Source organism: Populus nigra, chromosome 15, assembly GCF_951802175.1.
Source record: "Populus nigra chromosome 15, ddPopNigr1.1, whole genome shotgun sequence".
NCBI lineage: Eukaryota > Viridiplantae > Streptophyta > Magnoliopsida > Malpighiales > Salicaceae > Populus > Populus nigra.
Window position 1 is genome coordinate 1,296,721 of NC_084866.1, and position 121,214 is coordinate 1,417,934.

The 121,214-nt window shown below is 33.0% G+C and overlaps 10 protein-coding genes and 2 long non-coding RNA genes across 26 annotated transcripts; 5 read left to right on the forward strand and 7 right to left on the reverse strand.

Annotated features, from left to right (window-relative positions):
* Positions 1-10,303: 10,303 nt before the first annotated feature.
* Positions 10,304-11,972, reverse strand: LOC133674214 (CBL-interacting serine/threonine-protein kinase 5-like). The gene has a single exon (XM_062095234.1). The coding sequence runs from the start codon at positions 11,747-11,749 to the stop codon at positions 10,394-10,396; it is 1,356 nt and encodes a 451-aa protein (XP_061951218.1). The 5' UTR covers positions 11,750-11,972; the 3' UTR covers positions 10,304-10,393.
* A 13,507-nt stretch (positions 11,973-25,479) lies between these two features.
* LOC133674651 (putative receptor-like protein kinase At3g47110) lies at positions 25,480-28,754 on the reverse strand. Its single transcript, XM_062095866.1, has 3 exons — positions 27,530-28,754; positions 26,013-27,380; positions 25,480-25,799 (listed from the first exon to the last, which is right to left on the reverse strand). The coding sequence occupies exons 1-3, from the start codon at positions 28,752-28,754 to the stop codon at positions 25,480-25,482; spliced, it is 2,913 nt and encodes a 970-aa protein (XP_061951850.1).
* Positions 28,755-33,148: 4,394 nt separating this feature from the next.
* Positions 33,149-39,410, forward strand: LOC133674216 (transcription initiation factor TFIID subunit 5-like). 2 transcript variants are annotated; one of them, XM_062095235.1, is made up of 19 exons: positions 33,149-33,511; positions 34,276-34,357; positions 34,464-34,542; positions 34,659-34,756; positions 34,859-34,915; positions 35,006-35,093; positions 35,173-35,282; positions 35,385-35,492; positions 35,685-35,836; positions 36,723-36,833; positions 36,917-36,986; positions 37,061-37,133; positions 37,443-37,607; positions 37,725-37,801; positions 37,968-38,084; positions 38,352-38,617; positions 38,735-38,830; positions 38,915-38,990; positions 39,095-39,410. In XM_062095235.1, exons 1-19 carry the CDS (start codon positions 33,330-33,332, stop codon positions 39,146-39,148), a joined length of 2,061 nt encoding a protein of 686 aa, XP_061951219.1. In that variant the 5' UTR covers positions 33,149-33,329; the 3' UTR covers positions 39,149-39,410. The 2 variants fall into 2 exon arrangements, with proteins under 2 accessions (XP_061951219.1, XP_061951220.1); XM_062095236.1 differs by having other exon boundaries at positions 33,150-33,511; positions 37,061-37,100.
* Positions 39,411-39,815: 405 nt separating this feature from the next.
* Positions 39,816-48,690, reverse strand: LOC133674218 (uncharacterized). 12 transcript variants are annotated; one of them, XR_009835163.1, is made up of 5 exons: positions 47,093-48,690; positions 46,357-46,888; positions 42,528-44,624; positions 40,363-40,525; positions 39,816-40,230 (listed from the first exon to the last, which is right to left on the reverse strand). It is a non-coding gene; the product is annotated as an uncharacterized LOC133674218 (long non-coding RNA). The 12 variants fall into 12 exon arrangements; XR_009835160.1 differs by lacking the exon at positions 47,093-48,690 and having other exon boundaries at positions 42,528-42,577; positions 44,351-44,624; positions 46,357-47,086; XR_009835167.1 differs by lacking the exons at positions 40,363-40,525; positions 47,093-48,690 and having other exon boundaries at positions 39,816-40,227; positions 42,528-42,577; positions 44,351-44,624; positions 46,357-47,086.
* LOC133674217 (uncharacterized) lies at positions 40,144-49,716 on the forward strand. The gene is made up of 3 exons (XM_062095237.1): positions 40,144-40,245; positions 49,038-49,131; positions 49,388-49,716. Exons 1-3 carry the CDS (start codon positions 40,189-40,191, stop codon positions 49,588-49,590), a joined length of 354 nt encoding a protein of 117 aa, XP_061951221.1. The 5' UTR covers positions 40,144-40,188; the 3' UTR covers positions 49,591-49,716.
* An 11,234-nt stretch (positions 49,717-60,950) lies between these two features.
* Positions 60,951-69,989, reverse strand: LOC133674202 (sister chromatid cohesion protein PDS5 homolog C). Its single transcript, XM_062095224.1, has 14 exons — positions 69,594-69,989; positions 67,221-67,424; positions 66,922-67,103; positions 66,133-66,259; positions 65,845-66,042; positions 65,128-65,175; positions 63,915-65,054; positions 63,707-63,811; positions 63,137-63,210; positions 62,658-62,709; positions 62,335-62,421; positions 62,217-62,260; positions 61,932-62,006; positions 60,951-61,861 (listed from the first exon to the last, which is right to left on the reverse strand). Exons 1-14 carry the CDS (start codon positions 69,699-69,701, stop codon positions 61,342-61,344), a joined length of 2,964 nt encoding a protein of 987 aa, XP_061951208.1. The 5' UTR covers positions 69,702-69,989; the 3' UTR covers positions 60,951-61,341.
* A 10,352-nt stretch (positions 69,990-80,341) lies between these two features.
* Positions 80,342-84,878, reverse strand: LOC133673869 (NADP-dependent glyceraldehyde-3-phosphate dehydrogenase-like). Its single transcript, XM_062094791.1, has 9 exons — positions 84,550-84,878; positions 84,158-84,351; positions 83,790-83,918; positions 82,723-82,842; positions 82,419-82,555; positions 82,037-82,192; positions 81,368-81,746; positions 81,093-81,209; positions 80,342-80,771 (listed from the first exon to the last, which is right to left on the reverse strand). Exons 1-9 carry the CDS (start codon positions 84,698-84,700, stop codon positions 80,658-80,660), a joined length of 1,497 nt encoding a protein of 498 aa, XP_061950775.1. The 5' UTR covers positions 84,701-84,878; the 3' UTR covers positions 80,342-80,657.
* A 3,575-nt stretch (positions 84,879-88,453) lies between these two features.
* LOC133673753 (stromal cell-derived factor 2-like protein) lies at positions 88,454-91,517 on the forward strand. Its single transcript, XM_062094641.1, has 6 exons — positions 88,454-88,824; positions 89,221-89,361; positions 89,948-90,088; positions 90,631-90,680; positions 90,764-90,893; positions 91,205-91,517. Exons 1-6 carry the CDS (start codon positions 88,708-88,710, stop codon positions 91,286-91,288), a joined length of 663 nt encoding a protein of 220 aa, XP_061950625.1. The 5' UTR covers positions 88,454-88,707; the 3' UTR covers positions 91,289-91,517.
* Positions 91,518-93,284: 1,767 nt separating this feature from the next.
* On the reverse strand, positions 93,285-96,551 carry LOC133673809 (uncharacterized). Of its 3 annotated transcripts, none has more exons than XM_062094704.1 (3): positions 96,316-96,551; positions 95,997-96,164; positions 93,285-94,732 (listed from the first exon to the last, which is right to left on the reverse strand). In XM_062094704.1, the coding sequence occupies exons 2-3, from the start codon at positions 96,048-96,050 to the stop codon at positions 93,494-93,496; spliced, it is 1,293 nt and encodes a 430-aa protein (XP_061950688.1). In that variant the 5' UTR covers positions 96,051-96,164; positions 96,316-96,551; the 3' UTR covers positions 93,285-93,493. The 3 variants fall into 3 exon arrangements, with proteins under 3 accessions (XP_061950688.1, XP_061950689.1, XP_061950687.1); XM_062094705.1 differs by having other exon boundaries at positions 96,304-96,551; XM_062094703.1 differs by having other exon boundaries at positions 95,997-96,551.
* Positions 96,552-103,054: 6,503 nt separating this feature from the next.
* LOC133674856 (probable CCR4-associated factor 1 homolog 6) lies at positions 103,055-104,545 on the forward strand. Its single transcript, XM_062096134.1, has 2 exons — positions 103,055-103,237; positions 103,340-104,545. Exon 2 carries the CDS (start codon positions 103,495-103,497, stop codon positions 104,326-104,328), a length of 834 nt encoding a protein of 277 aa, XP_061952118.1. The 5' UTR covers positions 103,055-103,237; positions 103,340-103,494; the 3' UTR covers positions 104,329-104,545.
* A 1,201-nt stretch (positions 104,546-105,746) lies between these two features.
* Positions 105,747-106,608, reverse strand: LOC133673862 (uncharacterized). The gene is made up of 2 exons (XR_009835085.1): positions 106,428-106,608; positions 105,747-106,095 (listed from the first exon to the last, which is right to left on the reverse strand). It is a non-coding gene; the product is annotated as an uncharacterized LOC133673862 (long non-coding RNA).
* Positions 106,609-110,431: 3,823 nt separating this feature from the next.
* LOC133674554 (cytochrome b561, DM13 and DOMON domain-containing protein At5g54830-like) lies at positions 110,432-113,577 on the forward strand. The gene has a single exon (XM_062095733.1). The coding sequence runs from the start codon at positions 110,618-110,620 to the stop codon at positions 113,318-113,320; it is 2,703 nt and encodes a 900-aa protein (XP_061951717.1). The 5' UTR covers positions 110,432-110,617; the 3' UTR covers positions 113,321-113,577.
* Positions 113,578-121,214: the final 7,637 nt, after the last annotated feature.

Genomic DNA, 121,214 nt, shown 5'->3' on the forward strand with positions numbered 1-121,214 from the left:
AAAAAATGCAAAGCTTAGCAGACAGAATATCTTGACCTAATCTTTCTCCACAGTATGTAAAGTTATTAATAAAATATTGTACAGAAAAGAGAAAAGTAAAGGATTTAGATTCTTTTATGTATTTAATTAGAACCATGAGTAATTGTGTTGAAATTGACTGAAAGTTCATGGGTGACCCACAAAATGTGTTGTGAGGCTATACACATGAAACACAAGAAGAGAATTTGTCATGTTTTTCGTTAAATAACCTTGAAAAAACCATGAAAGATGTCAAGGAGTGCACCATGTTAAATGACAAAAATGTCTTTTAAAGATGTTAAAATAAAGTTTTTAGTTTAATTATAAAATTTAGAAATCACCATTTAATATTTTAATCATTAAAAAACCTAATGATTCATGGGAGTCTAGATATCAGTTGTGCAAAAAAAAAAAAAATGCATTATTTTTAATACACCTTTTTTAAAGTAACTTCATTGCTAGAATTTTTTTATTAAAGTCTTTATTTATTAATAATTAACTACGTATTTATTAATAATTAACTACGTGGTTCCCATACACTCCTCTGGTACACGTAGGGTGACTTTCTTATGGTCAATTGAAACAAAGATAATTTGCTCTTCAGTGTCATTGTTGGTACTTGAACATCTAACGTACGTAGGATTCTTGGTACATGTTTATCCAGTACATACAAAGCCCTTGGATCTTTGGTTTGTGCAGCATGAGTCAGGGTTTCAATTCCCTTGTCGGTACTCAAATCTTTTTAATAAAATATTATGTACTAGCCATGAGATTTGCTTCTATATATATATATATATATATAGGCACACTCTTTTTAATGGAATTCTAACTATAATTACTCCCTAAATATTTCTCCTGCCTGTGGAATTCTAACTCAACTTTTCAATCAAAGAGTGCGCGTATCTAACTATTTTACACCCTATAAATTTCTCCTGCTTGTGGAATTCTAACTCAACTTTCCAATCGAAGAGTTCGTGCTTACTTTCTTCCACATATCATAAATTAATTACTCCTTGTTGCGTAGAATTTGCAGGTCAAGATCTCCGCAATGACGTCTTGCAAGTGATCCTCTGTATTATTTTCCTGATGATGTCTGCATATTGCATCACTCACTTCTCCTCATCCCCTCGTCATGCATGGGAGTAATCCAGACCTCTCAGCTTTTCCTGGAATGTGAAATGCTCCATGTTTACTTTTCGAATATGATACTGCTAGCTCATGTTTCAAAACGTTTTTTAGCCAACAAACGATCGAATGGCTAAAACATGCAAGGACAATGGAAAAGGTTTTCCACAATATTGTTGTGAAAGGAATCATGGGGACAAGATGTCTTGTGACTCTTGTCCTTTCACGTTATTTCAAAGTCTAATGCCTTGATAAGGTGGAATCAGCACTTACATTTACGTGGAAGACTTGGATTTATTTTTAAGTCAGCAACGGCAAGCACTTCTCTTGTAGCTAGAAGTCATGTCCCTGCCACTTGGTTGCAAATTTGAGGTTGTTTTCGTGATGTTGTAATCCATTAGATCAGCACACATACGTGGTGATTTGTCTCTTTTGTGATTTGTGTTTGCTTTGTTTCGTTTATTTTGTTGATGTTTAGTCTTTTTTTATTTTAAAAAAATATGTTATTGTGTTTTTTTTTTTAAGTTTTGATCATCTGTTTTTAATTTAATTGTTTGTTTTGCTTTGGTTTCGAGTCAAATCATGAAATTCAGTTTGGTTCAGAGTTGAACCAATGTTTTCGAGTCAACGATTGATTTTGTTTTGGGTTAGGTGTTAAGTCTTTGTATTGTTGGTTGCATTTTTTGTTGAGGAATTTTTTTTGCTAAAGAGGTTGTTTGGTAAACACATCCTTAAACTTATTTTAACAATTTTGATTTTAGTAAAAAAACAATTTTGCCAAACAAACCCAAAAATTAAGAATAAAATTTTTTGTAACAATTGCTCTTGAAATAAACTTGATTTTTTGTAATTACTCTAAGAATAAAATAAAACTTCTCTCTTTTAATCAATATTATTAAACTCAGCATGGTTCGATGAATTATCTTGAATTGGATTCCAAGGTTAAACCAAGATGAGAGTTGATCAAGTCAAATTCAATTAACCAGCATAATCAACCTATGACTCAGACAAAACTGAGATGAGATTTAAAAAAAATAATAATCAAAAGGATTTTGTTTTAATATTTTTAAAAAATCTTAAAACAATGTTGTTTTGGATTGAACCAGATAAAATTTATGTGAGATTTTAAAAAAAATAATCAAAATAATTTTATTTTAATTTTTTTAAAAAAAAATCTTAAAACAATATTGTTTTGGATTGACTCATCTAACGTGTGATCCTAATCTCTAGTCAAATTTTATAACTATAATCTTAACTACTAAAACCCCGCATTAGCCTTAATAATAATAAAAAAAAATACCAACAACACTAATAATTTTCAATGGTTATAAACATCAACTTATTCTTAATTCTTTATCTGGAATAGAGGGCATGAGTACAAATTGTGATGTTATCCATATCTTTGTTTATGAGGGGTAAAAAATAGAAGAATTCTAGTATCACAATATATTTGGACTTGGACTACCATTCTAAGCTTCCATTATGGGCTTCAATATGTTTAGAAATATAATCCAGCAGAGTGATTTTGTAAAAATATTTTTTAATTAAATATATTAAAAATATATATTTTTAGATTATTTTTTATTTTTTATTTTTAACATAAAAAATCAAATTATTATATTTTTAGTGAAAATCACTTTAAAAATATACCGGAAATGGAGCCTTATAGCTTTCTAGGTTCTGCTGAGCCACATAGATTCTTAACTTTTTTTTCTTTTTTAATGAAAGATTCTTAATTTATTTTAACTGCGGTGGTCGAGTAAATATATGGTGTTAACCTACCTAGTTACCTCCCATCCAGCTCAAAATTTACCCGAGCCTTAAAAATGATGAAGGAGTATTATAGTAATTCATGGGAAAAAAAGGGTTATTTAATTTAGAAATAATCAGCCCTCTCGGTTCCGCCCATTCCCGCACAATAGGAGAGAAACATAATCTTGAATTCAAGAATCTTGGCTTGGGCTGGTGAGAGCAAAAGAACTGACTTGATGCATGCCCATAGGCTTTCTTCTAAAGTTATCCAGGCCCATTATGTCTTTTTTCAGTGGGCCTACTCTGTCTCTTCTTGAGAAATTGGGCCTATTTTATCTTAGTGGTACGCCCAAATTCAAGTAATCTTGCACAATTTGATTTTGTTTTATTTCTAGACATTGATGGTAATTCATGACCTTTTTTTTTTTTCTTGTGTTTGTGTATCAGAGGTTATTTTTTATTTCTATTAAAATAATTTTTTTAAAAAAATATATTTTTAACATTAGCATATCAAAACAATAAAAAAAACTAAAAAAATATTAATTTAAAGCTTTTCCAAAATATAAAGTTTAAAATTTTTGAAAAGCACGGAAAATAATTCTCACCAGATAATTATAAATACAAATAGGATTAGCAAGGATTAGTAATTCATCAAATACTATCGAGTTTTTAGATGGTGTTTAGTTATTGTTCTGAGATAAAAGATACGGGGGCAATAAAAATAGAGAGAATATGTTTTCATGCCTTTCATGTTTTAAAAATACATAAAATTATTCTAAAATTATCTGAAAAATATATTTATTTTAAGTTTTTATTTTTATCTTTTCAACTAAATATAATTTTGTTTTTATTATTTTTTTTTTGTATCCTCGAACAATAACCAAATAACCAAGTTCTATTTTATGAATCTTGCTTTTGAAAGAAAAAAAACTGTTATATACAAATTGCATTTCAACAATCGAAATAAAGAAGGATTTTACCTTGATATATAGATCATGTTTGGTGCATGCATATTTAAAATATTACACATACATTACAATATCGATTACAATGATATTGTGTTTATATATATATATATATATATATAAAAGATGGATTCATTACACACTAATCTAAATTAATTTTGAATTAAAAATAATTTTTATCATCTTAGGGTCATTATTATTTGTTGTCTGTTTGTGAGTGTAGTTGTGGTTGCTTTTCAAAATATTTTTCGTATTGAAATATATTAAAATAATAATAATATTATTTTTTAAAAATATATTTTTGAGATCAGCGCATTAAAACGATCTAAAATATTAATAAAAATTAACAAAAACAAAATTTAAATTTTTGAACGGTGCCAAAAATACAACACAATTTCAAAATATAGTTTTTTATTCTATGAGTCAATGTTTTTCTTTTCCTAATCTCTAAAAAGCATACCAAACGACACATCTAGTTAAATAAAAAATGTCATTTTCCACTTTTAGCTTACGGAGTTTGCTTGAAAAGTTACAAAGTATCTTTAATGAAAAGACTTGAGAGATTTATCACTCATCAATGGCAAGATCTACAACAGGATTGAGGGTGCTTGATGCTTTGTTACCCGACATGCCATGACAAAGAATTTATTATATATATATATATATATATATATATATATATATATATATATATATATATATGTTCAGCATCATGATCTTATCCATGCATAAAAAGTTTCCATACTTAACTAATCAATCTACGATGGAATATCACGTAATTTTATCTCTAAAATAACCCATCCAATAAAAAAATATATGAGTAGTCTGTTTTTTTTTATCAAATCATAAAAATAAAAAATAAAAGTTGTTAGCATGGAAAGTCGAAAAAAATCCTAACCCTAAAAATCAAGAAGAAGAAGAAGAAGTTTATAGTTAGACTATGGCTTTTCAAGAATCAATACTATTAATTTTAAGCAAAGAAGAAGCCATGAACAACTTAGTTAGCTAGAACAAAAGGTAGATGGGAGTGGTACCGAATGTTTAATAGGACTTCCATCCCCATGAATGGTCCAAACTTGTTTTTCTCTCCTATTGATTAGTCCATATTTTTATGTTTTGAAATAATCTAAATATATAGAGAAGGTGTTAGTCCAATTGAATATAAGTCTAATAAAATGTTAGATACTATATACTTGGATTCTACTATGAACTGAGCCCAAATCACAATGTGTATAGTAAGATGCTAGATATAATATATTTGGTTACAATCATGAATTAAACCCAAGTTATACCATGAGTTTGGCAAGATATCAAACTCAATATATTTAGATTCATCCATAAGTTATTCAAATTACCATGGATCTGGTAAGACATCAGACCCATTTTCTCTAGGTTTGACTATATGTCAAACCCAGTTGAACTTAAAAATTCATGTTAGGGCCATATAATTTTATCTACATGAATTGTTCATGTAGGAGGTAATCATATATATATATGTGTGTGAGTGTAAAACGTATCTCAATGGTGCTATTATATTTTTTTTTATCTCATTAATGATATATAAGGTATATTTGTCCTTCATTAATGATGTATAAAAAATATTTATCCTTCATTAATGTCATCAGAAGTTAAGAACTTCCTGATTTTTTTCTTTTTCTAAAGACAACAAGGTTCAGAAGTTATAAATGTTAGGATATTGCCATTTGTGGCAATACCCCACCACCAAGCAAGTGGAAGCATGAATTACGACATAATTCATGCCATGTATTATGGCTTGATTGTCCCCTCCATGTGCTGGAGGGGCTCACCATGTTTGCCTATAAAAGAGGCAATTATTTGAGAGCAAAATGAGAGAGTGAGGGATAACGTGAGAGAGTGAAGAGAAGAGAAGAAGAGAGAAAGAGGAGCTGCTGCCATGGGCAGCAGCCCTGTTGCCATATGCAGCATAGTGTGTGAGCTGGGAGTTGAGTGATCCTCCTCTACATGTATTTATTGTATCCTTTCTCTATCTCTAATAAAATGGACCTCTCCCGTGGATGTAGGCGGTTTTGCCGAACCACGTAAAATATTGTGTCAGTGTGCTTACCTTCCTTTGAGCAACTATTAGTACATCACCGGTCCGCGCATGGGGGAGCTGGAATCCCCAACAATTGGTATCAGAGCTCATGGTTTAAAGTGGTGTTTGATTTTTGCTCAAAAATAAAAGTTGTCAAAAATGTGTTTTGACCATACCACTGTGTAGAGGAGGAAGAGACGAAGCCACTGGTGAAAACGGCGTCAAAATCGAACGTCGGACATGGCCGCACGCGTCATCACGCTTCGGCAAGGCGTCTGCCCACGCGCCCCACGCGTGCCACGCGTCTTCTTCGCCCGGATGGGTTGACCCGACCTGAATACCAGTTGACCCAACCCATGTGGCTGACCTAGATAAGGATGACGCCAGCATGACGTAATTATGACGTCAGCAAAGTGGGACCCACCTACCACTTCATCAGCCGCGAGCCGAGCCGAGCCGAGCTGTTTTTGGAGCCGAGCCGAGCCGCGAGCTGAGGGATAAGATTCTGTGCAGCGGAGTCTACGTGCAACCGGATCTAATATTGAATCTGGGCCGTTCATCAGGCCAGAATTATTTTGATCAAATCTTAACCGTCTGAATTGCGATTTGGATGATTTCAAACTTGTTTCCAGCTAATTTGATCGTTCTGGATACAATGGTACGGTCTAATCATTGATATATATGACCAAAAGTGGTGGTGGTGAATTATTAAGAGAGATTGCCCGATCAGGAGGCATCTGAAGGTCATCGTGGTGGTCGATAGAGATGATGAAGAAGAAGGTGCACATGTTTACCCAATTACATATGCTGAACTGCTAAGTGGGTATAATTTTAATTGCCTTAAGGAAAGGCAAAATTGGGACACTCTGGACACCCGATCAAGTGGACAATTTGAGGTGAAGAGTGGAAATTGACGAAGACCAATCTTGACGAATTTAAGCACTGGTAGTCTCGCCAGATGTTGAGAAATCATGTATTAAACCAGTATATTACAGATCACTTGTATAGGAAAGCCGCAACAAAGCTAGCAAATGGTTGTATATACGGAAAGATAGTACGATGGATAGATATGACCTGAGAAATTCTGTCTAGGAGATTGAGTTTTAAGCGGGACTAGTATGACCCCTCCAATCTTTCCTGGGAACTTGCTTAGTGGAAGGATTATCCATACGGTACTATTTTTGTATATATAGCAGTTTGTAATGAAACGATTGAAGACTAGCAGGATGACGACATGAAGGAACAGTTTGGTTCCGTATGTTCAAGGATCTGATGGAGTGGTGATTTCTCCAAAGAAGTTAGATTCGGTGACTGTGATTTCTTGAGGGGAGAATTGATGAAGACCCTGATAATGGAAGAGGAATACAACAAGGGGATAAAGATTGACACCCTATTTTGACTTGGACAAGTGTTGTGACAGGATGAGCTGCTGTAAAACATAAGCAAGGAATAGGGAGAAATCTGGAGAACAGAAATTGCACGAGGGCACACGAAGATTGTGCAGGAGTACCCGTAGGATCCAACGAGGTACTGTAATGAGACAACAGGTGCAAGGAGAAGAAGTGTTCTCAGATGAAGCTCAGAGCAGAGACTGTTAAAGTTTGTACAACAGGAAGTCTCTTATGCTCTTGATGAAGACAACAGGTGAAGACCTTTCCAATGCATGTAAGGATGGAAAGAGAGCTGTTGTAAAAGCACCTAATTGAGGGGGTGCAAACTCCTGTGATAAAAGGCGACCGCCTATGATGAAAGGCGAAGACACCAAAGAGAGTTGGTGTAGGTGGAGTTGTCAAGCAGAAAGGCATAGAAGCTCCAAACATAGAAATCGAGGTGGAGGATTGCGAGGAGTATACCATAACTTTCTCTTTCTATGTAGTTAGTGGCAGTAATCTCTCTGATAGTGCACATGGCGGTAAAGAATTTTTGGAGCCATTTTGAAGCATCCTAGCTAAAGGAGGATGCGACCGCCCCCATAACAACGAGCGAAGACACCTTAGAGAAGGTGTGAGGGCCTTGATATGAGCCCAATATCAGCCCGCCCCATGACAACGGGCGAAGACGCCTTAGAGAAGGTGTGAGGGCCGCGATAGGAGCCCCATTTCAGACCGCCGCATGACGACGAGCGGAGACACCTAAGGAGAAGGTGTGTGGGCCACGATATGAACCCAGTTCAGAACGCCCCAGAGCGAATGTAATGGCTAGATATGAGTGGACAAGTGTATAGCCAATGAAGTGGCTATGATGAGTATGGAGACAAATGCAAGATTGACTTTCATGGATATTGCCCCCATGCTAAAGATCAATGAGCTAGAAGACATTTGCCTTGGACAATAAGTGGATGACTTGTGGAGCATTAAGACGCAGCTGCTATGAAGGAGCAGAGGGCATGCACAGGTTCCGGGAACGAGTTGACTCTTGTCAAGGTGGTGAGCTCGGTAATGGCATTGTAATACTCAGAGTATGAAAACAGATATGGATCAACCTTTAATGGGCTGCCCTCATGGTTAAAGGTGGAGAGCTACCTGGACTCTTACGACTAAGAGCGAGAGACTCACAGAGAAGTAAGGCGTGGTTCCTAGGGTGGAACAGAGGGCAGGCGCAACTCCTGGATGAGTAGACTCTTGAAAGAGTGGTGAGCTTGTGATCACATTGAAATACTCAATGACTGTCGCACTTAGGAATATTCATTTGAGGGGGTGTTGTAAGCCTTGGTGTAAGGCTTGAAAAATCATTCCGGACCGAGCATGATTGATACGCTCGAAGGAGGATGTTGCGTTGAAGACGCTCTCAAAATGGTAAGCTTGGAAGAGCTGTAGAATACAAGCTTGTGCAGAAGAAGCAAGAGGACAATTGCCCACACAAATGGCAAAGAGGGTGATTGTTAGAATATTGCCATTTGTGGCAATACCCCACCACCAAGCAAGTGGAAGCATGAATTACGGCATAATTCATGCCATGTATTATAGCTTGATTGTCACCTCCATGTGCTGGAGGGGCTCACCATGTTTGCCTATAAAAGAGGCAATTATTTGAGAGCAAAATGAGAGAGTGAGGGATAACATGAGAGAGTGAAGAGAAGAGAAGAAGAGAGAAAGAGGAGCTGCTGCCATGGGCAGCAGCCCTGCTGCCATATGCAGCATAGTGTGTGAGCTGGGAGTTGAGTGATCCTCCTCTACATGTATTTATTGTATCCTTTCTCTATCTCTAATAAAATGGATCTCTTTCGTGGATGTAAGCGATTTTGCCGAACCACGTAAAATATTGTGTCAGTGTGTTTACCCTCCTTTGAACAACTATCAGTACATCACTAGTCCGCACATGGGGGAGCCGAAATCCCCAACAATAAATACTCCTTGAACTATCCAAGTAAAGGGTTCGTAACTTTTCTTACTTTAAAAAACTTATGTATTTTAAAATATTAATCACACCAAAAACACAAGAGCATATATTCTTGTTCTTGGAATTTAAAACTCTCTTTTTATTTATATTTTTTTATTTAAAATTATTATTTTATCATCGAAGAATCTTTAAATCTCACCGATAAGAACTGCTTTTATAAATACTAAAATTTTACCATTAGTATTTTACTTCCTAAACTATATATATATATATATTGATGAATGACGGTTCAAAAATCAAACAACCTGTTACTTGAATATACAGCTGATTTTAGTACGTCATCACCATTCATATATTACATCGACCAAAATCCAAAACCTCTCTTATAGTTTCTAGTTTTAGAAATTAAAATATATATATATTTGGATAGTGGGAAACCAGCCAATGAAGGTGATGAGGTTTTTGTCTCTCCGACTAGAGAAAGGACCCCCACGCGTGTCTCAAATAAAGAACATTAACATAGATAGTTGGGAGGGAAACCAACACGACAATGAAAGCATAACCACTCTCAGTTCTTCCTACCATTTGTACAACTACCAGCCAGTGGAACTGTTTTCTAAACTAATTTAATATTCTATTTATTTTTTATTTTTAAAAATATTTAAATTTTTATATTTTAAATTAATATCTTTTTATTGTTTTCAGATTATTTTAAATTTGATGTCAAAAATAATTTTTTTAAAATAAAAAATATTACTATATTGTATTTGCAAGCAAAAAAATATTTTAAAAAACAACCACAACCACAACTATATTTTAAATCTTTTTGAACCGGTCTTTCGAATATTAAAATCATATATTAGACTGTATAATTTCTCTTATTTTTTATACAATCAAATTATATTGGTGGCATCCAAAATTCTTTTCCTCCATCAACCAGACAAGTTTCTTGCAATTAAAACTGATATTAAGATGATCCAATATTGAAACTAAATAAGATGATCATAAGAGAGTGTAAAACTTTCTGGTTATTTTGTGCTTAACAAAGAGACTCAACCTCTGCATTAATTTACTTACCAAAACTTATTTACAGATGACAGAAAATCGTATAACTCCCCCAGTTAAGATCAAAGCCTTTCTACAACAATTGAATTTCACAATCTTCTACTTGACTATTGTTGTTATCATTAGTACAAACATTGTCTCCTTGCCATGTCCAAACAATGTCTTTTAGTGCAGGCCTAACATCTTCCTTGCAGAACTTGGCATACTCTAAGGTATCTCCGGAAGACTTGGAGAACTCCACCACCGCAACCTCCGGTGCCACCTCGAACACCTCTGTTGTCACTGCCAGCTTCCCCTTTCTTCCCTCACATGGACTTTGTAACCTCACTTTGAAATCTTTAACTTGTGCTACCTTAAAATTCAGCCCTTTTGCAACCCCCTCAATCTTTTCCATGATAGCACTTGCTGACACTTTTGAAGTGAACATCGACCCTGGTTTCTTCTTAGTCTCAAAAAGACTGGACAGATCAAACCCAGATGACATTGAAGAGATGAACTCGAATGCATTGAAGAATCTTGGTGATGATACTTTAGGCTTGACAACAGAACAAGAATCAAGATCTTGATCTTGTTCTGTTTTATCCATGATTGATTCTTGAATTGAAAAGGCCATTGGTCTTAAAAACCCTTTCAGAAACCAATGATTTCTCATTATGGCAGGAATTGTGATTCTCCTTTCAGGATCAGCAACAAGAAGTCTTGAAATCAACCTCTTAGCATCTGTTGAAAACCAAGGCTGAAACTCATATTCAGCCTTGAAGATTTTCCTGTACATCTTCATAACATTTTCATCTTGAAATGGCAAGAATCCTGCAAGAAGCACGTAGAGAATCACCCCACATGACCATGTATCTGCTTTTGATCCATCATAGCCTTTCTTTCTCAAAACTTCTGGGGCAACATAAGCAGGAGTCCCGCACAGAGTATGCAAAAGTCCATCTTGCAGCAATTGTTCAGGTAAGGCTGACAAGCCAAAATCAGAGATTTTCAAGTTTTCGTCTTCATCAAGCAATATATTCTCTGGCTTCAAGTCTCGATGATAAACACCTCTGCTGTGACAATAATCAATCGCGCTGATTAGTTGCTGGAAATATTTTCGTGCAACTTCTTCTTTGAGCCTTCCTTTGGCTACTTTGGCAAACAACTCTCCACCTCGAACATACTCCATGATGAAGAAGATCTTAGTCTTTGTAGCCATGACTTCCTTGAGCTCAACAATGTTGGGATGACGAACAAGATGCATCACTGAGATCTCTGTCTGGATTTGTTCCATCATGCCTTCTTTCTTGACTTGATCCGTGTTTATAACTTTGATAGCCACACTGTCTCCGGTTACCAAGTGTTTCCCATAGTAAACTTTAGCAAAACTCCCCTTCCCCAGTAGCCTCCCCATCTCATACTTCCCAAAAAGAACATGCCTCTCCTCCATGACTGAATAAAGCTCATCAACTTGTCATCGAGATTTTCTTTCTTGGTTCAATTTGAGACTTTGGTGATTTGGCTATAAGAATATATTTTTTTCCAAAAAGAATATTTTTTTTTCCTCGGGGACTGCAAGAATTGAAATATAAACAAGTTTTTATTTTTACTTCTAGGAGAAGACACGTTTGTTGGGTTCGATGCTTCACAATTGAATATTGGAGTCTTTGATTAGTGATTTATGGTTACTGAGAGATATTCTTTTAACAATGTTCAACTCTTGTCGCCGTGTATTTTTAGACGTTGAGTGTCTATTTCTGTGCTATTACATGTTTTTTTTTTAATATTTTATAAATTTATTTTTAACTCAAAAAATATTAAATTAATTTTTTAAATATTTTCAGATAATTTTTACATATTGATATAAATAAAAATACTTAATTTTTATGGGGAGACATCTAAAATATTAAATTTTTATTTATTTAAGTCTACTTTCCAAAAAACTATTAAAACATTTTATATAGAAAAACCTTTAATAATATCGAATAGAAAAATAGAAATAAAAATCTTTTTTTAAAATAGAAAAACCTAATAGTACTAAGTAGAAAAAAATAAAATTCATAAATTGAATAAAAAGAAATAAAAATAACTAATAAATATATTTGTTTTCTTAGGAAAAAAAACTCTTGGGGCATAACCTTATTAGTACTCTTTTGATGTTGTAGTAGTTTTTATTTTTTAAATTAATTTTTTTTATATATATTTTTGATGTATTGATATTAAAAATAAAAAAAATATTATTTTATATTTTTAATTAAAAAACACTTAAAAAGTATGAAGTACCACATTATCTAACACACATATAAAACCTTCTTTCACCATAAACATGTTTAGCACAATGTTCTTATGACATCCAAGAATAGCAAGGTTTATTATATAAAAAATATATATTTGTAGTCATTCAAGTTTACTTGTAAAAAGATTATTATTATTTTTTATATAAAAATTAAAAAAATATTAATAATATTGAATAAAAAAATTCATTTTACATAGAAAAACTCAATAATAAGGAATAATGAAAACAAAAAAATAATTCCTTTAAATGAAGAAAATAAGAAAAACCTAACAAGACTAAAAGGGAAAAAAATAAAATTTCAAACTAAATAAAAAAAATATCCAAGAAAAATATTTATTTTCTCAAAAAATCTAGTATTAAATTTAATCTTGAAAACTCGATTAGTTAAATCCGTCCACTCATCAACAATCAATGATAGAGAAATTCCCTCTGACATCAAGAACATTATTGTCTAGTATTTAATCATTAGTGCAAAGGAGAAAAGGAAGAATCACTTCAGTTTGAAACTTAGAATTTTGAAAGGAAAGATAAGATTCAAAGTTTGAATAATTTTTTTTATTAGAGCGATAATTAAAGGGACAAGTCTTACGCTCCTTGATATGATTAAATAATAATACGTACTTTAATCGTAATTAAAGAGAGGATTAATATTATTTTTCCTATCCGTTTCATAATATGACCGGCGCCTGAAGATATTTCAGGGATACAATTATTTAAAATTATTAAACTCAATTCTGTACGTGGTTAGAGAAACCGATCCAGGTTAACTTTAATTAATTAAAATATTATTGTTTTCTAAAAAATATTAAAATAAATTTTGACAAGATTTCATGTTAATTCGTTGAATCTATCAATCAAATCGAGTAAACTTTGAGTTGAATTTATTTAAAAAATCATGTTGAAGATCATGTTGACTTACCAGAACAGACGGAATTTAATAATTGTGATTCCATAACATGATTTCAGCTAATTTATTTGTCATTTACTGACCGGCTCCTGAAGATATTTCAAGGCTGCTTGAATATATATATATATATATATATATATTCCAGGATTACAGATATTCAAATCAGATGCCGACATAGAACAAAATTCATGTAAAATTACGAGGACTTGAAGACAAAAGTTGTTGGATAATTTAAGAATACAGGGATTTGTTTCGAGAAGAAAGATATTTCTTTTCTCTCCTTCTATTTTGTTTTTTTTTTTTTTCAAATGCTTCGATCTGTAATAAAAGGTCTGTTTGAAATTATAGTAGTGATGACGGTTCAAAATATTTTTCACCTACAAATACATTAAAATAATTTTTTTATTTTTTAAAATTATTTTTAACTTCAGCACATTAAAACAATCTAAAAACATATAAAAATTATTTTATAAAAAAAAATCTTAAAAAAACACAGTACAATTCCTAAACATGCTAAAAAATAAAAACATATCTGCAAAATCCCAAGAACTTGAGCTATTTTTCTTTACCAATATGGTAACTTCAAATCGATGTTTTAACATTATTTTTTTCCACAATTGTTTCTCAATTAATAAATTACTATTTTCACTATTAATTTTTACTTGCAACCTTCTTATTATTTAAATCCTAAAATATTATTGTGAAAAAAAAACTAGAGATTTTAGAATGAAAATAAATTGAAGGCCTACCAATCGATTTTATTTTAATAACTAAAAATGCAAGATATAACATGACTAAAATTTAAGGACATGAGTGATACAATAATATATAAAGATTTACAGGACACAACCTTTAAAATACAAGACACCCTATTCAAAGTAAAGCGTATTTTTTACTCAAAATATATCATCTGTAAATCATGTGATTTCTCTATTAGTTTGTGTCGATACACGATGTCGGGCGACGGCTCCTATTTTTTATGTTTATTTTAACAAAAAGGTTTTTTTCTCTATTGAAGGAAACAAAGATTTTATTGGAGTCGCCATCTAGTAATTTGAGGGAACTAGAAATCCCAAATTAGACACTGGTCCCAGAGATTCGGGTACGGGGTTAGTTATGATTAAGGGAAGGTAGACACCACCCTTAAAACATCCTTTCAATAGAAAGGTTAACCTTACTTGTGTGTTTTTTATTTGATTCACAATGCGATTATATTTTGGGCTTATTTGTAAATTTTTTAATGATTAAAGTTGGTCCCTAAAAATAGGAGACACATTAAAAATGACATCAGTCCCTAAAAATTAAGAGACTCGTCTAAAATATTGACGTTTGTCCCTAAAAAGGAGAATTACGTCTGGGTTACCAAAAGAAATAATGGATATAATCCATTATATTTTGGGTTTATTGGTAACTTGTTTTTTTTTTTAAATGGTTAACGTCGGTCCCTAAAAATAGGAGACGCGTTAAAAATGACATCAGTCCCTAAAAATTAGGAGACTTGTTGACTTTGGTTTTTGTATTTTTTTACAACATGCAAGAAAATTTACAAGCATTTATAAATAAAAAAAATATCAAAAATACCAGTTGAAACCCAAAAAATTACTTGAGTGTCAATGTATAGGTAAAAGACTGAAATACCCTCGGATTTCTCAAAAAATTACTAAAATGCCACTGGCGGCGCGTGTGGCACACGCGCGGTTACTGTGGGCGGCGGCGAGATTTCCCGGCGAGATTTCTGTCCAACCGACGGTCGATCCTGGTAGATCTGAGGACGAGGATTCTGATGGAGGTGGTATCGTCGGCCGTTGATGGCTGACGAAGGAGAATCGACGACTTGAAGCTTCGGTGGCCGCCGACAATCGCGGCCCTTTTCCGGCCAAATGAGGCGGCGAAATCAATGAAAACCACCGGGGTTTTTCTTTACATCAGAGGAGAAACCTTTTTGTGGTGGTGCGGAGGCTGGAGACGGCCGGAGATGGGAGATCGGGGGAGAGAGAGAGAGCGTCGCCGGCGAGAGGAGAGAGGGAGTCTGAGAAGTGCTACGGTGTGAACGTGCGCACGGTTCACCGGTGCAGCTGAAGGCTGTGAATTGTTGGATCTCCTTTGAACTGATCCTGCGGATGCGATTGGCTGGATCTGGAAGTTGATCGGACGGTCCAGATGAGAGGAGTCTTGATCTGGTGTGGCGCGGTGCACCGAAAGCTCGGTACACCGTGTGACGTGGCGCCACCGGATCTAAGGGAGAATTGTTTTAAGGGCTGAGATTGATTTGGGTTTTAATTGGGTGTGGTAAGCCCTATTATACCCTATTAAATCAACGGTTCAGATCTAAACACTATAGATCTAACGGTTAGGATATATTTGGTATTTTTCAAATTGTTTTTTTGAAAATCAATATCCTACTTGCATGAAGAAATAGTAAAAAAAAACGTGAATAGTAAAGTTTTTTTTTCTTTCTTTCTTTTCTCTCTTTTTTTTCCTTCTCTTTTTCTCTTCCTCTGGCGTACTGTCACTGGCTATTTATAGCCACTGATAGGGGACAACACGGATCGGCTTTAAGAAAAATTGTGTACGCACAACTACTCCGCCTACAATTAGTGTAACTGCCCTGCCTAATATAACAAATTTGTATTATTAATTTTGTTTTATTATATATAATAATAAACAAATCAGTATTAGAAAAATCTCGTTTCAACCGCTAAAAATCAATTTTAATGACCGAAAATAATAGTTTTGACCCAAAATAACCTGAAACTCATTTTTTACCCCGGTCGACATGGTTGGACCCGTATGGACTCGGTGGACTCGGTTTTGACCGAATATGACGGTTTTGACCCAAAACGACCCGACATTTATTTTTTACCTTGGTCGACATGGTTTGACCTGTATTGACTCGGTGGACTCGGTTTTGGTCAAAAATGACGGTTTTGACCTGAAACGGCCCGAAACTCATTTTTTACCCTGGTCGACATGGTTTGACCCGGTGGACTCGATTTTGACCAAAAATGACGGTTTTGACCCGAAACGGCCCAAAACTTATTTTTTACCCTGGTCGACATGGTTTGACCCGTATTGACCCGATGGACTCGGTTTTGATGGAAAGATGCGGTTGACTCGAGAAAAGTATATTTTTGAATTTTTAAACTTTTTTCTTAATTTTTTTGGATTTTTATAAATAATAATAGAAATAAAATAACATTCCAGAAAATCTTGGTGGATCCAAAATTGGGTTACAACAGTTTGGATGAAAAATACAGACAAAAGGATATATTGAAGAAAAATAATTTAGTCAGGGACTAAGATAAATTGAAAACTCTTTCCATCAGACTTGGCCATTTTTTTTTTCTTGTTTTTGTATAATTTCTTATAAACATCGATCCCATTATTCATAAAGGGGCAGGGGGTGGCCGATGTCTTGCTAGCCATCAACTTTTTTTCCCACCACGTACGGCGATGGGGGGCCTAATACCAAGAGAAATGACCAATATCTTCCATGTTCATAAAAGCATACCCTTTTAAATTTTAATTATGTATATATTTTAGTTAAAAAATATATTTATTTTGCTTGATTTGTCTTCATCTTCTCGCACTAATCTTCCCCCATGAGTGAAATAATTGAGTTGTTGGATCCCATAAATAGGGTGGTGGCAAGCATAATTGCATGTCTTCGACAAAATACAAAACCAAAACACTTCTTTTTTCAATAATTAAACTTTAAGGGCTTGCATTAGCAAAGATATATGCAGAAGAGGTCCCCTGCGTACTGCTTGCTTTCGCAAGTAAGCCAGGCATCGCAGCACCAACCACTATTTTCTATTCTTTGAGATTTATATGGTTACCTGGATAATTAATATCCCTGCAGGTCTTATGATAAAGAAATATATCTTGCCTAGATATATATCATCACGCGCTATTTTGAAATAAAATTACAATTAGGGTTCGTTGAGATGAACTCTAACTCATCATGACAAAAGGCCAATTGGGTGTTGCATTTTTGTTGAAAAGTTGCTGATTCATGTAATTTTTTTTTAGTTCCTAAGCTAGCATCCTGCTACTTGATGCAAGTGTTTTCGATCCTGAACATTTTGGTTCATGCTGAAGAACAGCAACATAATTACATGGGCTACAGCCTCCAGCATAGTTTTTCTATTTTACTATCTGATGGAAATCTGAATCTATCCAGCAGCAATGAAAGAACTATTGTTCCAAATACTAGTAATAAGCTTAAAAATTAATTAACTAACCATGTTTGAATTTCTTTGAATCTAAAAATTAATTTTAAATAAAATCTTTATAAATTAATACTCTTAGATCATGAAGGTTTATTAATTAATTGAGATATTATTTAAATCTTAACTTTAAATAAAAATTAGATAAAAATATTCTTTATTAATTTATCGAGGAAATAACATACTTCGAAAGAGTTTCTCTGTGACTTGACTCCACCATAGCCTTATTGTGTTTCGACAGCTTAGATTTATTAAACATAATCCACCCACCAACAACCATCTTGAGTCTACAGCATGGAGTGATAAGGCAGTTGACCAAGATGTGGTTGTCTTTCCAGAAATAGAAGAATCATGAAGAGTAATTCAAGGAGTCTTGTTGAATCCAATCACTGCATAATAGGAAATCAGTCCAGCAATCTACTCCAGCAATTTACTCCTGTAAAATAGCTATGTAACAGCACTAAGATAGAAATTACAATCTGTACAAATTTACTATTTTATTTTGTAACTTTCCTTCTAAATATTTCTTCTACGTTGTAAAGTCTATATATACATTAGTAATCAAGAACTCTCTACTCACGCTTTGCATGAGAAGCTTTCTCACAAATATTCTCTGTTATATTTTTTCTTTATGGTATCAGAGCTTCTTGTGAGACAAGAGAGTTCCATTTTTTTTTTTCTTCTTCTTCAATGGCTTCCACAATCTCTCTCAATGTTGCCAATTTTGTTACCCTCAAACTCACACCAGAAAACTACCCTCTGTGGCGTGAACAAATGCTTGCTTTAGCTGAGAGTCAAGACATGGTCGGGCTTCTTACAGGCGAAAAAATGAAACCTACCATGTATATCAATGTCACAACAGAAAGGACATCAACAAGTGAAGCAACAGACCAACAAATCTCAGAAGACTTTCTCAAATGGAGAAAGGAAGATCATCTCCTACGTGGATGGATCATCGGGACACTTACAGAAGAAACCTTGGGTCTGGTTATTGGTCTTGATTCATCCCAATCAGTTTGGAATGCTTTGAAAGAAGCATATGCCCAAGACTCCCAAGAACGAGAATTTACTCTCCGACAACAACTCACATACCTCAAAAAGGAACCAAGTCAATCCTTAGCAGAACACTTGAAAAAATTCAAAAGTATATGTGACAGCCTAGCAGCCATAGGCAACCCCATACCTGACAAAACAAAAGTTTACTCTTTACTTGCAAATCTTGGCCCGAAATATGAATCTTTCACAACCACAATGCTTAAACCTCCAATGCCATCCTACTCAGAAATGGTTTCACTCTTACAGGGCTTTGAACAGCGAAATTCATGGATTGAAGCATCACATTCTCCATCTTATGCGTTCTATGGACAACGCAACCACAGACAGCAGCAACACAATCATAATAATCGCAGTCCTCACAACCATCAATTCACATCAAAAGGCAGAGGATTTCATGCTACAAACAACAGTTTTCAATATTCTACTTTTGCAGGTAATAACTCAAACTCACAATCATCATCCCAAAGGAATAACAATCGTGTCTCTCGACCACCACCACCGGGTAAACGACGCATGACACTTACAGAGAGAGAGGTATACAAGAATGAATATTGTCAGCTCTGTGGCAGGCAAGGCCATATAGCCAAAATATGTTGGAGTCTACCAGAACAATCAAGCAATGATGAACTTCCTCAAGCACTTGCGGCTCTTACAATGGACACCACAATCGCTGATACTGAATGGACTACTGACACTGGTGCTTCGAATCACATGACTGCAAACTCAGGTATACTTTCTAATCTCAAAAAATATGTTGGTTGTGATTTTGTATTTATTGGTGATGGTTCCCCCTTAACGATTGATGCAATTGGGGACACCTTAGTTTCTGATGGAAAGAATGAACTAATGCTACGTGATGTCTTATTAGTTCCACAATTAACAAGGAACTTACTCTCCATTAGTCAATTAACACGACAATACCCCTTGAATTGTGAATTTACTGATGAGCTATTTTATGTTAAGGAACGAGTAACAGGGCGCATCCTCCTAATGGGTCAGCGTAAAGGAGACCTTTATGTTTTATCCAAGATGAAGGAAGCAAATTTCTCCAACAGGCAAAATTCAGGAACCGAGGAGTTATGGCACCAATGTCTTGGACATCCCCAAAACTCTGCCATTAAGATTTTGCGCACAAAGAAGTTAATTGATGTTAATTCCAATAAAAGAGTTGATACTCTTTGTGAAAGTTGTCAACTGGGCAAACTTAGCAAGTTACCATTTAATTCATCTAGTTCTGTTAGTGCTGATATTATTGAAAGAATTCATTGTGACATTTGGGGACCGGCCCCTGTTTTATCTCTTGGCAAATTTCGATTCTATGCATGCTTTGTTGATGATTATTCTCATTATATGTGGATAATTCCTCTTCATGCTAAATCTGAATTTTTTGATGTTTATTTGGCATTTGAGAATTATGTGCAGCGACAGTTTAACAAAAAAATCAAAATTTTCCATACTGATGGCGGAGGAGAGTTTGTAAATAAAAGACTTGAATCTCATTTTCAGCAACAAGGAATCATTCATCATCTCTCATGTCCGTATACTCCCGAACAGACAGGGATTGTTGAACGTCGCCATCGCACTATTAGAGAACTTGGGATGACTATGATTTTTCATAGCGGTGTACCTAAGTTTCTATGGGTTGAGGCTTTTTCTACAGCAGTGTTTTTAATTAATCGTTTGCCCTCATCTTCACTAGCATTTGATACTCCTTACTCTCGCTTATATGGTTCTCACCCAAACTACTCTACTTTACGTGTGTTTGGCTCTCGATGTTATCCATATACATGGAATACAAAGAGAAATAAATTTGATGCTAAAACTGTTCCTTGTATTTTTGTAGGTTACAGTAACCAACATAAAGGGTATCGTTGTCTTGATCTGAAAACACATAGGATGTTTCTTTCGAGACATGTGGTGTTTGATGAAAATCATTTCCCTTGTAAGAAGAAAGAAAATCCACCTTCTTCACACACTAGCTCCACTAAATCTTTCAATATTTTTCCATTCTTACCTACGGTGATAAACACTGTTCCATCAGTCGATGCACCTTCATGCAATCCTTTGCATGAATCTTCACCTCCACCCGTTCCAGTGGTTGAAGATGTTCCTTCTGATTCCCCTTCTGATCATGACCACACTCCTGCACTTCAACAACTGCTTGTCACAGACTCTACACCATATGATGATACTTCAATGAATGCAACACCTCCATCTCCTGCAGCTAACATAATACCTGACATAGTAGATGTACCTTCATGCAATCCTTTGCATGCGTCTTCACCTCCACCCGTTCCAGTGGTTGAAACTGTTTCTGCCGATTCCCCTTCTGATCATGACCACACTCCTGCACCTCAACCGCCTATCACAGACTCTGCACCATATGATGATCCTTCAATGAATGCAACACCTCCATCTCCTGCAGCTAACATAATACCTGACACAGGTAGTTCCTCACCCATTTCTTCTTCTTTAAATTTTAACTCTCCTCTACATTTTGAACAGGTACAGCCGACACCTCATCCTATGGTCACTCGAGCTCAACATGGCATACACAAACCAAATCCACGTTATGCCTTAGTTCTTGAACGTGGTGATATTCCTGAAGAACCACGTAATGTCAAAATGGCTCTACAACATGATGGCTGGAAACGCGCCATGCTTGAGGAACTTGATGCACTACGTCAAAATCAAACATGGACCTTAGTACCCAGAGAACCTTATATGAATGTGGTGGGATCAAAGTGGGTGTTTAAAGCTAAATTGACTGCTAATGGTACCCTTGATAGGCTCAAAGCCAGGTTAGTCGCAAAAGGGTATCATCAAGTTGATGGCGTCGACTATACAGAAACATTTTCTTCAGTTATCAAACCAGGTACCATTCGTTTAGTTCTTAGTCTGGCCTTAGTTCGCCAATGGGACATAAGGCAACTCGATGTCAAAAATGCCTTTCTCCATGGTTTCATAAGTGAAGATATTTTTATGGAACAACCTCCTGGTATGCACGATTCACTCTTTCCCTCTCATGTCTGTAAACTTCAAAAAGCTCTTTACGGTCTTAAACAAGCACCACGAGCTTGGTTTGATCGTTTCAGCTCCTTTTTGCTTGCACATGGTTTCTCTTGTAGTTTGGCTGATCCATCACTTTTTATCCTGCATTCATCACTTGGTACACTAATTTTATTACTCTATGTTGATGACATGCTCTTGACAGGATCCAATTCACTGTTACTTGATGAGTTTATTCAACTCTTACATTCTGAATTTGCAATGAAAGACCTTGGCCCAATACACCATTTCCTTGGGATTGAAATTCAGCGGCGTAATAATTCCTTACATCTTTCTCAGGCTCACTATGCTTATTCAATTCTAGATAAAGCACAAATGCTTGATTGCAAACCAATGAACACGCCAATGGAGTCTAAAACTAAAGGTCTTCATGATAACACACCTTATTCAGATCCTTCCTTTTATCGTAGCATTGTCGGTGCCCTACAATATTTGACCCTTACAAGACCTGACCTTTCCTTTTGTGTCAATTATGTTTCTCAATTTCTACAAGCCCCATCTGTTGCTAGCATGAAAATGGTTCGTCGTATTTTAAGATATGTCAAAGGCTCCATCCACTTTGGTTTACATTTAACTGGTGATACTACACTTGATCTTTGTGGTTTCTCTGATGCAGATTGGGCAGGTTGTCCAACTACCCGACGATCCACAACTGGCTTTTGTACATTCTTAGGGCGGAATATTATATCATGGTGTGCCAAGAAACAACCAACCATTTCTCGATCAAGCACTGAGGCCGAGTATCGTGCTATGGCCAACACTGCTGCAGAATTAACTTGGCTCACTTTTCTCTTACGTGATGTTCGTGTTCCTCAATCACAACCGCCAATTCTATTTTGCGACAACTTAAGTGCATTACATATGACTATTAATCCAGTTTTTCATGCTCGAAGTAAGCATATTGAATTGGACTACCATTTTGTTCGTGAAAGGGTCTCCATGGGTCTTCTTGTTACTCGCCATGTTTCCTCGAGTCTACAGATTGCGGATATCTTTACTAAACCCCTTTGTAAAGCTGTCTTACACCACTTCCGCAACAAACTTTGCCTTCAGCCTCGGCATAGTTTGAGGGAGGATATTAAACATAATCCACCCACCAACAACCATCTTGAGTCTACAGCATGGAGTGATAAGGCAGTTGACCAAGATGTGGTTGTCTTTCCAGAAATAGAAGAATCATGAAGAGTAATTCAAGGAGTCTTGTTGAATCCAATCACTGCATAATAGGAAATCAGTCCAGCAATCTACTCCAGCAATTTACTCCTGTAAAATAGCTATGTAACAGCACTAAGATAGAAATTACAATCTGTACAAATTTATTATTTTATTTTGTAACTTTCCTTCTAAATATTTCTTCTACGTTGTAAAGTCTATATATACATTAGTAATCAAGAACTCTCTACTCACGCTTTGCATGAGAAGCTTTCTCACAAATATTCTCTGTTATATTTTTTCTTTAAGATTCAGCATGGAATGTGGTTCAAAGTGTCAGCTCTCGTGAGTGAGAGCAACGCCACATTCCATGAGAGGTTGGGCCCTCCCTGTCCAAGCAAGCTTGTGCATGCCACCAAACCAGGTAGGCAGGTAGTGATTTCCTCTTGGGTGGTCTTGATGAACCCTATTAAAGCAATTGGTTTATGATCAGCCACCAAATCTAGCCACTGCCACAGCGGTTCTGCCTGTTGGTTCTTTGATTCAGACTTTAATCTGACCCCCGCTGACGGGACTCGTGGTTCCTGACTGAGCTTCCTACGAGCGGTCACGAAAGCTTGGAACTTCCAAAATTTGCCAAAACGAGAAAGGACATTATTTTTCTTCAATCATTACAAGAGATGTATCGTGTACTATAGGGATAATCCTGGTGAAAAATATATAATAATTTCACCCGAAACAGATAGATATCTATTCTAATCAACCCTGAACAGTTTGGAGAATTTTTGTAAAATTTCAAGGTAAAAATAATAATGTTATGAGTAACTCATCAGATCAAAACCAGAATAAAAAATTCATATTCAATTGGGTTTAGGTTAGGTTTGAATTATTATTTTAGGTTGGAGTTCGATGTACAAAACCTTATCCGTAAATATTCATCGTCATCTCTAACGCTCTATCTCCTTAAATAGCAAAACACTTACCCATGAAACCCACACTTGTTGTCATCCTTAAATATCATCAATGCCTTAAAATGTTTACTACTGGCAATTGGATGTGTTTTAGCTATTATTACTAAACTCAACTTAGTTTAGCGGCTCCTAGCCTGAATTAGAAGAATTAATTTAATATAATCTAATAAAAAAATATAAGTTCACTCATGATCTAGTTAATTTAGATAAAATCCGGTTAAAATCTATTGAATTTGATTAAAATTTTTTAAAACAATTTTGTTGTTTTTTAAAAAAAATTAATTAATCTGTTTAATCAATAACTGAGAGGTGAACCTGAAAGTAAGGTGAACCTGAAAGTAAGATTGAATAATTATGGTCTTAGCTAGCAAGCGATACACATGAAGATATTTGGGAAATGCTTCTGCTGCAATTGTTGACGGATATTTTTAATTTATCGGCTATCCTCTTGTACCAATAATAATAATAATAATAATTAGCATATCCTCCAATTTTCGAACAAATCAATTTATAATATTTATTTATTTATTTTGCAATTCAATGCGCTTTTCTGCTCTTGCTTTTGACAATATTATTTGAAATAAAAAAAATAAAGTATGATTTTTCCCCTTATAATGTGCCTATGATTTTTATAAAATTAATAAATATATCAAAATCATATCTAAATATATCTAAATTCTCTAGAAAATAAATATTAATAATTGCTCCAGAAATACTCTAAATTCTCTCCCTTCTCATCGCATAATAAATGAAAAAAAGGAAAATACATGTTTAAAAAAGTAAGCAGTGTAGCCTCCCCCATGTACCCCTTAGAAATCCCCCCCTCTAAAAAGCTAAAAAGTCGATTTTGTATACAGTAGGAAGAAATTTATCAAAATATATAATGCAGATATAAATGGATTATTCGAAAAATTAAACTTGGTTTTAATTATACGAAAATTATTTAATTTTTTTTCCTTAGAAATTAAAATTCTTCCAGACAGCAAGAATATTATACAAATTCAATTTAACTCTTTAATTTTTCATTATATAAATTATAAAAAAATCTTATTGTCTTTCAATATAGGATTGAGGATTTTAAATTTGTAAAAATATATTAATTAATAGTTGTTTTAATTAGATCAATTTTTATTTACCCACAATTTGTTTTAAACATGTTAATACTCTATGTTAAAGCATTTTTATTCAAAAATAATTTTCAATAAAATTTTAACATGAAAATTAAATGAATCTTATCAGCCTAAAAATCATGTTCTTAAAACAAATTCGGTGGTAATTTTCATGGTGGTTTGAAAATAATATCACACTAAGTTAGCCACCCATAAATAATTGCTAATCACCGGGCTTGGCAAGATCCTCAATATCAAGCCCAGAAAATAAATTGAGGCAATCTTGTTGGGCTCAATCATTCACAATTCAATGCCATAATCTTCATCCTAAGCAGCAAGTCTGGACATATTCAGGCACTTTTGTTCGTTGTTTTCTCCAGAGAATCCTACCTTAGCTGTGAAAACCATGAGAACCTGGATACTTGTTGTTTTCGGGCCTACTTGCAGTTCCTTGAAAAGTATCCCTGACCATCAGCAACTCGCGGACAACCCTGCTCATGTCCATTCGATCTCTAGGTGAATCCATGGAACATGCCACTCCAATTTTCACCAAAGAAGTCAGGCACTCCTCCATGCTTGCTGCATTTTCCAAGTGTCTCTCACTTAGAAGCACTGGGTCTGTAATCTCCATAACATGGTCGGGCAGGGCCATCTTGGCAAACATGTGAAGATTAAGGCCTTTCTCAAATGTCTCATCGATAGGTCTCTTCCCTGTCATCATCTCCAACAATAGGATCCCATAACTTTAGACATCTCCATCCATTGACACCTCTCTTCCTTGGCCATACTCTGTCACTCGAGAAAGTTTAGATATATGTAAATATAGCTGAAAAAGATATTTTTTTCCCCTTATTACATGACAAATATACTAGGAGATGTTGGCTATGTTAAGGGGAATGGGCAATGGAAATGAACAATTGTTACCTGGTGCAGCATATCCAGTAGTTCCCTTTATTCCAGCCGAGCTGCTTTCAAGACTTGGTTCTGAGAATTCTTGAAAAATTCTGGCGAGCCCAAAATCCCCAAGATGGCCAATCATGTCTTTATCAAGAAGAATATTACTTGGTTTTACATCACAATGAATGATTGGGCTGTGGCAATGGTGATGAAGATAGTCAAGTGCAGCAGCCACATCAATGGCAATGTTGATTCTCTCAAGAAGGTTTGGACGCTGAACTTGATTTATCTGCTGATCATCATGTGTTTCTTGAGTAGGATGCAGCCATTTCTCCAGACTCCCTTTAGGCATGTACTCATAAACTAGAGCTTTAAAATTATTACCTTGAAAATCAATGCTTGAGGAAGAAGTTATGATCTTCACAAGATTTCGATGCCGAATGTTTCTCAAGGCTTCACATTCATCTTTGAAACTTTTAGACGCTCCACGGCGTTGCAGGTTAAGAACTTTGATTGCAACCAGTGTTCCATCTTCATCAATCTTTCCTTTGTACACAGAGCTAAAACCACCAACTCCAATCAAGTTGGTTGTAGAAAATCCATCGGTTGCTTTAAAGAGCCTTTCGTAAGAGATTTGAGGAAATGACTCTTTCAATAAAGTATCAGAAGAGTGCTCCTTTCTTTTCTTTTTGAACCAACAAAACAAGAAAGACGAGACAGTGATGGCTCCAACAAGAGCACAAGGTATTGTGATTGCCAATAAATATTGCAGATGAGACATTTTTGTCTTCTTTGGCTCCTTGTTGGGACATTCAGGCAAATGCAATTCCAAAATTCCACCACAAAGTTTGTCATTTCCAACAACTGATACTGCACTCTTGTTTGTGAAAACTCCCTTCCTCGGAACCTCCCCCTCAAAATTGTTAGAGGAAAGATTTAAACTTATGAAAGGGATTGTCACAAGAAAGTTTGGAAGTTGGCCTGACAGATTGTTACAAGAAAGGTCAAGAAATTGAATTCCCCTCAAAGAACTAAATGATGAAGGAATAGATCCTTGGAAGAAATTATCCTCCATGTGCAGGACCTCGAGGCTGGTGCATCCTCCAAGGCTAGTTGGAATTTCACCAGACAACATATTCCAAGAGACATCCAGTTCACTCAGACCTTTTAGACTACCAATGGTTGAAGGCAAAGAACCAGTAAATTGGTTATGAGATAGATTCAGTGAAAATAATACAGAGGAGGTACCGAAAAGTTTTTCTGGTATGCTGCCATTGAGGTTGTTTCTAGAAAGGCCCAACGACACCAAGTTTTTACAACCTCCAAGACTAGCAGGGATGGTGTCTTTTAATTTGTTATCATCTAAATAAAGGACACTCAACAATGACAGATTTCCTAAAGAAGATGGAATTTTCCTGAGAGTCTATTGGAAAAGAGTGAAAACTGCTCTAGCTTTCTTAGACTACCAAAAGAAGTTGGAATTTCACCAGTGAATTGATTTCGATCCATGTATAGGAAAGTTAAGTTAACTAGGTTCCCTATACCTGAAGGGATCCGTCCGACTATGTGGTTTCCTGAGAGCCCAAAATAAACCATATATGTTGAAAGATTTCCTACTGTAATCGGCAGCGATCCTTCTAATCTGTTGTTGTTGATGCTCACAACTTTCAACATGCTGCAGTTGGTCAGAGAAGCAAGAAACGCCATTTCATCATCTCCTCCGGCTCCCAGGTTATTACTTCCGAAATGCAGTCGAGAGAGATGATGTAGTTTACCAAAAATATCAGGTATTTTTCCTGTCAAACTGTTATATGTAAAAGAAACTATTTCAAGCTCAGAAGCATTGGATAATGACCCTGGAATCGGTCCGGAAAACTGGTTCTGCCATAATGCAAGCCATTGAAGATGGGGAAAGGATAGGCCTAAATTCGACGGAAGACTTCCGCGAAATCCATTGCCACCCAAATAGAAAGTAGTAATCAACGATAGATTATATAGAGATGGAGGGATGAAACCCGAAAGTTTATTTTCACCGAGCAGAAGACTAGTTAATCTCTTCAGTCGGCCTAAAGAATCAGGAATAGTTCCCTCCAAAACATTACTTCTCAAAGACAAACTTTCAAGGGAGGTAAGATTACCGATGGAGTGCGGTATCTTTCCCTGGAGATTATTCTGACCAAAAGAGAGTATTGTGAGCTTTGACAAGAAACCAAGCTCCATAGGAATTTCACCTCCAAGCTTGTTACGATCAATATAGAGCTCTGCAAGGCTGGAGCAGCCTGATAAGTTGGCTGGAATTTTGCCTTCTATGGAATTATCGGTCAGCATCAGAACTCGTAATCTCAACAGGCGCCCAACTTCAAGTGGAATTTCACCATGAATTGTGTTGTTTGCGAGTCTTATTTCTTGAAGGAAGCTAATATTTCCCACGTAAGGAGACAAGGAGCCTGCCAATTTTTGGTCCACTAGATTGATAATTCTGACCCTTCCATGTCGACGGCCACATGTGATCCCTGGCCAGTTGCAGAAACCGAGAGAATCATTCCACGAGCTCAAGGTATTACTGTGCGGGTCTTGTATCTTTGCTTTGAAGGCTAGCAAGGCTTCATAATCCGTCTCGTTTCCACCAAAGCTACGAGGAGCAGTGATTGTTGAAGCTGCAGTGAGGAGGAAAGAGGAGGTTGAAATCAGTAGCAGTGCTTTTCCTTGCATCAGTACAATGAGCACAGCGACAAGGTTCTGGACACAAAATGGAGACAATAGGTTCATCTTTGGAATTTAGAGGGATGACGATTGTACAGTGATAGACTGATAGCAAGCAGGTTGAGGACAACGTCTTTTTTCTTTACTACCATGAGACAACAAGACATACGAACGAAGATCTTTGGACAGGCTTCAGCGATTCTAAGGAATAAATTTAATTAATTAGCATGTACCATCGAGCTTTGTTACAAATTAATCTACAAGTATATATTTTTAGCCATTTAATGTCCTTTTCTTCTCTTGTTTTTGACAAAATTATCAGGGGACACCATGTGCAAATCATTTTTAATCTTAATGTGTTTTGCCCATTATAAATTACAAACAGGTAGGCTTAGTAGTTTAAATTATAAGTAAATCAGTTTTTACTCAGCTTGATGCTTTTGTGGGGTTTTTTTTTTTTTTTTTTGAGCACAGAGTTCTAAATTGGTAAAGAAATAATGGGTTCTTGAGTAGTCCTCGAGGGTTTTAGCTAGTTGTGCACTGATTTTACAGTAGCAGAAGAAAGAAATGGCTTTAATAGGCAATATGAAATGAGCAATTTTTGTGATTAGAGTGTGTTAAGAATTTCAGTAAGCATAAAGAGTGAAGAATTTGTCTTTAAAGATTTGAGGTTTTTAGAAATTTATTTAGGGTTTTAGCTCAAGTGAGGGAAGTAAACAGTTTAACATAACATTGAGAGTGGAAATTAGTCATGGAAGTAGTTTTATGTTCAATTACTGGAATTTTAATAATAATGTTATTAATAGTATAATTTATTATATTAATTGTAGTGATAGTATTGATAATGATGAGAATGTGAATAACAACAACGACAATAATTTAAAGATGATAAATTGTTTTGGAAACAAGATCTTAATTATTATAGATTAGCATTATGGACAACCAGTGTTGTCTTTATATATTATATTAATTATAAACTTAAAGAATCTTGTATTATTTCATACCATATGGATATAAACGGCAGAATGAAATTTTAGAAAGATATCGGAAATGATGTGTCAACACGATTTGAATGAATTCCAAAGTTTATGAATTCATTTAGAATTAAAATATGAGTTAAAATTTTCAAGAAAATATCTTCGTGTTTCTTTATATATTAGCATTAGATGATTCAAATAGAAAACTTCAAGAAAGATATCGATATTTATGTGAAATTTTAATAGATATTTTAAGAAAATGCTTAAAACAATGTCCTGCTCTCCATGGATATTGTAAAACTAGAAGACTCCGGATTTAGAAACATTACATGGTAAATTGAGATTAATCTAAGATATATGCCTCATTTCAAGGTAATACTAATATATTTTTGTATTATTAATGCTAAATATAAATTATTTGGATATTTTTGTTCAATAATTTACATATCTATGTTTTCTTGTATTTGATGTAGAATTGTGTAAGAGCAATTCATAGCACAAATGTGTGTGCTTGCTTGTATATCTCTAAAAAAATCAATTTCATTTATAATTAGAAAAAGTGTATTGACTCATAACGTAATGATTGTATGTAGTTTTAACATGTAATTCACTTTTATTTGGACAGGATAAAAAGGTAGCGCATATTGACAATTCTTGAATATAATTTCCAAAACCACCTGAAGAAAATTGATGTAATAACTTGCAAATTCATTAATTATTCTCGTAGTGAAATATTATTTGGTAAATGTTGAATATCTAAATAAGTATGAATTTTTATATCCATATAAAAGTGAAAAATATCACTTACTAGATTTTTGACGTGGAGGACACCAAGAAGTCAGGAAGAAGATTCAATCATGCACACTCGTTAATACGTAATGTGATTGAATGTGCTTTCAAAACATGCCCGATTAACTCTACAAAGCACAATTTTAAATTGTAGTATTATCAATGACGCTGCATAATTACTTTAAAAGAAAGTCTCAATGATCATGTATTTGTAAAATTTGATTGCCATATAGATTTTGTTCTTGATGAGATTTTAACTAATGTTATGCCACGATCACAAGGTGATGCAAACCATAAACCATCTCGAATGGATGATGTTCGTAATGAGATTATAAGTAGTTTAAAGAAATAATAAAACTAGTTTATATTTTAGAACATTTATAAATAATAACAAAGCTTACATTCTTACTTGGAAGAACAATGCTTACATTATCAGTAATATAATTTTTTTTTGTTAAACTAGGACTTTTATGTTGTTTTGCTATATTTATTATGTATTAATAATTACATATTTCTTGAATAATTTGAAGTTATGAAATTACTACATATTTTTTATAGTCATTTCATTATCGATAATATTTTTAATAACAATTTTAACCAAACATCTTTGAACTGTTTTTTATTCAATAAAAATAATTTTAATCAAATATATATTTTAATTCAATTAGCAGCAACTAAAAATGTTTTTCTTAAACCTATTTTTTAAAAAAAAAACACAACATAAAAAACTATAATAATGTTAAACACTCACTAACTATATTAGAGTTAAGGAGTCAATCATTTAAGTTGCGCTTGATTAGTACTTGAAGATAAAAATGATAGATAAATAAAAGATAAAAATATATTTGATTAAAAAAACATGAATATCAAATAAATTTATTTTCATTTTCTCTATTTTTATCTTTGTTGTTTCACGATGAAAAACAAACACTATCTTAAATACTACTTTCCTTTTTATTTTTATTTTAATTAACTCAACCACACCCATGGTTTCTTTCTTTCTTTTATTTTTCAATTTTATTTTTCAAGAGACATGTGATTCATTCTTTTTTTTTTCTATTTTTTTTGGTTTAGATAACATGCTATTGCTATCTTAAGACAATATGTTTTTCTTTCCTACCATGAGACAATAAGATATTTGAAGATATTAAGGGATTGTTTGGTACTATAATAACTTATATTTTTTTGTCCAATTATAGGAAAAAAAATTTTATTTGATTAGCCAAATAATAACACTCAAAACCTCAATGTTGTCGCTATGCACACCTCCTATTCTTATTATTGACCTACTTATGCTTTTTGTATTAAGCCCCACACAACTATTTCTTAAACTCTGGTTTTGTAGAAGGTAAAATAATATGTTTTTTTACTTATGAAGATTTGTTTTTCATTTATTTTACGTACAAAAATTTATTTCATAGCAGTTTTAAATAAATATAAATTTTTAAAGTCTACTTTTTTAAAACCATAAATAAAAATATTTTTTTATGTAATTTAGTATTATGGTAACTTTTGTGGTTGCGATCTAAAAAAATTAGATTTTTTTAAAATATATTTTTTAATCACATGATATGTTTTAAAATATGATCAAGAAATTTTAATTTTTCATGCAAAATCTAGAGAAGTATTTGATCATTAAAACTTAAGAGTTAAGATTACAGAAAACATCAATTACTAAGCAGTTCCTCATTAATATATCAAAAAATATGAAAAGCTAGTTCTAAGTCCCAACATATCTAATTTGGATAGGTTGATTATATTTTCGCAAAGATTATTTCATATTTTCAGTATATTTTGGTGTTGTTCTCCCTTCTTTCTCATTCATGTAAAAATATAGTTCTTCATCAGCTATACTGATAGTTACATACACTTTCAACTCAAGTTAAAGTTGGGTTTACAATTGAATAATTATTTTTAATTTGGTTTGGTTTTTATAAAAAAAAAAATAACTAAACTGAATTTTTTTAAAAAAAATAAAACTAGTTCAAACCGAATTGAAACCAGTTCAAATTAAACCGAACTGGTCAGTTTTTTAAAAATTTTAATCGGTTTTTTTCACAGTTTGATTTTTTCGGTTATTTTTTTTAATTTTCTCAATTTAATTGGTTTTTTGATTTTCTTGCTCACCCCAAATTGTCAAGTAAACCTATAAGTGTAGATATGTAGATTAATTTTAAAATAATATTGTTTGAATATTTAAAAAAAATCTTTGAATTAACTAATTAAATTTTATATAAGTTTGATAAGACAAATTGAAGTGATGAGATGATAATTAAGTCATTTTAATTTTATCACATCAACTTTGTATATAGATTAAAAATAAGTCTAACTTATATAAAGTTTGAATCATTAAATTATTGAGTTAATTTTATGAATTTAATTGAATTTCATAATTAAAATTATATTTTGCGAGAGAGTATTTTTAATATATATATTAAAAACCCATTATACAAACTTAATAGTTAGATTCAGGTTCAGACTTGTATTTAAAATTGTGATGTATGATGTTTTAGAAAATGATTTTTATTTAAAAATATATAAAAATAATATTTTTTTATTTACTATTTTTAACATAAAATTTCAGTAAATCAAGAAAATAAAAAAATATTAATTTAAAAAAATTAAAATCTAAAAAATACGTTCCAACAACAATCGCAAGACTCAATTTTCAAACAAACCCCAAACCCAAAATGATATTCTTGCTGGGCTCCAGATTTATACATCAAAGCCCTATCGCCATCCCAAATCAGCAAAGCTTCGACCAGGAAGCGAGCGAGAAAGAAGAGAGATGCGTGCTTCATTTTGAAGAAGATAAAGAAGGGGCACTTTGCCTTGGTCTTTTACTTGAAGAAGAAGAGGAGGAGGAAGAGCAGTTATGGACGAAGAAGCAGTAGTGAAATTTGTGGAGACATATTTAAAGAAGAAAGGGTTCAAGCAAGCAGAGCTCGCTTTCCATGAAGAAATCCAGCAGCAGCATCAACAACAAAACAACAGCAATAATGCTATCAGTATCCACTCGGATCCTGATCTCTCTTCCCTCCTTCACTCCCTCTCTCAGTAACTCACGAACCCTACTCTTTCTTTCTTTTTAGTTTTTACTCAGCTTGATGCTTTTGTAGTTTTTTTTCTTTTTTTTAGCACAGATTTCTAAATTGCTAAAGAAATAATGGGTTCTTGAATAAGTTAGTAGTCAAGGGTTTTAGCTGGTGGTGCACTGATTTTATTGTTGGAGAAGAAAGAAATGGCTTTCATGGGCAATGTGAAATGAGCAATTTTAGTGTATTTTTGTGATTCGAATATGTTACGAATTTAAGTAAGCATAGAGAGTGAAAAATTTATCTGCTTTTATACTGTTTAATTTGGACATTTTTTGTTTAAAGATTTGAATTTTTTAGAAATGTATTTAGGGTTTTAGCTGAAGTGAGGGAAGTAAACGGTTTAACATTAGTGAAAAATAGGCACTTTTTAATTCACATTGAGAGTGGAAATTAGTCATGGAAGTAGTTTTATGTTCAATTACTTACTGGAATTTCAATGACACTGTAACAATCCTTTGGAAAAAAAGAAATAAGAGGCACTTAAAACAACAATGTGTGCGAGAAACCCTCATTATGATTCTAAAATTGATTGGTCGAGAGTGAAGATTTTGAATAAGAATTTGAAAGTAGAAATGGCTCCTGGAAAATGATCAATTTGGAGAATTTTATTTACAAGGGAATGAGAATGTCCTTTTCTTTCAAATTTTTTAATAGTTTGGTTATTCATTCGGTCTGGAGACTGTGGTTATTCATTTCCAAAATAATTTTATTTTTGTCATTCAGACCAGAGGATAGTCCGGCACGTTATCAAGATGAGTATAGTAAACTAAGGTCATGGGCTTATAGTTCGCTTGATCTGTACAAGGTAAACTAGTGATTAATTTCTTTTGTGCATGGTTCGACATGTACATATTTGTTTTGGCATATGTTTTTTGTACTTTGCTGATGTGGGTTGCCTTTGAACTCCGCAGAACGAGTTGCTTCGTGTGCTTTATCCAGTATTTGTCCATTGTTATATGGATATTGTTGCTAAAGGACATATCCAAGAGGGTAAATATTGAATTTTTTCCTCTTCTTTAATCCTTATTGAAACCTGTAAATTCCTAAGTGGCTCGTTAGTGTGGCAGTTGTCTCATATTTTTGCTATTATCACTTTACATCCCCAGCAAGAAATTTTTTCAATAGCTTCCGTGAAGATCATGAGATGATGCACTCACGAGACCTTCAAAAGTTGGAAGGAGTTCTTTCTCCCTCTCATCTGGAGGTTGATACCTCTCTAAGATTTTGCATTACATTTTCCATTCTTAATTTGGTTAAATTACTTCTGTAGAAGATCTCATTTTTTTTATTTAATTTTTTTTGTCAGGAAATGGAATTTGCTCATACTCTTAGGCAGAGTAAAGTCAACATTAAGATATGTCAGGTGATTTAAGGGTTTTCTTCTGTAATTTGTAACATATAAGAATTCTGTTGGAGTATATTTCTCAAAAGTTGGTTTTAACCCTATTATCAGTACTCCAACGAGCTCCTGATGCAGTATCTTCGGAAGTCAAAATGGACTATAATTCTCGGGATTGTCAATGAGCATATTAACTTTCAAGGTACGTTTTACTTCCAAATTAGTTGCATCTGCATGTCCAGTTCATGAAGAATTTGGTACAAGTTCTTTTATGTTGGCAGTTTCTCCTGGACAGCCCATCTCAATTTCTGATGATCCTGATGCTGTAACATTAATTGGAAGCAGCCAGGATGCAGCTAATCAGATAAATAAAAAAGAAATACATTGGGGGGTGAGTGCATTCTTCATCTTGGTAGTAAATGAGGAAGTTATTAGTTATTTTTATTGCTTTTGTTGTTTAGGTGTTAACTTTGAGCTTCTCTGTTTGCTATAGTTGCTTGAAGATTCTTTAGAAGAACGATTGGAGAAGACAGGGGGTTTTCTCTCAGATACTGAAAAGATGGAAGGAGAAACCAAAGAGGGGGACATGGATGAGAATAAGGTATAATACTCCTCAAATCCTGCTTCTCCTCCATAATTTCCTTGATGCGGATTTCATATACTTAATAATTCTTGCTTATCTTTAATTTAATTTTGTAATATATGTTATTTCTACTTTGATTGTCCTATAGGTTTTCCTTTCTGTTAAAGCTTGAGTTATTCTTTACCTTGATGTCTTCAATGTCTTTTTCAGAAAAGATCAATAGATGGTGGAAAGCAAGGAGCTTCACTCAAAAAGTCAAAAAAGGATAAAGCTGCTAGTGCAACAACTAAAATTGCTCGTCCTGAAGCTAATACAGTATCTGCAGCACCACGAGTCAAACCCGAGCTTCCTTTGCCAGTAATGTATTTTCTCGAATCCAAGTCATTTTCTTCACTAGATCAATGGCGTTGTTGTGATATATATTATCTAAATGGGACATGGATGGTGGTAATATCTACAAGGCTAACAAAGAGGAGGGTGTTGCATAAAAGGCCAAGGCTAAAGAGAAGAAAATGTATATGAACATAGGAAGTTTGATCCTGTCACAATCTTTATGGCTCCCTTTTATAGACTATTGAGAAGCCTTGCATGTTATACATGTAGGAATTCTTATTCAACAAAGCTTGTTCAACACACTTGAACACATGATATTTTACATCTTGTAACACATCATATGTGCTTTCAGGTGTGTTAGAATAAAATGGACATGTCATTTAGGCATGTTATGAGGACATGCAAGGTGACAAATTCGCTTTAATTAGGTGCTGAAAAACATGAGCATGCACTAATGTTTAATAACACCTAACCAAGGTAAATTGTTACTTTACATGTCCTCAGCATGGTGTGAGTGTGACTATGAACAGAAGCTGGGTTCCATGGGGAACTGGTCTATGGATTCATAATAACTATACTCCTCGTCTCTATCAACTAGATTAATAAGGTTTTTACAGGCACGCTTGTTGACTGTTCAAAGTCTCATTTCCTTTATCCTGTCATCTTCCTCATTTGATTAATCTATTATATTACCATGCTTTATCATTGACCCCTGGAACCTAATTAGGCTCATAATGTATACAACGTGAGCTTGGTCATGCATCTTTTCCCACATGACTATATTTTATGATGTCTCTGCTATAGGGCTTTTGCGTGACTTAGGTCCATTAGGAATAAACATTTGATTCTCCTGCAAATATAAGTTAGTGCTGCATTCTTAATTTCTGATAATTAATAAACTAACGGTTCCTTCAGGCCAACTGAGGTGGAACAGTCTATTCTTGAGGACTTGAGAAACCGTGTACAGTTGAGTAGTGTGACACTGCCATCTGTCAGCTTTTATACCTTTATCAACACGCATAATGGGTAATTTCAGAACTTATGTGTTTTTATCAAGCTTCTCAGTTTTTTTACATGATCAATTGTTCATTTTTTTATTTTTCTTCCAGTTTAAACTGTTCATCAATTTCACATGATGGATCCTTGATTGCTGGTGGATTCTCAGACTCCTCACTGAAGGTTGCCTCCCATACTTGACCCAAATCCAACATGTGGGCCGCTGCTGTTGCTAATTCTGATTTGTGCCTTTACAGGTTTGGGACATGGCAAAGCTTGGACATCAAGCTGGCAATTGTAAGTCTCTCCAAATAAGGATTAGTTTGTTTGGTAATTTCTTATTTCTTCGATTCCAGCAGCAGTAAAGTACTATACAAATCATCTCTTATGACACTTCACTAATTCAAAATGTATTTTAGACACTGTAAATACCAAGTTTTGATGAATTGTTCTGTGTGTTTTTTGTACATTATCCATTTGGAAAATTCTCAATTATAGTCAAGCCAAAGAGCTACTACAGAGACATAATGAAAAAACACTGTAGATGTTAGTTCATCATAATCCAGAATTTTATATCTTTCTGATATGGTTGTCATTGTGGCAAAGAGGAGTTATAATGGTAAATGTTTCTGCTGTCAGCTATTTTGCAGGGTGAAAATGATACTGCTCCGAGTGAACAAGGCCAGAGTCCAAACAGTGGCAAAAGATCTTATACATTGTTTCAGGGTCATTCAGGTCCAGTTCATTCAGCCACTTTTAGCCCTCTTGGGGATTTTATTTTGTCTTCTTCAGCAGATACGACAGGTATATTCTCTTAGATTATCATTTCACTGCTTATTTCTCTCTCTGCAAACATGAAAGTTTTCTTTTGTTTTTTGTTTATTTTATTTCTTTTGCAAATGACACACTGCTCTGCTGCAGTTCGATTATGGAGCACAAAACTCAATGCAAATCTTGTTTGTTACAAGGGCCATAATTACCCTGTCTGGGATGTTCAGGTATAAATGGGAACTTCCCACTTCATTTTGATTTGATTTTATTGTTTTATCCATCCATCGTCTTTTGATGATCGTGATCAAAATTGAGGAGACTATGGCAGAGATTTCCATAATACTAATGGCCATACCTCACTTCTCATGTGTTCATACTAAACTATTGGTGCAGTTCAGTCCTGTGGGACAATATTTTGCCAGTGCTTCACATGATCGCACAGCAAGGATTTGGTCTATGGATAGGATACAGCCTTTGAGGATAATGGCAGGTCATTTGTCTGATGTTGATGTAAGTAGCTTTTACATCTATTTTATTGGTCTGGTAGTCTGGAATTGGTTGCAACAAAGTAGTTCATGAGATTTAAATAGAAGAAATGGGCGAAATGCATTCTTCAAGTTAACCTCCCTCATAAATTTTTGTATCCACCGAGGATGAATTTATCATGTTGAGCCTGCTCTATGTATAATATTAAGTCAGCAAATTTAGTAAAATACTTTCCTTTGTTTTCTAATTCTGCAATATCAGCTACATTGAATTGGATTCCATATATTTCAGTGCTTGCAATGGCATGCCAACTGCAACTACATTGCCACTGGCTCCAGTGACAAAACAGTTCGACTGTGGGATGTACAAAGCGGGGAGTGTGTCCGCATTTTTATTGGTCATAGGAGTATGATTTTATCATTGGCCATGTCACCTGATGGTCGATATATGGCATCTGCTGATGAAGATGGCACAATCATGATGTGGGACCTCTCAAGTGGACGCTGCATATCACCTTTGATAGGCCACAATTCATGTGTATGGTCACTTGCCTTCAGGTGCAAATCCTAGAGACACTAGAAGATATTTCAAAACAACTTTTTGGACTCCGTCAATATTTAGTCATTGATGGCTAGATTTCTAACAAAACCTATTTTTCTCATCTTGAATGCCAGTTGTGAAGGATCTCTTCTAGCATCTGGTTCAGCTGACTGTACTGTAAAATTATGGGATGTAACTACGAGCACAAAGGCCCCAAGGACAGAAGAAAGGTAAGTTTCCCTGAGAAAGTAGCTCGTTATGTTCTGAACCTTTTTTTTCCCGGGCCATTTACAGTACCTGTTTCATTTAATCAGCAAAAGTGGAAATACAAACAGATTGAGATTGTTAAAAACTTTGCCGACGAAGTCTACTCCAGTTTACACTTTGAGGGTAATTCTCTAAAAGCTCAACTCCTTGAACTTGATTTCCTCTTATTTATGCCTTTCGATATTGGTTTTCCAGTATATAACCTTTGCACCATATTATTTGGACAGTTTTCCCGTAGGAATCTGCTTTTCGCTGCTGGAGCCCTCGCTAAAAGTCAGTGACCATTATTAAAGCATGATGTGACTGGACGGGTTGACCAACTGGAAATGGTCCGAGTTTCCCCCCCGGCAATTCCACCATCAGTTGACACTGACTAGCAGTAAAATCAAAATTGTTGTACAATCTTAATCAGTTATGACACTGCCCTTTTTTTTTTAGCTTGGCACAGTTTGTTTAGCAATTTCAAGGTTGTGTATCAAGATTCACATAATCAATTTAACTAGAACGGAACGGAAGAAGGAAGCCCCTCGTTTTTCTAAGCAATTTCTTGCTGTGTGCCGTGTTCTGTGTGCCGTCTGGATTAGCTACTTGTCATGTCATACTTATGATAGTACTTGCCGGTTCGCGTTCACATAACCATCAGGCTTTTAGTTTCGTACTAGTCTACAAGCAAGAGGGGTAGGGTATTAATTTTGTGTCTATCCATTACTAGGGCAAATGATAAAATATCTTAGGGTTTCCAAATTTTCAACAAAAGCTAAAGCTGCCAACCAATGAATTCAACAGGATCAACAAGCATGCATAGATCCAATTGGTCAGAGTTTTTCCTTCTAATCATTACAATCCATACGATGAAGCTTGGATTCATGTACCATTTAAGTTCAGAACCCTTTTGTACCTTGAATTGGAGAGCCCAATTTGTGCATCCTAGAGGGCAAAAAAAAAGGAAAAAAAAAAGAAGTGAAATCATGGAGTCATAAAATGCCCTGTTCTCAAAACACAGTACTTCCCAAAAACAGTACAGAAAACGGTACAGCCTGCTGGAAGAAGAAACAGTTGGGATTTGGGAATCATCCCTGTATTTTCCCGCCATAGCACTTTTTTGTGTCCCCATCAGTCAGAAAAGAAGTGGATAAACTGTTTCCACACATTGCCATACAAATTTATACATTAAAACAAGCTCAGGCACTGAAAAAACGTAAGGTAAGTCATATTTCTGCAGATTTTTTTCTCCAAAGATCTAGTAAAAATCGTGTGCAGTTGTTTCAGCATCCCCCCTCTCTTTCCATGCAAGATCTTTGAAGGCTTTCGAAGCCGATGTATGCAGGGCCCTGGTGAAAACTCGAGTCCGCCCTTGTATCTGCTGCCCAAGTTTCATGTAAGCCATCAATATCTGCTTGCTTTCTCTTGCATTATAGAACATAAAAGCATGCACTTGAAAATTTTCTGCTGCTTCTTTCTATTATTTCAATATGATTTCAGAGTTTATAGATACCTTTTCATTTATTTATTTATTTTGGTTGATGCTTTTTGGTAGAGGTAACGAAACCCTAGGAATGGTTCTCTGTAATTCACAAGAAAACTAAAACCAGAAAGTAGGCATAAGGCGAGCTTGTCTTTACAAGCAGGCATGAGGCTCAATATTCTTCATCATCTACCTGCAAGAGAGTGTTGTAATTTTAGCCATCTGATTTTTGACAACTCCACAGAAAAAAAAAACAAAGAAAGAAAGAAAGAAAGAAAAAGTTGTAAATCAAAACCAACAGGAAACCTAGAAATCTCAACTCGTTAATTACCAGTTAAATTGCAACTAGAATTCACAAGTCCTGCGAATTATATGCTAATCTAGTGCATCACAATCCTGCAATCACTCAATTTAGGACTAATCCCAACTTGGAATTTGAAATCTTGGTATTATAAACACATGGAAACCCTCAACTCTTGCACCGACTACCTCATACCCGGGTTCTTTAAAGAATTCACCAGGTGATTCAACTCTAGAGCTTAATTCAGCTTGCTCAGTCCGATGATAGATATATATAGTATGTGATACATAGCAAGCAGGGAAATAATGCTGGAATTAACTAGACATCATGAATTGCCATTCATGCAAGTAGCATTCGCTTAATGTCTGCAATTCTTGAGATTTCAGCATATGAACAAGGTGCTCTTGGGGCATGATTGGAAGTGAAAACAATTTCCAGCCAGGCACTTTTCATAGTGTAAAATGGTCTAGTGATCATTACAAGAACCAAAAACCCTCAAGAGATTAACTCAACACATAGGTAACATGCAATTTCATCAGCCATATGATCATGATCGGTGAGAAAAAAAATTTAGGTTGAGGCTTAGGAGTTTGCCCAAGTTACAATTCCCCACAACAAACTATAAAAGAAGAAAAGCCTAATTTCGTCAACTACTTGAGCAGGTAGTCTGCCCAGTATACTGTGAGAGACTATGGTAGACCCTAAAATTGATAGTGGTATTGCTTATCCTTTGAAATTTCCTAAAACTGCTTGGAATTCACCAGGCTATATTCTGACATACAGGAAAAAGTTATCATATACAGTTCAAACATTTGCCCTTGTGCTGTCCTTAGAGACCAGCCTCCATGTTGCATCTTTGGTCATACTTTTAACTTAGAAGCTATTCCCCTTCTCGTGTGCTTAAGAAAACCAGAAAAAGAATCTCTCCATCCTGTGTTGTTCTCAGGGAAAGTTTGATTTTTAGATTCCTTGGCATCGTCTGACTTTCAGCGACAAGATTCATGTTTTCAGCATAGAAATACATCCAGTGCGGCTAGGATGAGACTTCTGATAAATTGGCTGAAAGGAGTAGTTTCGAGCCTGCTTGAAGTTGTTGATAGTGTAAACAGGATATTATTAATTAAGAATAAAATTTCAAAAAAAAAAAAAGGCATGAAGAAATTCTTGTGGCACTCTGGTCATTGGTTTTAACAGATTGTGAAATCAAGAAGTGACTTTCCTCACTGATTTAAAGAAAATGAACTAGCACAGCTCGCATTTTTCATCATGTAAGATGTTTCCCACAGATACTTGACCAAATATTTTAGTTAATATCATCCTACACTCATTCTAATCAACCGTTACATGCACCACAACCCTCCTTGCCTAGGAATATTTCTCCAAACTCCAATCACCATATCTTTAGAAAAATTAAAAAACACAGACGGAATTTTCTGTCAGCAATTTCATCATCATTTAGTCTCCCGGCAGAATTTGCCGTCTCAGACTACAAAAAAAAAAATCATCCTATAATCCCCAACCACAGCAATCATATTATCCAAAATCCTAACAACAACATGCAACCAATTATATAGGAATATACAACCTTGACACTAACATGCTACAAATAAGGTTACACATTAATTTCATTCATTCTCAACTCAAATTCAAATGACACCTTTAGTAAAATTCATTCACAAAAGTTAATAATATATGCTTGAACAATGCTATTGACATAGAAAAACACAAAAAAGACAAGAAATTTCGAATACAAGTCACCCTTAATTTTCACATATTAAGAAACTTATTAAACCCAAAAAGAAATTTCCACATATCAAACAATTGGTTCCTATATATATATATATATATATATATATAAACAGTAATAGAAAAGAAGACTCAAAGTGATTGATACCTTGATTATGTGGGAGAGATTCAGCTTCCTTGTCAAGCTAATTGGTCCGGCTAGATTGGCCAAAATAAGAAAAGGTGAGTGGTGTATATATATTATGTTTACCAAACATAAAACCCATTAAAAATAATCTAAAAGAAGCTTTGCATCAATTTGCCTCATAATAAAAAAAAAAAATTATCCTCTGAATTATTTTAAAGTGTGATACACATAATTTTTGGCTAAATATAAATCTTATGGTAAAGGGTATAAATTTTAATCCGATAATTAGATAAAGCTAAAAATTTTCGAGGAGAATCATCAGAAGATCCTGCTCCATATAGGATCTGATCTTTTAGCCATGTGAGATTGTTAAGCCCTTAAGTTAGGCCTAGAAGTCATTGTGTAGTCCTTACAATGTTTAGGATTTTTTTTTAAGTTTAAAACTCTATAGTTATTTTTTTAGATTTTTTTCTTAGTATATAAGTAGCTGAAAATATTTGAATAATAAAAAATTGAAGTATGATTCTTATGATGGAAACCTTTTCAGCAGAATTTTAGCTTTCTTGATCATTAATTGTTGTTTTTATGTGCTGTTTCCATCTATGTTAGTTAATTTTGTTTGTCTATGTCCGAGCTACATTAATTGATATCAAAACTACATTAAAAAACCTTGCAAAACCCAACAACCAAACCACCCATGAAGTCAGCCCCCACAATCTTAATTTATCCTTAAGGATACCCCAAATCCAAACCAGAAACTAAAAATAAAATCTCAAACTTAAAGAGCTAGTGCATCCAGGTTCTTTCAAGAACAAAGCAAATCCATGGTTAGTGGGTGCTATATGGAAGAACCCTAGATTCGCCAAGTTGAAAGAATTGTCCAGAATCTTTTCTGACTAGTGGTTGTTTGTCTTTTGGGATAGATCGAGAGTGCATGGTGGGCGAAGGGAGTGGTAGTAGTCATGTTGATTTAGTGGTGGGCAAAGGAGGAATACTTGGGTTTTGATATGGAATCCAAAGCAATGGTAGGAGGGAGAAGAAGATTAAAAAAAAAAAAAACTATAAAGAGCACTTTTAATATTAAATCAATTATAATAACAATTGTTGATCAGACTATAAGGTTTTCTCAGCTAAATATGCAAAGTATAATTTTTCAATGTCAAAAGGAAAAGCTCAAGGTTTTAGGTATTTTTTCAAAATTACTTGTAGGTATAGTCTCATTTAATAGATCCATGGGCTAGTCTTTAATAGTTTAATTTTTTTTTAATGATGTAGCTGACCCTTCTTAATTTTTTATTTATTTATAAGGAGGCACAACAATTTAGTTTTTTCTTAGCTATGCTATAGTTTACTAATTATTTTTATCAACTTTTGAAATTTTTTTAAAAAAAACTCATTTTTATAGAGGAAGTTTGCTTGTAAATTAAGTAGAGATTGGCATATACTATCATAACCTCACGACAAGTTTCATCATTTATCAAAAATATTCAAAATAATTTTTATACAAAAATATATTGAAATAATATTTTTTAAAATTTATTTTTAATATTAGAACATAAAAACGATCAGAAAACAAAAACAAAATTTAAAACAAAAAAAAATCAATTTTTTTAAAAATATTTTTAAAATACAAAAACAACCATGCTCTTGAAAAGGGAAGAGTAATAAAATTGAAACATCTATGAATTAAATCATAAAATTCAACTTAAAAAAAAAAAAAAGGAATACAAGATCTTATGCATGAGTCACAATATTATGCCGTGTTGTAAGATTAAATAAGGATTATGGCTATGGCTTATCATGCATGTAGATTGCAAGTCCTAATTAAGATGTGTGTGAAGTACCTTTGTACTACATCTTGTCACGTGTCAAGTACCTTTGTACTCCATCATATCACCTAAATAGAGAGGCCAAAAGGGTGATGAACAATCCAAGCTTAGCTATGGGATAAGATTCCCCATTGCCATAAGGTGTCATCACTAGGTTTCCACAATCTCCCTTGTCCTAATTGGGTTTCGCTAAGCTTTAATTAAGCCTACATTTTAATCTTGATGCACACCTAATATTTCAAGAACATATGCATTTGATATCTATTCTTTTCTTTACTGTTGAAATCACCTGCAGAAAAAATAGCAGATGGCAGTTCAACTTTGTCAATAGAAGAAAAAATGTTACCTCAACACCATGTATGTATATGTGTGTGTATATATATATATATATATGATGCTACCATGGAATACGAGGGGAAGGCAAACCCAAGGAAAGACTATTACTTACCACTAAAATTCACCACATAGATAAGATAAGATAAGATTAAGTGCTGTTTAGGAACGTTTTTGAAACGGTGTTTTCAAGAAATTATTCAAAAAAACAATCATTATTATTCTCGGACACCCTCTGCTACGTGTTAATATGCCTGGAGGTTACAAAATTTTAGAGATAGAGTAGTTACATGCCTTTTTGAGTTAAAATTTACAGCTACAAAATGTAAGTGGATGCCATGGAACTTCAAGCAGTGGTGCTGACTTGAAATCACTTGTCCATCCATTATAACAAGCACCAAATTGTCTAAATCGTTGGCTTGGAAAGGGATAGAAATAGCAACGAAGGCCATGCTAGATGCATTGAGTTAGAGTAGTGTAAAAGTGAGGCGGCTCATCTGATCAGGCTAACTAGACCAACCCAATAGTTGAAAGTGATCATCAGATGGTGCCTTCATTTTTCACCAAAAGCCAAAACAGGCTAATCATCTAACCTTCTTAGCTAGAACCACATTGTTTTTTTCTTTTTTTTCTTTTTTTTCTTGGGGTTATAGGAGGGCCTAAAATACATACCGATCCCCCACAGATTATCGAAACCGAATCAGACAGCATTGTCATCTAGTTTGTATGTTAGAGTTGAAGTATTTTGCTCACAAAGACACTCAATTGTTACATATCAGAGTTCTTAATGTCTTTTTAAATTCATGCTGTTTCAGACCTCTTTTTAATCATCCTTTAGGCATTTACTCTTATCACATATCTTGTTATATGATTGTTGAGCTCAGATATATTCTTTCCACAATTCAAAATCAAGAACTTGAATTCTCCAAAGCATCGGCATCAGCTGGCAAAATATAATTAAGATTCTTCCTTCTTTTAAAGATAATATATATAAAATTCATGTTCAGCACCCCATACCAACTTTCATCTAAAAACTTCTCAACTAGCTGTCCTCTGAAGTTTGGGTGCATGCCCACAAACAACTACAAAATTGTTTAATTTTGTGTGTAGCAATTGCAAAACATTCTGACCAGGTCTTTACTGTATTTAAGAAGTAAATTCGTGATACATTGTATCGGGAAAAACAAGACAAAGAACAGGAGGAAAACAAAGACAGGCTGTATCAAGCCAGTGTCCACATTCGTATAATCATGGAGATGAAACAAACAAAAAATATTGCTGAAATCCCTAATGAATGCACTAGCCATCTCGATAACATAAAAGAGCAGTTAATTTTACTTCCTAGCTAGGAAGTCCTCAGAATTGCCAGCTAAAATATCTAGATAATTATTCCTAAAATTCTCCCAACAGGCGGATTGGTGAACTAATTAAGCATCTTGTGCAAGAGATGATTACATATAGAGTAGGATCCTTTAGGCAAATTGATATAAACAAGTAATTTTTAATTGTAGTAGAAGTAGGGCATGCTACAAAGAAATCGAAATGTTGGAAAGATGTAACATGAACTCTCACACAAAGCATTTCAAGAATTGAACTACTAGAATAGCAGTATCAACTACTTTGAAATTCAAGAATTTAACAAAGTCTCGTTGCTCAAAAGAATTGAAGAGATAAAAAAAAATGGTTACCTTGGCAAACAACGAGTTATTAAACACTCCATGGATCATTGCCACCATTTGTTCTCTAAAGCAATTGAAGGCCCTTAAGTCATCATCCAAAACTATCACCATGCTCATACTCTTCGGGATGACCCTGCCATGATATAACAAACAAAATTTTGTGCTGTATTGCAGTCACAACACAAAAATTAGAGATCGACTCTTTCTGATTCTACATAGAAAGTAATGAAATTTTCTTGCAGTATAGCACAGAGTTCAATCCAATTTATATGATTGTTGCTGAAACCAAGAATGATGACAACAACAGATAAAAAGGAAATATCAAAAGATGAGAAATCTGAAAAATGTCTTAAGAATTTTCTGTAAATGTTTAATCAAAACTCATGCTGTATCATAACTTACAGTTTATCAAGACTGTGCAGACTAAGGTAGAACACAACATTTGGAAACTTCTTTGGCTTGATAACACACCTTCATTTCTCTAATCTTATCAAGAATCTTGGACTATATCTTGATGTGAATCCAGAATAGAAGAAAGAAACTGGTTGGTGTTTCAATTTGAAAACAAGAATCACAAGCCATGTAAGAGGTTGCTTAAATTTGCAATGCAAAAATCACAAAACAAGATGATTTGATTTGATAGATAAAACCATGTATAAGTTCAAATTATAATCCTTAAGCAAACAAATGAAGATAATAATGAAGTAGAGATTACACTAAGCATAATATACAGTAGAGAAAGTACCTTACTAGTCAAAAACTACATAAAATAAACAGATGTCTGTGCTATAAATGCTGAATGTCTGCTATCTGAAGTGCTTGCAGACCTGCTTTTGTCTCTTCCATGATAAATGAGTTGACTATCCATGGCTTATCTGCAAAAGCTAAAAAAAAAAAACTACAACAAAGAGCAACTATGGCTGCAGAAATTTCCTATTTCTGGAAAGAACATCATACGATAAGTTTGAAGACTTTCTGTCTCTTCTTTGTACAAAAATATCACATTCACATCAAATCGAACATGTACCATAACAAGAACACAAATGTAAAACAAAACCCATTTCCAAGAGCCAATGCAAAAAGATCAGATCAGTGTTTTACCAAGTGCAAAGCAAAGACTACTCACCAGCAATCCCTTCTTGTACTCGTACAACAAGCAACCCTATCTGCAGCTAGACTAGGGTTTTGAGCCAATAAAAAGGAAAACCCATTTTCACAAAAAAAAAGTACAAGCTACTAGATTCTTGCAGATTCAGGTGAAAACAAGGTCATATCAGATGCGTCTCGAGTACATAGCATAATCGCATGCGCAAGAGACGAGCAAAGAAAAGAAAAGAACGGTTTTTGCTTTGCAAGTAAGCTGGACCATGCTCAGAAAAACTTAGCTAGAGATCCCGCGAATGGAACGGTCCCATGCTATGAATATATATACTACTCTACACAGTGTTTTTCCGCTATAAGTTGCACAGTAATCAGTCTCAAATACCATCAAAAGCAACGCCATTAAACTAAACAACAATTTAATACACAATAAACTAATAAAATTGAAACAACAAAAACGAAACCCCAAGTGGATATCTTGCTGCTTCCTTTCCTTTTTTGCCTACGATGCACCACCATCTTTAATTTCTTCTCCAGGAGTTCTCTTTGTTTGGGTGTGTAAAGAGAGGGAATTAAAAAAGATTTAGAGAGAACAAATTAATTTCTGGAGCAAAAAACAGGCCAAAAGATGATCATCAAAGAGAGAAGAGATCAGATTCCGGCTCTGGAAGTGACAGAAAGAGAAATGAGCACGCAAAAGCAATGGTATAATTTTATACAAATATGCCTCTGTGTGCTCACTCTCTTCTGTCAATTTCTAATGTCCCAGAAGCTGGAAAAAACGGGAAAGAAAACAAGCAAGCAAAACCTTTTCTGTTCTAGTTTTGAGCTCTGAGTGGAAGATAAAACATACCCAAAAATGGAAAGGTAAGAGAGAGCATAAAATGTACAAAAGAATGAGTCAGATCTGAGAAACAACGGGTACCCTTTTAAGGAAAGTTGCCAAAAATCTACAATTGGCTCTCTTTTGTATGTCAAAACCCAATCAAGATTTAGGGTTTCTCTCCAAGAGATCAAAAAAACAAAGAAACAATAGCCACCGCAAGAAGGTCAAAGAAACAAGAAGAGAGAAAGAACCCTTCGGTGTATGTATCTCTCTTATCTTCTCTTGTTACCCACACACTCTCACCAGACCAAAAGAAAAGGAAGTAGATAGGAACTCAAACTGCTTGGCTTTGTAGAGTAGCACTTCACTTTCTCTCTCTGTCATGCAAGATGTACAGGTGTCGGTGACACGTACACAAGTGTCCTTTCCTCTAACAAAATCTACCAGTTTATATAGACGCACGCCCAACCACTCATTAAAAAAAAAAAAAACATGGAGTGGTTTTCCTTTGGAATAACAAACGGCCACATAATTTTTACCCAAAAATAAAAGGGTACGGTAAAACCCAGCAATTTTAGCTATGTTCCGTAATGCGGTGCGACTCTCCAATTATATTTTTAACCTAAAAATATTATTATAAGAACTTGAGTAATTATTTAAAATTTATAAAGCTTGAATTATTTATATATAAAAACCTAACCAACAAACTTCATCCAAAAACTTGATTTGTTTGCTGATTTGCCTGCTTATGTGACTTAATAAGGGTAGATTTTGGAGGGAGGAGTACAGTGCACGAAGCTTTTTCGAGAAAGCAAGAGGAAAGAAGCTCTCGATTGGTTGGTGGAGACTGTTTGAAGGTACGTGTTGCTTTCATTGAAGCTAAGACCTTTGATTGATTAATACATAGCCGTTTGATTTGACTTCTTTTCAAAGCCCTATTCACTGCCGTTTGATTGTCATCGTCGTGGGTCCAATGGCAAGGTAATGTTTTGTCATTAAAGCTACTCGTGGTGGTGTCTTCTTGGAAATGGGGCGTGATGCGACTGCGTCATTTAGGGAGACAGGCTAATGCTCTTGGTTTTCTTCCTTTGGGTTTTTGTCTCTCTGCAACAGGCTTTCTCTTGCACTTATCTACGACGCTAACATGGCAGCAAACACACCACCCAAGAGTATTTTCTCTCTCTCTAGATCGCCGCTCTGCTCTTCGTCTTGAACCAGCTCGTCGTGTTGCAGCGCCCTTGATGTTCCAAGGTTTTGAACCCCTGATGCCTCTAAATTTAGGATGTCAAATCCTCCATAATTCTTTTAACAACTGAGATACCGCCATATTATTATTATTATTTTCTTCTTGCTGACAGAGTCTACAGCAAAAAGATAAAGGGTGTTTGTTAAGAATAAACACAATAAAATAATTAAATGAAATCTCGATAATTTATGGTAAATTATGTATATTCCAAATGATATATACCATTTCAATAATTTAAAAACAAGATTTTATAATGGATTTTAACTTTGAAAACAGCCTTTAAATTGGTTTTTTATATATCAAATTGCAATGTAAACTTATCCTTTCGGATTGATTTTTTCAACTTATTTCTATACATGAGAAATCCTGAATTATTTAAATTATAAAAGGTTAAATTTATTCTTAATTAAGTTTTAGGAATTAAGGTTTCGGCATGGAATAGTGTTAGGTTAGAAAGCATTGATTTCTTACATTAAACTTAATTTTATTACCATTCAAGTCTAAGATAACAGAAGTGGATCTAAGATTTTAGGAATTAAGGTTTTGGCATGGAATAGTGTTAGGTTATATTTTTTTTATGAAGAAGCTTAAGTTTGAGGTATACCTAGAAAAAAAAATAAGACTTTCAGGACTAAAATGAAACTTTTGTCAAAGTCTTATCCATGACACCCCCAGGCCGTAGCACGGGCCATAACATCTAGCTAGTTCCCCTCGAGTCAGATGGTTGATTAACTGATTAATGAACTGACGTATTTACATAATAGAAATGTTATTATAGTTATATAAACAATATCAAAACAAAAAATGAAATGTATAGTGGTAAAATGTCAGTGTAACAATTGGGTTATCAGTACAGAAAATTTTAAATTTTAGTGATATAATACAGTTGCAAATTATTTTACATTTAATTATTTTATTGAAGGAATTGTTTATCATGTTTTCAATAAGTAATGCATTATTTAATCCAAAAAAAATACAAAATATATAAATGGTTTAACATATATTTTTATAGTTCGATAATACAAGCTTTCCCCTAAAAAAAATCTCCAAGAAAGGTCTTAATTGGAACAGAGAGATTTAAATTTATCTTCTCAATAAATTCGTGGTGGAGAAGAAGATGTTATATTAACAAAATGATTTTTTTTAATCGAAGAATCCATAATTAATATCTATAATCACGAAAAGCATCCACACTTAAAATGGATTGTTAAATTATATCATTGAATTATTATATGTTTTTATATATATATATAAATTGTTGTCTTTTAATTAATTAATACTATCACAAGACGCTTTTTTTTTATTCGAAGAAACTCCACCTCCCAGAAAGTACACTTTGTAGACCCAAGTGAGTAAATAAAACTTCAGTTGTTCCAGGCTCTTATAAGAGGTACACACCCTGACTCGAACTCGAGACCTGCTATGTAGATCTTAAGTTCTTTACCATCATGTTACACCCTTTAAAAACTATCACAAGATGCTTTTGATAACAAGAAAACTATATATCATCGGGCATTACTTGATCGATCGTGACACTAGCTATTGTTTAATTTATATCTTAATATATGGTTTCTATTTTATTAAAAATGCATTTTTGTTACAAAGTTATGGTGTTTAAATTAAAACATCATGATATATTTATATCTAATTTGAGGAGAAAAAACGTCTAAGTTCTAAAGATTGTTAGTTTTACTACTCTGTAATTAATTAAGCTGAGTGGGAATAACAATTCAATAATCGAGAATAGCTACAGCTTCTTTTTTCTTTTTCTTTTTGGCAGAAACAAATTAGTGAATTATCAATCTCACTCATTAAATTTTAAATACGTGAGGTATTAAGAAAACAAATGGTTAATTAATCTCTAATATTTGCATTATTTATTTAATCTGACCTAACCTGTAAAAATTAAATAATACAAATATTACAAATAATAATTAATCAAAAAATATAATAAATAGATATTATGAATCGGGTGTGGGTTGGGAAATTAAAGTTTCTATCACATCATCTACCAAGAACAAATCCTAAAGTTTGGCGAGTTTTAAAAGAAAGAAGTTTCTTTTTTTACCATGTGAGTGAAATTTACTTAATTAATGTTATTTTCTTTTATAAAAAAAAAATGCTCATTGCTTACCCTTTGGGTTCTCAGCTCCCTGGATACTATATTTTTAGGTTATCTAAAAGACTCATTTTATGGTTTAGACTTTTGAGGAAGAAGCACGAGGTAAACTAGGTTTTGAGGTACAAGCAGCAAGAGACTTGCAATGAAGAAATTAAGGATTTACAGGGTAATAATATTAATTACCCTAGGTAAATATCTATTCTATTACTGAATTTATTTCCTATTCTCTTGTTGCATGCTAGCTATTCATGAAACTTACAAGTCAAAATTGCCCATTCTATCTTCTTTTGCTTTATTTTATTTTTCTTTTTGGATGTTGCTAGTGCTGGTATTTTCTCTGTTGAAGTACTGTAATTGAGAAGACTTCATAAAACTGGAACATGTGAGATTTTCATTGCTGGTGTTGGCTTGTTTTAAGACTGGAATTCAAGTCAAACTGAAGTCCCTAAGTTGTGCTCCACCGCCAAATTCATATCACCCATTAATTTGGTTAACCCAGCTAATTGTATTTTGGATAATAATTTGTTCAACCATGCTCATTTTATCTTAGTTGTATATAATTATAAATTGTAAAATATTAAAAGTTGAGTTGTATATAATTATGGGTCTAAAAGTGACCCACATATATATATATATATATATATATATATATATATATATATATATATATATCCATGAACACTCCTATATGCTAAAAAAACTTGATGCTTGATATGTTTTTTATTTTGATAATATTATAAAAGTGCATAAAATCATAGTTTAATAGTAGGAAAAATATGTAAGAAATAAATATATTAATTGCTATTATTAATATATTTAAATTATAGTTTGTCAACCACTTAATTCCATCCTTTCTATGGTTTTTTATTTTTTAAGGCTGGTGCTATATAAAGTCATTGTAAAAATTGCTATTCCCACTACTTTTTTTTTTTTGCTAAATGACTATTATAACATGTTCATGTCATTATTAATGAAAAGAAAATACATTAAGCTGGAATATAATAAATATTAATAATTAAGGAAGTGGTGAGAATAATTAGTGATTCTAGCAATACCCATTTTTCAAATAGCATGATCTTCTCTATTCACAGAGCTTCTTTCTTCTTTTGAAAGCAATATATTTATATTGTCCTCACGACTCGTTTTTTCAATTTCATATGCACAATTTTCTAAATAAAAACTTTAGTGTTGTGTATAAATAGATAAATCTATATATAACCGAGATTGATTGCGTGAGAAACTATATATTTGTTATTTTTTACGAATAATAATTTTTTTATTGAATTAATGTTACAAATTTTAACTTCAAAAACATATAAGGATAAATACCTGTTGTAAAAATTCATACAACTAAAAGAAATAATATAAATTTTGAAAATTCTTGACCACCGTCGGGTTATACCTCACCCATCCCTATTCTATATTTATTGGGTGGGATGGTGGGGGAGTTTGGTTTTTTTTTTTTAATTAAGTTCGAAGTGGATTCCCATTTATGCATCAAATATTAAAAAATGGTTCCACACCAATTATCATCACGATTGAATTTTAGGTACGCGAATAATTATGCCATTCGCACTCAAATATTTTTGTAGTGTCTTTAGGGGGGATGTTGCTTCTGCTTTTTAAAAATGTATTTTAAAAAAAAATTAAATTTACTTTTGTTAGTGCTTTTTTTATGGTTTTCATGTGCTACTACTGAAAATTAAAATAAAATTATTTTTAAATAAAAAGTACTTTTAAAAAGAACAATACACTAAAATATCAAACATATGAAACATCTCAAACTAAGTGTATGTTTTGCATTACTGTAGTTTTTGCTTTTCAATTATTTTAAAAAAAAATTAAATTCATGCTTTTTATGTATTTTTAGATAATTTTGATGTATCGGAATAAAAAATAAAATAAAAATTGAAAAAAATAACATGTAAAAAATAGTTTTTTAGATTTTTTTTAATTAAAGTTTTTAAAGAAATTTTTCAATAAACCCCATGTAAAATCACAGTATATGACGCAGATCGCAACATATAAACAATCAAAGCCTAGCTTCACCTTTCGCCCTGTCTTAAACACCAAAATTCCAACAATGGATTATACCTTAGAAATAAAATTATCAGTAAAAAAGTACATGAACAAACGGCTCTGTCTTCAACTTGACTAAGAAATCAAATTGAACATGGTGCCAAATTCTGTTTGGTTACAGTTTTACCCTGTTGAGTGTGGAGGCTGTAGAACAAGGGCAAAGCAGATAATCAAAACCCAAGTAGAAGGCAACCTTTTCAATAAATACAACCTATGTACAGTGTTGTGGGCGGGGACCAACCGTACTGTAATACTCTAGTCCCAGTCTTATCTTTTTCTCATCTCTTTATCCCTTTTCTTTTACATTTATGTCCCTTTTTTCATCTTCAAACTCCATGGAGTGACATTTTTTTAAGTTTTTTGCGATCTGGGCCACCCTCTCTTCAAGAAAACTTGGATTTGAAGAAGGGTCAGAAGGAGATTCAGTGCTTAGTGATGCTCGAGGGGAACCTTTTGTTGGCTACCTGACAGGCTTATACAGGACATTTCTTTTTTATCTTAATTGTGGTTAAGTGTATGAACTTTCTTTTACACACACACACACACACACACATATATATATATAAAAGGGCAGTAAGCGCAAGAATACAAAGAGAGATGGAATGGAAGTTTTCCATATATAAAGAAGAAATCCGGTTGTATAAGTTATATTTTTTGAAATAATTGGACCATATGATCGATCTAATGCCTTTTCTCTCGATCTCTTTTTTTTCTTTTTTTTCTTTTTTTATTTCCATCCAAATTAATGTGTTTAATCCCCACTTTTTAATTACTTCTCATCTGTAGAGAATTGTTTTATAACAACTAATTAATTGAAAGAATTTCATATTAATTAATTATCCATGCATTCTAACAATTTTATACGTGCGATACATTGAAAGGACCGGGCGCTCCAAATACTGTGCGAATTGATAAATAAGTGCAAACAGACTGGAAAGAGTATGAATTTATGGGAAGCAGAGACCACGCCTTTAAAGCCTCTAATGACCCACTTATCTACCTTTTCTTTCCTCATTTAAAAACTTCAAAGCTTGCAACTTAGGATATGGAGGAAGGAGAAGGTCATGGACCACTCATATATAGCTAGGGCAAGCACATAGTTTGGTACATTGTAAGCTTAAGGTCATGGACCACTCGTATATATATAGTTAAGGCAAGCACGTATTTTGGTACAACATAAACTTGTTTACGATTATTTTCAGAGGAAAAAGTTCTTGATCATTGTGTGATATGTGTATTCTTATTCATCTCTTCTCATGGAACATGTGTAGCACTTGCTCTAATTTTATGAAAGTGAAAGTTTTTCGTTCATGTGAAATTAATTTTGTTTCGGTGTTCAAATAGCTTTGGAGATTAATTTTTTTAGTATTAAAATACATTAATTATTTGGAGATGATGAAATCTGAATTCACAACTTTTGATCTAAGGCTACAATCTCGCAAATGTAATGGGATTTTTATTTTTTTGTACAATTTTATGGCCTTGAGAGAATAATGAGATTGAATTAATCTCTCAAGCAATCTAATGCCTATATATAATAGAGAATTGATAAAAAAAAAATACAATCTAATTATTTGAGGTTTTAAGGTATAAGAGGAAGAGAAAAATGTGTCAACCTCTTGATTTTAAAGCCAAGATGAACAAAAAAACTGGCGTAAAAATTAAACCATCCCTTTTTTATTTTTTATTTTTTTTAATTCAGTAAATTATGCATGAATAACATGGTAAAAATTAAGATGGCTTGAGAGATGCTTATACATGGTAAAAAATTAGCCATGATCGATGAACAAAAAAAGGTAAATGATCATGATGGGTAGTGCTTATACATGTTTAAATCTCGATCAGAATCTTTTTAGCAAAAAAAAAAAAAGTATTGATCTGTGGAGAAAAAAAGCCATTTTTAATTTATACTAAGGAAAGATTTTTTTTTTTTAACTATCAACAGAATCTTAATTCTAACTACATGAGTTGTAGTCCAATTGAGTGAGTAGGTATGCTCTGGTCCAAAATAACTTGACTTTTGTGCTGAAATGCCTTTAGGGATAATTAAAAAAAAAAAGTTATCTAAGATATTAGGGGTGGGGAGGCTGAGAAAGGAAAAATAAATCAACATTAGTCATTTAATTTATATATAAAAATAAATAGTTTTTATATATATTGCTGCCTCAGTTGCAGACAAGACTGCTTATTGCTTCTCACCTATCCCCACACTCCATGTCATTGGGAACCTTTGACAAGGAATCTTGATTGGTTGGGGATCGCAACCCCATATGACATGTATTGATTTTATATTATACGACGAGCTAGGTTAGAGGGAAAATCTACTGATAGATTAATATTTTTTTCAAAACGAGATAAGCATATGCTGTGCACCACAGCTAGCATGCGATTAGCAAGCCCAGTTTCTGTAAAGAAAATCTGGTTAATGGGTTGAAAGGCTGTGAATATGCCGTTGAACTTGAAGATCGCAGGCACCTGTGAGCTAAGAAAAAGGAAGTAGAGCATAGAGAAGATAGAACTTTCAAAAAAGGAAATTATAATTCTATATCTGTGTTTATTCTCTATGATCGTCTATTGAAATACTAGTTAAATAGTTTTATTTATGCTAGTTCTATATCTGTATTGAAGAGAGAGAGAGAGAGAGAGAGAGATTTTAAATTAATTGTAGAGTTGTTACAGAGATTAATTCCTAAAATTATTATACATAATATTTAATTTTTTAAAATAAAAATAATTATGGAAAAATAACTTCCCAATTCGTACATCAACTTGTTGAACAAATTCTATGCTGGACTTAAAGGATCTTGGGCGCTTGAGTTAACTCACTTTTATGATGAATGGAGCCATAGAAATTATATAGTGTATGTGTTTGGAGAATCTAAAATAGATGTAATGATCAAAGAAGAAGAAGAAGAAAAATATGCACTGAGAAATTTAAAAATTAGAACATGACTTCATGATTCATTAATATTTATATAGTCATGAACTACGCTAACTTGCATGGAGATAATAGTAGAACAAGAAAAGTATTGCTATACCTGATTTAGTGACAATCATTTAGGTTAATAACTCTTAATGGTTGGTGGTATGGTTGGTGGTTCACTATTAAGTATAATAAGTGATATCTTGTAAGTCAGTCATTATATATGAGCATCTCTAACTCTATTTTATAGGCTCAATAATAACAATAAAAGGTGAGATATTTAATATGAAGTACTAATAGTATAAAAAGTAGATAGATTAATTCAATGTCAGAATATACATGTCTAGGCTCGTGTCTTAAGGTGTAACTATAGTCAGGATTTATATCTTTAGGTACGTCAATCCTTTTATCTAGTAGTGTTGTTTTATTACTATTTTCAGAATTTATGCCTTGGATATGTCAATCCTTCTACCTAGTAGTGTTGCTTTATTAGGTTATGTGGGCATCCTATGATCAATTTAGCTACTACATCATGAGCAAGTTGATCAACTAAACTTCTTGAAAGCTATGCCCCCTATCCTGAGTTAGCATGACATGATGTACTAGGGATCAAAGAAGGGTAAGTTGTACTCGAGCTTTGAATTGTTAGATATGTTTAATGACTCATTAAGTTTTTAAGATGATATATTTTTAAAATTTTATTTTATGTTATGTGTCATTCATCAACCGGTGATAAAAAATGTAAATTTTAAAATAATAAACATGTATAGTTTCTTTATCTATCATATTTTATAAGAGAAAATAAAGTTAATTTATAGAAATATGTAATTCTCTGCATGGAAAAGAAAGAAAGAAAAAATTAGAATTGATAGCACCATGGGGACATCCAACTAAATATATGCTAAAAGACTTACTTCTCCCAAAGTGGCCCCAACTATGTTTAATTTTCAATGTAATCATCAAGAAAGAAAAAAAAATCTCAACTAGGTTATCCACCTACTAAAATTCAAAATAATTCCTCCATTAAACTCCCATCCAAAACCATTACAAATTATAAGAAAATCATGACGAAATTACTTTCTTGATGATCTTGATAACTAAAAGAAATCCGAACTATTTTTCAAACTTTACATCTAATATCTATTGATTGTTGATACGTTTTTCAAACAACAAGGCTTCTCAATTGGATCTCTCGCTTCCTTAAACTGGATCGCCATTTAAAAATCATTACAAATTTAATTATGTTCAAAATAGTTATCTTATTGCATAAAAAATTCCTTGTAACAGAAATTATTATCCAGTATGGATGGGGATTCTCAATTGAGGGATTCTAATACAATTAATAAATTGGGTATTTGATTGAAGAAATTATTAGCTTGGAGATTCTGTTGATAATTACAGGTAGATGATTTGGTGGCTAATATGAGATTTTTTCCAAAATTATAATTCATGTTCAGACTTCAAAGAGACTTGTCTTCTCTAACCTTCCTGCGATACATTAATTCTCAAGGAATTGAAATCTTTATTGAGCTCCTACAACTAAACTAAACCACCTTGCTCTGAAGATCTCCACGGGGGCTTAATTTCCACCCACATCATGTTTGCTCATCTTCTCGATCCGTGTGTCATTTATCATTATCCAATATACATGGATCGAATAGTGTTCAAGATCACACCAACGATCTTGACATTGACGAACCACAACTTTCTGTCCAAAATTGTGGTTAAATCTGCTCCACAATTGGTGTAATACGTGTAAATTCAAAGCTCCCGTGAGCTAATAACATTATCACTTGAGAAATCCGCCAAGAACACATGCTTGATACATACTAAATCAAGTAGATGTTAACTATTCAAGTTCTCAAAAGCGTGTGCTTGATGTCTAGAATCTATGCAACCAAGGCATGAAAAACCCCACTAATCAAGATGAAATTATTATCACGGCACTTTAGAACTAGTTGCTCAACGATAATGCCTCTACTAATTAATTAGCCGTATCTTCGTATATACACTATACATATATATATAAATGGTGGCAATGAATACATAGCTTTCACTTAATTACATCTAGCTCCATCAAGAAACACCACGTCTCATCCTACAAAATTCCCTTTTTGACTCTCTCAGCACACTATATGGGGACAGAAGCTTCCAAAGATACATGAAGAATTAGCCGTAAGTTCATCACCAACCCACTTAAAGCATGACTCCAACCATTCATAATTCATTATAGGAGTAGAATATACACTCTCTTTGGTTACCAAGTGGTTCGTGGTATCTAGCATGCTCTTTAAAGATACACGCATCACTAAACACTTTGCTTAATTTGCAGTAACATTTGACTAACAAATTAATGGAGAATGAGATCATTTACCCCCAATGAAAGTGTAAGAAATTGAGAGAGACGAAAAGGGAATTGGAATCAGAGTTTCAACATCAACCAACAAACAAAAGCGGCACTCCACTAAGCAGGAGGAAGCAAGTTGCTGTTGCATGTGGGGATTGGGGCCGGTGGTCACGAAAGTTGGAGCTACCATATGATTGCCCAGATGAATATTAATATTGGAGCAATATGATTCTGTAATAAGAAAACAAGTGGACAAAACACTACTTGACGAGTGGTTGCGAAAGGATTAAATAAAAAGGAAAAAAAGTCAAAAGGAAGTCACTGTTAACGAGAGAAGAACTTGGATAAGGCACAACATATTTTTGTGTACTGGGCACAGTGGTATGCAATATTGAGGCATCATCACTACAAGGACACCTAGAGAGAAAATTCTACGCCTTGGTTCCAATTTAATAATAACACTGCCGTTGGAAGTCAATTGTGGCTACTTTAGAAATGTATCAATGTATTGGAGTGTTGAAAGTGTTCATCCAATAATATAAAATTTAATGGGATCCGACAAGGAGTTTGTTGGATTTTGCTTAGGGTTTATTTTTGTCGTTATAACCTGTTTTTTTGAATTGATTTTTACTTTAAACATTAAATTAATATTTTTATTGTGATTTTGAATGATTTTGATGTAATGATATAATAATTAAAAAAAATCTAAACAAATATTATTTTAATATATTTTCAATTAAAAAACACTTTAAAAAACTTTACTCAGCACCGCCGTAACAGGACATTATAGTAATACATGTGTGTGTGTGTGTGAATGGCTTCTCAAGCTCAGATAGGAAGTGAATTAACAGACCCAGATGAGCATCATTCATTCTCTTAATTTGCATGTCTCCTCCATGATCAACACAGAGAGATTTGGTCTCAATATGCGATGTTATTAGCCTAGAAAAAGAAAACAAAAACATGAAACCCAGAGGACACATCCAACCCAAGAAGCGTCGAAGTCTGGAAAAGAGGGTCTCTCTTCCTTTCTCTATTTTTTGATGGCCCGATTCTACCTGGGTGGTGAGCTTTACTGATATTGAGGAGTCAATTTTCAAGACATAATAATAGCCCACGAACTAAAGGATCTCTGGCTGTGTTAGGAATTGAAAAAGTCTATAGCTTTCTCTGGAAATGAAAATCCACCCAAACCTTGAAGTGGGGATTGACCATCAAGCCCAAAATCCACCCAAATCTGTATTTTAGCATTATAATAGCTGTTGTGGTTACTGTTTGCAAAAAAAAAAAAACTTTTAATTGTTGCTTTAAAAAATTTTAAAAATACATATTTTGTTGTGTTCGTTTAGCTAAAATTTCACATGAATAAAAAATAAATTATTTTAGCTTTAAAAAACCAAAATTTAAAATATAAATATGTACAAAATCCAGTGTGCAAAAACGGATTCTATGTACATGCTACTGAGCTTGAGCTGGCCACAAAAACACAAGTTGAGCCAAAAATAAGCATTTGATAATTTAAAAACTCAACATTTAAAACCTTGATTTTGATAAGGCCAAGATTTAATGCTTTTTCAAAACCATGCAAAACCGAATTCAAAATCCCAAGCAGGGCCTAAGCTCATCATGTTCTCTCTGATATCTCGTGCAAATCACTTACAAAACAAAACCATTGCTTATCCCAACTAAAATTTACCCTAAATAATCTTCTAGCACGAGTACCACCACTACCCCCATGATGTTCTTTTTGCCTTCGTTTCGAATTTTTGGCATTTTGAGCAAGCAGACTAGAATCAGTCGAGCTCATGAACACAATGACGACAACCAAAACGATCATGCCACACAGCCTTCACGAGATTTTTAGAATTCTGGCCGTTTCAGTCAGGGTTTTCAGGTCCCTTCATGGCCGTTTCAAAAGTTCCTGTAAGTAGATTTTTATAGCCAACAGAGACACGGAGATTTATCGACCAGAATATGATCCAATAGTGAATTGAGGACGACATAGCAATGGCAATGTTCATGGATCTGTCATTATCTATTAAGGCATCTATTTCAACAAACTAACTCGATCTATTCTCTACTGTCGCTCCCCAAACAACATAGATACCATCTAAAACCAAAATAGAAGAAACCTAATCCTACAGGCAACCATTAACTAGACTAACAAACTTAAGCCAATGACTTGGGATCGCATCAAAGATGGTAATAAATACCAAATGCATGGCTTACTGTGTGGCCGCAACTACTCTGGGACGGACTTCGAAGAGAGCTAGGCAATCAAGGTCCATGTGTTGGGGACAAGAAACAACTCCGCTTGCAACAAGCGGCGGTTAAGGAGAGATCTTCAACTTCAAACTCTTCGCCGCTTTTTCCCACTCTTAGCCTCACTCCCTCCTTTGGATGAGCTTCCAGTTTTCACCTTCACACTTCGCTGCACTTTCTCTGAATCTGTTGAGGTCTCTTCATCATCAATTTCTTTCACCTTAGATGAGCCAGGCTTCAACTTTCCAGCACCATTGACATCAGATTTGCCACCACTTTTTGAGGCTTTACCCTTGGCACTGGAGGATGAAACCTTTGGGGTCTCATGCTTGGACTTGGAAATTTTGGGAGTGCTTGTGCCATCCTCCTTGGACTTGCTAGTCTTGGATGTCACAGGGTTGTCGTTTTTTGATTTGCTGGCAGTTTTTGAAGCAGAGTCAGATTTACTTCCACTTCTAGGGGTATGATCCTTGGTTTTGCCACGATCATCTGATTTCTTAACTTTCGATTCATCTACAGATTTCCCTCCAGTTTTACTGGCTTCCTTAGACTTTCCTCCTGATTTTGCAGCTGCAATTTTGGATTTGCTGGAGGAAGCTCCGCTGCCCCTATTGATTAAATATTTATTAGAAACCCAGCAAATGAAACTGGCATAGCTTCAGAAGAGTTATAACAAACCTCTTTGGGGAAGCATCCACCTTTCCTTGCTTAGATGACTTATCAGAACTTGTTTTCATTCTCTTCTTCAGGGGCCTGTTTAAAATAATAAAAAATGAAACCATATCAGGGGATATATTTCAGATAACACAAGCCACTGAGATGAGGTCTGCATTTGAAGAGCAGTCTCTGTATTTCATATCATTTAAGGGTTACTCAGGTCACAGGGGGGAAACAATCAGAAGTTTAAAAACATAATGTAATTGTCAATTGAGAAGCCAATATACAACAATAAAGAGCACATACGCTTCAGAAGAGGTTTCGGGACTTGGGTGATCAGTTGCTTCTTCCTGCAAATGAAATGTTTTAGCACAACATGACAATCTTGAAAATATAATAGGAGACAAGCCAGGTAGCCACCCACCTCTTCTGACTCAGAGTCATCATCAATAAGCTCAAACCTTTGCCTTTTGAGGATTAAAATTTCTTCATCGCCATCAGTATATACAACCTACAAAAGTAAAAAGACATTTAACTCAGACAGAAAACCCTATCTTTTCTTCTTTCAATTAGTCAAAAACACAAGAGACCTGTAAGTATTCATGTACTCACATGCAGAAGGTTATAAAATAAAATTAGTCCTTCCAGAAAAAAGACAAGACCCAAATAAAAGCAAGAACCCAAATTCTAAACCCATGTTAATTTATATTGACAATCAAGACCAGGCATCCTTAATAAAGGCCATACCTTATGCTTCTTCTTAATCGGGTCAAAAGATTCAATTTTACCCTCGTAAAATCTGCAAAATCACACAAGGAACATGAGAACTCTATATGCATAGTGAAGAGTGCAATGCACTTGTGGCCGATGAGAGAAGGAAAATTAGGGCTAAATATGATAATTAAAATTTTATTCAACAATAAGGAGAGGCCCACAAGTGAGGTGGTTGAAGCCAAAGGGATGCCCATGATTGGAGAAAATTGCTTGGCACAAGAAATAACATTGGGTAGCCTGAACTTCAATTCAAATGCATTAAGATAAATGCTATAATATGAAGAAAAACAACCAGGTTGAAATAACGATCATATCACAAATTTGAAAGAATGGCTCTTAAGCACACACACGCACATATACACAAGTACTAGTTCAATAATAGTACAAACATCAGCCTTCAACAATAACTAATGAAAGCATTACTAAAAAATCAAGAAGAGGTGAGAACTCACTGGCGATCTTTTGGCCACCATACTTTAACCTTTGAACCAACCACATTTTCATCAAATTCTTTAATATCAGATCCCTGCCACAATTATCACTTAATTAGGAAATAATCCTAAAGAACAAGTCTCCAGGCCAAAGTAGCATGCACAAAGGTATTTTAAATTCAGAGGCTACAGAACCCAAAAAAGAAACACATGTTATACAGTTGATATATGTATTTATTCAACCATAAATTGTAATACTAGAAAGCAGAACGTTAAAGAATAATATAGGGGACAGGACAGGGAACATAGTGTGTGATTTAACATATAAAATAACCATTTGGAAGTATCGTGGAAATTTAACCAAAAAATTCCAATGTTTCCATTTGACAATTAGATGCTATAAAATTACACATGTTTCTTATGGTTCGTCCAAGTACTGTCTATAAAACATTTTAAATGAGCATCACATCAGTACTGTCTATCTATGGTTCAGTAAGTAAACCACTCATACCTGATAAGCTACAAACTGAAATACCAAATAAGAATCAATTGTTGCAGATATGTATGACTGTAGGTATAAAGAACACATACTTTTTCATCACCACGCTTCCTCTTGGTACTAGTCACGGGGGTCTCCTCTAAGTGATGTTCCTCTTTTGCTGATTTTGCAACTGACTTGGTTGCAGGGGTCTTTTCCTAAATAAATCATGATAACAACAACAACAACAAAAAACTTATTAATTAATGGACTTAGCAAATAAACAGTAAAATCACAAGTAATGGCAAAGAAAGCAAGTACTTTGTCATCATCTTTAGTTGAGCTTTTGGTCGCATGCTTTTCTGAAGCTGCCTTTCCACGACTCTGACGCTTCTTATCCTCAGATTGCTTTAAAGACAACCCATCATTGCTGCTACTTCCATCCACTTTTTTAGATGACTGCTTCAGCGGTTTTGCCTCCGACTCACCAGTGGTATTGCTTTCCTTCCTGGATGCATCCACCTTTTTAGATGACGGCTTTGACGGTTTCGCCTCTGGTTCACCAGTGGTGTCATTTTCCCTCTTGGATGCGTCCAACTTTTTAGATGACTGCTTCGGTGGTTTTGCCTCTGGTTCACTAGCAATGTCGCTTTCCTTCTTGGATGTGTCCACCTCTTTTGATGATTGCTTCAGCGATTTTGCCTCTGGTTCACTAGTGGTGTCGCTTTCCTTCTTGGATGCTTCTGTCATCATTGGTGTCTTATCCTCACTGGAAGTCCCAGCAAATGCCTTCTTTCCAGAGTGTTTATGCGATTTTAATTCTGAATCACTTGTTCCATCGGATACCTTTTTTGGAACATCATCAGAAGATGGTGCAGAATGTTTGTTCAAGCTCTCCTTTTTCTTTGATCGTCCACCCTTTTTGGAAACACTTTCATCAGGAGGGCTTTCGCCAACAGATTGGGAAGCGACAGGTACAGACTCACCCTCTGATGCCTTAGGTGAGGAGGGCTGAGTGACAGTTTCTTTTATATTCTCAGAAGATATTGCTTCTTCAACAGATTGATCTTCATGAGAACTGGGAATATCCTCGCCGTGAATTTTATCATCAGGCAATTCCTCAGCTTCCTTCTCAGGGACAGCAGGAAAACTCTCTGAAGGCTCCGTCAATTTCGTTGGAGACTTCTCAGCACTCTTCTTGCTTGTCTGCTCTGCCTCACTTTCCGTGTTTACTACCTTTTCAGCATCTGAAATGACAGGTTCACCATTACTTGGCATATCAATGCTTTTCAACTGATCAGTATGATTATCCTCCTGCTTCTTCAAGGAATAGGAATCTGCCAAGGAGTCATCTTCCCCAGTCTGAGCGACACCATTGCTCACAGCTGACTTTGGAGATTTTTCATTTGCAGGATCAGCTTGTTTAGGAGTGGCCACTTCTGTTGTTTCCTCTTCATCAACCTGGAGAAAAACAAAAACCCAAAAATAAATATAAATTCAAAAAAAACAAAATTTAGAAGGGAAGGTGCCATGCCTGAGCAGCAGTAGCTGACAATGTCCCAGCTGGCTTGCTCTCTTCAGCCTGCAACAAGTCAAGGGCTTGTTATGAGAAATCAAATTTGGACCATAAGAAAAAATATTGAGCCAGTAAACAACTGCCAGTATCAACCAAATACCACTTAGTCACCAGTTTCGATTAGATTCGATGCACAATAAACTGTTGACAAAAAAATCAGAATAAAAAACCAAAAAACTTCCAAATCAAATTTTTATTAGACCCAACATACACAAAGTCACAGATGGGCCAATTGCTTGAAGGATGCAATTCCGTACTAGCACAGCAGCAGTCAGGATGGAACCAATCTACTTGAGATCGAGGTTTTTCAGCAATAGCAATCTTAAATACAAGGCAATACACAAAACAAAAACTTTATGCCAAGCACTTATCAAAAGACTTCTCATCAACACTAATAGTAGGGGTTTGACTTATGTGGTGCAACAATGATTATTGGGATATCTAAAATACTCGATAAATTATGTGCCAATTCAATCAATTCCAATTCAGAAATAAGGAATGAAGTGGCAAAAATCGGTTGAGAATCTTCATTAAATCATCTGTAGAAAATAAACAGCAATGCCACTAGATATCTTAAATACAGCTTAATGACGGCAGCACAAGATACACCATTAAATGAGTGGTTAAATCAGCACCATAACTACAATGTTATCTTTAGTAGCACAACAACCTTACCTTATTTTCATCACCAGCATGGACATCTTTCTGCTCAATGGAACCAGAGATTTCTTGGCACATTGAACCAACAATAGCGCTGTAGTCATCAAAAGATACACCCAAAGATTTCACAGCCTGTATCAAGTAAGGTTTAACCTTCGTAGCACAGGTTTCAAGTACTTTCTCTCCCAACTTTTGGGCAACAGGTAGAGCTTCCTGCAAAACAGTAAAAGCAGTTGGTTCATTCATGGAAACGGATTGAAATAAACAGAGTGCTTGTGCCATGAACTGATAGAGATAGTTCACCTCATCACCCTTTTTCACACTAGCTAAAAGGGGTGACAGTAATTCCACGGAGATATCTTCACTTTCTTCTAAGACAAGGGACATGATGGTCTCCATTGATGAAAGGACATTTTCCGGATGATAATCCCTGAAAAAAAGAATAAACCATCAATAGAAACAAATTAAAGACAAAGCAGTCACCATTCAACAGACAATCATTTCCCGATTCATATAACATTACACAGCACACCAGCAATGTTCATTTGGAACTACACGCATAAAATAAAGGTATCAGCTCAATTAAGAAGCAAGAGCAGATAATATTATCAATACACGGGTTTGAGCCCATTACACATTCCATAGTGTAGCCATGGACCATGTTAGACTGGAAATTCATCACAAAATATAACATTAAGCATTACATATGTTGCCATTTTGCAGATTTAAATAAATCAAACAATTAACTCAAAAACCCCCCACATTACCTACATTACTACAGCAAGACCAAAAGTAATCCTTATATCAATGCCAAATGAATTCCAATGTGACCTCTAAAAATGCTACATCACCCAAAGCCTCAAGGGCCAGCCAGCCAGCCACGATCATGCATATGAGACACAGAAGACAACCAAGCAAAAAGGGAGAAGCATATTTGAGCATAATATTTCTTGCAAAAAACATATGATCTTCAGGGTAATTTTCAGGGCACATAGCTAAAGGAAGCAACTGAAATTCAAAAAGACAAAAGGAAGCCACCAAAATCAACAAGACAGCATGCATAGCCTTTCCAATGAAGATATTCTTCCATACCTTACAGCCTTAAAGAAGTGCTGAAACATCTCAATTATCAGTGCATCACATTCAAGATCCAGCATCACCACACACGACCTAACCTTCGCAACAGTTTCAAGAATCGAGGCCCTCTTAACATAAGACCGACTAGATTTGTCATCTAGATTTTCAAATGATGATACAATCAGCTGAAATACTTCCTGCGTGCCCATGAAATTGAAGAAGAAGAAAAAACAGAAAGTATGATCAAGATAAGGTAACAATACAGCATAAGCTCTAAAGCCATTAAAAATTATAAGATGTCAAAAGCCACAGACCTTCATCTGATCATCATCATAAGGTGCGTCTGGTGCAGTTATTCTTGTTATCTCACTAATGCATGAGGCAACGGCAACCTTCACATCAATGTTTGAATGCCTAAAGAGTTGATCTGTGACCAGAGCATTCTGCGAAGGAGAGAGTGCATTTTGCATTGATTTTAAAGGCGACTGCTCCACCTTTGACAAACAATTCTCAACTTGCTACAATTACACAACAGGGAAGAGGAAATGATATGAGCAAATGAATAACTTAAAATTGTTTAAATCTCATGGTAAAATTACAGGTAGGAAATTGAGATTTTAATTGCCAACATATCAAAGAAAAATCAAGAGGAACATAATGCCTCTACTTTCATTGGGAGGTAATTCAACAAATTATAGAAAGGTCAAATAATCTCAAACTGATTCATCCTGCTCTACCCCACAAACATAATGACACTCGGACAACATGCAGTGGCTTGTAAGCCAAGTAATACCCGATTATAAAAGAAAACCAAAGAAATGAAACCATATCAGTAAGAGTGCAGCAGACATGAAGACACGTATATGCATGCATGTCCATAATAAATATTGCTGGTTTTCTACCTGCTTCATACCAGAGTGAATAGAGAAAAGAAAACTTCTGTTCAAACAAGGAAAAACCACAGAAAACATTCTGCATTTTGAACTGCTGTTTGTAAGGTGTGAATGCCTAAGATACACCAGAGGCTCAACATCCAGGCCCAAAATTTGCATCACGAGATTCATAACAGTGCAGTGTCGGGTGTCGATGGTGGCCGTGGAGAAAGTACAATTAAAGAAATAACCACGACAATAGAAAGAAATAATTTTACTGAAGAAAAAACTCATTAAAGGATACTGCCCATAGAGAAACCTTAGGCATATGAAAGAAATTCACCAAAGCTTTATCAAAGCATCACAAAGTTACAAAATCAGAAGAGTTCAAGAGTGTCGCCATATTAACTAACAATGAGAGACAAGAAAAGGCAAGTTATAACATCGCTCCTCTTGTTTTCAATGGAAAAAGGCAAGCATTAACAGAAAGTATTTATGTGAATTGACTTTTATGCTTATTTGGAAGGATAAGGCCATTCACGCGCCCTAAACAACTTTATATCACCGTTTACGGTTTCACACATCCTCAGGGAGCTAAAAATGCAATGCAAGCAGCAGCACAAGCATGCAGATGGGCTCACCCGAATTGGAAAACCAGCAATAGTCAACTACTATAATCTCAATTTGTGGAAGGAGATAATATATAGAAATCCTACTTGATCCCACCAATTATTCTCTAACAAAACTTTCCATCAAACCAACTGGGTGATGTGGTATTCGGTCTTTAGGTGTTCTTCTCTTTCTCAATCTCCACTTCGATTTGCTTGATTAACATTAAATGAAGTCACTGATATCATCCAACACAGTGGATATCTAATAACTTCAATTTTCTCATTGTAAAACCATCCTGCCATTAACTATTTATAGTAGCAAAGCTACAATTTCTATGAAGCATGAGAACAAAAATATAAGGTACAAAATTTATTAGACCCTTCCAACAAATCTCCTGACCTTTACACTAATATGTCCTTGCTATAAATGCAATATCCAAAGTAATCCCAAATTAAAAACTCAAAATCTAGTGCACGCGCGCGCATACCTAAAAACAGAAAAACTACCATATACACAATTTCCAACGGTCTCGCGAACTCAAACACCAAAATAGACATTATTCAATGCAGAAGCCCAAGTTATCACCCCAACAACAAGCCAAAAAAAACCCGCGCAAGGACATGCTTTGAAATTACAAGGGAACACACCCACAAAACACGTGTTATACCATGTGTCAAGTGTGACATAAGAACCAATGAAATGAAAACCTTTCTTGAACTTTCAAACCGAAGTAACCCACTCTCACGACCTTTTTCAAATCAATCAGCGCAAAAATCCCCACCCCGTCAAAAAAACTCTCACTAAATTCACTCAATTCCTCCATCTAACTTCCACAAATTCCCATCAAAACACACACAAAAACAAAACCATACCATCCATCCATACATGCAATTATACCATAAACAACTCCTCCATTAACACTTCAAAAACCTAACACAAATATAAAAAACATCATTGAAGAAACAGAATCTGCAACCATCAACAACACGTTATGAGAAATCCATCCATGCATGCAATTATACCAAAAACAACTCGACCATTAACACTTCGAAAACCTAACACAAATATAAAAAACATCATTAAAGAAATGGAATCTTCAAACGTCAACAACACGTTAAAAAAAATCAAAAGCCAATTCATGCATTAATTTACATAAGTCAACAACAATCCACCAAAAAAATAAAAAATAAAAATAGAGCTTACATCTAGAAGAGGGAGCAAGTCATCAAGAGAAGAAGGAGGGTTAAGAAGCTTGGTTCCAGCTTCCAGTAACTGCTGTTCAAGCTCTTTATCACTATTTGACGACGCCATTAGTACTAATCTCTTTCTCTAATAAATAAACACTTAAAATTCAATTATATTTAATTAAATACAGACAGATCTTTCAAAATCTACCGCTCTAATTTCTCCAATCTCACAACATTTAAACCCTTCAAACACAAAAACTATTCAAAAATCAGATTTCGATTCTCTAGTTTTTGAAGCTCTTTGTGATTTTACTCTGAAATTAGGGTTATTTTTTTTTAGAGAGAAGGCGAGAGGGGGGGAACGTTTCGATTTTTTTTTTTTTTTTTGGTTTTTGGAGAGAGAGAGGGTGTGTGTATTTAAAAGGACAAGAATCCACCCGTCCGTCCGCTGCTTTGCTTTTACTCGGATTTTTTGTGTGCTCGTGAATTTTAATTTATTTTTTCCTTTCAAATCCGCTCTCTTGAGTGGGGGCCACTTTTATTATGGTTTTGATTTAAAAAAAATGTTTATTTCTTTTTTTTCATGCAAAAATAAAAAACTTTTTGGTAATTTCATTTGTCTTTGTGAAGAGGTTGAAATCAAATATTAATTCAAGTAAATAAGAGAAAGTATTGAAAATTAGGTTATATTAATTTGATAATTGTTTTTGAGTTCATAGCGTTATATTCAATTTAGAGAGTATGCTATGTGTGTTATATTTATATTTGAAACCAAATAATAAAATAAGGTTAAAAAATTAAATTAAATTTAAAAAACAAAAGTATTTTTGTGTTTGAAATTGAAAAAATTAATGAATAATAGTTGATGATGATATAGAATGAACATAATATATATATCAATTTTCATACAACGTCGAAGTTGATGATTTCTTTTTATAATAATGCACGTGTTATTAATTTATATATATATATCTGATAACCGACATGTAACTGTTTGAATACTTAGTTAAAAAATTATAAATGATCTTAATAACAATAAAACTGAATTATTCTAGCTTGGTGATTGCACGCGCTTAACTTGCATGTGAAAGCAATTGCTCAGGTTTCAAGAAAATTATGCTAGATTTTTTTTTATTTTTTATAAAAAGAAAAACTTGAAAATAATTATAGAGAAAATTAAAATATTAATTATGAATTGAATTATTATTATTATTATTATTATTATTATTATTATTATTATTACAGGTCATTAACAAATTAGACATCAACAATACATATCTTTATTATGATGAGAAGAGTACAAAACATTTCCAGCAATAATTTAGAAAATTATGCTTTTATGGAATCTAAAAATGTAGATAGACACATAATCTAACCCAAAATCCCATGTTCATGCGTGATTTGAAAAATAGATTATTTAACTTTTTTGGCAATTTTATTTACATATATGCCCCAGCAGCATACTTTTTTTTTACTATTTTTGTTTAATGACATCAGGCAAATTATAGAAACCTCTCTGGGCTTACATGTCGATATGTCATGATGTTCATTTGTGGCAATAAAGTTATAGATTTTCTTCAATTATTTTGTGGCGTATCCATGTATAGCAAGAAGGAATTAATAGTCTTAATTTATTTGGAAAGGTAGTGAATTTAGGGGAGAATAAAATCTTGCAGAAATATGAAGGGCTAATTAATCCAAAATCATCATTAAATAACTTATTTTGCAATTAATTACTAGAAGAACAAAAAAAAAAAAAACTTTAATTGTTATAATTTTGGACAAAAGGTAGGTCAAATAACGGCTGTTTATTTCTCCGTGTTCTTACACTTGTCATTGCTTTGTAAGGGAATCGGCTGACAAGTTTCATCATATGCGGCCAAAATCACTAAATCAGTTTCCATTTTTGGATTCCCTCGAACTAGTCCCCAAACTATTCACCGATTCTTAGTTGGGTCCTCAAACTATTTTGTTCTCAATTGGGCTTTTTATTGGCTTTGTATTTGTATAGGTAGTGTTTGGTTAGGATAGAAAAGACGCAGACAGTGAGGACATAAACAGTCAAAGAGACAGGTAATGGCACAAAACATTAAAGGCAGGAAAGACATATCTCTTCTGTCCTGATAGGATAACCAAACTAGATAATTGTTTGTGTTATGCTAGGTGTTGAATTAAATTTTTATTGAATATAGAATAAATTTTTAGGCGTTCCTAATATATTTTTTTAGCGGGGAAAAAATTAAACTATTTTGAAGTTATTTTGATGTGATTTAGTTAATTTTACAGGTCTAAAAACAACTCAAATGACTAGTAAAAATATATATAGCTTAACTAAACAAATCAAAACAATATCTTTCCATAAAATATTAAAATTATAATATATTGGATTTACCCGGATCAATTCAGGTTAACTTGTTATATTTTCGATCCAAATCATCAGATCTTGATAACATTATAGAAAAAAAATTAAAAAAATATTAAACCTAATTTTTAATCTACTCAATACTTAATGGTAAAATTAAAATAATTTTTTATGGCATACAAAAAAAAATCAATTATTTTAATATGCAAATATAAAAATATGTTTTAAAAAAAAAACATTATTTTCAACCCATACCGTTGTTCAAACACCCTCTTATTTTAATATGCTAAATTCTAAGTTCGAAAATAGAACAGGAATTCTTTATCTTCTGAAATACTGTTTGTTCACCATCTAAAAAAGATAATTGAAATTTAATGGCCCCGTAAAGAGAAGCTAAACAACAGATAAGGATACATAAGATCAAATATTCAAATAAAAACTAACAATCTTCCAAAAGACAAGAATAACAATTACTTTCTATCGATTGAATCATCTTTCTGTTGATTGAAAAGAAAAATTCAAACGTTGTGAATATGTTTTATAGCGGAAAAAAAATACTTTGGGGTTGACCCGATGTGATTTTGTTAAATTTATAGGTTTGACTAAAAAAATCAAGACAATATCTTTCTTAAAATATTAAGATGATAATATATTGGGTTTACTCATACCAACTCAGATTAACATGCCAAATCTCTGATTTATGTCATTAGACAATGATAACCTTGTACAAAATAATTAAAAAAAATTATTAAGTCTAATTTTCAATCAACTCAATGCTTAATGATAAGATTGAAAACAAGATTCAATTAGAAAAATGAGTCAAGTCAACTCAAGTTAACCTGTCGAACCGGAGTCATGAGATTGAGATAACCCTATAGAAAAAAATAAAAAAAAATATGAAGTTCAATTCCCAGTCAAACCAATGTCACAAGATGAAATTAAAAAAAAATCAATTAGAAAAAAAAACACAGAAAACCATATGAGTTAATCAACCAAACTCATGACCCGACCTATAAAGCCAAGATAACCTTATAAAAAAATTAAAACAAATTATAAAACCTAATTTCCAATCAATTTAGTATTAAATGGTGAAATAGAAAAAAAAATAATTAAAAAAGAACAAAAAAACTCAAGGCAACTAAGCTAACCCCCAACCTAAGTCATGAGATTATGATGACCCTATAAAAAACAAATAAAAAAAATATGAAACTCAATTCTCAGTCAACCAAATATTAAAAGATTAAATTGAAAAAACAAAAAAATATCCTGAGTCAATATAGGTTATCCCGTAAACCGTAGGTCATGAGACCGAGATAATTTCATAGAAAGAAAATTATAAAAAAATTATAAATTCAAATTCTTAATCAATCCAATGTTGAATGATGAAATTGAAAAAGAATATTCAATTAAAAAAGAACCAAAAAAACGCATGTCAATCAGGACAACATGTTGGATCTACTCATATCAACTCAAGTTAACTTACCAAATCCCCGACCCATGTCATCAAACCTAATAACCTTATAGAAAGCAAATAAAAAAATATTAAGCTTAATTTTCAACCAACTCAATGTACAAATTATGAAGTTTAATTTTTATTCAACTCGATGCCGCAAAATAAAATTAAAAAAACCCATTAAAAAAAAACACAAAAAACCACTTGAGTTAACCAACAAAAACTTGTGACCCAAGATATAAGGCTTGGATAACCTCATGGAAAGCAAGTTGAAAATAAATTATAAAGCCTAATTTCTCATCAACCTAATATTGAATGGTGAAATTAAAAAAAAAAACATTCAATTAAAAAAAAAGAAAAAAAACCTCGAGGCAACTAGGCTAACCCATGATCTGGTAATGAGATTGTGATAATCCCATAAAAAACAAATAAAAAAACATAAAACTCAATTCTTAATTAACCAAATATTGAAAGATTAAATTGAAAAAAAAATTAGAAAAAATAAAAAAACATCCTAAGTCAACTTGAGTTATTATGTTAAATCTGGTTAATGAGACCATGATAACTCTATAAAAAGAAAATAAAAAAATACGAAGTCAAATTCTTAATCAACTCAATGTTGAATGATGAAATTAAAAAAAAAAACATATTCAATTAAAAAAGACAAAAAAACTTAAGTCAATCTGGCTAACTCATAAAATTTATGACTCATGTCATGAGACCATAATAAACTCATGGTAAGCAAATAAAAAAAATACGAAATTCAATTCTCAATCAACCTAACGTTAAATGATGAAGTTAATAAAAAAATTTATAAGAGCTAACTCGACTCGAATGAGGCCTCTCCATTCAAAATATATATCAAAAAAGAAAACCTTGGAAGAAGAAAAGTAAAAATATGGATAGACTAGAATCACACATACTCTTTCTTTTATTACATGTCCGTGCACTATGACTATGTTTGGGAACGCAGTTGAAGCCACATTTCCTCAAATTTCAATTTTTTTTGCTAAAAATTATTTTTTATATTTTCAAATTGTTTTGATGTGCTGATGTCAAAAATAATTTTTAAAAAATAAAAAAACTTTATTTTGATGCATTTCTAAGCGAAAAACACTTTGAACCGCTACCGCTACCACAATTCCAAATACAACCATATTGTGAGAGATTTATAAAACACTTATTTTGATTGAATCATGATTTTGTTCAATTGTTTCTTTAACATGTGAGGGTAAAATAGAAATTGAATTCACGAACTCCTACTGAAACTATTGTTCTCCACTCAAATAAAAATTAATTTCTAGTTTTGATAAAGTATTTATCAATAATATTTAGGAATAATACTTAAATATAAATTTTTATAATTATAACAACTTCATAGTTTTATTTAAAAAAATTTTTTATCTTATGAACTTTATTTACTTTAGACTTATTAATCAAACTTTAATAAATATCGAAGATAAAAAATACCCTTACAAATTTTGCATGAATTGAATTGTTGTCACATATAACTACTTGATTGGCTATCAAACATATACACTAAGACCTTGTTTGGTTTTGTGATACCGGTTGCTTTCAAAGTGTTTTTTACTTTTAAATAATATTTCCTTTTGTTTTTAAAAATTTATTTTTGATGTCAGCACATCAAAATGATCTAAAATTATAAAAAAATAATTTGAGATAAAAAAATATTTAATTTTTAAAACACAAAAATAAACAACCTCTAGCAGGGATATACATTAATCGTTTGGTATTGTGATGGCGGTTGCTTTTCAGAGTGCTTTTTACTTAGAAATTCAACACATCAACACATCAAAATAATATAAGTTACAAAAAAAAAATTCAAACTAAAATTATTAAATTAAAAAAACATTTTTAAAACATAAAAATAGAATATTTAGACGACCTGACTTTAAAGAACCAATAAAGAGAGAGAGAGAGAGCCACTGTTGATGTCTAACCACTGCCTGCCAATGATTGGAACACGTTGGGCCGATAGATTCGTCCTGGCTAGATGATCACAATGATGCTAGACCAAGTGTCATCGAACATTGTGTGTGTTTGGCGTTGTGACTGTGTTTATAGTAAAACATCATTTGTAAGTGTTTGGTTAGATATTAATCACACTTTTATTGTTGTTGGTCCCACCCAAAACTGAGGCTAGAACTCAGTTTCTTTAAAAGTAATTTGGATTTGCTTTTCGGGCGTTTTCTCCTCTCTCCTTCACCGACATTGCAGATTATTACTAACTGGTCATCATCATTTTGGTTCAGTAAACTTCCCAGAACCGCGCTTAGGGTAGCTTGCTCCCCTTCTCCTTCTCCTTCTCCTTCTCCTTCTGCATGGAGACGATCTCAACTTTGCAGAATAGTAAAGAGTGAATTAATCCACTTTCCACTATTCACGTGAACAGTGAAGAGTATCTCCATTGTTTGTTCTGTTTACTTTAAACTTTTATTTGAGGTAACTTTACGTTGAACTGCTCAAGAGTAATGCAAGAGTAATTGAATAGAGTTGTCTTTGTATTCCTAGGATGGATTAACTAGCATGTTTAATTTCAACTAGCAGTTATTGTATTTTAAGAGGTTTTTTTTTTTATATAGTGAATTGATTCACTCTCCATTGTTCACTTTGCATGTAAACAGTGGAGAGCGTCTCCATTGTTCATTGGTTAGACCCGATCCGGCCCAAACCTAAATGTATTAAATCAGGTCCCACCTAGTAAAATAAAAAAAATCCAATAAAATTTCTCAGATATTGTGTTTTATTTTAAAAAATAGTGTTTAACATTATTCAATGACACTCCATAATTGCATTAGAAAGAGATCACACGATGACGTAGCATTTGCAAAATTTGATTGCAATCCCAATTTTGTTCCTGATGATATTTTACCTAATGCTGTTGTGCACTCAGGAAGCCATGGAAACTGTAGTCTTTGTCAAATGAATTTCATACGTGATGGGATTGCAAATAGTTTAATGGAATAATAAAAAATACTCTATATAAAGTATTGTTTATTTCATGGTGTAATAGCAGTAGTTAAATTTACAATATTTCAATTAAAAACCATCAATATTAATATATGTATTTTTTAGTTATTTTATAACTTCAATTTGAAAAGCATTCTTAACAAAATATATTAAACTACTTTTTGTTCAACCTTAATTTCAACTATGGTTTTAACCAAACACATATTTTATCAAGCCAACCTCAACTAAAAACACTTTTTATAAAACAACTTTTTTTTAACCATAACCATAAAAGCTACCACAATACCAAACACACCTACGTGTGCCGCCTTAAATTCAACACGATTGAACCACACGATTTGAAGAATATTTCAATCCTTGTTTTGTGTATTGTCTTCAGATTCAGTCTTTCAAATTCTGATCCAGGTAATTGGATCTTTAATCTTCAATTTCAATTCATATATAAATGGATTTTTGATGAATTTACATATGGATCTATGTTTATTATGACTCTTTGTATATATGTTTGTAACTTGCATGGATTATGAGCTTATAGGGGTTTAATTGAAATTTCAAATGGATTTAATCGGGGTTAATTAAATACAATAAAACTCGAGACTATTAAATTTATTTAATCTGCTTGAGGGTTTAAATTTAATTGTATTGATATGTACATGCATAAACTTGATCTCAATGGACTTTGGGTGTTTGAGAGTGTGGTTGTGATTGCTTTTCAAAATGTTTTTCAATAGAAAATGCATCAAAATAATATTTTTTTATTTTTTAAAAATTATTTTTGATATCAGCACATCAAAACAATCTAAAAACATCAAAAAATATTAATTTTAAATAAAAAAAATATTTTTTTAAAAAATTAAGGGAATGCGATTTGCATCGCATTCCTAAATGCTCTTTTAATCTCGATATATAATATTATAATTTATTACAATTATTTTTATATTTTATTATTGATCAAGAATAATGGTGATTGACAATATAGGTGCGTGTATGCGCACACTTTTTATTGTACAAGGTTCTTCTGTTTATCCTTTTATGTTTTTTTAATTTAATCTTTATGTTTTTTTTTCCAACAATTTAGTCATAATTGAAGATCAATTAATTTTGATTTCCTATGAAAATGTGAGATTGAAAGAAAAATGACCTAAATAAAAAAGGCGTTGAACATGGGTGGCATGTCATGAGTTTCGTAAAAGATGCATTTTAATCCTTGAACTTTAAAAATCACACAGATTACACAATTTCAGCACTTCAATATTTTTCCAATTCAATTTTGGTATAAAAATTTATTTTTATTATTTTTAGTCTCTGATTGAGAGAGGTGAGAGGTCGCTGAATTACAGTGGTAGAGAGAGCAAAGTGTTGTTGACACCAATTTAAAGCACCAAAATAGACTATATTTGTATTAAATAGTTTCATTTGATGAGGACATTTCATATTATGTGTTTTTGTACTTTTAAAGTTTATGAAAAAATATATATGAGTTCAGGATGATTTTCTAATTTAGATTGATTTATGTTTTGGAGTGGTTTTTTTAAGGCTATAAATAGATTTATCATAGTTCTCACGGTGTTTTATAATTGTTCTGGGTAAAAAATGGGTTGAAAAATGGTTTTTTGGGTAAAAAACTTAAGCCTTGATTTTTCTGCCAAGTGGCCAGAATCTAGGCAAATCAAACGACACGTCGTCTGTTTTTTTTTTTAAAATAGGACGGAACGCCTCAATTACAAAATAAAATAAAATTAAGGGTTCAATAGTGCGGGCATAGACGAAATAGGCCAAACAGGTTGGCCTGACTTGCCAAGCTTAATAACACCTCGCCTTTGCTTTTTTAAAATTAATGATTTTTTATGGTTTTTCTCTATTTTTTATTTTTATTTAAATTAGTATCCATTCTATTTCATTTTGTTCGGGGATACTCTTTAAACGGTTATTTGTTTTTTAGTTATGCATATAAATTTAAAGAATTTTTATGAGTCTCACACACACACATATACTTTATTTTTGAAAATATTTTTTTATTTTCATATAATAAGTCTAATATGTGCAGTCTTGTATGATGGGTTTTTTTTATTTAATCAATTTAATTTGTCTGTATTTCTATTATCATTTGCTTAAATAAAAAATTATTTTAATAAACAAATTTAGCAAACACAACTGGATAAATGTCTCATTTTTTAAAATTAAATATCTTGATCTACCTCTATATCTTGATTTTTTAAGTTTTATTTTTAGATATTATTAATTATTTTATTTATTTATTTATTTATTCACATATATATAGCTCTTGATTTATTTAATTACATGTATGTATAAAAAAATTTATTTGAACTTGAATTTTTTAAACTATAGAAATATGTTGAAAAATCTGCATATATAATTTTTTATAAAGAATAAAAATAATAAAAATATTTATATATATATATATATATACACACACACACACACTGTAAAGAAACCATCGAGGAGATTATTTGGCCAATGATGAAGTCAGCATTGACTAGCCTTGTTTTTGGTTTCTTTGGATATTTGATCATAATTTGCAATCTTAGATATACGATTCCAGACCAGTTATATTTTAATGGTGAGGTGGTTGTTGTTGGGGTTTTTTTTTTTTTTTTATGTCATTAATGTATTTCTATTTGCAGATTTTTTAAGAAAAAAAATGAAACTAGATCCTGGGCTCGAATTTATTTCTGAATTAATTGGCGTGGCAAGTTGATATGTGCTCAAAGTTTATGTTTTTATATTTTGTAAACCTTTTTATAATTTATTTTTTTCCCTTTTTATTTTTATAGTTTGAAATGGGAGTTTGGGTTTAAAAACCAAATTTATATTGTATTTTGGACATGGGCTTTTAGTTCGCAAGCGGGTGATATTGAGCCCTGATATTCTTATCATTCTTAATTGGATTTCAATGGTCTCATTTTTTTTTTTATACTATATCAGAATAAGTTTGATAAGCTCATCTCCTTGGTGATTGATCAAGAACAATTTTGTTTGATTGATTTGGTTTGTGCAGCAGCACAAAATACGTGTTTAGTTTTCTATTTGTTTGTTTTTGTATTTTAAAAATATTTTTTAAAAAATATAATTTTTTTTTATTTTTTTACTTAGCTTTAAATTAATATTTTTTAATATTTTTATATTATTTTGATGTGTAAATATTAAAAATAATTTTTTAAAAATAAAAAATATATATTATTTAATGTATTTTATAATGAAAAGCACTTTAAAAAACAATTGTTACCTAATTGTAAAAAAAAAATATATGATGGTTTTTAAAAGTATTTTATTATTTAAAAACATATCAAAATATTTATTTTTATTTTTAACACAGCACAGTAAAATCCTAAAAATATACTAAAAATATCAATTTAATATTTTTCTAAAAGAATCATCATCATGTTTTGGAGTGTGTTTATGGTTGCGGTTACTTTTTATTTAAAAATATATTAAAATAATGTTTTTTTTAAAAAATTATTTTTAAATTAACACATCAAAATAATTTAAAAATATTAAAAAATATTAATTTACAACAAAAAAAAAATTAAATTTTTTTTTAAAACACCGAAGAGGCATCAATACCGCCCCTGCCACTTCGAGCATAAGCGCAAGGAGGAGGCACGTGAAGACAGCAAATCCTCCGAGAGAGGCAAGAAGGTCTTCTGTCTTTCATGTCTTTTTTTAATCTTTCTTGAATTTATTGTTTCATGTTTGCAAAGGTGACTGTTTTTTTTTTTTTTTTTTTGTGGTTGGACGAATGTTTCACCCGAAACAATAGATAATTGTCCAAAAAATATTTTTTATTTTTTTAAAACTTATTTTAGACATCAGATCCAAAAAAAAAAAAAAACTCAAAAAATCAATTTCAAACAATTTTTTTTTAATTTTTTTTTCATATAAAACAGGTTGAGCCGAACTGCCGAAGCCTTAGTAATGGCAAAAAAACACACACAAGTAGTAAAAAGATAGACAGGGCAACTAATTAAAAGTTGGTCAGGAATATTTGTAACAATAAGCCTGCCTTTGTTCAACCCTTAGCCTTCCACAAAACAAGAAATCATCCTTATGCCATGTTTTACAAGCCGAAAGCAAATGCTGCAACATATGCAGGTCACTAGACTCGCCGCTCTTCTTTTATACAAACAAGTACGTGAAGCTTGAAAGCATCATATGACTTGTTGATTGTACCGGTGAACTCAAGGATGGCAGTTCATGCAGCTTATTGTAGAGGTATGCCACTTATTCTAACATTTTACAAGCCAAATTGTGAATCAACCCATAGCGTAAGAAGGGGTAGGCAAGTTGATTACTGTACTCTTGATCTTCGTCATCATGTTAATACTATTGGTGATTCCCTGGGAACCGATTCCACTGTCCTTCAATCCCTGCACAAAGCAAGCAACAATTGAGCATATCCAGCGACCGGTTTTGGATAGCAAGAAGATCAATTCAGACCCAGGTTAGCTAGTCTGCAATTATCGTAAGAAAGGGTCCAAAAGAGGATATTAAACAAGTTTAAAGGATAATTAATTTGGAAATCATGTTTTCGCTCCCTTCCAATGTAGTTGCTCCGATCCATTCATGCTCAAAAGAAAGGCGGTGTGTATCCATAACTCGGAAAGGTATTTCAATTGATGTGAATAGACTATACTAGAAGGAGTCACGAAATCAACCAGCAAATCCTGAAAATGGGATGGAAAATTCACCTGGAATGGGAAATGATCAGGTCCACGAGCTGGTGCGGAATTGATCTGCACTGTTCCTGTCTCCATAGCATCACTAATTAAAATTGCTTTGTTTATATCTCTTGTAAAGATGCATCCCTGTAATCAAACAAGAGTTTAGAATCTTCAAATATAAAAATTATTTATTACAAATGCAAAAAGGAAAAACCAAGTGTGTACTTGGCAAAAATAAAATGATATTTCTTTGATACACCAAAAGAACCTGCATGGATGAGCAAAGGATGGCAACAGTATACCTGAAGACCAAAATTGCTAGCATTGCTGTGGTGGATAGCTTCTTCAATAGAGTTTATTCTGATAACTGGTAAAACTGGACCAAAAGGCTCTTCCCAAGCAATCCTCATATCAGGCCGGACGTTATCTAACAACAATGGCCATATTAGGTTGCCCTCCCGCTTATACTCTTGACAGAATGTTGCCCCTTTCTGCTTGGCATCCATGACCAGTCCTTCAATGAAGTTTGCAGAAGACTCTGTAACAACTGGAGTAATATCACAGTCATCCTCAGGTGGCCCAACAGTCAGTTTTGCTACTTTAGCTTTAACCTTTTCAACAAGAGTGTCAGCTACCGATTCCATGATGAGGATAACCTTCACAGCCGTGCACCTTTGACCACTGCATAGCAATAATAAATGATATCAGGCTAGTTTGTAGCTGCAAATTGGGACAAGCTAGGCCAAAACAATATTCAAAGTAGATGTTTCTGTGGCTCAAGAATATTTTTTTTTCCAGTTGGAGCACTTTATATGGAGACTGTAAGTAGTCTTCAAATTGCTGCCTCTGTAGAAACTAACACTCATAAATTAACATGAATGAATCACGCGTGAAGGGATGAAAATGAAAGACTCCTTTAAAAAAAATTTACAGTTCAAGTGGGTAGTTGACTACTTGAGAAATCTTTTAACCTGTACGAGAAGCCTCCTTTAATGATATTAGCTGCTGCTAAATCCAAATCACCATCTTCTAGGATGATACAAGCATCTTTACCACCTAGTTCCATTTGAAGTGGGATCATCCCAGCCTTCTTTGAGATTGCTATTCCAGTGTCTCCACCTGTAAAACTGAACAAGAATACTCATCAAGTGGGAGAAGATTCTCTTAGCTCAAAAAACCGCAGCAATTTGAAAATTAGAAATGCTTATTTTATCATGTTCACATTGTGCACCTTAACATTATGATCGCGCAGTATGCCATCAGTCAAAATCAAATAAATTGTGCAATTAGGTTGGATGAGAAGCAGATAAATTTATGGAGGAGAAAGAATTTCAAAAAATCAAAAAATGTTACCTTATACAGCTAACACCAGGATGCATTGTGAGGAAGTCACCAATCTCTGAACCCTTTCCAGTAACACAGCTAATGAGACCTTTGGGAAAACCAGCCAAGTGAAAGCAATGGACCATGTGTAGTGCAGCCACAGCACCCTGCAAGGAATTAAGGGCGTGCCATAATTTTGACCAGCAAAAGCTGTTATTTGAGCATTCAGAAAAGTCCATTCAGCTAAATTACATAACATGAAAAATACAGTATGTTTACATGATATATGCAACAGGAGGTGGGTGGTTTGAAATCACAGGTTTTAAACTCATACCTGGGTTGGGGGCTTGAGCACGATGGAGTTTCCGGCAATTAGTGCAGGGGCAATTTTTGAAACAGCAAGATTGACAGGATAGTTAAAAGGTGGGATAGCCAAGACAACACCAAGTGGAATCTGCATGGAGAGGTGTCAATTTAAATAACACAACTAGGGTAAAAGCAGAATGAACAAGAAACTATAAGCATTGCATATTTACTTAGTCCAAGACAAATAACAAGGAAGAGCTTCAACACAGCATTTTCAATTTTTCTTAAAAAGTAAAACTAATCCCTATACTGGTTTCACACATTTCTAACTTCAAATTTATGTAGGGAGTGAAATTCTAAGGTATTTAATAGGTTAGATTTTTATCTCAATCCTCACAGGATTGGTGCATAAATGCTACATCAATAAAATCAAATTGTCCATCAAATAACATACGCGACAGGGTTGTTCACCCTCAAATGTTTGTTCTTTAGTTTTCCTGGATTTGCCTTGTTGTCATGAAAAATGCAATCATGTCTGGTTTTGCCAGGGATGTAGGAACAATTCTAAAGCAGGAAAATTTGATCATGATAACATAAATACCATCATGGCAGTATCCCTCATAAACAATAGCAGAGACCATTCTTCAAACATTTGTGATGGGAGGAGGCATGAGAGCCTGCCCTATAGGACAACTTGTGAACAGTAAAAGAACGAGGCTGTTCATTATTGACCTTCATTTTTAAGAAACAACTAGTTCAATCCTACAATTTAATATTTCATAAGCAAAAAATTACAGGAGGATCTTCCATGGCATTTCCCCCTATATTCCATGGATATGCCCTACACATCCTCTATTTTAATATTCCCTTGGAAAAATGTGAAAGACATTAACTTCCATTTGATGACAGCGACAATTCAGTGAAGGTCCTCAATCAGTGGGCAAGATGCAGGCCCACTTGGCCACCGAATTTATATGCAAGCATAAATATGATTAAATAATCAAATTCTTACCTAAGGTGTCTTTACCATGTGCTAAAACCAGAATCCAGATTGCTACTAAGAAGAAAAAAGGAGCAAGGTTAGCGAATTGTTACCTTTGAAGTGAGGCAGTATTTGGTCCTTTCATTCCCAGGAAAGCTATCAGACACCAGAAATTTCCCTTCTCCAAGAATCCTAACCCCTTCTTCAGCACAGTATGACACTAAATCCCCTGACCTCACCACCTATATCAAAATCAAACCACATAAATCACACCCCAGAAACTCAATGATGCAAAACACACACCTTCATCACATTTAGATTTGGAAAAACAATAATGGGTGCAATTTGCATACGTGTTATAGACAATAAGATTGCTTCTAAAAATCACTAAACAAGCATTAAGCTTTGCATTTAAACAAGAAATGAAATCCCAATACAAGTAGTCAGGCAACATATTTCAACAAGTCTTTGTTCTTCATACTTCAGTGACTGCATCTTTAGCCGGTTTCGCAATCTCTTTGACAAGACATTCAGCAATTGGTGCTCGGTGCTCTTTCAATATTGCAGCTGCTTTGTGAAGTAATTCTGCTCTTTTCCACAGTGGAGTCTTGGCCCATGATTTTTGAGCTGTTTTTGCTGCTTCTATGATCTTATTCACCTCTTCTTGAGTACAAGCTGCTCCAATAATAATTCAACAACAAAGTCATTAACATTCAAGCAACCTCATCAAGAAAATACTCAACATGATAATAATCAGTAAAGTTTGGACTATAATTCAACACGATACCATTCCCCATTCTCATAATCAAGTTGTAAGAGTACGGAAATGAGGCAAACAGAAGAAGGTAAAGGGCTGACGCAATACAAATTTACCTTGTACCTTGTACTGAGTCTTTCTAGTGGTAGGGTTGATGATGGATACTAAATTTCCTGATGTAGACCTTTTCCACTCACCATCTGAGTAGAACTTAAAAACAGTAGCATCTTCATCAACTAGCTCTGCAAACAATGAAGTTCCTGCCATTTCTTGATGGTTCTTGATTCTTGCCGATCTCTTACGCTTCACCGGGTCTTTATAAAGAAAGGACCTGATGATGATGATGGCTGCTGCTGTGCTGGGGTTTGGAGTAGTAGAGTGCCACGTTTGTTTCACGGGGTCACTTCAAGTATGCGTCCTCTGACTTTTGAGCTTGAGTTTTGGGGAATAAAGAGGCAGGTGTCTACTATCTATTAAAGAAGATAATTAAACTTTTTTTGTTCAAAATTCGTAGGAGATGCTGAGTTCGATATTCCGAGAATCTTTATTTATTTCAGTGTTTTAAAAATATTTTTAGAAATAATTAAAAAATTTATCTTTTATTTAAAATTATTTTTAAATATATTTAGATTGTTTTGATATGTTATATTAAAAATAAATTTTAAAAAATAAAAAAATTATTTTAATATATTTTCAAATGAAAAATATTTTAAAAAGTAACCACTATCACATTATTATTATCAAATGAATTCTAAAAATATATTTATTTTTGTGCTTTGAATTATATTTTTTAAGACTTTAATTTTTTAATTTTAAATTATTTTTTTGATTATTGCTCTGTTTTTTTTAGGCTTACAGAGATGCTTTGATTTTTCTCTAAGTTTTTTCAAGTCATCCTGCTTTTCCTTTGGGCTTAGAAAGCATTCGGCTTGCATAAGCGACTCAAAGCTTTTCCTTTGGGCTTAGAAAACATTTAGCTTGCAAAAGCGATTCGGAGTAGTAGCTCGAGCATGACACGTTGTTATCATATGGTGCATTAAATATGCTTTAATAATTTACCAGTGTTTTTTCTTTATTTTTTAGAGTATTTAAAATATTTTTTATTTTTTAAAAAATTATTTTTATAAAAAAATTTAAAATCATCAAAAAAATATTAATTTAAAATAAAAATAAAAAAATTTAAATTTTTCAAGGGAGAGCGGGTGGAAAATTTGGTGGGATTGAATATTTAGTTTTGGCTGGACTATTTGCTGCTGGTTTTTTTGGCTGAAGATGGCTGTTTCGATAGATTTTTTTAATTATAGCATGCAACTGTTCTTTCGGGCAGGCATGCTAGCAATCGTGTGCTTATTTTTTAATTTCTTGGAGGGTGTACGTGGATAATTGTAGTCTGTAGCTTTTCAACGTTTTTTCCATGGCCATGCCTTTGAGGTCTGCTCTCTTTTCTTTCCGAACACTTCCCTGCCATGTTCTTATATGATTTTTTCTTATTGCAAACTTTCCTTCATTGGTTTCTCATGCCATCATTTGGCTGGTGATTTTTCTCGTTGTCTCGATCGGTTTATGACTTGCGTGATTTTTGGCTCAATTTCTCTGGTGCAGTTTTGTGCTTTTGTGAATACGGTCATCCACAGGTAGACTGTGGGGCGACTGGCTAGAATATTTTGCTTGCTTTTTACCGTCTGTTGGTTCCCAGGTTCTTCACCGTTTCTTCTTTTTTACTTCATCCACAGTTGCCTGTTGGTCTATTGGCAGGTTTATGCATTCGCTTTTTGTCATTTTCCTGTTATTTACTGTCAATTTTTCTTGGTTGCTGCAGCTCTTCATTTTCTCTGTGAGATCATATTCCAGGAGAAGACTTAGACTTCAAGGTTAGAGCATACCTCCATTTGTTGGTTCTGAGATTGTGTTGTGAGAAATTAATTCACATTTACATGTGCTCATGATGTTGCTGTCTGCATCTCATAATTATTGTGCATGGATTGCGTTCTAAGATGATTTTAAATGGAATGGGCTCGGAGGGCACTTTGTGGCCTTTTGTTTCATAATGCTTGACATGTGACTTCGGACTTTTAGCCTAAAATTATATGATTTTATGAGTTAAAATACAAAAAATGTTAAATCAGATTAAAAATTCAAAAACCAGTAAAATTGGTCAAATGCGATCAAACTCGTGTAAAATCGGTCTGACTTGTTAAAATCACTTAAACTAGATCGATTTCATGATTTTGTATTAAAATTAAAACAGCTGCACTCCCATTTCCCCATAAGTCCCCATTCCCCTGCCCGACACTCCACCCTTCTCCTTTCCCCTTTCTCCTTCCCCAAATTGCTAGTCCCTTTCCTCAAATCGCCAGTCAAATTAAGAAATCAGCTACTATGTAATCCTCTGCAACTTGCCACATACATTCTTATATCTTAAGGCAATCTATGATTTGCCTTGCAGTCCTTTATTTCCTCTAAGGTACGATTATTATGTTTTTCTCTTTACTCGTTTTAGAATGAGGAAAGTGTTTAGCCTTCTTTCATTGTTAGCTGACTTTGATGTCTTGGTTTTTGCTGGTTATGTTTGAAATAGCCAAAGCTTGTCAGCCATTTTTCTTGTTGCAAAGTAATGCTTTTATTCTCTTTTTTTGATGTTTTTTGAAGGATTTCAAAACGACTTGTGTTTGTTTGATTTTAAAGTTGGAAATCAATTGTACAAAGAATTAGTTTAGTAGACTTCGATACCCTCAATCGACCTTTTTTTTTCTTTTTTGAGTCTTAGTTATGCTATTTGACTGCATTTAATATTTATATTTGATTGCTGCAACTTGTGTTGCTTTTTATCTTATATGTGATGATGATAATCATTATTATCATATTGTGTTTTACTGAGGTTTTAAATGGTCAATTCTTCAGGTGTTGGGTTTGGTCATAGTATTCCTGGTTTACAGTTTGGCATTGCATTAGGTGCTGGATGTGGGATTGGTTATGGATTTGGCTTTGGTGCGGGGAAGGGTGTAGCTCGTGATGAGAAATGGAGATACTCTACTGGCAAGCATTTTCATGGTCCTATAAATCTTCCAACTCGGTAAGTATATAATCATGTTTCTCTCTGTTTAGCTTTTTCAACTGCACTGAACTTGCTTAAATGGATCGTGTTTTATCTTGATGTGTTAAGTAGAACACTCACTAACCTGCTACAGCGGTATAAGTAGAAAGCACTTTGAAAACTTGCCAATTTCTTTTGCTTTAGTGTTTTGTGGGAGCCTTTTCTACTTTAGCAGGGAGCCTTGTTCAGACGACCAATTAAGCTTGCATTTACTGAAATTAATCATCAAGAATGGATAGTAAGCTATTTTTGTTGATTTTCTGTTATGATTGATTATTTGAAGTATGAATTTTTATTTTTTTAATATATTTTTATTTTTTTTTATGATTTTATGATCCATATTTACGATCCAAGTTTATTTTGTATTTTCCGTACCATGTCAAAAATATATTTTTAACAACTTTGCTGCTAGCCACCTATTTGTTTAGCAAATGAGCCAGCTTTTACGACATGTAAATGTTGCCAGGATTTTGTCTTGCCGGAGAGAATGTTGGCCATGCCATATGACTCTTTTATCTTGTCTTATAAATTAACCTCAAATCAAATCACACAGTTATATAACAACAGGGATCAGTAAAACAAATCGAAAAATTAATTAAATTAAAATAATAAAAAAGATTTAAAAAGTCAAACTGTAAAAAAAACTAATTAAAATAATTACAAAACTGATGGAATCGATTTGATTTCATAAATTTAAAATAAAAAAACTAAACTAAAATTAATAACAAAATCAAATTAAAAAACCAAATCAAACCTTAAATATCATCCCTCGGCTATACCTTACCAAAGTCAGGAGAAGACTTCCAACTCCCAAGTCAACAGCAAGTCCCAACAATACCAACTCTCCACGTCACCAAAACTCCACCTGTCTCCTTCTCATTGGCTCAGATCATGTCACTAAACTTCAGTTATCCACACCTCCATCTCCTCCTCTTCTCCATCTCAAAATCCCCAAATGCCAAATCCATAAAAAAGGAAAATCCCTAATTTCACAGCTCTCTCTCTAACAACCACCGTGGCTTCCTCCGCCCAACAACCCCTCTTGCGAAGAAAACCCGCTTCTTCTTCTTCTTCCTCATCGTCGTCACCTAAATCACAGCCGACTGCAACTAGAATCGTGTACAGAGAATCATTGATTCCTTTCTGGCAACAAAACTGGTTTATTGCTTTACTCTTTGTCATGGCTCTTGCTTTCCTCGGTCTCTCTATCTTTCTCTTCCTCAATCTTGATCTTGATGGCGCTTCCTTCTCCCCTGCCTCTGCTTCCTCCTCCTCCGCCTCTGATTCCGCCCTCGAGGTCAGATTAGTAATCTTGCTTCTTTTAATGCTTCTTTTTTGGCGAACTACTAACGAGTCCTTAAACTATAATTCCGTATTGCAACCAGTCCCTAGAGGTTATAAAGGTGTAAGGTGTAAAAGGATTGTTTTTTAGTTTAGAATTTTGTAATTCAGGGTTCCCGATTGAGAAATTAGATTCTTTAAGCACTGAACTGATATTTTCTAAACAGTAAGGGGACTAATTTGAGCTTTCTTCTTTAATTCGAGTAATAAGGTTTTAAGGGGATGCTTAGATTATGAATGTTTTGAAAACTTGGGTGGCCAATTGGGGAAAAAATAATTGTTTTGGGATTGAAGTGGAGATTCAAATGAATTTGGGGGACTAATGAATTTTTCGTTTGTTTGCCTGTGTTAGATTACTTATGGGAGTGTTATTAAGCTGATGCATGAAAGGACGAAATATAGGCTGCATTCACATGATGTGCCTTATGGGTCTGGAAGTGGGCAGCAATCTGTTACTGGGTTTCCTAATGTTGATGATGCTAATAGCTATTGGGTATGTAACTCTGTCTGTCTCATTATCCTTCCCTTTCTGGGCTGTTTATTTATTTATTGTGCGTGCGTGCGTGTGTTTTCAAGCTCATTTACTTGGCTAGGGTCCATGAATTTTATTAAACAAGTTTTTATATAGAAGTAATTTGTGATTAAGTGGTTCAAAATGCATAGCTTCCAATCGATTCTTGTATCGTTAGCTCTCTTGAATTGGTATCTGAATTTGTTGCAAGATTTTTAATTTTGTAAATGTAGTTTTCATCTACTCGTATTGTTAACATATCAACACGCAGAAATTTGTTTCATGCTCGTGAATTTTGTGCTTGCTTAATGGCCATTTTTGGAAAGCCAAAAGTCTTCTCACACGACCTTTGTCAGTGAAAAGACAAAGTTGGCCTTTAATTTTCCAAGTAATGTCTTTGAATTTTGACCAATTCAAAGGATGGATTTGTTATTTTACTAAAACTGATTTTGAATTGGCTTTTAGTGTGGAGGTGGCGACACCCTTTTTTGTTTGGTTTGGAGTTCAGTGGTTGGATGGTTGGATGTTTTGTTGTTGGATTTGATAAGATGGGAGTTTTGTTTTGTAGATTGTTAGGCCTCAGCCAGGGACAAATGCTAAACAAGGTGACACCATTAAGAGTGGGACAATTATCCGTCTGCAACACATGAAGACTCGAAAGTGGCTGCACAGTCATTTGCATGCATCCCCAATCTCTGGCAACTTAGAGGTTAGCATGAGTTTAGCTGTTTTGCTTCTGTTTCTGTTGCCTTTTGTAGCATGTTAAGTCTTGAATACTTTTAGATGCTAAACATATAATAATGGCCAAAAAGAGTGGACATTGGATAATATAGTTAATCGTGCACATATCTACTAAATGAAAGTATGACAATGGTTTGATGTTAGAAATTAGTTGAGAGAAGAGGGTCCTAAATTCTGTGGACTTGCATTTATCACGGTATCACTACCTTTCCTGATCAAACATTTCACTGGCTTGGACACTTGCATTGACATTCAGTATTCTGTCCTGAGAGACACTTGCATTGACATTCAGTATTCTGTCCTGAGAGACACTTGCATTGACATTCAGTATTCTGTCCTGAGAGAGAGGATTATGTATTCTGTGTTTAAATGGCTTCATGAAGAAGTATTAATGTTAATCACTCTGTTGTATAATAGCAGCTTTACTTCATTGACCAAAGAATAAATTTATGAAATCCCAAACATGTTAATTGTATTAATGACACAATGCACTTGCTTTGCTTGGTGCAGATTAGTTGCTTTGGGGGAGAGAATGAATCTGATACTGGAGATTACTGGAGGTGAGCCAGTATAACATTCTCTCAAGGTGTGCTTGCATCTTAAACTGTTTTGTATGACAACTAATGTTACCTTCCTTTTTCAGGCTTATGATTGAAGGGAGTGGAAAGACATGGAAGCAAGATCAAAGGATTCGGCTTCAGCATGTTGACACCCAGGGCTACTTGCATAGTCATGACAAGAAATACCAACGAATTGCTGGGGGGCAGCAGGAGGTACATCACAGATAGCACTGATACTATTTTTTAAGCTTAGACTGTAGACATTTTAAGTTTGCATCTAGTTAATCATTTTCTCTTACAACATTCCCAGAACCATGCATGTTTGGGATATTCGACTGAACTATAATCCTAACTTGCTTCTTGGGGTGGTGACTAATTTATCCATAAAAAGTAACCTCGACAGATTCCCATAATACCCATTTATTGTTTGGCAGCAGATGATTCTTACAAAGATCATGCTGCTTTTTATAGTTCACTTGCTTTATATTTCTTTGGTATACTTCCTGATCTATGTGCTCATATAGGTATGTGGTGTCCGAGAAAAACGTGCTGACAATGTTTGGCTGGCAGCAGAAGGCGTATACCTCCCTATTACCGCAAGCAAGTAAACATACTCTTGGACGGTACAGTGTCAAAACAGGAACCTGGGTTTTGAAATCAGTGGTGGCTGGTGCCTGTTTTTGGATTAGCTGTGGGTGTACTATTTATTAGGTCAGAATATATGTTACAGAACACGATTCCAACAATCTGATTAAATATGCATTGAATGAGACCTTTTGTATCTGAAGAAATATGTGCTAAGTTAGCTATTAATATATACGAAGCAATTTAATCGCCTCTCTGAATTCTGCTGATTAAGGAGCTAATGCTCTAGAAAGTTTGAGAATTACTGCGATTACTTCCTGATATACGTGTTCATATAGGTTTGTCGTTGTCCAAGAAATACTGATTGACTATATAACTTCTATTTTTTTTTTTAGGCTATGTTTATTTGCTGGAAAGTAATTATTTTTTGAAAAGTGAATTCTAAAAAAGTAAATTCCAGAAAAATAAATTATTTTCTTATGTTTGGTAATGTAATGAAAATAAATTGGAAAATATTTTCCAGTGTTTGGTTATGTTATAAAAAATAAGCTAAAAAATAACTTATTAATATTTTATTTTTCTCAAGTTTATTAAAATAATAAGGAATAAATCTTATAAATTAAAAAGTTGAATGAGAATGAAATTGAAAAAAAAAATATAATTTCATAAATTATTTTAAATAAAATAAATAATAATCAAAATAGATCAAATCTAAAAAATAAAAAAAAAATAAAAGATGATAAAATTAAAATAATAATAATTAAAATTTTATAAATTATTTCAAATAAAATAAGTAATAATAAAAAGAATGAAGATCAAATTTGATACATAAAAAATTTCAATAAAAAAATGATAAGGAAAAAGCAAATAATAATTATAAAAATGAGAACCAAAGTTAATATAAAAATTAAATTTTAAGAGGTTAAATTGAAAATTAAATATTCAAAACAAAATATATATAGCAATTAAAAGTTTGAGAATCAAATTTGATATAATCAGCAAATAATATGATATTTCTAAATTTTTCACGACTTCCGAAAAGTGTTTTTCGCCCAAATTTTTCAGGAAAACACTTTCCTAGAAACCAAGCCAAATTTTTCTTTGACTGAAAAATATTTTCCGTTGACCAACTTTTATAATGGCAAACAAACATAGAAAAGTTTGAAAAGTGGTTCCCCAGAAAGTAAATTCCAAGAAATAAACATAACCTTATTTAAACTGTTTTATTTTTAGACCAACATCAACACGAACACGATGTATTGAAAAAAATAAATTATTCCCGGTTTTCTATAAATTACCTTTTAAATTTTTTCATGTTTGATTATCATTGAAAAAGTTAATCAATGAAAAATATTTTTTAGACAAGAAAATTTATTTTAATTTTTAGAAAAATATTTTTTTTTATTTTGTGCGGAACATACTTTTTAAAGTTGGAAAAAATAAAAAATATATAATTGTAATGTAATTAGCAGAAGAAGAAGATCTATTCTTGCATAGTGACATGCATGCCAAAGCTCTACAAGCACCTGCCCTTTATACTATTATACATCTGAAAGAAGAATCTTAATAAACTAGGCTGAGAACACTAGCTGAATCACAGAATAAAATTATGGAGCGGAAACAGAAAATTTAAACTCGTACTTTGATCAGTCACTCTCTGATTTCCACGGACAGACAGTATGCTCTACAGAAACGAAATCATCTCCCATATCCTTCTTATTCTTTCGCGCATTGTCCAACGAGGAGCTGAGGTTTGTCTACCTCCATTCCTGCTATTGTGCTACCTGTTCTGTTTTCTGTTGTTCCCTTCTCTGATCATCTGATGGTCCACGAGTTCCTGCTTCTCCATCTGTCTGGTTTTACCAGGCTACATAATTCCGTCTCTCGCATTATATTCCAGCATCTTGATTTGGTGGCAGTGATGGAGGTCAAATGGAGTTTCTCATGATCCATATGACAAATACCAAGTTGTTCTTATCTTGGTCTTAAAAAGCTTTGCGATGAGTATTTGTAAGCTGATTTAAGCATGAAAGCCAAAAACATCAATTCTTCTTTACTCATAACTTGAAAAGAAATAGGTTTAGTATATGCATTTTACAATCTAGATACACATCAAACAAAGTGCCAATTCCTACAATAATATGCACTAAGACCTTCATAATTTCCTGTTTACATAGGTAAGCAAGACTAGCAACAACCTTGCACCGAAAAATTCTAGCAGGAACCAGTTACTGCTGGTGTCTTTTAATAGTCCTCATCCTATTAGCTGAATGTGTCCAGCTCAAGGATTCGTAAACTCTACCACCACTGCTAAAGGTTGCACATCTTTTCTGACACAAACTTGGCTTCTCATCCGTAGTTGTAAGGTCTCCATAAGAATTACCTGACTCAGCTTCCGCTGAATGCCTTTCAGTATCAGCCTGTGATTTATTGGGTGCAAAACTGAGCAAAATTTCAGCTGCCAGACTTTCACATTCTTCATAAAGGACCGATTTACCCTTCTTGTTCTGATTGTCCTTTGTTACAACAGGAGTCTTCTCCAAGCTTATAGTGTTTTCGTGTTCACCGTTTGAATAACTATTACTGTCTGTGTGTTTGATTTCATAAACTGTGTGGGTAGAGGAGGCTGAAGATCTCAAAACATCTTGGCTTATTAGGGGCACTTCTTCACATTTCAAAAGGAAGACTTCCTTGCTTCTGGGGCTTGCCTGATCTTCCTTGCAACTAGTGTCCCTACTGACACAAGTATCTTTTTTCCTGCAGAACTCTGTGTCCTGGGATTTGATGCTATTGCTTCCATTGCTCGAGTCCTTCGCAACAGCAGGTAAGTTCAGATTTTTCTGTGCCAGATTGGAGTTTGTTTCCAAGTGAATCGACCTTTGGATGTTGAACTCGTCAAGTTGTTTCGGTTCCAGGATTGAAGAATCTTGAGAGCATTTGACAGGATCTTTGGGAAATGAATCTACGTCGTCATCATGACTATTGTGTAGTTCTGACTTTGGACTGGTTAATGCAACTTCACTGCTTCCAAAATCTTGAAACAATTCAGTAGATTCTGGCAAGTTGCTTCCTTTCCATTGCTTTGGTATTCCTTCAAGATCAGCGGACTCATCAGCTTCGTCTTCTGGGACCTTTTCAAGATCAAAATCTCTGACAGGTTTTCTATGAGCAGGGGGGGAAGTTTCATCTCCTATGCCATCAATCCACAGCAAGCCACTACCTTTATTGTCTTTGAATGTGCAAAACGGACGCAAAGAAAGAGCCAATGGATCTTTCTTAAGTCCTCGACCAGCAGTAAACACCGGCCTCGAAGGTTTCCTTTCCAAAACAGAACCACAATATTGGTTTTCCACAAGTACAAGACTTTCAGGATTAAATGCAAGCACTCGTGCCTGAGAATAATTTCTTCCCCTTATTTCCTGCATTGCTGCTCTCTGGATATTGTACAGCTTGTGCAGCGCCTGAACCTGCAAACAGCAACATTTAACAAACTAAGATGAGCAACGATTTTCATCCTACTGTGAACAAAGAAACAGTGAATCCACCTTTTAACTGAACAAACTGTCCAAGAAAAGCAGCACCAATGCTTCTGAAATAGACATCAGCATTGCAATAATCCATGATGAGCCTACTTCTATTACCTATACGAAGCCTGTTGCTTTCAAAAATGCACTTGAGCATAGAACAAAACTCAAAATGATAATTGCAAAATATATATATATATATATATATATATATATATATATATATATATATATATATATATATATTTCCTCTTACATTATGCCTTTTAAGATGTTTTGAGCTTATTGAAAGTTACGAGCCTATTTGGATATAAAGAGGAGAAGAGAAAAACAACTAGGATGTACTTTGTCTACGGGGATTTTAAAAGAATTTAGCTGGAATTTTTAGAAATCATGAGCAACTAATTTTTAATTTCAGTTTAAGGAGAATAAACACCATTTTCATTATAAAATTGTGAGAAATAACATTAATATTGCAATTCTTTTAAATTTAAGTACTTACCTTTTTTATTTCAGAATTATATTATTGATTTCTGTTCAAGATTTTTGAATTGTTTTGAGATGGAATACATGTTTTTTAGTTTTTTTCAATCTATAATTATTGTTAAGGAATAGAATAAGAAGCAAAACAATTAACTTAATTGCTACACCTCTCATTTTAATTTATTAAGAAAAAATAAGCTAAGTTAAATTGTTAAATTTTTGAACGGTTGCTTATAATAAATTTAGCAGACTTTGCTCATAATGCTACTACGAGCGAATAAGAATTGATTTTCAATATTAAATTTGTTAGATAGTAAAAAATTAATTAAAAAACTGTTTAATTAATTTACCAATAGTTTTCTCGATTTTTTTTAGCTTTAAGGGATATCGAATTTATTTGTTTGGCTTGAAAAAATATTTATTTTTATTTTCATGATCAACATATTTATAAGAATATATAAATAAAATTTTTTTGAATTTGATTTGATTTTTATGATCATATTACAAAATTATTTTGTTTGTGATAATAAAATCAGAATTATATTTTAAAAGTAATTACGATCAACCATAGGGTAAGGAACAAAATCATAAAGCTAAAAAAGAAAGAAGAAAAAATCTTTCTTGAGCAACAGACACTTTCATCTGTGTGTTGTTGAAAAAAGTTGAACTCTCTGTCAAAAAGATGAGGAAGCAGAAAAGGGTAAATCAAACAAAAACGTCAAACCTGTTCCTTAAACAAAGCTTCATGTTGCATCATTGTCTTTCGTATCTGATCCATGTCTTCAACAAAATTAGCTCAAAACAAAAAATCCTGCAACTTCAATGGCAACTCTCTGTTTCAAGTATTTGAGCCACAAGCAGGAAACCCCACATCCATTTCACTCTCAACTATCTGAGAATTCAAACGAAACAAACACCATCGTCAGATCAAGCATTAAATTCAAATCCCACATCCAACGACTATAACTTCACTCTTCCATTTTCCACAAGTGGCAAAAGACTCAGAATTTAGAAGAGGTTATCCTTGTAACCTGCCACGCTACCTCTTAACTTTCAAGCAACCTGATTCCCGAGTCTGATTTTCTCAGCAACCAAACAGAAGCTTCAAATGGCCCAGAAGAACATTAAAAAAAAGGATAGCTTGAAAAATCTGATATTTGAGGCGCATGAATCCATAGAAAGAAACCCAAATGGATGGATGGATAGATATTTAAGAGACAGCCAAAGTGAAGCAGACTTGTGACCATTAAGGTAAGATTCCAGGATCGATTGAATCGAACAATAATGAGAGGGGACAAGACAGGTTTGCGGTTTTCAGTACTGCTGACGTTTGAGAGAATGACACGTGGAAGAATGCTGGAGATAAATCAAAGTCAAGCTCCTGATTGGCTGGCATTTGCTTGTCCTTGATGGAGGCAAAACAAGGCAGAGCCGTTTATATGTATTCTTGTCTTGTCTTGTCTTTCTTTGCCGAGATTCACGCGCTAGGTACTCAAGGGTAGATTGGAATTTTAAGGAAACGTTTGGTACTGTGTTTGTACCTGTATTTTGTTAAAATTTGAATTATTTGTTTTTGTTAAAAGTGAGTGCGGTTTGTACTTTTTGAATCTTTTTGATGTGCTGATGTCAAAAATAATTTTTAAAAAATAAAAAAAATCATTGACATGCATTTCGGCACGAAAAGCTATTTGAAAAGCACCCGCAACCACATTGCCAAATACGCTCTAAATGAAATAAGAAAAAGTTTAGTAACGCGCTATCAGTGGTTTTTTTAAATGTTTTTTTTTTATTATTTTAAAATACATAGTTTTTAGATTTAGCCCGGTACAAGGTTTGATTTCGTATTTTGACCTGATCGTTCAGGTCAATTTTTTTTTAAAATCAAAACGACTTCATTTTAGTAAAAAAAGGTCAACGGGTTGCGACCGGGTTTTTGATCGGGTCAACCCACCGGGTCACACCAAGTTTTTTCTTTCTCTATTTTTTCTTCAACCCGCCCCGGTTCTAGCCCCAGGTCGGCCGAGTCCCGGGTCGACCCACCGGGCGGGGCTAAGTTTCAAAACTATATGAAAATATATTAAATTTTTTTATTTTTAAAAATTTATTTTTGATATCATCACGTTAAGATGATTCGAAAACACTCAAAAAATTAATTTAAAAAAAAGAAAAAAAATTTTAAAAAATTTTAAAAAAAAACACTTTTAAAATATAAAAATAAATAATTGATTTTATGGAGAGGCAAACTCTACACCTCATTTGTAAACCTAATCTAAGAAATAACTTGAAAAAGAATTTGGATCATCATCATATTATATTATAGGTAAATGGATCAACTTACATCAACTCATTTTTATTAAAATAATAATATTATTTTTTCTTTATATTAACTCCATCAAATTTGAATTAGGTTTAATTAAGTAATGTTAAGATGTGAACCTTAACAAACAATGTTTAAGAAAAAAAGAATTAAGATGAAAAAAGAAGAAGAAGAGAATATAAAGAGGAATTGAGGAAGAATTTTGTAATTGAATGGAAAAGATCTTAATTCATTACGGTGTTTGAAAGTATGATAATAATTGCTTTTTAAAATTTTTTTTCTTGAAAATGTATCAAAATAATATTTTTTATTTTAAAAAATATTTTTGACATCAGTACATCAAAATGATATGAAAACACAAAAAAAAATTAATTTGAAGCAAAGAAAAAAATTAAAAATTATTTTTTTTTTAAAATAAAACACAAAAACAAATGGAATTTTAGTCTTCACAATTTACACTTACTGCTTTTTATAAAACTAATGACTTTACCAACTGACAAATGTAACTAAAAGTTTCTTAACTACTAAACTAACAACCACAACTTGTGAATTAAAGTTTATAAATGTAGTTGACTAGTTGGTAAAGATGTTTAGTTTATCAAAAAAAAAAACATGCAAAACATAAAAAATTATTTAAAAAAAAACTTCTAGCACATACATGTTTAAATTTATAAACATACAAAAATAAAACTCAAGAGAAACATGCTTTCAACACAAAATATTATAAAAATCATTAACAGCAAGCATACTAAGCATATAATCAAACTTGCAATATATATAAGATAAAAGTCCTAACATGCATACTAATAATAAAAATAAGAATGCTTAAATTAAAACAAAGAATGGTACTTATTTATTGAAATAATTTAAAGGAATAAAACTTTTATTGTTGTCTATGATGAATTCAATGTTCTTAAAATTTTATTGCTCATTATTTATGTAATTAGAATGTTTAAAATATATCTCTCAGGATTCCAACAAAATCACCATAGTTTAGATATACTTCTAAACGAGGTCTATATTTGGGAGAAAAAAACCAAAATATAAAAGAGAATAAAAACACTAAAATTAAGACGAGAGTGTGAAAAAAAATATAAAAAAATCAAGTTATAAACTCTTCTCACCTCTATTTTTATAGTAATTTTTAGAAGTTAAAAGGTTAAAAAATTAATAAGAATTAATCTTCATCATTATCAACTTTTGATTAGGCACCATAAATTAAAAATTAAATTAGAAAAACCAAAGTTTGTTTAAGTAGTAAAATCAAGGGTTTTTTTAGATTAATTTCTCATTCACCTACAATTTATTTAACTCATATTAATTAAACAAATTCCCAACTCAACTAGCTACCAATTACACTTAATCAGCAAATTCTGAATTAACGACTACTATTATAATCACATGCAAAATATAACTATTGCTACTGCATTTAATACTTGCTACTGTTAAAGCAACTGTTTCTTTATTTATAACTTTAATATATCACTAAAAACATAAAAAGCTCTTTGAAATTCTAGGAATTGAATTGAATTTACAGAATTAAATGAATTTCTATGTGTGAAATCCTTTGGAGGGTATTAATTTGAATTTCAAATTAAATTAAAGTCATAAAAAATGATAAAAAACAAACTATAGAGAAACCTTTGATTTGCTTAAAGAACTCAATTATATTGACATTGGAAATTATTTTCCAAAAACACCCCCTTCTATTACCTTCTAAAAGCCCAAACTTACGTCTTTCTGTCCATACTCTCTTTTCGTCTCTTCTTCTTGAAAAATAAAAAAGCTCAGGCCCAAGGATACCTGAAGTGGGAAAATGCTGGCAAGACTGTCTTCCCAAAAAAAAAAAATCCCAGTTTGATCAGACTAATTAAATTTTATTAAGTCAATGTATAATCCGATTAAATTAAAATTCTAACTCATTTAAAACTTGGTTGGGCCAATCAAACTTCACTTGGTTAATGTCTTGAATTTCTCGAACCAGCATGTCCAACCGAGCCATTTAACTTTGTTTAGCAGTCATATTTTAATCAAGATTTTAATATTAGAGAATTTTCAATGAAAATTATGTAAAAATATAATATGTATTAATTAATCAAATATTTTTAAAATTATAATTAAAATAAAATGCAAATCAACTACACCTCACCGGATTACTAATAAGATCTTTAACTCTTAACAGAATGTGGTGAATAATTAAGTATTTTTTTATGGAAAAAAGAGAGAGTAAACAATAACATTGTTAACGACGCTAGCACAGCCATCCATGACCATCTCTTGCACGAACCAGTACACCAGCCAAGAAGGGATCATCCCGTGATGCGGCATTTTCAGGATCAAGGTTGTAAAAAATATATTTCAGGATCAAGGTTTTAAGTGAATTTTACATGAATTCACTTGATTTTTTAATTACGAGTTAAGACAGTTTTAATCTAATTCTAATGCCTTTCAAGTTCTTAAAGTAATTTAGTAAGATAAGTATGTGTTGACTTCATAAAATGACGAACATCGTGATTTTAACAACATTTTCAACTCTCGATCATTTGGTGTTATTGGTGAGGGACAAAATAGATAGTACAAGAAAAGGGAACAATGCATACTCCAAAAGTTTGAAAAAGTTGTGGAAAAAGGTCAGAACGCCTTTGCGTGCATTATTTCATTTGGGACCATAAGTCACGAAAGGCTTCCTCATTCAGTTTCTTTTGTTCCTATCCAAAATAAATAATAATAATAATAATAATAATAATAATAATAATAATTCTAGGTGTAATTCAACGAGTCAAATCTAGATTTGTTTTTTAAAAATTACTAGTTCGAATATCACAAATCATAGAACCATTAAAGACTTGAATGGTCGTTAATTTCAAGAATCATGTGATTAGTCGAAGTACGCGCAAGTTAACCCAGACTTTCATGTCAATAAAATAATAATAATAATAAAAAAGTGTTGGGGAATTAAATAAATATGAAGGGATATTTGGTAGTGGGAATCACGATTGCAAGTTGTTTATAGCAGCAATAATTGCGAATCAATTCATATTTATTTATAGCATTGAGTTTATCTTTGGATTCATGTGATTGGGAATGATTTGAATCTTATTTTATGCTATTAAAAAAACCATATCTGTAAGAATTTATAATTAATGTCACTTGTAAGCTTGGTTCAACGATCAATTCTCAGTGTATAAAGAAGCGGGGAAAAAATTTATAAATAAATCAATTACATAATATATTTTGTAAACATGTTTTTAGGACAATGTCTAGGAATCTTAGAGAGGTTGTTTCATCATCGGATATCACCGACATATGGTATTATGATTATGGTGATTTCGGATTTATTTGTGAAATAATAAGATGATTTGTGATACAATATTAACTGTAAATATTTATTAGTTATAATTAAATATATCATAGTCTCTCTTTATAATTTAAATATTACCCTTTTCTTCTATGGATTAGTAATAAATCTTTTTACAGTCAGAATGATATTCTATTTTTTTGCGATTCTTAATCTTATGATATTTTACAAAAAAATTAAAAAAATATCTTAACAATAAATTCATTTAATAATCTAATAATATAAGTTCAGATTCTAAGTTTAATTTTCAAAAATTATCAATTTAAATATTATATATCTCAGGATTTTTAGAAGTTAGTTTATATAACCATTAATTTTAAAATCTTGCAAAATTAATTGAAATATTGAATATAAAAAGAAGCATCGTTCAAAACGACAAAGCACACAGAGTCGGGACCATGTGAACCGAAGACCATTTCCATATTATTGAATCTGATAAGCATCAAAACACCATTTTCAAACCTGTGCAGAGTCATGTATGAAAACCCTATTAGGTCTAATTTGTCCTACATCCAGTACTCCAAGTCAAGGTTTCTTTCTTGCGTTGTCCATGAAAGAGACGTCCCTGGATCCCACCGTTTTGATTTTTCGAAGCTTTAACTCAGTCGTCCTGCAAGAGGCTTCTAGACATGTCGATGTTACGGCAATTACAGGCATCTGCTCATGTGGTCAATTGCTAATCACCAAAAATCTACCTGTGACATTAAGCTTAATTGGCTGGAAACATTCAACCAAGAATTGCAAGAATCTACCTGCGACTTGGATTATGCAACTATCCTAGAGATTTCTTTTAATGTGTGTGGGTGTTTGGTAACATGAATCATAATGCTTTTCAAGAGTATTTTTTTAATTAAAAATAATTTTTTAGATGTATTTATTTTATGTTTTACATTAACATATTAAAGCTATTGAAAAACACTCATTAAAAGTTTGGTGTCTTTTTAGATGAAAAACAATTTAAAAAGTAGAAGTTAACATGATGCTAAACTAGTACATGGAGAAAGGGGATAAATTTTAGTTTAGTAATAAATATATTTCATTTATGTTTTGTTTTTTTAGTTTAACGTGGATGTCTGGGTCAGCTTGTGCGTACCTCGATTAATCCCACGAGCCCTGAAGTTAACGACCATGTAAGCCTCTAGTGGTCATCATATGAGCAACCACGGGGCTCGAACCTGGTTCATTTATTTTTTCTTAGTTTTATGCATAGTTGCTGGATGAGATTTGAGGACTAATTCATTAAAAAAAAAATTTATGTTATTGGGTCAACCTGTAAATTACTAAATCAATTATTTTTATTTAAATAACAACCGTATATTATTTTTTTAGAGTTACTCAACTAGATTTGAATTAGGTTTAATCAAGATAATCAAGTCAATGAAACCGATCGGGTTGATTTATTTTTATTAAGTTAATATTGTTATATTTGATTCAATTAAAAACTTAGTCTAAATCAGGTTTAAGATCTCGAGTCTTCCACTTTAACTTGTAACATCAAGTTAGATTTAATAATTATAATTTTATACAAAAATAATACTTTTAAATAAATTATTATTGTGAAAGTAAGAATCCACTTTTTTATTTTTTGTGAGAGGTTAAGGACTTGTTTGTTTTTGCGTTTTAAAAATGTTTTTGAAAAAATTTATATTTTTTATATTTTTTTCTTTGCTTCAAATTAATATTTTTTGGTGTTTTCAGATCATTTTAATGTATTAATATAAAAAAATATTATTTTAATACATTTTTAAATAAAAAACATTTTAAAAATTATACTTTCAAATATCCTCTAAATAGTATTGAAACTCAAATATTGCCTTGGTGGGAAATTTTTCTCTCTCATGTTGTTGTTGTGTAGGGATATAAAATCACACATTTATTATCAAGATGGGAATTGGAAAGTCCACCTAAAACCCTAGAAAAACATCATTAGTGGATCCACAACAATGACTATATAGGGCTCTAAATTTTTAAAAGGTTCAAATTCTCAAGTGAAGATTCACATTTCACAGTATGAAAATTGAAGGAAGACACAAAACGCACGCGTTTTGGTAAACACGGTGTAAACGCCCTCGTTTTTGACCCGTTCACCCTTTTAAGCAACATCACTTTCCCCTTTTATTGCACTGTCCTCCCCCACCCAGTTCTCTTACAAGACATCATAGTGAGTTAACCCGCCTCTCTCTCTTAAAATCTTTATCTGGCCAAAAAATTCTCTCTAAATCAAACCCACGAATCACAAATCACCACTTCAAGATCTGTTCACTACAACCTCTGATTCCACACATGAAAGGTTAGATCTTTGCTTTAGTGATTGAAAGACTTTAGCTTTTTAAGGTTTTGTACAATAAAGTTTGGATTTTTATTTATGCTGTTTTTGTTTTATTTGTTGCAGATCTGGGTTGTTTGTGAAAGGACTGCGTTTTGGGACTGAATTTAAGCAGGCCCTTTTCAGGTTTTGAGGTTTCGAAGTGTTTATGTTTGTGTGTTTTTGGGATCTGGATTCGTTAAAGTTTGGAACTTTCTAGGATTTTTTAACTGTTTTTTTTTATGGAAATGTCAATTGCACCGCCGAAAGAAGACTCTATTCAAATTAGAGAGGTTTGGAATGATAATCTCGAAGAGGAGTTTGCCTTGATTCGTGAAATTGTCGATCAGTTTAATCACGTAGCTATGGATACCGAGTTCCCTGGCGTGGTTTTGCGCCCTGTCGGGAATTTTAAGAATATTAGTGATTATAATTATCAGACTTTGAAAGATAATGTTGATATGTTGAAATTGATCCAATTGGGTCTAACGTTCTCGGATGAGAATGGGAACTTACCAACTTGTGGGACGGATAAGTTTTGCATTTGGCAATTTAATTTTCGTGAGTTTAATGTGACTGAAGACATCTTTGCCAGTGATTCAATTGAACTGTTGCGCCAATGTGGGATTGATTTTAAGAAGAACAGTGAAATGGGTATTGATGTGAATCGGTTTGGTGAGCTTCTGATGTCATCTGGGATTGTTTTGAATGATGGTGTGAACTGGGTTACTTTTCATAGTGGATATGATTTTGGGTATTTGCTCAAGCTTTTGACTTGCAGGAGTTTGCCTGACTCACAAGCAGGATTCTTTGACTTGATCAATATGTATTTTCCAATGGTGTATGATATCAAGCATTTGATGAAGTTTTGCAATAGCCTGCATGGTGGATTGAACAAGCTTGCAGAGTTGTTGGAGGTGGAAAGAATTGGTGTGTGCCATCAAGCTGGCTCTGATAGTTTGCTTACATCATCCACATTTAAGAAGTTGAAGGATAACTTTTTCAGTGGCTCCACTGAGAAGTATGCTGGTGTTTTGTACGGTCTTGGTGTCGAGAATGGACAGAATACTAATTGAAGTAAAGAAAATAATTGGTTAAAAGATTGATCAATATTTGTAGACTACGTGTGAGACTTTCTATTTTCCTCGTATACTTTGGCAAGAAAGATTGTTGTTCTAGTGTTGAATTCTTTCAATAGCTTTCCTTGTAACCGAAACCTTGACTGCTTCGTAGCTTGGTTCTTTGTAAATTATTGCAGTTAGTGCTTCTATAATAATCCTAGTTTTTTCACAACTTGTTCTGCTGAAGTTCCTTTTATTATGATCTCCTGTGCATTGTTCTTGGTGTTTGTCTGTTTGCAATATTTGCTTCCTTCATGGAGAAATAGTTACTCATTAACCTACAGAATCCATGGATCTTTATCTCTTTCTCCCTCCGTTGATTAAATTTTTCCAACAATTAGATTGTGTAGCTCTAGTTTTTCCTCGAAGTTGGGATCACAGTGGAAGTCTTGTGGAAGTCTTCAGTTTCAAATCAGTATTGTATCTGTAAAGAATGTAATTTCCTTTTATTCCTTCTTAACTTACTCTGGAGTATTCAGGATTTCTCGCATTTTCTTATTTGTATTATCCCTTGCCTCCCTGCTAAGGATGAAAGCATTGGAAATTAATATTATGATCATAATACTTGCAAAGTGATGATTTTTAGTGCTCTCTCCCTCTCCTCTTCTTCTTCAACCTTCTTCCATCCTTGTTGTGAAGAAGGCCATGGAGGTGCCATGGTGTATAATACATGGTCTCTCTATTTTGTTTCTTTGAGCTCCCGACGGTAGCTTTATCTTTTAAAGTAAACTGCACAAATAACATGTTTGGTAATGTTAAAACTCACTTTATTGTCGGTGTGGGACCATATAAAATGTGTTTGAACCACATGTTTGCTTAAAGTAGCTTAGAGCTGCTTCCCCACATCTTGTGTCTGGACACTCTCCACTTAAATAAACTCTTCACTGTTCTGGTTGAACTAAATTCAATTTAAAACAGGTCAAATTTAGTTTAAAAATTTTAATTTTAATTTTTATTTTTAATTGTGTTTTATTTAAAAAATTAAAATGAGATCGCTTGATGATGTAGCATTTGCAGAATTTGATCGCAATCTCAATTTTGTTCTTGATAATATTTTATTTAATGTTGTTGTGCGCTTAAAAAACCAAGAAAACTGTAGTCCTTGTCGGATGGATTTCATACGTGATGGATTGTAAATAGTTTAATGGAACAATAAAAAAATATTTTATATAAATATTATTTATTTCATGATGTAATAGTAGTAGTTAAATCTATAATATTTAAATTAAAAACCATCAATATATATATATATATATATATATATAATCTCAATTTGAAAAGCATTCTTAACTAAACATATTAAATTATTTTTTGTTCAACCTCAATTTTAACCATAGTTTTAACCAAATATATATAAATATCAAATCAACCTCAACTAAAAATAAATTTTATAAAATAAATTTTTTAAAATCATGACCACAAAAACTACTACAATATCAAATACAACGCTTATATGAAGGCGGTCAGTTTCCAGCATGAACTGGTACTGAATGGTGAGGATTGATCCCAGTATTTGGCTGGTGCATCACTAATGGTCTTTCATGCTGGATGTTAGAACGTGAGTCCCAATTTGAAAATGAATTTTGCTTGGAATGCAATAAGTAGCGGTTTTAAGACCCTTCAGCACAATTGTTGGTCTCCCCTTTACAATCTTCATTGCCGCCCTGAGATGAAGACCAAACTTCTTCCTTACCTTTTTGGTAAAACATAAGCACTGATTCTCTGCATAAAAAAAAACAATTAATACGAGTTTATCGAAGGAGAATTCTCTTGGTACTGGAATATGTGAGAAGTTATGGAATGATATTTGCAGCGTGGAGGTAAAGAGATGGGAGAATCGGAAAGGCCATCATCATCAATGTGGCCAAATTTCAAGGGGCCAGATTTTTTTCCCATCCAGAACCAAAGAATCACTGCAATTTAGGACAATAAAACAAAGGGATGACATCACTCCCTGGAGGTGGAGGTGGTGGAAAATGTCCAGAACTCCTGAAGAAAAATTAAAGTAATCCTGAAATTAGTTAAAATACGTAGAAATTCATCTGAACACTTACATTAATTTAAAAAAAGAATTGAAGGTCCACGCCATAAGTGAGGCCTCCTGAACGATCACGAAACTTTCTGGTATGAGCAGCACTGCTGCTATTGATGACACGATCTGCTCAATGATTAAAAAGAGAGAAACATTTTAGTTTCCATGTTTGACCATCTTCAATGCTGTCATGCCATGGAGAATTTTAGCTACAAGGCTATGATGCCGCCAAGGTTGACGACGCGACTTAGTGCAGCTTTTTTCTGAAGACAAAGACTTGCTGTGACATGATAGTGACATCCAAATTTTGTAAATTCCACTCATTCCTAGCGGGTGGCTACCTACAAGAACATGCCTAAATGGAACTCCACGTCTTTCCATTAACACGTTTAAATATTCATCTAATCTCAACGGAAATTGACTGCCGACTTAGAGTGTATTATTTGATATTGTGATGGTTTAATAAAAAATATTTTTAATTATTGTTAGTATGATTTTATATGTGTTTTGTTAAAATTATTGTTAAGGTTAGTGCCGAATAAAATACAGTTAAAAAATAATTGATTAAAAATGATTTTGAGGGTGTTATTGATACTTAAATAACTAAAAAAAAATATGAGATATATTCATAGTTTCAAATTAATTAAAAATCATATGATTATTAATAGAAAAACAACATTAATCATCATTAAGATTCTAATTTTATTATCTCATTAAATTAGCTGCAATCGTATCATAAATATAATCTATTCATGATGGTATATGATATTCATAGCTTTTTTAACGTGGCACAACATCAATTAAATATTATTAGAAAAAAAATTTGATGGCAATTAAATTTTACAAATATGTGATCTTCCTAAAACTTTTTTCTAATGTAATTATGTAGTAACATTAATATCATTATAATTTGAACTTGCATTTTATAAGTATAAGTAGACATAAATGCAAAAATTTTCTAATAGTCATTATGTTGCTGAACATTCTATTAAATTTACTACAAAAAGATAGTTCAATACTAGTATATTTGAACTTTTTGACTTTTCTAATTTCCTGAATAAAATAAAATCAATATAATTAATAACACAAAATCAATTTCTCGACCACTTAAAGTAACAGTTCCTAAATTAACCTAAAGTTTTAAGGTCCACCACATGTTAATTGCATTAATAATTCTAATTTCGTTATTACATCCAACATCAATTTTAGCAACTAAATTATTTTTTTTTCTAAATCCTCAAATTTTTTTTTATACCATCCTATTTGTTCTTCAATTATGATTTAGTGAAAAAATAACATATTTCAATTCTTCAATACTAACTTGCTTTTTAAATTGTTCTTTCTTTTAAGGTATTCATCATATATTTCCATCCATTTTTATTTAAGTGTATGTTTGGTCTCATATAATTATCAACTGCCATGGTACATGCCGTAAAAAATATGGAACATTTCTTTTGTCTAGGATGCTTGATCTTGACTATAATTGGAGTGTATGTTGACAATATTATATATTGTAGGAATGACCAATGTAGTGTATACCTTGACATAACATTTGTTATTATTTATATAAATGTGTTGGGGTTAATAATTAGAGCCCAAAAATTATATATTAGTTAGCTAGCTAGGAAAAGAAAGATAAAAAATCGATGAAAATGGCTCAGAATATAAAAATAAAAGCTAGAGTCTTCATTAGTGGTGCTTGCCTATAAAAAACTGCATACACAAAAAAACAATTTGATATGCTAGGATATTTTAACTCAAGCTAAAATTGAACTAATTAAATCCCTAAACCCTAAATAATTGATGGGAACTAATATATATTTAACTAATTGATATTCCAAACACCAATACAATTAATATGCCTTACAATCTAATTGTACAACAATATTGTGTCAGACATCAACTCCAGGCTGATCAGATCCAAAAAAATAATTCAACATTAATACTTACTCATATATAAAAGAATAACTCATAAGTTTTTATTACGAGTTAAGGATTTTTTTTTAAGAAAAAAATAAATTACCAGTTAATCAACACCTTCTCTAATTTAGAAATGCAATTTTTGAGATGTTTTTCGTTTTCTTTTACCACAAAGAACTAATTAGAGCTCCTTTCGTTTCTGCCACAAGCACACCTTATAATTTCAATATAAAACACAAAATCTCATAAATGCAAATGTTAGAGAAATCAAAATATATAACATGTCATTACATTCAATTTGAAAAGACAAGTGAAAAAGATGATGATTTCAAAGATATAGATGAAGAAAAAGATGATTTCAGTAATCAAAATAAGAAGAAAACATCATAAATAAATAAAACTCATATGTCAAATAACTTAATTTATGATTTTTTTTTTAAAAAAAAGAAGAAGATGATTTCAATAATCAAAACAAGAAGAAAACATCATAAATAAATAAAACTCATATGTTAAATAACCTCCTCGACTGTATTTACCAAGATCTATAAATTAATTTTAATTTAAAATAATGAGTTTGTTTTCACATTATTACTATAGTTTGAAGAAAAAAGCATAGTTTGCTTTTAATAAAGAAAATATATACGAGGAGAGTAAGGTATTTTGGGCTAATGATTTACAATGATTATAACTCTCTTTTGTGCTAGGAAAGTGAAAAAAACAATTAAAATCATACCTCCAAATAAGCATCTCCAAGATGCTTCAAAATTATTGAATTTATACCTTAGTTATTGGCAAGATTCACATTTCTAAACATATTTTTTAAATAATTTTCTCTTGTGACTGAGAGAAAACTCAATAAATATCACACTTCTAAATGAAAACTTAACATGTTATACTGTGGTATATTTTATTTTTAAATTATTTTCACTTAAAAAAATATCAAATTGATATTTAGATGTTCTTCAATTATTTCATATATTAATATATAAAATATAAAATAAAATAATATATTTTTAATTAAAAATTATTTTTAAAATGTTACCAAACCCATAATTTAATGATAGAACATGGTTAACCTCAATTTTTTTTATAGATTGCAGATAATGAAAGCATATCCCAAGGCGAATATTCTCGGTTTGTTGTGCCATAAGTGATATGCCAACATAAAGTCAATTTATGTTGCCACGTCAATTCCTGTTTAATTTATCTACACGGTTATAGTATCTTGAAAATATTTCTTTTGATACAGAGATTTTTTTTTTCAATTAGTTATTCCATGTCCAAATTGATATATTTACGAAGTTTTAAAAAATTCTAATTAAATTCAAACCTGACGTAATAATATAAAAATTATTAACTTAATTAAATTGAACACTTGTTATATGAATAGAAGCACAAGACGAATCTAAATCTTAGTAAATAATTTCTCACAAATTTTATAAGTTCAACATAAATTATATATTTTTCTCGTATCCCATCAAAATTATTAACCATTGTACCCAAAAATTATAAAAAATACTATCATTCTAAATTTTATCAGAAAAATAAAATTATTTTTGTTAAAATTATTAAACTCGATTTGATTGGATAAGTCATTTCTAAAATTTAATTTAAATTTAATTTTATCAATTATCAGTAACATGACAAAACTTAAACTCAAAATTATTATGAAGATATTCTTTTTAAAAAATAATGATACTTTATTTTTATTTTTTTAATTTTTATTCCAAACAACAACATTTAACTTAAAAATGGGTGTTTGAAAGTATTATTGTGATTTTTTTAAATATTTTTTATCAGAAAATATATAAAAATAATATTATTTTATTTTTTTAAAATTATTTTTTATACAAAAAAATAATATGAAATCATTAAAAATGTATTATTTTAAAATAAAAAAATAAAAAAATTTAATTTTTCTTAAAACACAAAAATAAACCTAAACAGAACAGAGAACTGATCGAAACCGGGTTCCGTTTATGGTTTTTACCAGGATACACAAGCCAAAAAAGCAAGTCCATCTTCCAACCAATCACAAACTTATTTAAAGACGAAAATACCCCTTCTCTGACACATTTTCTTTTGTTTTTTTTCTTCCTCATAGTTCCTTCCGAACTGTAAAAAAAAAACAGAACACAAGATCTTTAAAGAATCATCAAGAACTCACTCCTCTCACTGAGTTAACTCGCTATTTCATCCCCAAACTCGTCTTAGCTCAGTTAACCACACCTCTCTCTGATCCGAACCCAAATACTCCCATTTGGATTGGATCTTCGATTTTGATTTCCCCTCATGAATTACAATCTTCTAATAATTTTAGGGTTTGGGTTTTTTCTCTTCAATAACTTCCTCTTCTTCGTTTCTAATGCGGATCCGGGTCAATCTTGCCCGAAGACCAGCCCGTTTGTGGGGTTCAAGTCTGAATTCTCCATGGTTCAACACCAAGTACGTGGGTTTCTAACCATAACCGATGACTGCTCTTTTACGGTTTCTCAGTTTGATATGCTATCAGGATCCGATGTTCACTTTTGGGGCTCCATCGCGCCCGACTTTGATAATCTCACAAATGGGTTTATAATTTCTGATTATAAACTCAATGAGACTTATAAAAATGCAAGCTTTAGTGTGAAATTGAGTCGAAATGCTACTTGGGATCGGATCCAAGTCCTATCCATATGGGACTTGTTGACGGAATCCGATTTTGGGCATGTAATTCTCTCAAATGGATCTGATTTGGCCCCGGCACCGTCTGGTAATGATAGTGGTGGTGAGGAAGGCAAATCTGGGCCTTTTAGAGTTCCGACGATGTTTGATAATTGTAAGGTTTTGTCTAATGATTATAGGATTAGGTGGAGTTTGGACGAGGATTTTATTGATATAGGATTAGAGGCAGCAATTTCTATTCAAAATTATATGGCATTTGGCTGGGCGAATCCGAAAGCTAATTCGGAGGTTATGATCGGTGGTGATGTGGCGGTGGCAGGGTTTACGGAGGAAGGAATGCCTTTTGTTGATGATTTTTATATCACTAGGTATAGCGAGTGTACTATAGATAAGGATGGTTCAGCTCATGGGGTTTGTCCTGATACGATATATGAAGGATCGGACCCTGTTGGATTGGTGAACAATACGAAGTTGAGTTATGGGCACAGAAGGGATGGGGTGTCTTTTATCAGGTACAGGAGGCCATTGGTTTCGGTTGATACCAAGTATGATTTGCCGGTGAATTATACAGAGAACATGACAGTGATTTGGGCTTTGGGGTTGATGAGGCCTCCTGATACTATTAGGCCTTACTATTTGCCGCAGAATCATGGAGGGCGAATGTCAGTGACTTATGGGCATTTGGTGCTCAATGTATCTGATCAGGTGAATGAGTGTTTAGGGCCCTTGGATGCTGCAGACAAGGAGGATCAGGATTTGATTATTGCAGATGCAAACAAGCCTCTTGTTGTTACTACTGGTCCTGCAGTTCATTACCCCAATCCACCTAATCCTTCAAAAGTTTTGTACATTAATAAGAAGGAGGCTCCTGTTTTGAAAGTTGAAAGAGGGGTGCCAGTGAAGTTTTCGGTGCAAGCTGGACATGATGTTGCTTTGTACATTACTTCAGATTTGATTGGTGGTAATGCAACACAGAGGAACAAGACTGAGACGATATATGCGGGAGGGTCTGAAGCTGAAGGTGTTCTGGCTAGTCCAATGGAATTGATCTGGGAACCAGATAGGAATACTCCAGATCAGGTGTACTATCATTCTCTGTTTCAGAAGAAGATGGGTTGGAGAGTTCAGGTGGTTGATGGGGGTTTATCTGATATGTATAACAACAGTGTCCTTTTGGATGATCAGCAAGTCACATTCTTTTGGACGTTGTCAAAAGACTTTATATCTATTGCTGCCCGCGGTGAGAAAAAGAGTGGTTATATTGCGATAGGATTTGGTACTGAAATGGTTAATAGCTATGCTTATGTGGGTTGGATTGACGATATCGGTAAAGGGCATGTAAATTCATTTTGGATTGATGGAAGGGATGCCTCAAGTTTGCATCCAACAAATGAGAATTTGACGGATATAAGGTGCAAATCAGAAAATGGGATCATTACCTTTGAGTTTACACGACCATTGAAACCTTGTAGTCACAATGATCGGGTAGAGTGTAAAAATATCATCGATCCTACAACTCCTCTCAAGGTCATATGGGCACTGGGTACTAAATGGTCAGATGAACACCTAAATGAGAAGAATATGCATTTTGAAACTAGCCATAGGCCTATACAGGTGTTGCTTATGCGTGGTTCTGCAGAAGCAGAGCAAGATTTACGGCCGGTGTTAGCTGTCCATGGGTTCATGATGTTCCTTGCTTGGGGTATTTTGCTTCCTGGTGGAATTATGGCCGCTAGATACTTGAAGCATGTGAAGGGGGATAGCTGGTACCAGACACATGTTTACTTGCAGTATTCAGGTTTAGCCATTCTCCTACTTGGCCTTCTATTTGCAGTAGCTGAGCTTCGGGGCCTCTATGTCAGTTCAGCTCATGTTAAATTTGGGCTTGCTGCTATATTTCTGGCCTGTGTACAGCCAGTTAATGCCTCCATGAGGCCTAAAAAACCTGCTAATGGAGAGGACGTTTCCTCAAAAAGGCGTCTCTGGGAGTATCTTCACTTCATTGTTGGCAGATCTGCCATCATTGTAGGAATTGCGGCACTTTTCAGTGGCCTGAAGCATTTGGGAGATAGATATGGAGATGAAAATGTTCATGGATATATCTGGGCATTAATTCTTTGGTTCGCGATTGGTACAATGATTGTCACTTATCTGGAATATCAAGAAAAACAGCGAAGGAGTGGCAGAATACTTGGAAGAAGTAATTGGGTGTTGGGTAACCTCGAGGAAGAGGATTCTATTGACCTCCTGAGTCCAGCCAGGGCTTCAGCACAAAAAGATGCACAGCATTCTGGACGAATGGAAGTTCAGTTAGAACCTATGAACAGGTGATATTATCAATGATTAATTTTGGTACAAGCTCGTCAATTCGCCATCAGTTTTTAAAATTTTCTGCCCACGTCGGAACAGCAGGCTTGTTTTTTTGCCCGAATTATTTTTTCGACGCGAGGGGGCTTGACATGCTCTAATCATTGACCCATTGTATTCCTTCCAGCCATTTTCCCAGAAGAGCAATTAAAGTAGAAAACTCTGCTTTGTATACTTGATACATCTTTAAATACAATAGAAGATCTATTTTTTTTTCCTCATATCTTTTCTGTTTAATGAAGAGAGAATTTGTCCATCATGTGTTACACATTAGGTGCTGTATACTATCTGTTAAGTTTTGTGGAATTATATCTGTTTGGCCAATTCTTTTTTGGTGCTATGAATTGCATAGTGCCGAGCAAAGACACATGCTTTCATTTGATTTCCTTGGGAAGTTTCTCATCACTCGTTGTTCTTGTGCGATTTAATCACTGCTTGGGATTTATGCACTCCAACCCAGATATGTATCAATTTAGTTTATATGTTTTGTATGGTCTTGGTTTCCAGAATGGACAGAATGCTAATTGAAAAAAAAAAAAAAACAAATGGGATAAAAGGTTGATCAATGTTTGTAGACCGCTGGAGTGTGAGACTTTCTATCCTCTTTGTAAACTTTGGCGAAAAAAGATTGTTGTTATGGTGTTGATTTCTTTCAATTGCCTCCTTATAATCGAAACTTGACTGTTAGTAGCGTTGGATTTTTGTAAATCGCTTCAGTTAGTGTTCAATAATCATTTAGTTTCTCACAAATTGTTCTGCTGAAGTTCATTTTGTTTTGATCTTTTGTGCATTGGTCTGGATATTTAGCTATTTGCTGTGTTTGCTACCTCGAAGGAGACACAATTACTCAATCAACTTGGATAACTTTGTGTATCTCTGTCTCTCCCTCCTTTTATTTAATATTTTCCAATAATTAGACCCTCTAATTCTAGCTTTTCCTTGAAATTAAGATCACCGTGAAAGCCTTCAGCATTGAATTGATATTTTGTCTTTAATGAATGCAATTTCCCTTGATTCCATCCTATCTTACCCTGGAGTATCCAGTGTTTTTTTGCCTTTGATATTGTCTTTGCCCGTGTCTTTGTAAGGATGAAAGGATTGTCAACAAATATAATGATCGTAGGACCTGGAAATTAATAGATTTGAGTGCCCCCTCCCTCCCTTCTTCTTCCTATTCGAAATTATTTCACCCTTGTCGTGAAAAAGGCTGCAGTGGTGCCTTGGTATGCAATATATTGTTCCTCTATTCGGTTCACTGAACTCCTGGATTTTACAATACAACCAGGTTGAACTCCACTCTGTATGATGTGCCTTGAATGCCTCTTAGACTATATGAAACATGCCTGTTTAACTTCCTAGAAGAATAGGCGTGCTCTTCCACACGGACATTTACCGGCATCTTTGAAGTCAACGGAGTTTATTCATCTTTCCAGCAGCATGGTTTGAAGAGCTAGTGTGGTGGGACAAGAGGAAGCAGGATGAGCCTTTCTGGAACATGCAAGTAGTGGACATGTTTGATAAGCTCGTGGTTCAAGGACTTGTGAGATGATTAACTTAGACGAGAGAACTCCACTGTTCTTAGCTTTTCATAGTTTTCCTCGTTGATTTTGCTCATTTGTTGGCTACTTAGAGTGAACTGGTCATCACCCGCCTAAGGTACTAACATGTTTACTTCTTTTTTTTTAACCTAAGAATTAATTCTCTGCATAACGAGGGTTTTCTTTGTGCCAGAATACATGAGAAGCTATGGAATGAAATTTGAAGCACAGAGATTAAAAGTTGAGGAAACCTGCAAAAGCCACCATTATCCAACGGAGCCAAATTTCCAGGGATCAGATTCTTTCCCTTCCAGGATCAAAGCTATTTCAATTTTGTAGGATATTAAAACGAAGGGATCACTTCCTGGAGTGCATGCAAGGGTGGAAGCCTTGCAAAGCAAAATGTTTTTGTAAACAAAGTAGGAAACCTACTTGTTCTCCTATCAATAATGCGATTTAGGAGTGTACTGCTAACCCAAAGTCATTTGTTATCTCACGTGTACCAGGATCATTGTGTAATCACAAGGAAAAGGCACATGCTTCACCTCTCGAGAACCATGAACAGTTGAATTGTTGAGAAAAAACATGCAGAGTTTCGAGAGTATATGGATATATTCTATGTTCTCTACTCTTTTGTCTGCGGATTGATTCGATAATTTGTCGATCCTAATTTTTACTTTGAATATGTTTTTTTTATTATGTTTTTTGTTTTTTATTTTTTATTAAAAAATAATTACAAACAATGTTTATTTCCAGTTTTTTTTTCAAAAAAATATTATAGTTTAGATTGGCTAGATAACTTACGAGTCAATCTACTTGTTTTATGACCTGGGTTTTAGCCGGATAAACCCGGTCTTGTGTTATAGTTAGGTTCTCAATTCAAGAAACTAACACTTATAAAATTGTGCAATTTTAACCCACTTTCAAGTGGGTTTTGTAATTGGACTTGTGCTTGCTCATCATCAGCAGCTCAACTTAATCCAAATCCAACAGTTTGGGACAAAAAATATATATATCCATCTTGCTGCTTCTCAAAACGGGGGGCATGCTGTAACCCAGAAGATTAAGAAAAATAGAAGGCCCACAACAAGTTAGGCCTCCTTTGAGCACAAATTGTGGTATGAATCAATGGGCTACAAGTTTGACGAATGGAGATACAAAATTCCAAGAGTTTCGTTCATTAAAATCTCAGTTTCCTGTTAACTAATTAAATTACTGCTAATGTGACGTTGATGCCTTAATGGTAATCTTCATCCCTTCAAATCCCATAAACCTGCCTGTAACCGCCCTGCCCTGCCTTTGGCAAGTTCTCATTGTCCCATGACAAATGGGCTGCCAAGTTCATGAGATGGTGCCAGAAGTACCACATTACCACCTTTTTTCATGAGATTTTGTCACGTTTGTTTCAAGTAATGCGGTTAAAGGAGCTTGTTCGTCAGAAAAGCATGGCTCATGCACCAATAACGTCAAAAATAGGTTGCCACTTTTGTCTGGGAAATCAACCTTTATGTTAGAGAATGTGGCCTCCTCTTCTTCCAAATGGCTTGTATTTGTCAGGGGAATCAAACCTAACGTTAAAGAATCTGGCTTCCTCTTCTTCCAAATGGCTTGCATGTGTCTGGGGAATCAAACCTAACGTTAGAGAATCTGGCCTCCTCTTTTTCCAAATGGCTTCTATGCCTAAGGGGAATCAAACCTAATGGCCTTCTTTTCTACCAAATGGCCTATATTTGCTGGTGGAATCAAACCTTCTGCTAGAGGATTTGGCCACTTTCTCTTTATGCTGTAACTCCATTAAGGCACCGGCTAGCCACTTGTTTATCACTGGACTGGGATGCTGAGGAAGCTGAGATGTTTCATATCTGGCCCAACTACTTGTTCCAAAAAAGGAAAAATTGAGAAAGGGCTTTGTTACGAGTTCTCATATTTTTTGGTGTCGGACTTGAAGTAGCCCAAAGGATGATAATGATAAAATCTGAACGTAGAATAGTCTCTCTCTCTCTCTCTCTCTCTCTCTCTCTCTCTCATTAATGAGCTTTCCAACTATGAATTATGATGACTTGATAAGATAAGACTACCAGGAATAAATTATTTTTTAAACTTATAATTTGAATAAGTGAATGCACCAAAAATGAAATAAAATTACTATATAAAGCATCAGCCTATCTATTTTATGTTTTTTTATCAAATTAAAATCTTATCATTGAATTAGTAACAATAAAATGAGAAAAAATTGACACTAGTGAAAATGATTTGGTTGGTGATATATAACGTAATCCATATAATCTTAAGAATGGATTAACACTTATTTTTTTTAAAAAAAACATTCTAACATATTTAACTTTCGTTGATAATTAATTCAAATTCATTTCAAGCTAATTGATGCATATTTCAATGAAAGAATTTACGTATTTCTGCATTAGATAATTTAGGATTTTTTTATATATAAAAAACATTAATTAATATTATGATGTTTTATATGAAAAATGAGCCATCTTAAAAAAAAGTCCTAAAATTGTATAACTAAGAAGTTTGTGTCACCAAATGTTCACATCTTAAATTTGAAGGCTAGAGTTATTGCATTAGGGATATTAAAAAAAAATTGATCAATCAAGACAACCCAAAAAATGAACTGGATAAACCAAATTAAAAAAAAAAAAGCAATTTAAAAACAAGAAAAACCATTCAATTTGGTCCAGTTTCGATTTTAATTTCAGAAAGATAAAACCGAGTGAACTAATTTAACTAAAATTGAACCAGCTATATATATATATATATATATATATATATATATATATATATAAAGAACGTATAAATATAAAGTTTTCATCTGACCCTAAATCACTCATAACATTCGCACTTCACCTCCTCATCTTTCCTTTTTTCTCATTTTACTCCATCACTTTTCCGATTAGCCCACCTTCTTTCTACCCTCTATATTTCACTTATAAAAAATCTCTAAAATTACTTTGGTCCTTAATTTTTTTTATTATATAGTCCTTCATTAGCTTTTTTTTCCTTCAATGTTAGCATTAATGCAAGCATCAAAAGAGTCATTGTCATGAACTTTTGGCATCACAGTACAACATACAAGAAACTTTGATTAGTGTATGGTGGCTACATTATATTGTCCTTCTTGCATGTCTTGTTTCTTAATGTGGCCCTTCTCTCCATATCCAATCTTAATGGCTAAATGAATATAGTTTATTTACTTTGATGTGCAACATGGTCTTATGGATTTTTAATTGATAATTATCTTTTCGTTGCAGACATGTTTGTTGAATCTTAAAACTTGATAGAAATACTTTTTCGTTGCTTAATCAGAGGTTAATTACCTTTCTTCCATTTGAAGATTTAGATGGAACAGTTCAAACAGATAGAAGAAGTATTAGGAAATTTGAAGACTCTGATGGAATTGGGTTTTCTTATTTTCGAAGCAAAAAATCCAATTCATAACAAACTTAATTGGTTCGGTTTGAATTGGTTTTTAGTTTAGTCCGAATTAGATTTTTTTTAAAATTAAAAAAACTTGATCCATCTAGATTTTTTAGCTCAAACTGAATCAAACTAGGTTTTGAACACCCTTACATTACACAATCTAAATGGATGCATAACTGATAAGTGCAAGTATACAACACTAAATTGGGCAATTGAATTCATATCCTAAAACAAATCTTTATTAGACATGAGCTATTATGTCATTTTTTATGTAGCGTTTGGTTATTATCTTGAGATAAAAAAAAAGGAGACAACGAGAACAAATAAGACATGTCTTTATGTACTTCTTGCTTTGGAAGTTTAATAATTCACTCTAAAGTTATCATAAAAACATATATTTTATATTTTCTTCTTTTCGACCAGACATGTTTATGTCTCTTTTATATCTATCATTTCCATATTGATATACTAACCAAACCACAACATCATGTTTTGTTCAATTTTCTTATAATTTTCTTGATTTGACATATGAAACATCACCTTCTTTCTTTTTAAATGTGTGAAATCTCTATTGTACTATAAACTCAACCAATAATTAAGTTCTAAGTATGATAAAATTCTAAAACTAGCTTTTATGGTTCAATAAGTGGCTTTTATATCCTCTAAAAAGTACAACACTTTATTTATATAACACCTTCCAACTAAGATTCCGATGTCATTATATTAGGTGTTTATATGCTTAAAGACAATGTTTATTAACTAAACTTAATAATTATAAAAGATACAAATATAACACTAAGTTCCATTATTATCATTAAAACCCAAAAGGAATTCTTCATTGCATATAAGTTTTTCAAACATTCTTTATATACCATTTAATTTTCTCATCACCAATCAACGTAAAAAAACAAGGCATCTCATTCTTATCCTCTTAAATATATGATGTCCTCATTAACTCATGATATTAGTCCAAGATTGAACCTAAGAGGATATCGAATTTTGAGTGACTTTTATCCTATTTAAGGGTGCATTATTTAACCAACATAATATTTAGTATTGGGTTTTTCTACACACATAAATATAGAAGAAATAATAATTTAAATTTTTTTTGGAAGTCTCAAGGACCCTGTTAGATAATTTAAGGGTCATTTAGGATTTGAGTGAAAATTATTTGAAGATTATTTTTTTTTTCGAGGTTTGATCAATTCTTCAATGCTAAGTTGTCGTAAATTACAAGTCATTTAATTATCCAATCAATAATAGTAAGTAATTCATACATATAATAGATCTCTTAAAACCTTTTTAGAAGAGAGAGATTATTATGTCTTCAGTATTAGCATTTTTTGTGTTTTTAGGTGTTTCTGTATCATATATTATGTGTTAATTTTTTTTTGAAACATAACATATTATTTATCAAAAAACCTGATAACCCTATAAATGATAAAATATCACTTTACCCTCTAAAAAATATTACAGATATATTATTTCATGATACTTTTATAAATTTATTAATTCAAGTCCCTACTTGATTTTTTTAAGTCTAGAATTGTAATCTCTTGTATAAATTTTATTATAATTTTTAATTTCTAAAATTTACAATCAAGTCATACTTGATTAATCATTCTAGATTAATTTCTTACTCATGATTCTTTATATGTATGACTTATTAGGTCCTCTAATATGTTAGCTCAAATATAAATCATAATCCTAATCAAAATTAAATTAAATTAAATAAGTTAAATATTTTTTTCTCAATTTAATAATTGATTGATTAATATTGAACATCAAATGTATTTTTAGCAACGAGCTTATATTTTAATAGCTTATATTTTAAACTATGCTTTCTTTGTGAGCATAGATGCAACTCTTTGATTAATATACATGATTTTTTGTACACATACACAAAACAGACAAATTCTAACACGATATTAATTAGCGAGAAATAAATTAAATTTCACCCTGCTCCTTTCATGTACAAATAAACAAACATGATTGTTTGTTGTTGATGTAAAATAGATGATTTCTAACTCTTGCTAGACACTAAAATCAGGTCAATAATCATCTTCCAAAACATATTAAAAGTTAGCTTACTTACTCTTGTCAAATTTAATTGCATTATCAACATATAATTCTCATTAACTCAATAAAAAAATGTAATGCAAATTATATATTATTACTATAAATAAAAAAAAATTGTTTATTGTTAAGTTTCTAAAAGAGCATCAATAAAAAAAATTGTATATTTAATAGTTTATTTTTATAAGGTAAAGTTAGCGTTTCAATTATTATGATTTTTGGTTCTAACATATAAAAATAGAGGGCTTCCCAATTATGTAACCCAATTATTTAAAATGAAATAACGATTAACTTTCTTATAGTTAACTCACTTAATTCCTTGTCAAATTAGATATGGATACCAACAAAAAACTCCTGTCATTTTATTACCAAATATGGAAACATAATTTCACTCTTATCATAAAAAAATTATTTTTCAATTAGTTAAATCATCAAATCAACATTAACGAACTTTATCTTTTTTCATTAATCTCACTAATATCATAGTTCCGAACACTATCCAAATTAAAAAAAAACTTATACAACTCCATAAAAACCATCTCACCCCTTTGATTCGACTGTCATACACCTAAGAGTAATCCTATAATTAATAAACACTAATATCTCATTGTGGACTTAAATGCAACTTCTTGGTTATTATATAAATAAGATTTAATGTTAAAAAAAACCTTAAGTAAAACATCTTAGATGACATAACATTATTAACACTTATAAACCACTATCTTTTTAGTTTTCTCTATATGGTAGGGTTAACAATAGCCTATTATACTTAGCAACCCTTGAAAAAAATTAGGGTTTTGTTTTTG

Coding starts and splice junctions, on each gene's coding strand:
- LOC133674651 (XM_062095866.1), bottom strand. CDS start 28,754: ATGAACCTATTGTCTCCATTTTGTGTCCAGAACCTTGTCGCTGTGCTC. Junction 27,381..27,529: donor AGTCGGACGGATCCCTTCAG/GTATAGGGAACC, acceptor CATCTTCTTTAG/GAAATCTGTCATTGTTGAGT. Junction 25,800..26,012: donor TACTGGATATGCTGCACCAG/GTAACAATTGTT, acceptor AGATGATGACAG/GGAAGAGACCTATCGATGAG.
- LOC133674214 (XM_062095234.1), bottom strand. CDS start 11,749: ATGGAGGAGAGGCATGTTCTTTTTGGGAAGTATGAGATGGGGAGGCTA.
- LOC133674216 (XM_062095235.1), top strand. CDS start 33,330: ATGGACGAAGAAGCAGTAGTGAAATTTGTGGAGACATATTTAAAGAAG. Junction 38,618..38,734: donor GTATGGTCACTTGCCTTCAG/GTGCAAATCCTA, acceptor CTTGAATGCCAG/TTGTGAAGGATCTCTTCTAG. Junction 38,831..38,914: donor GCCCCAAGGACAGAAGAAAG/GTAAGTTTCCCT, acceptor TCATTTAATCAG/CAAAAGTGGAAATACAAACA.
- LOC133674217 (XM_062095237.1), top strand. CDS start 40,189: ATGCAGGGCCCTGGTGAAAACTCGAGTCCGCCCTTGTATCTGCTGCCC. Junction 40,246..49,037: donor ATCTGCTGCCCAAGTTTCAT/GTAAGCCATCAA, acceptor TGACTTAATAAG/GGTAGATTTTGGAGGGAGGA. Junction 49,132..49,387: donor TTGGTGGAGACTGTTTGAAG/GTACGTGTTGCT, acceptor TCTCTGCAACAG/GCTTTCTCTTGCACTTATCT.
- LOC133674202 (XM_062095224.1), bottom strand. CDS start 69,701: ATGGCGTCGTCAAATAGTGATAAAGAGCTTGAACAGCAGTTACTGGAA. Junction 63,812..63,914: donor CAACTAAAGATGATGACAAA/GTACTTGCTTTC, acceptor TGATTTATTTAG/GAAAAGACCCCTGCAACCAA. Junction 62,007..62,216: donor CCCGAAACCTCTTCTGAAGC/GTATGTGCTCTT, acceptor TATTTTAAACAG/GCCCCTGAAGAAGAGAATGA.
- LOC133673809 (XM_062094704.1), bottom strand. CDS start 96,050: ATGGATCAGATACGAAAGACAATGATGCAACATGAAGCTTTGTTTAAG. Junction 94,733..95,996: donor AAGCTTTGTTTAAGGAACAG/GTTTGACGTTTT, acceptor TGCTGTTTGCAG/GTTCAGGCGCTGCACAAGCT.
- LOC133674554 (XM_062095733.1), top strand. CDS start 110,618: ATGAATTACAATCTTCTAATAATTTTAGGGTTTGGGTTTTTTCTCTTC.
- LOC133674856 (XM_062096134.1), top strand. CDS start 103,495: ATGGAAATGTCAATTGCACCGCCGAAAGAAGACTCTATTCAAATTAGA.
- LOC133673869 (XM_062094791.1), bottom strand. CDS start 84,700: ATGGCAGGAACTTCATTGTTTGCAGAGCTAGTTGATGAAGATGCTACT. Junction 84,352..84,549: donor GACTCAGTACAAGGTACAAG/GTAAATTTGTAT, acceptor TTATTGGAGCAG/CTTGTACTCAAGAAGAGGTG. Junction 83,919..84,157: donor CTAAAGATGCAGTCACTGAA/GTATGAAGAACA, acceptor ATTTTGATATAG/GTGGTGAGGTCAGGGGATTT.
- LOC133673753 (XM_062094641.1), top strand. CDS start 88,708: ATGGCTCTTGCTTTCCTCGGTCTCTCTATCTTTCTCTTCCTCAATCTT. Junction 88,825..89,220: donor CCTCTGATTCCGCCCTCGAG/GTCAGATTAGTA, acceptor TGCCTGTGTTAG/ATTACTTATGGGAGTGTTAT. Junction 90,894..91,204: donor TTGCTGGGGGGCAGCAGGAG/GTACATCACAGA, acceptor GTGCTCATATAG/GTATGTGGTGTCCGAGAAAA.